General features: G+C 43.5%; 4 protein-coding genes across 4 annotated transcripts; 1 reads left to right on the top strand and 3 right to left on the bottom strand.

Annotated features, from left to right (window-relative positions):
• Positions 1 to 14,970: 14,970 nt before the first annotated feature.
• LOC146176120 (1,5-anhydro-D-fructose reductase-like) lies at positions 14,971 to 37,926 on the bottom strand. Its single transcript, XM_084581259.1, has 9 exons — positions 37,699 to 37,926; positions 34,662 to 34,829; positions 33,416 to 33,706; positions 31,714 to 31,830; positions 27,019 to 27,185; positions 26,212 to 26,299; positions 18,288 to 18,371; positions 16,178 to 16,266; positions 14,971 to 15,004 (listed from the first exon to the last, which is right to left on the bottom strand). Exons 1-9 carry the CDS (start codon positions 37,924 to 37,926, stop codon positions 14,971 to 14,973), a joined length of 1,266 nt encoding a protein of 421 aa, XP_084437385.1.
• Positions 37,927 to 40,141: 2,215 nt separating this feature from the next.
• LOC146176119 (uncharacterized) lies at positions 40,142 to 46,375 on the top strand. Its single transcript, XM_084582455.1, has 2 exons — positions 40,142 to 41,813; positions 45,097 to 46,375. The coding sequence occupies exons 1-2, from the start codon at positions 40,573 to 40,575 to the stop codon at positions 46,073 to 46,075; spliced, it is 2,220 nt and encodes a 739-aa protein (XP_084438581.1). The 5' UTR covers positions 40,142 to 40,572; the 3' UTR covers positions 46,076 to 46,375.
• A 2,689-nt stretch (positions 46,376 to 49,064) lies between these two features.
• Positions 49,065 to 69,429, bottom strand: LOC146176118 (calcium-independent protein kinase C-like). Its single transcript, XM_084582453.1, has 9 exons — positions 68,543 to 69,429; positions 65,095 to 65,146; positions 61,839 to 62,007; positions 60,041 to 60,072; positions 58,318 to 58,400; positions 55,757 to 55,889; positions 54,725 to 54,858; positions 53,829 to 53,875; positions 49,065 to 51,203 (listed from the first exon to the last, which is right to left on the bottom strand). Exons 1-8 carry the CDS (start codon positions 68,903 to 68,905, stop codon positions 53,834 to 53,836), a joined length of 1,008 nt encoding a protein of 335 aa, XP_084438579.1. The 5' UTR covers positions 68,906 to 69,429; the 3' UTR covers positions 49,065 to 51,203; positions 53,829 to 53,833.
• Positions 69,430 to 81,353: 11,924 nt separating this feature from the next.
• On the bottom strand, positions 81,354 to 99,644 carry LOC146176117 (calcium-independent protein kinase C-like). Its single transcript, XM_084582452.1, has 9 exons — positions 98,651 to 99,644; positions 96,381 to 96,432; positions 93,654 to 93,819; positions 92,706 to 92,737; positions 91,761 to 91,843; positions 89,371 to 89,503; positions 88,115 to 88,251; positions 87,228 to 87,270; positions 81,354 to 83,746 (listed from the first exon to the last, which is right to left on the bottom strand). The coding sequence occupies exons 1-8, from the start codon at positions 99,125 to 99,127 to the stop codon at positions 87,232 to 87,234; spliced, it is 1,119 nt and encodes a 372-aa protein (XP_084438578.1). The 5' UTR covers positions 99,128 to 99,644; the 3' UTR covers positions 81,354 to 83,746; positions 87,228 to 87,231.
• Between the last annotated feature and the right edge of the window lie 3,225 nt (positions 99,645 to 102,869).

The following is a 102,869-nucleotide window of genomic DNA, read 5'->3' as shown; positions in this document are numbered from 1 at the left end:
TGCTCTCGACGGTGGCGATGAGCCTCCGCTTCGGCGGTGCGAACGGCAGGGTCTTCTCGACGGCGGCGATGAGCTTCTGCTTCAGCCTTGCTTACTGCTCTGGATTCTGGTGGCGACGGCGTTGGGCCTCTGCTCTGGCAGCTCGTTTAGCAACAGCAGCAGCAGACGGAGGACTTCCACCGGTCGTCTCGCTCATGGCTCAGAAAGAACTGGCAGATAATTTCGCAGTGGCGAACGGCAGCGGCAATTTCGGCTCGGGCGGTGCACATATACAGATCCGCCGCCACCGATCTGGCTCTCTGATTGCCACCGCACAGGGGTTGCATTGGAGGAGGAGCGAAGAAAGGAATTAAGTTCGAGCCGGCGCTTTGACAACCGGAGACTCGCAGGAAGAGGGGGGAGGGGGGCGGCGTGTACACCCAGCGGCAAACGATGGGGGCAGAAGCGCGCGCAGCAAGCGGACAACGCGGTAAAGGGAGTAGGGAAGAGATAGCAGCGACTGACTGATGCTGCTGACGCCGATAGTGAGTCAACCCCAGCTGCGGAGTTGGTTTCAGGGGCAACGCCGCCGATGCCGACGCAAACAATATGATACCCTCGCTTCCGCAGCGCCAAGAACCAGGTCTAGCCGTGGGAAGGTGGTCACGTATTCGTCGACGTGCCGGGGCCTACGTGAAATAACCGGCGCGTCGGCAACTGAAGAGCACCCTATCCGCCACACAGGAACAGGGGGGGGGGGGGGGGGGGACCCTCCCCTCCTCTTTCTGCATGGCGGCGACGGTGTTCTATGCTGTCACGTTATCTTAACTCTCTAGCGGCGTCAGCGGCATCCAGCGGTATCAGTCGGTCGCTGCTAGCGCTGGGGGGATGAAAGGGGGGCGGAGCTGGTTACGAGGCCGACGCCGACGCCGACGCGAAACCCAGGAACGGACGCCAAAGAGCTGCGCTCTAAAAAGCAATGAACAAACCAACGCGCGCTCTCTTAGTTCAGTGACGGTAGGCAGCGGAAATGGCGCCCCTTCAAGCTGTACTCGTCGTGACAGTGACAAAAACGCGTATCTTCATTTTAATATCTTCATTGCATTCTCTTTTCTATTTTCAAACCTTAAGCCGTAGCTGCATCTTCACTAATATAAACAGCACGTTGAATCCTTCATTCAGCATACATCTGACAACCAATTACGTGTATTTTTATAGTGTGTGTGTGTGCGTGTGCGTGTGCGTGTGTGTGCGTGCGCGTGTGCGTGTGCGTGTGTGTGTGTGTGTGTGTGTGTGTGTGTGTGTGTGTGTGTGTGTGTGTGTGTGTGTGTGTGTGTGTGTGTGTGTGTGTGTGTGTGTGTGTGTGTGTGTGTGTGTGTGTGTGTGTGTGTGTGTGTGTGTGTGTGTGTGTGTGTGTGTGTGTGTGTGTGTGTGTGTGTGTGTGTGTGTGTGTGTGTGTGTGTGTGTGTGTGTGTGTGTGTGTGTGTGTGTGTGTGTGTGTGTGTGTGTGTGTGTGTGTGTTTAGGATTCGTATTTAGGATTCAGTATTTAGGATTCGCAATGGCTTGTGTATGACAGGATCAGATCAGTAATGCGGCACAGCTTATTCATAGTCACCCTTTTTCTCCTCGAATTTCTAAACATTCGGTTCAACAAAAGTTTATACTGCAGCTACATAAGCATATTCATTCTATTATTCAAAATCACAAAGGATATCAACTCATGGTAAATTTCTACTCATAGTTGCACGGTGAATGCATGCTTTATGTTGGTTGCAGGTGCAGACGCGGAAGACTGAGCACTAAGAACGCACTCGCAATATTTAAGGAGTGTTTACGCGATTTTTTTGCATTTTTTATGCAGAACTACGCTTCTGAAAAGTTTATATTCATTCATGTCATACATTTGCGTTACCGAACTAAATAAAAAGCATCTTTTTCTGTTTGCCGAGACTTTATCATGAAAGGAATGACACAGTAACAAAAAACGTGAGAGAACTTGCACTGTTAACTATTGCTGACTAACGCACTGTTAACTAGCGCACGCCTTTGTGCAAAAACAGAGTAGTGAGAAGAGCTGTAAGACAAAGTTAAGCCGGTGATAACTCGAAGGCCTCGCCGTAAATCATGCCTTCTTGCAAAAAAGGAACTTTGCCCGGAGTTGTTAACTGAATATGCATGAGCACATTTCGTTTGTGTCGATGGTGCGGGGATTTCAAACTTGAGATTAAAGTTTGTCCTGGTATTGTTCTTCGGAAAGTTTTACTGGCGACGCGCTCTCTAATGTGCATGCCTGTGGCACTCGCTTGCGTAACTGCGGCGTAGTGCCGTTGGAAGACTCTTTCCAGTCTCGGCCAAAATGCAAAGTATTGGGGTTTGCTAACAACCTCGGAGTCAGGGGCTTGAACTTCAAGCAGTCCTGCCTCCGAATCCTGTTGCGAAAACGAAATGGTGAAACGGCACATGAGCGTCAAAGGCCTGTCTGTTGTGTGCTAATTAATCCAAAGCCCTGCACAACGTCATCCGTCGTAACCCAATATGTCCATTTGAAACGTTCAACACCATGGTTCCTAAATCATTTTCACAAAGTTATCCAGGTTCAGTATCATTATTTGACATTTTAACGACAGCTTATACTTGCCTTTTTAATTTTTGTCACAGCTCTGTATCTCTAACCTAAAGGACGCAAAAAGAAATAAGAATTCCTGCTGTATAGCACGCTTCAGTGTAATACAGGGTCGTGGACCTGGTGCTTGAATTAGGACCAAAGTTCGCCGTTCCGCCCAAGAAAACAGCCCCAGAACTGGTCGCAATGATTCACCATGCCTCCCATTTTGCTGCCGACCCGGAAAAAGACAGATGCATTTCTGAAGGTATGGACGCTGTGAGGAGGTACGAGCAGTCCAGATGCAATATTCCAATTAGCCGTACGATATCATATTTAAGAGAGAACTCGCTTTGGTTGTTATTGTCAGACAAAGAGGGAGGGTTTGCCGTCCTACCAAAAGCCACGTTTGACTCCAAAGCCTCCTCGGCCATAAATTCTGTCTTTGATAGAAAAAATGTCTCTATAGCGTCTGTGAAAAAAACAGCGATGCAGTTATGCTCCAAGTTGAACCTAAGTGGTCTTCAAAAGAGTATAGAAAAAAGTGAAAACGATACACTGAATATGTTCTTCGCCGCTAAAACCCATAAGGTTGAATGCCCTCTTCGAGTAATTGTATCTGAAAAGGGGTCATGACAAAAATCGATATCGAACTTTCTCAAGACCCAATTGATGATGCTTAAAATTGAAGACCCGTATCAGACAAAAAGTTCCTTAGATGTAGTTAATTTTCTTAAAACTCGAAGTGGTGGGTTAAGTGCCTTTTCTATTGACGTCAAAGACTTGTATTATTCTATACCCCAAGACAAGCTACTTTCATGCGTTGAAGAGTGCATTGACCATCATGGCGCCACAGCTTTCCAAAACGCCTCAGGGGTGTCGGTGCAAGGGTTCCTAGAACTGTTAACGATGTACAGGGTCGTCCACTTTAAGTGCGAACACGGCTCCGCGTGGCCGCGCTCCGCGAAGCGCCAGCGGATCCGGCGCGTTCGCGCATCGAAGCAAAGCCGCGCAGGCGCACAGGGGCCCGGAGGAGGAGCTTCGTGTCGTCTGCTACAGCGCTGGCGCGCACCTCGCTTGCATTGCTGGAAAGCAGACGACACGAAGCTCCTCCCCCGGGCCCCTGTGCGCCTGCGCGGCTTTGCTTCGATGCGCGAACGCGCCGGATCCGCTGGCGCTCCGCGGAGTGCGGCCACGCGGAGCCGTGTTCGCACTTAGAGTGGACGACCCTGTACCTTTCCTCAACGTTTTGTTCCTGGAATAGTACCGTTTATCTTCAAAAAACGGGAGTTCCTATAGGCTCTTGCATCGCACCAATTTTAAGCGATATCTTTCTGGCATCAGTGGACAGACAGTTAGATCAGATTCTGGATGGTTTTCCTGTCATAAAAATTTTTCGTTACGTAGACGACTATTTGGTTTTGACGAGTGTAGGCAGACCGGACGGTCACGCCACCGCACAACAAATCTTAAAATGCTTTAACATCGCCTTATCTCCCTTAACCATTACTCATGAGATGCCTGATGATCCTTCTATTCAATTTCTGGACATAAAACTGCACCTACAAGCACGTCACACCTGCTGGTCCTATGAACCACGAAGCAAAAAAACCGGTCCTTCCGTTCCATTCTGCTCATTCAAAAACGGTGAAACGTGCCATTGCTAATCTATGCCTCTCCAACGCGCTCAAAAAGACTTGTACACACCATACTGAGTTTAGTTTTCTTAAACAGTGCAATAGGCTAAAAGAAGCAGGTTACCCGCGCTATCTTCTGGTATCCGTCGCTCAGAAATTGCTGAAGCATACACTATCTCATTTGGGAAAGGCTGATCCTAATAAACTTATTCCACAGAATGAAAAGAAAAACCAACAGAAAGTCACAGTTATCCCATATTGCCACACCCTTTCCCACAATCTAAAGAGGACAATGAGCCGAGCCAAAGTGCGGGTGGTGTTCTCCGCTCCTGACAAATTATCAAACCTATGTAACCGCGTGAACCCTCGTGCTAATAAAGCCAAAAAATGTGGAAAGAATCATAAGAACCAATATGTCTCCTGTAAAAATAATGTAATTTATTCTATACCACTGAAATGCGGCCGGAAATATATAGGGCAGACCGGCAGATGCCTTAATGACAGGTTATGCGAACATAACAATGATGTCAGGAATGGTGTCAAAGGGCATCTTGCTTGCCACATTAATGAAAAAGAAATAGATGGAAAAACCAAGAAATGTCCCAGTTGTTATCCCGATTTTAAAAGGTCGGACGTCATTGATTGCCACAAAGATCAGCTTACAAGGGAAATCATAGAGGCGTTCAATATTTCATTGCAAAAAGATATGTGCATCAATGCTGCCTCAGTGTTTTTATCTGACAAAGAAATGCAATACCTGTCTGCTAATCTGTGAACGTGTTTGACGATAACGCTGTTTGATTGCTTCCTATATTTTAACGCTTTTATGTCTCCCCCTCTTCTTTGTCAAGAAAGTGCTTATATTGCCTGGTCTTGCAATAAAAATTCAGTTGTAAGTTAGCGCCCGTCCTGTGTGTCTCGCTGTGTCCTTGTCTTTTTAGCGCTATGCACCAATCGTGGACCTAGTCAAGCCCATTCACAGGCTTTTTTTTTCCACGGTACTCCGCACCACTGATGTTGGAATAAAGATTTGATTTGATCTAATTCAATTCGCTCGAACTTTGTGAAGCAGTTTGTATAAGCATTACTTGCCTGTGCAATATCATCAGCCCATGTGGGCTCCTTTTTTCTACACAAATAGTTCACCAGCGTCCTGCCTAACTACTCTGCCCTCAATGTCACCGCACACTCTGTAGTGATATTTTTGATATTAACATTTACGGCCTCTACGCTCTTCCTTGGCTTAAGCTAAATACTTATCCTGCTGCGTGATCCTGAATTCTACTTTCCCTCTTATCATAAATTTGTTGATGGGCTTCTTGCTTACTAGTTTATTTCGTCCCTTTATAAATCTAGACTAATTCGAAATATTACCTCCCTGTAGTCACTGCACCGTACCTTTCCGATGACCTCCATATCCTGTGCAACGCCTGGGAAGAGCACACTAAGAAATGTTTTTCGTTTTTAGTCTCCCCATTTGGGCTTTTTAATGTCCACTTTCGGTTCTTTCGTCTGTTGAAAAAGTATTCATGGTTCGTGTACCATTGCGGTCTGCTAATTCTATCAATAACTCTTCTCTACTATTTTTAGAACTTATGCCATTGTCCCCTACTACTTGGTCTCCAATCTGCTTCTTACCTAACTTAGCATTGAACTCGCCCATCAGTACAGCATACTGCATTTTTAAGACGAATGCCTTTCATGGCTCATACTGTCGTGCACAAAGTGTGTCCCGCTTTAGCGGCGGCTGTCGCTTGGCGTTCCTTGGCGCGCGTTAAGTGTGGGATTGCAGATGGCAGGAACGCTAGACAAGAAGACTTCTCAGGCTTTCGCCTTTCACTACCTTAGTCGCTGAAGTACCTCGTAATTTTTTACTTTTCCCATGGCTTATTATTCTAAGTCCTCGCAAAAGCTCTCGGCTGTGTGGTCTTTTATGACTAGATGTATTTGCGTAGGCCTGCACAATCTTCAATTTATATCGCTTGTTAAGCTTCATTACGATACCTGCACCATCTCCGTAATGCTAAAGAATTGCTTTATGTCGCCAGCTATATGCTTATTGACCAGGAATTATATACATAAATCTGTCCGCTAACCCCCAATCGCATATGAGCGCGACCTTTAATACAGAATATGTCTCATCTGCCCTTTTAACTTCACTAAGCCCTATGACATCCCCCGTTAACGTCCGCCAGTTCCTCGAACAGCACTTCTAGGCCACCCTCACTTGATAAGGCTGTAGCATAAAGCTTTGTGAGGTTAACCTTCTAGTGGCAGCCTGTCCGGAACAAGAGCATCTTAACATGTACAAATGTTGATTTGGTGTAATTGATTTTTATGTTCTAACTTTTATGCCAAAGATGTAAGCGATTAAAGACCCGATTCATTCTCACCTTCTTGTCAGCTGCTGTCTAGCATAAATTAAACTGTCGTTCGGTTTCAATTTGACAGGTAACCGTACGACCTTGGTAATATCATTATTATAGACGGACAACACCAGAGCCAAAACATACCCTAGTGGAACTTTTGAAATACATTTCATTGCTTTAGCTGGTTTCCTTGCAGGCCATGCACTTCACTATGGCGTCGCCGTAAAGAAACGGCATTACTGAAGTGAACAGGAAACGTGCGACGGAACCCGGTACACAATTTATGCTTCGTTTTTTTTTTTTTTCATTCTTTTACTTTTTTCGGAAAACCCGAATGTCATTGCTCAGCTTTGGCCGATGTAGACTCTGAACTCAACGAAGCCCTAATCTAGTCCTTACATTGCTAAAAGCACTCTCGAGGAGGGGTGACGACCGTTTGCGATTTCGCTCACACATGGGGCATTGGCATAAACAAGCCAACGATCATAAATTTGACATCGGTTCTCTGACTTCCATCGATTAAAGGAAAACTTTCAACTAGGCGTTCATAATTAAAAAAAAAAAAACGTGCAATCCGTCATCCGATCACGGAAGCTTGTTATTGCGCCCAGGATAGTAACAGATGGCGTGTCTTCTATGGTCGTCATCTTCTATCGACTGCGATGCCCCCTATAGCCCCTGAACATTGTCCATACCTAGCAATGTAACACACTTCCTAGCATTGAACTTTCTTGTAAAATTTTAAACGTGCATAATGTGTTCAAATGATTCCGATGACTCAACTAGATTAAGAATCATGGTTTAGCACCGTAGCGCTGTCACGTCAGCTTGCTACCAGAACTGAATATGAAATAATGCACCACTCAATTGCCAAAATGACATGCAGGCGTGTGGGCATTATCGAACGCGTGATCATGTGCTCAGCAGTGGGGTTCTTTCAATCACTCAGCCACCGCTGAAAGTATGAAGCGCTGGCTATAGCTTCCAGCAAGATTTTCTTTGCCGCCGTAAATAGTTTTTCCTCGTTATAGCTTATGAGCCCTGTTTGGTTTAGGTTTAGGTTTGGGTTTGTGGGGCTTTAACGTCCCAGAAGGACTCAGGCTATGGGAGACGCCGTAGTGGAGGTCTCCGGACATTTCGATCACCTGGGATTCTTTACGTGCACTGGCACCACACAGCAGACGGACGCCTTACTTTTCGTCGCCACCAAAAAGCGGCCGCAGAGGCCAGGATTCGATCCCGCATCCTTGGGTGTAGTAGTCTAGCGCCGTAACCAATGCGCCACCCGGCGGGTTCCTGGCTGATTACATCGTATGACTTCCTCGCATCTTTCTGTACTTGCTTTTAAAGTTTTATACAAAATTTATTATAAACATACAGCCCATTTACGTATCCATTCATAGATAGCAGATGTGTTGCCGTCCTAATTACAGGTTACAAGTTACGACAAGCCACTTTACAAAAACGTTTCCTTATTTTGTACATAGCCTTTGCATGCTTCGTAAAATCCTGTAAATTGTTTATTGAGGTTAATTTTCAGAAGTGAGCAAATATTCAGTGTAATCTAATTGGAAATAACTAAGCTCTAAAATGCCAATGTCCAGCAATTGTTTTATATGTCACGAAAATAAGCTTCACATAGAAGCACGTTCGGCAGCGCCTGCTTGCATCTGTAAGGATGTGCTCTAATTTCACTGCATCTTCGAATAGGACGAACTAGAAGAACGTAAAAGGACTGTATTAAAAATAGAGAAGCCGTTTACAAGAAAATTCAGATGTTGTTTTAAGTCAGACTATGTTCATGTATTCGGTACTAGTGAGCAATGCGAAATTACAAAAGGCTGGCATTTCATCAAGGCCAATGAGGAATAGATTAGGTCAAATCATTGACCCTGCTTTACCACCAGCAAGAACGGCTGTAGGAAGGCCAGAAGAGGTTGCGAATGCAGGGTAGTATTGATTGCTCTCCAGCCACAGCCTTAAATACTTGCAAATGAGTGTGCCCGGGTCAAGTCGACGTTTTTTTTTTTTCTTCAAGTGTACTGTATACGCTTATGGTTCAGGCTTGCTTCATTCCGTGCCTTTGAAACCCGCATTTATAAGCCCATCTCTTGAGTCTGCGTAAAGTATCAAAAACAACATCAACGTCGAAAGACGTGAGCGTTGGGGGCTAAGAATACGTTATCGACAGATGGAGTACTGAATCGAAAGCAATCATTTGCGCTGCGAACGGCTGCGCAAATTGGCCGGTAGTTCGCACAGTTATAACTATACCAGTCGCTCGGTTGTCGTTTCGGATACAAAAGCAATCACTTCGCTATCAATTAATCTAGCAAACTTATCCACGTGCCTGCCATATGAACGTTTCTTGGATTGTTGACGCAAACATCCAAAACTTTCGCGTCGTTTCAAGCTGTACAAAGAATACTTGCATGTTTGTTATTTTTGAAAATAAGAGATCATTCACTTAAAAGGATTGAAGAATGAGCAGTGAAAGAGGATGAGCAGAGGAAAGAGGAGAGAGAGAGAAAGCAGGAGGAGGCTATTACAAGTGGAAAAAGTTCGCGACTATTTCACTCTGTTTATTCATTCCCCCGCTGCTCACTTCGGGTGTTGAGCGTGAGGCATGTAGCATGTCTTTTATGTGCTCACAGGCTTCCACCCTCACTCCTACAAAGCTTTAAGAGCAACGATCCACTCCACACTGCCTCCTTGAGTTTTCTTTCGCCGTGTATACTTCAGGTAGATGAGCTCGTAGAAAGCAAGGTGGGTGGAGGCTCGTAACTGTGTGGTGCATTTTAGAGCACCGACAGACTCCATCTGTTTCACCTCCGGCTCAAACTCAACGGCAAATCTTCGAGTCAATGCATAACAACACAAGTGTTATGTCATTCATAATAGCATCAAAAGCGTCATATCATTACATGGCTTATGTCGCTTACTGGAACTTACTAGGTGCAAACACAGAAGAAACACTGAAAGAAAATTTTGCTATCTATTGGAAGATTGAACCATTCCCGTCAATATGTTCCCAAAGGTATCTTAATATATTCGGTAGTTGCCTCGAAATTATTCAGAAAAAAACACCACAGTAGTTTTTATGACAAACTTAATTGCTCGGCATGAGCCGAGGACAAACTTTAAGTGTAATATTTTCTACTCATCTGCAGGTTAGACAATTTCCATCGATACGTTCATAATAGTACATTACTGTATTGACATCGCTTCCTCGTGATTACAAGGGGTGTTCTGGGAAGCTTTACTTGTTACGCAGTGTTTTTTTGTGTGTGTTTTTGCGACAGAGGAAAGACTGTGATAGTTGTAGAACCCCTTCTGCCCCCGCTAAACGAGCCCACACACAGGCACGCCGGAATAACACATTTATTTCTCTGCACGTGTTCGCGATTTTCAATGGACTCAAAATTTCTTGTGTTCTATCTTTCACTGAAAAAAATGGCGGGCTCTCATCGCGTAGACTCATGGTCGAGTTGGTACGACATTCTAGGAAAAAAGCAGTGCACCAGCACAAACACAAGGTGTTTGTCCCCTTCCTCCCTCGTGTTTGTGCTGGATCGTTAATTTTTTTCTAGTAAAACTCTTCGAAATCAGTCAATTTGATTTGCTGGTCAGCAAGAACTAACATTTAATGTGGGCGATATCAGATGCACCGTGTAGAGATGTATAATTAAAGGCTACCGTTAACTCTAACTCCGCATAATTCGAACATCTTTTGTGTCCCTTTCTAGTACAGTTTATTGAGAATGAGCTCATTGAGAATGAGCTCACTGTCTTGACGACACTGTGGTCAATATCATTCGCCCTGTAAAAAGGTTCACAGTGCTTAAAGTCAGCGGGCTCTTGGGGCGTCTCAAACATCCCACCAATAGTGACAAGAGACCTAAACACCTTGCGCTAAAATCGAAGGATAACTGTATGTATCCAAAGCAGGCAAGACTGTTTTTATGGTTCACAGTGTTGGTCGCGACATATTTTCTGTGTCGCTTTGAAATCTTCACAGTGCTTTTTAGATAGAATCATTTAACACATTTTTTTTAAATATGAAACGGAGGAAGTAAAATATGGCGGCAGTACAAAAAGGCTAGAATGCAAAAACTTAGAGAAACAATCTCCGCTTTGGGGGTATGACGCGATAGCGGCTTGTGGCCCCCTGAGGTGCTTCCGCATTGAAACATCGACGCAGATGCATCGTTTGCACTAGCGCGAGAAACCGCCATCTGCCTTGGCAACGACGCGTCAGGTTACTAAGTTCATGTGCCTGCCGTATGCCAGCGTTGCATGTTGTTGCCGGCACTTTTTGGTTCATCGTTAAAAGCTCCCTGTCGAACTTACGTACGGCGTCAGTGACAAATCAAATTTTCAGCTCAATGAGCCCAGCATGTTCTCGCGCAGAACGAAAACCCACGCCCTCGCACCCCAGGTCAGTTCAGAGCTGGTCATCCAGCTCTAAGTCTACGCATCCAGCCCACCAAGACCGTTGAAGTGCAGATACAGTCGAGCACGACGTCAGACCTCTAAAAATGATTTCTGCTTTTTGCATAAAACGGTGTGCATAGCAAGCCACCCAGCTGCCCTCGCTCTCTCTATCTTTATTTCCCTCTTCAGCAGTGCTGTGATTACTAGAGGTTTCTTCCAATAAAACAGCACATTAAACATTATGAAATGGACATTTTTAAAGAAACACCGCTCTCCTAAATCTAAATAAAAAGTTAGGAAACTCGCCTCTCTCATGACAAAAACCAAGTAATAAATAAGTTGTAACTCGTTCTATGAAGTGTTTATCGAATGCCTACTCGTTTAGACTTTCGAGCTCTTTGTACGCGGTGTTTTAGTAAGAGAGTGGCTGGCGCTGAAAAAAAGGCAGATATGGGCGGCATTTTTTGAGTGCTCTTAAAGTTCTTCTTGGTAGGTGACTTTTATGCTCCCTTGTAATTTCTTTTTTTACTTACTTGAGCTATAAAAGCTTTACCTTACGTATCCAGTTCCTTTTAGAGGTGCAGTTAGTTGTGTACAGGGGAACATTTGCGGAAGAATGTTCACAGCAACCTAATTTTCCTTTCTTTTTATAAGAGTACCCCCAGGATGCGCATCCCTTCTTCAAGAACAATGACCTGTCTCAGTAACTTTCCTCACTTTCTGGGCTAAACACACCTCAAAGCATATGCACAGAAACGTGCTCAGAGGACCGCAATCAACAAAAAGAGGAGACAATAGAATATGCATTACAATGCAATACAGCTATACTGTGCATCAACTACCCCATATATTTCCGCAACTCCTGAATGCACAATCTGTTCCAGTTACCTCCATAAAGAGAGGGCGAAGTGAGGCAGCGTTTGTATCATTTTAACACCAGTCTCGACCTTCGTTTTACAGGAAGTAGCCTCTGTGTTAGCAGCTGTGTTCTGTGAGGCAACTTGTTCAACTCTGTGGTAAAAAGATCAAGCGAAGCGTACGTTTGACTCGTCTGTAAAAGTTTTTTTCCTCTTCATTATGTCTTTTCCTCATAGCGCATTAGGACAAAACAGTAGTTTTAGAAATACACGCTGTTGACATTTCAGCATGACCAACTCAAGAGGTAGCACAGTGATTAAAGTGATAATACAACCGTCGAAACCCTGAAACAGACAATACTGTGACAGAACGGTCCTTGTCATATAGAGCGCTATATATTTGTTGTGACAAAACGTCTGAATACGTCTTGTATGTTAAATACTGTAATTAAGCTTACTGCAATCACAGCTTTAATGACCGCTTTTGAAAGTGACACTCTCCCATCACGTCTTTCGGGGACATTTATTTGCCTTTTAAGCATGTCTTGCCTACTCAAAGCCCGATGTTTACTTTATTCTCGCCTTTTGGTAACTAATGTCTGTAGCGTCTACTATACATGTGTGCGTTTTCTTTGCTGCGTTAGTTTCTTAGCTTTCTTTTTGCTTACTTTATCAAGCGTACTCCCGTATTGTATATCCACTACCACGTTATCTTTCTTTTTAATAAAAGAGTAATTTTTTCATCCTTTCTTCAGAGCTAATATACAAAAACAAAAAGACACAAGGTGCCTTGGTACACAGGAAACAGCCATATAAAGCAAAAAAATTCACCTTGGGCTTAAGCAAATTAACTTTCATTTGTAAATTATTCGGTAATTCAGTTAAAATAAACTGCCACCCTTTGTGCAGCTTCAACGCGAAGATAGCAAACCAGTGTAAAGAAAACTTCCCCAGCATTCCTCCCCTCTGCCGGGAATGGAGTTGCTTCATTGCTGCTCATTACGACCACCCCTCTCGTCACGCCGACGTCACGACGGAGCCCCCTTCTATCAGGCCGCGTTGGCGAGTAGCGCACATGCACAAACACCGCTATGCACAAAAACATCCAGACCAGAAACGGTGCGCTCTTGTATGTGTTCGCCCGTTGCCTGAGCAGTCGCAGGCCTGCGTCCTTGAACAGGGAAAGCAATTTATTGGGTGTTCCAATATCTTTTTTTCTTTTTGCAGCCATCGTCCCTCACCCCTTTACTCACTGTAGATGTATGTCTTCTGAAGCTGTGTCTCCATGCCATGCTGTGGTGGTTGCGATGCAATTATTAGACGGTTCGTGTTTCCGACCTGTTCGCTTGACCAAGCTCAAGACGGGCAAAGGGGAAAACGAACGAAGGTAATGTCTCGGAAGCCCGATCAGGAAACAAGGGAAAGTAACATAGAATGAATACTTGGTGAGGCCGTTGGCACGCTGGTCGAGAACACAGCTTGACTTGGCTGTCCCCTACCATGCTCGCTGAAAGGACCACCTTCTCGTTCCTTCCAACCCTTCTCCCAACCCTCGATATCCTGTTCACTGCTCGGGTGACTGCCGCGGTCTTTGCGCCCGCTTCATCGCGTTTGATGGACGACGCTTGTCCTTATTGGAGCTCAGACGTCTTCGTTTCGTAACGTTGGCTGTCGCTCTCGAAAGAAGGGAGCTGAATTCCGCCTGCCGCGGCTTTTCTTCGAAGATTCCATTGTCGTTTGCTTAGTCCTGCTTGGAGGTTTTGCTCCGCTTTGTCCGGGCTTCTGATAATCTGGCCAGTACTTATTTTGTTTGTTTGTTTGTTTTCTTGATTGTTTGTTTGTTCGTTTGTTTGTCTGTCTGTATATCTGTCTGTTTGCTTGTTTGTTTGTCTGCCCGTCGATCTGTTTGGTGTTTGTTTGTTCGTTTGTCTGCCTGTCTATCTGTCTGTCTGTCTGTTTGCTTGTTTGTTTGTTTGTTTGTTTGTTTGTTTGTTTGTTTGTTTGTTTGTTTGTTTGTTTGTTTGTTTGTTTGTTTGTTTGTTTGTTTGTTTGTTTGTTTGTTTGTTTGTTTGTTTGTTTCTCACTGAGCAGTCCTAGCTACAGTATAAGAGTCTGCATCTTTTCAATATCCACGAATTTTTTATTTGAGGCCATGGCGTTATTTCAACGAGACGTTGATTTTTCGCCCAATTCGACCGTTGTGAAAATTGCTTTATAAATTTAAGCTGAGCAATCTTTCTTGCAATCTTTTTTTTCTTGTAGCAAGAAGCGTGATCCTACCAAGAGAGTTATCCTCTGCTCTAAATTTACAGTATCAGTAATCATTGATTTTTATATCTTTCGTTCACAGACAACACTTCAATGTGTGTAAAAATTGTCTGTGCAATGTACGAGCACTTCGTTTTCCCCTAGTAGCTGCTGTATAACCCCTCCAGGCCATCTCACTGTTGCCCTCGGCAAATTTCACACAAACACAATTTTAAAAGCTGCTGGTTTATTCCAGCGCATTATTGTGCTTTCAGAGGCCTGTATACACTGAAAAATTAGGTATACATAATAAAAAAAAAAGGCAGGGAAAGGCAGGGCATGAATGAACAGACTTTATTATCTGAAAGTCATGAGTGGCTAAACTATAGATAAGCAATAATGAAGGCATCTAGGTCATGCAGAAAGGTGTTGCGTATATGTGTTTGCAATTTTACGCCAAAGTTATGTCTTCTACCTCGGAATTCCGCAGCGAATACCGCAATGTTACTTTTTTGTTAGACAAGCAAGCAAAGGGTGAAGCCGAAAGTGTAGTTCTCTGCAATTCATTTTTTGAATGAGACACAAACCAGAAGGTTACATTTCTGCTGGACACCAGTGCAAGAGGCGAAGCCGAACGCAAACCTCACAAGCAAAAGCTTTGTCAGATATTTTTGTCCTGTTTCTTTTCTGACTTAAGACGGTGACAATGCCAAACGCAATTTTTACGAAATATTTTTATTTCACATCACACCTTCTCTCCCGAAAGCAAAAATAGTCAATAAATCGGCACTTCACTGTGCTGAGGAGGTATAAACATGATGATTCCTCGTGGCGTCTTGTACCTCATTTGAAAGGGTACTCTGCCCTGTTGGGCAACCTGCGCAGAGGTTATGTCTGCGTTAAAACAACATTACAGTGTACACGGGTTATTTATGTAAAGAATTATTTCTCGACGACTTCGGCGATAGAATACTAAATTTCTAAGGATCTCCCAAATAATGGAAGCTATTAGAACCATAGAGTTTCTTACACTAACTAGAGGGAAAGCTGAGGGCACTGCACTTCAGCCACCATGGGCACGCTAAGAATCATGGGCCGGTGTGTTACTTGTTGCGGGACAGTCGGTTTTTCTCAGATGTATGGAGTGGCGTTACTATGATGTTTTTTCATCATCATCATCATCTCGATGTGCGTACATAGACCGCGAAAGCCATAGTAGCGAAGGCGCAAAAGCAGACGTCGCCAATAAAAGGTTTCTGTTTCTCGAAATGCCATTAAAAACTTTCTTAAGTGATTGCACAACCACAAATATTTTCAAAACGTTTTTTTTTTTTTTTCAAAGTGTGCCAATTACGTGCAAAATGTTGGTATTTGTTCTTCTCAAAACCAAGCCAATCGGAGAAAGAGCCATCGCTTATATTGGATAAATCTCACACTGACATGCTGTTTCTCTCTTTCTTTTTGCAATTTGTAGTCACAATATTGAATGTTAGGACGTTATGTACGGTAGACCAACGTTTATCTTTGCATTAGTTTTGTCCAAAAGTTGTAGTTCTGCACTCGGTAGCTCTCCGGTCCATGATGCTTTGAGCGCCCATGGTGGCTGAACTGGTCGTCTGGAAACTCCATGTAAACTCCCATAGATGGCAGCAGAGCTTTCCCTCTAGGTGAGAGTAAGAAACTCTATAATTAGAATAAAACAAGCAAAATAAAATATTACTATATTGTGCTACTAACTCAATAACAATGAATACTCTTAACGACTTTTATAATGTGAGCAACTTCCATACGCCCATAGAACTCAAATCTTTGTCAAAATCAAGATACCCGAACGGCAATCAAGTACGTTCTTGACGATGTGGTAAACAGACAGGCAAGCGACAAGTGGGTGGCTGTCTACACTTATTTATGATAAACCTTGAGTTATGCAGCTTAAGCAGCATTCTAAACTATTGCACGCTACTGTAACCAATCAAATTTCACACTGTCTCTTCAAGACCGTCGATTCGCGAAGTCTCACTGCACTTGTCCGCGACGCCATTGTACGCACCCATGAACGTTGTACGTGAACAGGCGCATGTTCCTGTCGAGTCCAGACAAGGTTTTCACATCCTGATCCGACAAGTGGAAGTCGAACACCTGCGAACAATTGCAGTTACCGAATGTGCCACATTTAGTAGTAATCCCTTGCAAGCGTTGGGGATTGAATGGAAGCTCATTAAAAAAAAAAAAAGCAGGAGCTCGACCAGAGCCTCGTATATAATTTCAGAGCACATACGTAACATACACTTATAGCTAATCCTACTACTTGCGCGTGCAGTAAGTGGAAGTAAGCATGAAAGAAAGGAACAAGAAAATTTGAACAGCATGCGTTGCAGCCTTTGACTCTAGGTCAGCTCCTCCAGTTAGCTCTTCACCGGCAGTGCTCGCTTAAAGCAGTTGACGATAATATAATAATAATAATTGGTTCACAGGAAGGGAAAGGCACAGTATCTGTCACACTTGTGTCCGTGACACCCTGAGAGAGAGAGAGAGAGAGAGAAACATTTATAGCTCTAAAAATTTCTGGTTTTAGCGGCGGGCCGATGTCTTCATATCTTCGGCCTCTTCACAAGGTCGGCGCCCGAACCGCGCCGTAAGGGAAGGGAGGAAGGTGGGAGTGAAAGTGGAAAGAGAGAAAGAGGAGCCGTAGTGGAGGGCTTCGGAGTAATTTCGACCACCTGGGGATCTTTAACGTGCGCTGACATCTCACAGCACACGGACGCCTCTTCGTTTTACGAACTTGGAGTCGCAAGCAGAGTCAGGAGAAGAGAAGAAAGAAGAGGAGAAGGTAGCGTACGCACTCCGTCAAACTCCATCTTGGGGCGCCTGTGTTGCTGTCCGCTGGCCATGTGTACCTGGTCTGTCCTGCCAGAACATATTCATTCGCCACTTTACGGGCGTGAAAGTACCTGCCATTTCTTAAGATGTCCTCATCGTCTCATAAGCGAATACATGCATTTCTTATTTACAGTGGAGTCAGTCAGAAATCGTGCTAAATTCTCGACAATGTACAAACTAATAATGAAGGCGTTTCTTTCTTATTTACTTCACTTCTGTCGTAAAAAACGTGTGCCTGTCCAAAAACACTCGCTTTAGATGTCATTGCACTTTCTATCATAAATGAAAAGCCTTCCATGGTCTTCATTCAGACTTTGCAGCATTATTCTCCAGTCCCCGCTGCAGGGTTTCCAGCTCAGCATAAAAAGCCCCTCAATGCCTTAAAGTTTATCAGTACACTGCGAATGTTTCCAAGTGTTTCTTACAACTAAAATTATGTTTATGTAAGAGGGCAGGTCATTCATGCCATGCAGGCCTGTTAGGAAAACGCAGTAGGAGAAGATAATCCTATAAAATCTTTGGGCAGCTTCCGAGTCAACAAATGGTACGAGAGCATTTCTGTAGCCGCAGCATCCAGAGTTTCACGCGCCTGTCAACAGTTTTTGCTCTTCGTACACACATTGAAATGTTTAATATTTTCTTCATTGCTCACGTACGGAAACAGGCCAGTACTGAGGGCATATGAATGCCTGATGGAGATACCGGTTCCCTCATTCAATAAATAGGAAAGGCAAAACTAAACATTTGACACATACGTTCAATGAAAAGCAGCCCCTAATACAAAAAGTAGTTTATTGGGATAACAACCTACAGAATAAGAAAACACCGGTACGCGCACAAAGCACAAATCATATGCGCCATTAATAGATTGTGTTAATCGTAGGTCTTTTTTTTTTTTTGCAGTTCTTTAAATGAAATTCAACCATCAGCAGCAATGTGTTTCTATAACATTTTACGTCGTTTACATTCATCTTAAAATCACTGAGCTCTGTAGTGCATCTAGGCCTGAAAACCTAAATTTTTTAAAACGAAAGTATTCAACATATGCAAAACAATTACCATACGTATCATCATTTTTATACGTCTAGCTCATCTCAGGTTTGATTGGTTCCTAGCGATGTCCAAAACCTAATTAGCCGAGGTGAAAACTAGTTGCTAGAAAAACAAGCTATTTTGAAGGCCGCGGTTTTATTATTGCCGGACGTACACTGCTGTTCATTGCTGTATAAGTGGGGAAAGGGACGAAACAAGACTTTAAATGTTGACCTAGCCCCACATACCTCAATGTTCTCTCGAATGTGGTCCGGACACGTGGCCCGAGGCACAGCCACGATTCCGCGCTGCAGCAGCCATCGGATTAGGATCTGCGAGGATGGAAACGAAGGCAGGAAAGAGATAAAAGAGGATTAACCGCCAAGCGCCCTTCCTTAAGCGAAAGGTCGGCAGGTCGACCTTGGGACGCAGAGGAGGTATAAACGTATTTTCGTTCCCGGCATAACAACCTCTGCCGTTTCAACCCGACATCGAAGCGTGGCGCTACAAGCAAGCTCTGGTCAGTCTACTTTATTAAGACAAACGACCCGTTTGAATGCCCTTTCGAGCGTGCTTGGCTTCTAGGCGCCGTTAGGTCGTGGTCAAGGGCCCAAGTGATGCAAAGCGGGACAACATTGGACCAATGCGGCGCACGGTGACACGGGTGCCATCTTTACCAAAAGCAACGAGGCAACGAATTTTTGTTTTTTGTGTGTATCGACACCCTCGAAGCTCCAAGTCTATGTAAGATAAAAAGACCGTATGTCTGTATTTCAAGAGCTCGTGGTCCCTACGGGTGCTACAAAATTGAAATAACAGGAAAACTGTTTTCAGATAACGTTTAGCAAAGATGGTACATTCCTGTATTTAAAGATGGACTGAAACCAAGCCTGTTTAACGTCACTAGTTAGCGAGAAATGTCCTTTGTTGTCATGACCACTTCCTTATGCTTTTAGGCAGAAATAATAGTCGGCGGCGGCGCATTTCCTGCACTGACTCCCACCAAACATGTAATAAGGAGACCATAGCAGCGACTAGGGGTCCGAACCTCAGCCTGTACGCTAGGTATGTGGGGTTCAACACCCAACAGGTTTTTCTCCATGAGCGCAAGCTTTGACCTGGTTTTAGGTTCGTCTTCTCGCCGAGGAAACGAATACTCAATTGGTAAGAATGGTTATACGGCCACATCTCGTGCAGATCAAACAGGTTTCAGGCTATTCAACAAAAACGCCTTATGCCAAATAAAATTATAATCAACAACACCATCATCTCATACAGCGACGAAGTGGGCAGCCAATGTTTTTTATTCGACTTTTCGAAGCTATAGGAACAAGCCTCCACTACGACGTATCTAGAATATGATGTCGCTTTTGGACGTTATGTCCCAAAATCCAACAAACCAAGCTCTTCTGCGATGAACTTGAGTAGACTGCAGTTATGTTTAAAAGTGAATATGCGCTACCAAACAGGCACAATTCATGAGCTCATTTTTCTTAAGCATTTCCAAAATATATACTCCCGTCGTTTCCAACTTGATAGGACTGTTCGTTTAAAAAAAAATGGCGATAAATATGAATAAATTCTAAATAAAAATCCTACGAAGCTCGCGAGTCGTGGTGAATATAAAAATTTATGAAGCCTCACCTCTTGGTAACGAATGACCCGCCGACACCCAGCTTCCATATTTGACATTTGATCCATAACTCATGCGCCCTCAATTCATGCATTAACGAATGAGGCAAGAATAAACTCTTAAAACGAATTTTGCTGGACGAAAGTTTAAGCACCCTTGACTTTGAAAATCATGACGTTGAACCGTCCATCCCCCTTTCGCTTCTTAATGTCGCTTTCGCCTGTAAGCCTTGTTCTACGCTTTGACAGAATATAGATCAGCCTCGAACATGGGACGCGATAAAACATGGCTGCCACCTTTTACTTCCATATCGCAGCAATAATTTGGACACAGCACAGCACATCGCACCGTTAGCTCAGCATTTTCTTTTCATATTATTGTTAACATTTCACTGAGCTTTATCTAATGTGGCAGCATAAGAATTTGAATGTTTATAGCGTAGTTTGATAAAACTTTCAACCTGCTAGGCTACTTCTGGCTCATATTACTTCAAAAATGAAGAATAAGCCACTTGTCTGATGCAATGCCAATGTAAAAAAAAAAGGGGCAGGGTGTGTTATCTTCTTTTGTGCTATAATTTAGAACGCAGAATTTATTGCCGCTTGTATGATGCAATGCCAATGTGAAAAGGGGGGCAGAACCTCTGTCAAGCTTCCGAGCTTTTAGTCCTGTCTCTTTCTGTAATACAAAGAAAATAAAAAACAGATTGATTGATTGATTGATTGATTGATTGATTGATTGATTGATTGATTGATTGATTGATTGATTGATTGATTGATTGATTGATTGATTGATTGATTGATTGATTGATTGATTGATTGATTGATTGATTGATTGATTGATTGATTGATTGATTGATTGATTGATAATAGGTCGAGTGACGCTGGTATTCCGTCTTGGTTTTTTTTTTTGCGAACTTGCATCTGACAGTCAGAAGAATTCCTGTCACCGAAAGTCATCTTCTATTAGCTAATTCGTAGGTGTAAATAATGGAACAGCGAAAAGGAAACATAAAAAAGGTTTTTTTTTAGTTTAGCCGCAAGATATTAGGTCACAGTGATAATTAGCAATAAAACAGCACTGCACGAGAGGTGGGAAAATACTTTTTCGAGACCTGATCTAAAAAATGGAGCCCGTCCCAAAGAAGCGGGCGTCCCGTAATATAGACTGCTCAAGTGAACACTGATATAACAAGTGAATGTGAAAGAACGCGTGCAAGGGAATCCGTATTCAGATAGCGGGTCTGATTACAGTGGCCGAGATAATGAGCCTGGCAGTACACTATTTTCTTTCTATATTTTACACAGCCTCCCTTCCTTGAAATAAATCCAGAAGTATAGAAAACAATGTAAAGAATGAGACGAATAGCTGGAGCAACGTATACCTCCTTTCTCTCTTTACATTTCTTTTTCTTTTCTTGACCGCGCTTTTTTTTTTTTTTTTTTGACGTCAGCGCTAGTCACCTCAACCCCCGGATACTACTTCATGAAAAGTTTAGTAATTGATTTAAAATGGTATCACCATCAACTGTAACAGCGAAATAACCTCTTTGTTGAGTATACATCACGGTTGTAAGCAGAATATTAGACATAAAGGCTAAAACATCAAATAAATAGCGCAACTTGAGCACTAAGGCTGATATTTATCTCGATAATGAAATACACGATCAGTCTGCGTGAATTGTAATGAATTGTTCTCTTAAATTACTGGCAATATAGAGACACATTATTATTCTTTTCAAACATCAGGCATTTACATGTAAAATTTTAGAGTTGCAGTTTAACTCTCATACAGTAGGAGCGCCATCGAACTGTGCCTATCATCCTGCAAACCAATAGAAGAGAAAACGCAGCTTCGGAGCGGTACAAGCAACCAGGAGATCAAATGACGCGTGTGCCTTTATAGAGCGAGAGGAAGAAGATGGCTACATGGTATGAAATAGACAGAACAAAAATAGAAGAGGGGGGAGGGCGGAGGGGAAGCCACAGTTCGCAGGTCGAGCCAACATTTCGACAAGTCCACTTGTCGAAACGTGGGCTCGACCTGCGAACTGAGCCGCTCACCTTTTACGCATGCCTTTAGAATGACACGGACAACACAATGCACAACCAAGTGAAAGCAATCCAAGCTGAAGGTTGCGGAAAATTAGGGAAGAGGGGATAGAAGTTTGCAGGCAAAGTGTGGTCGCGGCGGGTACTTGATAGCGCTAGTTAGAGATCAATAGGAAGAAGCCTTTTTTTCTCCTCTGGACGTAATACGCTTGCTGCTAGTAATGATGATGATAATAAACCTAACTGAAGTTATACCATTATGGCATATGGTGGTACTAGAGTCGCCGTCTGTCGCGACTTCATATTCTCCCTGCTCAGAACTTTCCTACTTGATTTATTCTCAGGTCTATATAGTGTGTAGAGAAAAAGAAAACCAACATGATGTCCAAAAGTATCCAACTACAACGTTGAGCATCAGCACGAAACTTTATTGTAGCGTTCAGTTATTATATGCTTTTGACATTTCAAATGTGGTTAATGAAAGGGAGAAATGAAATTTTGGCGTCTCAACTCCTTTTGACAGGAACCCGCAGCCTTCCAACCAGAAGGAACCGGTGGCCAGCTTCTGTTATGTTCACTGTAACTCGCGGCACATGAACTACATGGACCGAACTTCTGGACGTTGTTTCCTTTGCATCCAATAAAAAACGGTGCCCAAGATCCCACCTGTCAGACTGTCAGACAAGGGCAAAGTTATTCAGCGACTGCTCCATTTGCTTTGCGCTATCAGGTACCTGGACCTTTTCTGTGCACTTGCTTGTGACTTGCGCACAAAATACGCGAGAGGGGAAAATAAGGGTGAAAAACGCAGACCCGGGAGGCTGAAAGGCCCATGAAACGATTCGAGAAGCCCGGCTCGAAAGGCGTCCTCCAACACGCCACCCTGATATGGTCAAACAGTAGCAGGGAGTATTACGCTATCGGATCGACATCAAAAAGTACAAAAAAAAAAAAAAAAAACTTTTACACGCCACTTGACTACTCTCCGCTAGGCAGGGGATGTGACTGTCGAACAGGCGCTAGGGAAAAAAAAAAAAAAAACAGGATTTATGCTGTGAGTGACCTATAGACTTCTTTTTTTTTTTACTTAAATGCAACTCTGTGCAGTCGCGAAGCCAAAGCTCACTAGTCCTTCGAGAGGACAGACGTAAATAAATGAAATGTAGAGGGGTGCACTTTCAACTAGGAGCCTTACTAACGTATGGCAAGCAAGTTACCATGTTACCAAGTTACCAAGAGCTTAAGTGTTCTACTTTTCTAAAAAGCAAATATTAACGAATGTGAATATATCTCCATCTTGTGGCAGCCACATACATCCATTATATACCTCATATTTATGTTATCGCTACTTCTGTTAGCTACCAGTAAAAAAAAAAAACTCAGAATTGATTGCTCTCTCCCCTCTCCTTTCTTTTATTTGAAAAAACAAACCCAAACACATGACTGGACCTGTAGCGTGTCTGGCTATTAATGGGTTCAAATACAAAATTACCACATAAGAAATGGCAACTATTTCAACACTAAATACCAAATCACAAAACAATTCTCGTCTTGACAACTCATATCTGCTGGCAACTATTGACAATTCATGACAATTCATATCTGACAATTCTGACAATTATGACTGTCTGACAATTTGCAATCATATCTGCAAAATGGGTGAAAAAAAATTATAATTGCAAGGAAAGACAAGACCAAACCAGAAGTTACAAATGCCCAAATACAGACGCGAAACATATTTACTCCCACGTTTCAGAACAACCAAGAAAAATATGTTTAAAGAAATCCAAAAAGTTGTGCTTCAATTTTATTTCATCCACTGACTCATTCCATATCAGCTGGGCACCATAGAAGTATTTGACCATAAGTGTTGTAACATGGTGGCAGAATAAATCTGTTATCAGTTGTGGCACTTGTCTATCTCAGTTGTGATCCTAAAAGCGACATGGACAAGATATTATTGTTTCTCATACGTAACAGATACGGGCAATATTTTGAGCTGCAAATTAATAACTGCTTCCAATTATGTTTTACAGGTACTGCACCAAGTATCTAATCAATAGAACAAGTGAATATGCACACGTGCACTAGATATTTTTGCAGTAACAGCGGAATTTTGTGCAGTTACAGCAAAAAACTTCAACACAACTACTAAATAACTATAAAAGTGCCACACAGCGGTAAAAACGTCTGTTGTTACGACAACGATATATATATACTGTGGCGTATTTTTATCACGTTTGTCTCTTTATTTTTCATTTTTTTGTATAGTTGTCGGCATGCAGCGCCAAGCTTGAAGCAGTGCGGCCGTCCTTCTACGATCATGAACAAGGTAGAACAGACCACATCACAGTGTAAGATACATAATCGCGGACACACGATTCCCGAACCACTGACAGATAACGCTCCCTAGTTCATCTAGACACCAAGAGACGACTAAAACTGATTAGCGACACCGCGATAGCTTTTAGTTTGTACTGAGACATGGTAGCTCATTCGTGATTTATTTTTTTTTTTTCGAGGGGGGGGGGGGGGGCGGCAAATTTTTATCGCTCAGCCGACAGAAGACACTGAGACCACACTCCCGGATTGGAAGTGTGCATGTGATACCTTATCTGACCGCTCGCATGCAGTGCGCATTTGTTTGGTATCCCTACCCATGAAAGTTACGTCCGGAACCATATCAAGAAACGGCAAGGCGCCCGTGTGCTGTGTGTCAGTGCACGCTAAAGAACCCCAGGTGGTCGAAATTTCCGGAGTCCTCCACTACGGCGTCTCTCATAGCCTGAGTCGCTTTGGATGTCAAACTCCTTAACCCAAACCAAACCATATCAGGAAACCCAAAGTTTCCACCTATTATCCTTTCTCGTCCTCCCCACCAGTGTTCCCTTCTGTAAACGACGTCGCCATAAAAGGTTAGAGAATGCGACCAACAAACATGTTGTTGTTGGTGTTGTTTTCTGCGTAATCTTTTGTGTCAGTACAGAACGGAAGAGTCAGAATTTCTGGTCTGTCTTTTTTATTCAAGAAAGAAAAAGTAAAAGCGAAGCGAAAAGGGGGCAAAAGAAAATCCTGAAGCGCGCGCCACAAAACCATTTACAACGTGCCGCCTTCTCTGCGCTCTGCAGCAGGCATGGTTGATAGCCACTGAAGAATGACCGTGAGCTGCAGGGCCCTGTCGAAACCAGCCGCCGATCAAACTGGCCTGATGCCGCTTTCATCGAGCGGTGGTCGCAAATCTCTCTTTCCTTCCCTCTGCTTCCTCCACCTCTAGCCATCTCCGTCGCAGAGATATCGACCGCGCGGATGCAACACGGGATCAATAATATCTTGCCTACACTGGCGCCGCCCTAACGCCATCCTGAGGCAAAAATTGTAACTACTGCAGGAGCGCAGAGACGAAGAGGAGTCTTTTGGTGAAAAAATGAAAAGTCATCTTTGTGGCTTTTGCACGGCGAAGAACGAGAGAAAAGCGATATAATTCTTTATTCGCGGTTTAAGCACCATCTCGCAATTAAAGTTAGCTTTCCTTTTTTTTTATCTCAACGAAAATTACCTCCGAGTTCGAGTAATGTCATTCCGCGAGCAAAAGAAAATAAAATATTTGTCTGAAAAAAAAAAAAAAAAAAAAACGAACGTAAAATTTTGTCGTCACTCTACTCAAACTCGTGACTTCCGCTTTTAGAAACAGTTACTGCCGCCATTTTGTACAGAGGGACGTAATAGCGTAGCCTCCGAGATATATAGGGTGCAATTCTATGTCGACTCACACCGTTTGCTTGTGAAACTGGCCAGTGATGGCGATAACTGTATTCCGTTTCCTGGTATTTCTAGGCTACAAAGGCTGTGTTTCCGGTGGATGTCATCTCTCTGATTTCGAATACCGTCACTTGCCGATTTCGGCCGAATTTTATCGGCTCTGAGTGCACTTAAAATAGTCAAATAAGATAAAAATGAGCTCCTGTGGGCAAAGTGGTGTTTCAGACTACACGCAAGGTGCTTCGCTGGCAGTGGCGTCCGCATTGGCGACTAGAATGCTCCTCGCAAAGATCAAATTTCAAATTTTCTGTCTCATGTCTTTCGAGTGAATAGCTTAGTTAAAAAGGTAAAGCAGGCAAAAATAACTGAAGAGTTTTAAATTCGTAAAATCCTGCACTAAGACCGAGCCATAGTGTGCACTCTGCTCAATTTCTGAACTCCTGTCATCACTGCTTTATTGCAAAACAAGTTCAACTTTTTCTTCAGCTTCGTGCGTTTGCTCTCCTCGCTCACCTCCCCCCTACCCTTCATTTGATGTTAACAAGGATTATCTTTTTATTCGCGAGGGGCGATGTAGCTCCAGCATTATTCCTGCATTTCAACGGTCGCGTCGTTAATCCGTGAAGATAAAGTTGTGAAGATAAAGTTGAAGATAACGATGGCCTTCAACGCCATTAGCAACCCTATGACGACAGCGCCATGGTTAGGGGGCGGAGCGTGGCAATTCACCTGCGCAGGCGTCTTCCTGTAGATGTCCGCCATTTTCCGGAGCACTTCGTGGTGAAGGAGGTCTGAGTGGTGCGATCCCTCTCTAGCCCTGCAAGAAAATACGGCCGGTAGTGGAAGCCTCCTTCACTCAGTAGTTACGGCATTGAGCTTCTAAACACCGGAGAGCAGTAGTTGATCGCTGTCACAGCAGCAGAATTTAAACCGAGGCAAAGCACAAAATCCAGCCCTGTATGCGCAATGTCGATGCATAATAAATATTTACCAGAAGGCTGAAAAAATCCTGAACCCTCAACTATAACTCTTGTCTATTCATCCTTCCCCTCACAACACGGTGCATGCGTCCACCGATATGTGAGAGTAGTAGTGCGCCCTTTGCTTTGCTCAAGGCAAGTCCTCAAAGTTGCCTATGTAACGCGGAGAGTGAGCAAGAGCACAGGCTTCATTTGCAGCTTTTTCTTTTTTTTTAACCACTTAGTTTGCAGCAGGCTTGCAGCGCGAAAGCAACTAGTCTTGCAGGTGGTCCGAGACAAACCAATTTACTCCATAAACTTAAGCGGGGATTGGGAGTAGTGAGCAAATGTATGTTTGATGGACATTCAATCATTCAAACAAATAATATTCTGAATGTTATTCAGCACAAGAAGTGACGCGAAAGTTTCCAGTAAGGAAGTGTGATTACATTGATGTCATTCACTACTTCACATCCACACCATCGTAAACCGAGAGTGGAGCCCGAACCGCATTTCTCTGAGGAAAGCGCAAATGGACCTGCGATTGGTCGCGCATCAAAGTGACTTTCAGACTCACCGTTCGTCCTTGAATGCCGTTGCTGCCGCTGTTGTTGACGCCGTTGCGTTGTGATGATATCTGCTACTGGCTGGGCTCCCCAGAGGGGCGTACGCCGTGAGACAGATGCTGTGCTCTTTGCAGAACTCCAGCAGGTCGCTCTGATTCAGGTAAGCGTGGCACTCCACCTGCGCGCGAGCGGAATAAGTGACATCATATCATACCTGCAGTGCATAAGCAACTGTGACTTACATGTACATGTGTGCACATGTGACTGCCTGTGGTCTCATTAGAGGCCACAGTTGAATATAAGCTATGACCAGCAAGGCCTGCCACATAAAACAATTGACTTGCTTTGGTTTGGATTGGATTGTAGGTTTTCAAGACTCAAAGCGATTTAGGTTTTAAAGGGTACGTAGTGGAGGACTCCGGATCATTTTGATCACTTGGAGTTACTTAAGGTACAGACATCGCACAGCACATGGACGCCTTTTCCATATCGCCACCATGGAATGAGGGCTGTCGCAGCCAGTAACCTAATCGCGTCCTCCGGCCCACTAAGCGAATAACCTAAACCGCTGAACCACCGCGGTAGTGGGGCAGTTGGGGTACGTGGGTACGTATATATATCTTACAAATAAAGCCACGCATTGCTAACGAGTTGCCGATACGAGAGCTAGGATGAGGCATTGGGGAAGCTGCGGCAGCTATGTAGTTCTCAGTTCACCGTGTTTGGAATAGACCTAGCCCTGAGAATGGGGAAAGCGGCTGCATTGTACTTTTTATCCACCTGTTCCTTAGGCTGTTAATGTCTTAGTCTTGTTCCGACGTGCTCGGCCGCACAGATAGTTTTGCGCCTTCTCCATCTTCTTCTTCTTTTTCTTTCCTTCTTCTTCTTCTTCTTCTTCTTCTTCTTCTTGACATTGCCTTGCTAAGCAACTCGGGGGATGAACTGCAAATAATGATTGATGACCTAGACAGGAAAAGTAGAAAGGTAGGCTTGAAAATCAATATGTAGAAGACTAAGATAATGTTCAACACTCTTCTTCTTCTTCTTCTTCTTCTTCTTCTTCTTCTTCTTCTTCTTCTTCTTCTTCTTCTTCTTCTTTTTCTTCTTCTTTTTCTTTTCCTTTTTCTTTTTCTTTTTCTTTTCCTTCTTCTTTTCCTTCTTCTTTTCCTTCTTCTTTTTCTTCTTCTTTTCCTTCTTCTTTTTCTTCTTCTTCTTTTTCTTCTTCTTTTTCTTCTTCTTTTTCTTCTTCTTTTTCTTCTTCTTCTTTTTCTTCTTCTTCTTTTTCTTCTTCTTCTTCTTCTTCTTCTTTTTCTTCTTCTTTTTCTTCTTCTTTTTCTTCTTCTTCTTCTTTTCCTTCTTCTTTTTCTTCTTCTTTTCCTTCTTCTTTTTCTTCTTCTTTTTCTGCTTCTTCTTCTTTTTCTTCTTCTTTTTCTTCTTCTTCTTCTTCTTCTTCTGCTTCTTCTTCTTCTTCTTCTTCTTCTTCTTCTTCTTCTTCTTCTTCTTCTTCTTCTTCTTCTTCTTTTCTTCTTTTTTTTCTTTTTCTTCTTTTTCTTCTTTTTCTTTTTCTTTTTCTTTTCCTTCTTCTTCTTTTTCTTCTTCTTCTTTTTCTTCTTCTTCTTTTTCTTCTTCTTCTTCTTCTTTTTCTTTCTCTTTTTCTTTTCCTTTTTCTTTTTCTTTTTCTTCTTCTTTCTCTTCTTCTTCTTCTTCTTCTTTTTCTTCTTCTTTCTCTTCTTCTTCTTCTTCTTCTTCTTCTTCTTCTTCTTCTTCTTCTTCTTCTTCTTCTTCTTCTTCTTCTTCTTCTTCTTCTTCTTCAGAAAACAAATGCAATACTGTATAGTCTCGGAACGGTACAGCAGTCCACGATAGCTAGAGAACGTTTGGAGATGGTAAAGAAATACATATCCTTAAAGCATGTAGTGACCGCAGATCTAGACCACGAGAGTTAAATTGTTAGGAGATCAAGAGATCGGTGGAGTTCTTTTAGAAAATACTCTCGAATTATCAATAGCAATTTGTCGGCATCTCACAGGACGAAAATATGTAATATTTGCATTTTAACGATACTAATCTACGTGGCATAAACGTAGAAACCAGAAAAGGGGTTTTACTCAAAAAATGGAGATAAAGCTATATGCGAGCTGTGGAAATCGAAAGGATAAGTGAAACAATAAGAGATAGGAAAAGAGCTGGGAGAGTCAGCGAATAAACTCAAATTGTTGACACCTGTAGTCAAATTGAAGATGGGCAGTGCATGTAAAGCGAAGAAAAGACTCTCGATGATTCCGTAAGGTAGCGATGTGGGCTTCAAAAGCAGTAGTTCAATTGCTAGAGCACCAAACGCGAAATTTAAAGGTCGTGATTTTGGATCCTAACGGCGGCCATGTGGTTATTCTTCCCTTCACTTGTCTAATCGTACATTTCTATGTCTTCCTAACTATTTCGCATTGATTAACACAAGAAAAAAAGATTCTCTATGCTTTCCTTGGTGTGAGTGGTTGCTGGCCTTCTTTGTATGAAGTCTGGCCACAAGTGATACAGGAGGCGATTCATTGGAGATTTGTGAGAGATACCTTTGTACCGTTAGCCTGGTTATGATGATGATGATGATGATGATGATGATGATGATGATGATGATGATGACTACCGAGAATTCCGCGCATGTAAGAAAATGCGATTTTTTTCTAATTTAGAGTTACTTTATAGCCCACCTTTATGACATGCCTCTCGGCTCACGCTTTCTCTACAGACCGTATATTCTTCAGTCAGTGGGTCAATCAATGGATTCGTCTACCAATCGATAGGTTTTGCACTGAAAGAGCACTCATTCAAAATTATACAAATCAGGGGCTATAAACATGCGTCAATGCAGCTTCGTAGACACACAGAAGCGGACAATATCTCTTTTTTTTTCTCTGTCCATCTCTTTCTGAGTAGCATTGCCAAATTGCTAATTCCACTGTTAAATCTGCAAAGGCGCCTTTTGGTACGCACACGTGCGGCAAACACTTCTAAAGGCGGCGGTGGACATGTCGGTGACTTCATCATTTGCACGTTTGTCTCCTCCCGTAAATGAGAATACACCTCATTAGCTGCAGCGGTGGCTTCGTCCTGAACTTAGCCTAACCAACGAAGGTGCGCTCCGAGCACTGGCTGGAGATTCGATCGTGGCAACACGAAAACTGCATTCCTGTGTCGCAGTCCTAGAGAATGGAATCGACTGCCTGCAGCTAGACGTCGATACAGCTGGCGAAGTTGCCCTCTACTTACAGAAGATTATCTACAAAACCGGACAGGTATCTACTTCGGTGGACATTGCGCCAACATGTCTTTCTGCAACCCCTCTTTAATGTTTTCTTCGAGCTCGAATAGCGCTTTATCTTCCGCGTTGGTTTTTTTCGCCACCAGGGTTTAAAGCCTCTACTTATCTACCGTACTTTCTCCAGCATGTGAATTAGGACATAGTTTATTATTAATTCATAGATCGTTAGTTATGTTTTTCCTTGACTGATCATGCAGCAATTTAAAATTTCTTTTAATTCCAAACTATAGCAATAATCACTAGCGCATACTCCCGTCAGTATATTACCCTTCTGACGAAGTCAAGAAATGCTATTTAGAATAAGGCAAAAGATGTGGGGCAAAGAATCGACCTGTTGCGGATACCACCTTCGCCGCTGGTGGTAGTATTGAAGTCGGGCGCTGTAAGCCTTAGGGCGCTGTTCCGACTACGCTTCGCAAGTCCGACTACCTTTCATTCCGGAAGAAAACTGCGCTGATCGTCACATCGTCAGCGAGTCGGGATTTGGGACAAAAATAACACCTATTCGCGTTGAAGCGGACGTGCTTTCTCGCCAACGCCGTGTCTGCGCCGGCGTGTGTGGCGAAGGTACGTAATGAGGTGCACTTTGTTAACAGAAAGCAGCCAGGACATTCGGCAATTAGTGCCGAAAGTAATTAGGCGCCACGAGAGAGAGAAAAGCACGTCGTAAATGATCGCACTGTTACGCAGGATTTCGTCCACAGCGAGCCCCGAGTTTTCAGCGGCAGAGTTATTGAACAGAGAAAATGTTTGCAAAAGCGTAACTAGGCATAAGCTAGAACTAGAACTCATGCAGTTTTTTTTCGCAGCCACTGCACTCTTAATATTGTTCCACATAAATGTTAAAAAGTTCTTATAAGTAAAACTTCCACTTATATAAGTGGAAGTTCCACTCATAACTAGAACCTTTTTTGACACGTGGAACCAGGTTAAGAGTGTGATTGTGCGTTTGCGCAGAGGTAGCTTCCTTAGAAAGGGAGCCATCTGTTTCTTGTTGAAAGAGACGATAATTTCTGAAGCAAAAGTAACCTGCGGTGCATGTTGACCTATCGCAAGAAATTGTCAATGTCATTTCTGCAATAACGGCGGTTTCGCCTATCGTGGACGACGGTGGCAGAGCCCAGTTGAATAACGAGCACAGTAAACTTAGTAAGGCAATACCACGGCTGGTTTAACGACCACTACAAGCTGTTCTTTTCTGCAGCAGACAATATTTTCTATAATCATAGCGTTGATAACGAAACATATCAGTGTGTACAAAAGCGTATCTACACGCGATATATTAATAAAGCAGGCGACCCGTAGGGCAAGATAGCAGCCATTAAGGTCAGACAAGGAAGAGGAGGGTAGATTACTTTGCTCTTTTTTGCAAATAATCCGTAGCTACCTGCAGGGCTGCTGGCTTGATGGTCGCCACACCGAGAATCCTCTTCACCTGTTCCTTGTTGAAATTGCAAAGTCCTATCGAGCGCGTCATACCCATGTTGGCTGCGTCCTCCATTCCCTGCAAACGGAAACCCACAACGAGAACGATGGAGACCCCAAGTCATAAAAAATTAACGGAACGACGACAGGCTCGTTAGGAGCATAAGTCGAAGCGAACTGGCTAGCCTACAACTGCTTACCAAGGAGAAAGTGAGACCAGTACAAGAGCATAACTTTTTATTATTTTTATTTTGCGGCTGACGCTGCAATGTGAAGGTTCCCGAGCTTAGTGTGTCTGAAGCCACCGCCAATATTCGTCCTTGCCTCCAATCGTGATCGGAAAGAAAGTACCTAAGCGGCCAGGCGAGTGCTGCACGGGCTCCTCACATGGTATGCCACCCAAAGGAGCGCGATCATGTAACCCTCCCGAAACACAAAGAAATGTTTAACAAGAAAGCCCTGTGTGCTTTCGTTGTCTTTTTATGTGTAGTCATTATCGACATGGACCCATGCCAGCTATATCGCGCTGATGTCGTGCGTTAGCAGTTGTGTATTCAGCACTGAGTTTATTTTTTGTTCTTGTTTGCCGTATCGTATTTTAGCATCAAAGTGTCACAGGTCGGCCATTTGAACCAACAGGTGCAGCTTAACGCTGCGAAGGATACGCTCAACAATAATTTGCACGTGTAGGGATAGCATCTCTATTGCGCACTCTATATGTTGTCCTTTGTTCTCCTCATTTTGTTAACCTTAAATTATTAAGTTGTATTTTTGCTTTCTGTATTGTTTTGTTTCTTTGCACAAAATTTTCATCTTCCCTTGACCACCATTCTTGAATTTTTTAGCCTTCATGAAATAAATAAACTTCTTTTTTATGTGGAAAACGTTACATAAAAGAGAGAATATCACATGTCTTATTTCAATTTTATGTGAAAGAAAACGAGGACATAACGGGCATTCACGAGCGGAGGAGACCTTCTACAATACCTCAGCGACAGACGCTGGGCAGCTAGGCGAAAGGTTGCTTGGTCGAATCCCGGAAGTGGCGACCGCATTTTGAGAAAGCCGGTGCGTAAAACACGCCCGTTTGCTTCGCAATATCAGCGAACGTAACAGAACATCAGACGGCCGAAGCCTACGCAGCCCTTCACTGAATCACCTCTTTCTCTCCTCCTCCTTTCACTCCCTCATGTGCCACTTTCCACGAAGTTGACATGTCTCCGCATCCTCTCTTTGTTAAAAAAATTGCAATAAATTTTGAATTAAATACTATAATTTACGTTCTTCACGACTGCCAAATAAAAGATGAAAGGACTAAGCCATTAAAACCTGCGCGAAAAAGGCGGAAACAAATAAGCAAAACAACCCTTAGCCTATTTCACGACCTTGTCTCGCTATCGCCTTATTTGCTTTATTTGTTTTATGAGATCTAACACCCAGAATTGCCTCAAATTATTAGGAACGCCATAGTACAGGGCTTTCTTGTTTATTTTTATTTTATTTTCATAAACCAGCAAGCCCTAGAGCATGCGTTACTGACGATATTCCGTAGTGACGATGATGTACACTCATGTATGTATGCAAAATTTGCTTTCCACAGTAATAAAAGGCCCTTACGAGATACATTCTAATTAAAAATCAACCCTCCTCGACAGGGTCCTCACCCTCCACGTTTCCAGGATATCGGTCAAGTCCACCGTCCCAACGCTGTGTACTGCAGACTCCTCCTCTGAAACGGGGCTTTCCGGAGATTCCTTGCCTCCCGAGATGCCGGGGCGATATGTTGCCGGCATGGCAGAGCCGCCACCATGCTCACCATGGCGGTTCCTCTTGAAGGCGCGCTCGTACACCGGAAAGTGTACCAGGTAGAGGTCGACGAAAGGCACCTGCAGCTTCCTGATCGACGAGCGCAGATACTTTCGGACCTTCTGGCGTTGGTTCCCCTCACACGGTAGCTGGACCGCAGCGAAGACAACGACGACTCAATTAAATTATACACAATTTAGTTTACTGCCAACCAACGCATCTTTGAAATAGATGCTAGCAAGGTAAACATGTTTCGACCAATTAAGCCCTCTCCTACTAGTCTGCCTTCCGTTCTTCCTTTTGATAGGCTCCGCGCCTGTGTCGCGCATACATAGAAAACGTGAAGGCATCCCACGACTATATCGACGTACTATGGGAAGCGGGCGAAAAAATTTCTTCCCTTTGTTTTCGTGAGGAAGTGCTTCACAGGGGAACTTGTACTGCAGTCGTTCCACTAGCTTGCTGTATGGCGTAAGCGACTGATCCACATAAGTAACGCCATCTCGCGATTAATGAACGAACCAAGCAGTGCGAACCGGTCCTAATGGGGAGGGAATGATGATACGGCTGGCGCATAAATGAAGAGGTTTGCGGAAACCGAAACATGTTATGTCTTCCTTGACTAAGCTAAATGGTTGGTTTGCGCTGCTTTCTGATAGCTTGAATGTTTACACTAGGTGCCGATAGAAACAGGCGGGTACATTGCTGACCACGGAGCCTCACAAATATGTCAAGTTCTGTTTTTAAAGGCTTCCCCGACAAAGCTTCAGTCCTAAAAAAAAAAAACAATACTCGCAAAAATGTCATCTAAATAGGTTGTGGATATTAGAAAACATTACATTCCTTCTGCGATGATCTTGCATAATACTTCTTTTTTTTTTTTTTTTTGCTGTAAAGCACTCTGGTTCCTTTAAATAATTCAAAGCGCATAATATTTGTGGACAACATATGTAAGCGCTCTTCAATATAGTTTCAAGCTGTCATGACAATGCCGAAAGCAGCTGACGAACAACAAAGCTATGGTCGCTAGAGCATAGGTGTTTTTAAATGTGCCTCACGGTAAGAACTTTCTGTACCGCTCAGTCACTTAAATGCGAAACGCACCTTAGTGACGATGAACAGCTCCTCGCGTTTGACCTTTCCAGCGGCGATAACCCGACGTAACGCGTTACCGATGGCCATCTCGTTGCGGGCCGCGTGCGAGGTGTCAATGTACCTGTAGCCCGCGGTCACCGCAGCCTCCACCACACTTTCCACGACGGCAGCGTCACCCTGCGACGCAACTCTGACCGTGAACGGTGCATGCGTGCGCGTGTTGCTTGAATGTACTTAAGGCACTACTTACAGCCCTGAGTTCACAGCTCAATTCACAGTGGCCTGCGGCAACCTTGTCCTCCACTACATTCTTTGCCACAGCTGGCGCTGCCTTGCACAGAGCACATCAGTCGCACTTCTCCGGGTGACCACTGCTCGATGCATCTGTTCACAGCTATCCCAAACGTGTTAGACGTACAGCTGGAGATTGCACTATTCCTTTCATGCTTTTTTTGCGTCATATACTCTTAGCGTCGTTGCTATTGCCTCCCGTTACAAGCCCTGCGAGGCCGAATTACAACCGGTATGACGCCTCCAGAGTGCGCCCTACTTTTATCTCTTTTTTATGCAATAGCGTAAGAACCTCGTTCTGCTAAAAATCCGGTGTCGTCGCTACCGCCATGCGGCGATCGGGAAAAATCCTGATTGGCCGACAGGGCCATGACGTCACAACCACATGACCTCGCGCGGGAATTTCATACTCCCCACAACGTTCACGTTAATATAAAGTTACGAGTGGTATGCTAATGAATATGTGAGTAATAGGAGAGGACCACGTGCCACTATCCTGAAGGCGGATCACAAATGTCTCCGTAATTTTATGTTTTTACCGCAGGTTCTGGCCTCGTTTATCTCCATGAGTATACGCGTGTAATTCGGCCCTCTTGTGTCCCAATCCGCTATCACGGAGAAGTGCGCACTCTCTTCCAAGGTTAAATGCCTTGGCTGGGCTTCACAGCCGGTCGGCGTGCATGATACATTAGTCGTACTGCTTCGCTCCTCAACCTTACATGCTGCTGCTGCCACCTTCCAGGAACTCCAGTGCTTTAGGAGAGCGTGTAGGTGGAATGACAGCCCGCTTCCAGTGTGCTTTTTGTTAAGTTCCGGTTTTGCCCATGCGCATGCGTGGACTTTCGGTTTATCTTGGTCCACACGCTATTTGGATGTGTTCTTGTTTGCGTGCATCGAACAGAGAACTCGGAGTGGCATAAGTCTTCCCAACTCGAGTCTGACCCCGGCCATGGTCCAGTCTGTTTTACTCTCCACTCGCTGCAAGAGTTCTGTTGCGGACCTGTGACCTCGGCAACATTGTTCTGTCATGCGTAGGGAAGCGCGAACTATGGCCAATATAAGCTTCTCTACTTTTGCTCATCTTTAGTCTAAACTTCGCGGGTAAACTTTTGCCGATGAATGCATGCAGTCCTACACTTGGGCGTTGACTCGCTTTGTTGTTTATGAAACTAACGCGCCTGCAATTCAAAGTAGTTATCGGAGCAACGAAGGTAGCTTTGTTCTTTCACATCTTGATAGCGATGCAATAATTGAGCATATACAAAATATCAAGTGGCTCTTGACGTGATATACCAAACGCGAGGTACCTTCAGATTTATACCATACTGCGTCACCTGTTAGGAGTGTCACAAGGCGATCACTTTAATGCTGCGACAGGAGCTTAGTCAAACTGCGTCCTGTCCAATGTCTTTGTTCTTCTCAGTTTCGTGTCAGTCTTGTCCTTCCAAGCATTTCGCCTCTTAGCAGCAAGAGAACGCTTGTAGAGCAGTTGCAGGGTTGCGCTGAAAACGGATGTTCATGAGATATAAGCTCTAATCGCACTTATGCCCATATCCAGTGATCGCTGTTATACACAAAATATAATGAAATGGAAATAACAAGAAGAATAAGATTGGGATGGAGCGCATTTGGCAAGCACTCCCAGATTATGACTAGCAGCTTACCGGTATCGCTCAAGAGGAAAGTAAACAACAGTTGCATCTTACCTGTACTCACCTATGGGGCTGAAACGTGGAGGCTAACCAAGTGGGTTCTACTTAAATTGAGGACAACCCAGGGGGCCATGGAACGAAAAATGGTAGGGGTAACATTGAGAGATAGGAAGCGTGCAAAGTGGGTCAGAGAAATAACTCAAGTTACCGACATTCTAGTGGAAATCAAGAAGAAGAAATGGGCATGGGCAGGACATGTAGTGCGAAGAGAGGATAACCGATGGTCGCTTAGGGTAACAAACTGAATTCCAAGGAAAGGAAAGCGTAGCAGGGGGCGGCAGAAAGTTAGGTGGGCGGATGAGATTAAGAAGTTCGCAGGGGTCAAGTGGATGCAGCTAGCACAGAACCGGGTTAATTGGAGAAATATGGGAGAGGCGTTCGCTCTGCATTGGGTATAGTCAGGCTGATGATGATGATTGGAAGGAATATTTCTGCCAGATTTGGGCTCTCTTCCACACTCTTATGTCTAGAAGGCGTCAAAGCTTTCGTCAGCCGTGATTGCTAGCGCAGCGACAAATATCGTCGCTTCTGCTCCGTCCTTTCGAGCAAAGCTTCTTTCTGCTGCGCATTGTTGGTGATATTAACCTGAAATGAGAAAGCTTAAAATGGCTTTCCGTTAGCTGCGGCAGATTCAAAAGAAACTCACCACTGGTGGGAGAGCTGGCAGCAACGGAAAGCACGCAGCGCATTTCAACTTGGTTGTTAAAAACGCTCCCTGGGTATAACCGCAAGTGGAGGTTAAGAAGGTTAGAGTCTATCTGCCAGAAGCTCTCCAGTCCGCCCTATAACAGCTTGCGTGTGTCAAGAAAAAAGAAAAGCGGTAAGCGACCAGTTAGTTGCTTTGGGCATCGAACTCCGCACCACCAACATACGAGACGGGTGCCCAGGTAACAGGGTCGGCGGTATTTGAATTTACGTTCACGTTTGCGACTACCACTGCCCTGAAATGTTAACACGGGATTTTGGGCCATAATTCTCTCTCGCGAGCATGTTTTTTGGCGAATGCAAAGCACATGCAAATAAAGGCTGCACGTTTATCTTACCTTGCAAATGCCCAGACCGATCATAGGCATCCAGACGCCGTTGTTTAAGAGGACACAATGGCGTCGAAAAGTAGTCACCGGGTCCGTGTGGAACAGGCTGCGCGGAGTCATTGTACCGGAACTGGCGAGACGCTGCGGAGTCTGCTGAACCCTGGGCTCCGGCTGTCTGACGCCATCCTCCTGGTTCGTCCCGGTCTTCTCGTGACGAGTGTCGACGCTGCTACTCATGTTCTATTCACAGTATCACACACAGACGCATGAGTAGTTGACCACACAGTACCATATACACAGCGCCACTCCGATCGTTGCAGTCATTCAAGACGCCAGCGCAGTATGGTGACGCCATCCGAATGATGTGGATTCGGTAATGTGGATAGTTGATTCGAAAGCGAACAGAAACAATGAGTGGAGGAGCAAGCATTATTTAGCTCAATAATCAGAACAGAAGCTTATATCGAGCTGGTTAGTTTCAGTTTCTGGAAGACAGCGCAAAAAAAGGACAAGAACGACAGATATGTAGGCAGTACAGACCAGGCGTTCCAGCTATGTCTTCTAAAAACCCAGGAAGAAGATGAAGAAGACCATTGCGCGGGTTCTTAAACGCAGTGGAGCCCCGTTTTTTAATCTTTTTCTCTGCGCCTCAATTCAAGAAAGCAGCATTTTGACACAAAGCCAAGAAAAACCATCTCAGAGCAGGCAGTTGCATAGTTCTAGTTCTCACAATCGCAAGATTATTTGTTCTGTAGTGGAAATGCAGCTATATTGTTCCAACTCCAAAAGGTGTCATTTGCTTCTTTATTTTCTGATAATATTCAAATATGATATTTTTTCTACGAACATGACTTACAGCCAATAATCCTTCTAATTTACAAAATTACCGGTCATTTTGACTATATCGTCTGTCAAGAGGAGCAAGCTTGCTTACATTTCGTGTCTTTCAAATTTTGTTAAAAAACTAACGTTGCTTTTCTTTTTTTTTTTTTAGCTAAAGGCTTCAGACTGTCAGATACTTGCATAAACCTAATTTAAGCTCAGGTGGTTTCCTTTTTCTTCGGTGAATGTTCACTTCCATGCTGGTGTTCACAGTACTAAGAGTCTGGATTTTCTTATCGCTCGTTGCCGGAAGCCAGTGCCTGTAGCTGGTGATAATTATTCTTATCGTGTGCCTTGCAGCTAGTCGCGATTTTCCCGACAAAAATTTGACGCCGCTAGCGGTCCAATATGGCGGCGTTACTAAGAACTGCTTCCGCTGTCACCCTATTTAGAATCCCGCTCGTTTCAAAACTTCACGATGCACTCTTGCTTGTTCGTCAGTAGTGACAATTCTGTGCGAGCCAAGCAGTCTTGTTTTTCTTCGGTACGTAAAAGAAATAAACGAAATGCAAATAAAAATTGCTCTCTGGCGTTTGTAAACGACCGGGGCGAAAGCAGATCGGTTGTTCGTCGATTCTCGATTGAGAGAACAGTCAGAATTCAAGACTTCGGCGCCGCAATCTTGGGCACAACAGATGAGCCCCCCCTCCCCGGAAAAAGAAATAATAAAGCCATTCTGTATTTACAAAGCATGCAAGAAACGTTTCTCAGTCATTGGTATGAAAGCCAGGACAAAATTCAGATTTTCTTTACAGCATTCCTCTAGAGCAAGATATATCCTTGTTTATTATCTATATGATGTTTGAAACTAACGTCTGGTAACAGCATATAATATTTGTGAAATTGGTCGCAACTCACCTATGACTGAAGCTCAGTAGTTGTAGGAGTTAGAAGATATGAAAAAAATATAGTTAGGCTGGAAGCAGCGACAGCGTTGTCAGCACTGTAGCCGCTGCGTCCCGCATTTATAAGCTTTCCTGCGGCATATACTATAGCTCGGTCACATTTAAAATGAATGTCCGTATCATTAACGACAACTCTTAAACTGTGATGGGTTTATTGGCACACACGCAACAAAGGCTATCACGCGCTATCAACTCGAGCTAGGCAAAATTGTTGTTTATTATAACAACCCGCTCGCAATCGCCACTTGAAAGCTGATCAGCTGCTTTTAAATTTCATACCTCGGTTCTTTACTATCCGCTCGAAAAAAATGCGAGCAGAGACGTTTAAGCGAAAACAAGCAACTGGAACGATTATATAGTTCAGGATTATATGCTTGCGTGGCCACGCCTATGATTTCTACAGTGTGACGGTCGCCACTCGAATATATCAGCCTCGCTCTTCAATTGTTTCCTCATTTCTTTCGAGTAATCGTTTCTCAATTTGTTCGCTGGTAATCAACACCAGTTAGTACGACGCTACTGAGATAGCTACGTCACTACAAGCTACGCCTAGACGAGGCGGTGAAGGCTGCATCGATTCTCGCATATCATATTAACGCGACATCTGTGGGCATCGCCTCGGCGGACGAATACACCGCTGATTAATGCTGTTCTAACATGTTTATCGTCTTCCGAGTTATCATGACGAACTGCTCCTATCGTGATAGCCTTTCAACACCCCCATAAATGTAGCTGCTACTTTGGAATCATTCCCCGAAAGAGCAAAATGTTGAGCCGTTTGGAATGAAAACCCTAAATAAGTGAGCATCAAGATATGATCGCTTCGGCATTTGGTTGAAAGGTGCACTTAATAACAGCCGCGATAGAAAGTGCATGATAAAGCATTTTAGAGGCTCTTGTAGTGCTCTGCGTGCGGTGTTTGCGCATGCGCTTACTCAGAATACTTTAGAACTGCACATTGCTAGTCTCCCCAGTTGGCATTTGCCTTTTTTAACTCGGGACAACCACTTATTGACTATTACCAGCTACTGACAAAAGTATTCAACGTCCTGCATTAGACGCTGCCCCCGCATCTTCTCTTTCAATTTTAACACTAATGGACAGATCGCATTACTATGCGCAGTTCTTTATATTTCTTCAAAGACATCCCCTGCAGAGCTGGACGACAGGAGAAGGCTGGCAGCCACCAGACGTGGACCTCAACCGGCAATGCACTTCTGGAGGAACCGGCGGCCGCGAGTGCTGGCTGTGCTTTGACCTGCCTCCATGGAACTACGTACTGAACTCTTTGGGTCTGAACCTTTCCGAAGCGGAACCAGGTCGCCTCGAGCTGGCCACCTTCAAGCCGGTAGAGGTATCGCGAGTCGTCAGCCCGTACAATCGGCAAGCCTGGTGTTCCGTCTTCTTCCTCGCATGGCTGCCCAGGAAACATCGCTGCGTCCAATTCCTCATGGTCAACAGAGACTTGCCATGTGTACCGTACTCGGTGTGGCAACTGGGCTCGGAGGCGTGCAAGTTCGGCGCCAGCACACAATGCAACCTGCAACGTGTGGTATGGAGGACGCGATCCGAAAACTGGGTCGTGCTAGAATATTTCCGAGAGGGCACTGTCACGCTGGAAACGTTGGAGGTGTCCTTCGAGCAACAAACAGTGGCGGTCATTCCCGCAGAACTGCGCCAACTGGTGCGTCGCTCAGCTGACGGGCTGCAGATATTCAGCATTTCCATGTCGTCGCAGTGGGACGTCCGCGAGCGTTTGGGAGATCTTGCCGTGTGCCGTTCATTGGTGGAGCTGGACATTACTCTACCGGATGCAACGTCTTCTCCGGAGGCTATCGCCCGCATACTGTCTTCCGAGGCTTGCAGTGCGCTACGGAAACTGAGCTTCATCTATCCGTCATTCTCTATCGGCGACTGCGCCTTTGCCGAAGCTCTGAGGGAAAACCGGTCTCTTCTTGAAGTGCACATCGGCAGTCGCTCCGCCGAAGCATTCCGTGTTGTCTGCGACGCTCTGACGAAGAACACGACAGTGCGGAAGCTATTCCTGACCTGTATACCTCCAGGAGGCAAGATAATGACGCCGGATGATAAAATTGCGTCACTGTTGCACGGTAACACTGTGTTAGAGTCGTTAACCCTGACAGGCTTCTCGTTCTTTGTCGCGTGTTCAGAAAGCATTGCTTATGCACTGGTCCACAATGATGTGCTGAAGTTCTTGACGTGTGGTTCAGGCGCCATGCTCGCCCTCGTAGCTTCACAGGTGGTTCTCGCTCTAGCAAAGAACAAGACCTTACAGCGCATTCAGCTGGACGCAATCGTGGGATGCACGCAGCACAAGTAAGCGTTTAATCATTGGTCCGTGTTCTTGTCTACTTCGCTTCAGCAAGCGTGTGCGCGTTGCCTGTTTACGAAGAAGCAATGCTACACTGTGGCCACAACGCAAATACCACCGCTGCATTACGCAACTTTTTTCATCGACGTTTGAAATGCTTCTACTATCGAGACCGAAGTATACGTACTACATTTACTACCGTATCGTGGCACCAGGTTGGTAAGCGAACTCTCGATGAAGGATGGTTTAGGGCACCACGCGTATACCTTTTGCTGTGCTCTGGTGGATGAAAATGTTTGTTTTATAATGGCAACCTCTATAATGTCGGGGATAAATAGCTGCAGGAATGTTATCTCGAAATACCTTTTTTCTGGAAACGCGCACTAGTGACGTAGCCGATTAAGGGCTGATTCTTTCAAGCAACTCAGTTTCCAAATCACCAAACCGTTCCCTCTCTTTGACGAATTACTTCGACACGCATCTCGCAGCTTCGAAGGCATCATCATTACAATTCAGCACGTGGATTGCTGACATCACAAGTTCGCAGCTTTTTTTCTTCTTTGGGTTAGTATCTCCGTAGATAGTATGCCCAAAAGAGCAGGTGAACTCGACACATTACGCAGTGAAGTTCGTATATTTGGCAGTGAGAATCATGACCGTCATGTGAGCGAGAAGTTACCGTAAGCACAATTACTCATGTAAGACATTCGTTTTTATAAGCAGCAAGACTACAAGACGGAATGATCCGTTCGTCGATAGTCTCAAATATTTCCGATAAGCACTAAATGTCAGAAAATGCAGCGAGGCAGACTACTAACAGCATAATTTACTTTTCCTTCGCTCTATGGTAATAATTCCATTGTTGCATAAGGACATTTTTTTTTTTATATTTGGTGTGAAAAGCTACTTTCCAAGTTACAGTCGTGGCGCACTAAGATTCTTGTTGGATGGGCGGAATACTGCACTCAATCTTTGAGCTTAGACCCACTTATGTGGCTGATTAGAGGTAGAATGTAAAATTGTGTTCCTGCGCTGTGATCTCCGTCACGTATGCGTGTGTTGACGTCAAATTTTTTATCTGCGTTATTTATTTCCTACTTCTGTTCACTTAAATCTTGCTCTCTTCCGATAAGTTCTGTTTAAATATTTTTATTGTATTGATGCTTATTACCACAGACGCACACCTGTTGTATTTTTTGGGATCATCCTGCTTTCTCATATTACTCGCGTCCTTTGCATCTTGCCTTCTAGCTTATTTTTCTATTCTCTTCTTGTTCTTCTTTTACTTTTTCCAGTTCCAACTGCTACCTTCTTTCTCCTCCATGCCTTGGGTGGAGTTCTTCTTTTGTTACTACGTGGAGCATCTTCTCGACGTCCATTTAGTAATTGTTTCTTGGTTTGTTTGTTCTCACCATGCTTTTTCTATCCCGGTTTCTTCTTCAAACGGATTTCTATTTCTTCTTTTTTTTTAATTTTTGTTCCCGTCCGTTTATCGCGCATTTAGTTTTAATCCCGGCAGAGCACTGCTGGTCCGGGCTCCTGACCTTTCAGTTTTTGTTTCTTTTTTTGACTGATAGAACGAATAAAATGATAACGTAGTTACGCAGTGGGTACCACATGATCTACTTCTCCGGTGTTCACTTTTTGTTTACTTTGCTTGCTCTGATACTGAGCACGCAGTGCTATCTCTCGATATCGTAATAAAAATCCACTAATATACCGGTTCAATTAGTTTGCAAGGAAGAAATGTGGTCTAAACCTGTGTCTTTATACATTAAAGGGCTCCGGGTGGTCGATATTAATCCGGAATTTATACGCTACGGCGTCGCCGCAGACCGTAGTGCACAGTGGTACGTACAAAGATGTCGGCACCTCTCTGGAGTCCCACGGGAGTACGAAAATGATAAGCATACTTGAATAAATATTGCACGTCGAACTGCACCATTTAATCCCCCTTGCATTAGAGAGATTTAGCTTACCGTGATCCACCATCCGCCACCATGACCCTCTACCGTGCGTGGGCGGGGCGCAAAGCTGATTGGTCGCGACGCAGCAGGTCTATGTGCCGATGGATGGATCGAATATAGGAACGTCCCCTTTGAAACGGGGTGGTAGCAGTTACTATCATGCTCATTTTCCCTCCTATATCTTAATTATTGTTTTGGATTGGTTAACTATACCATCATTCTATTTATTGAATTTTTGTTTTATACATTACTAACATTATGTCACTTTTCTGCTTTTAAGCCACCAATCTTCCAATCGTTTTTTTGCTAGCTTCCACCGCAGGTTCATTCGCCCGGCCACTGGTATCTCTAAACCCCAGAGCTTCAGGAAGAGTGACTGCACTTGCATCGACTTCCGGATGGATACCATTACATTCGAGTATAATATGGTCAATTGTTTCAGTGGAGTTACCACATACTGCACATGCGTCATCTTCATTGTTAAATTTCTTTTTGTAGCTGCGTGTTCTAAGGCACCCTGATCTAGCTTCAAAAAGTAGCGCACTGCCTCTTGAGTTATCAGAGAAAGTTTCCTTCTTGATCTGCCTTTTGCACTTTCGGTATAGTTCCACTCTGTTTCTTTCCATCGAATTTATCCAATTTTTCTGCGTTTTTCCACCTGTTGCTTAACGCCCTTTACCTCTTCGTCCTTGTGACCAGCATACTTACTGGTTAGTTTCATAGTTATTTTCCTCCATTGTGAGTCAACGCTTTTTAGGTATAGGTATTTAAATACTTTAGCTACCCATCTGTTACTGTCCAATTTCCTCAGGCATTCCTCATATAATATTTTACTCTGAGCTTCCCGTACTTCGAAGGATGCTCAGCTCATATCTCCCTGTACCGCCTCATTTGTAGTTTTGCCGTGGGCACCCAGTGCTAATCGTCTGACGGCTCTCTGATTTATTTCTAGTGTCGACTGTACCTCTGATTTTAGGCACAAAACCGCATTTCCGAAAGTAAGCCCGGGCATCATAATTCCTTTCCATATACCCCTCAAAAACTCATACCTGTTGTATCCCCACAATGCCATATGCTTCATTATCCCAGCATTTCTTCGACCTGGAGACCTACTGTCAACGTCTGGCGGAGGTCTCCAGTGCTATGTGGTCCGACAACCAGTATGTGGCGCCATCTATCGGCGTCAGGGGGGTTTGGGCATGCGCAGTGGAACGCGCGGTGGCAGATAACGGTAGCGTATCGCGGATCACGGTAAACTAAAACTCTCTATTATTGTATGGCGCTGTGCTCTAACGCACCGTTTTTCCTCTTTCCAACCAAGGCGGGCTTTTGCTGCTCTGGTGGCGCATCTGGAATGCAGCCGCCGTCTGGAAGTGCAGCGGTGGGACAACGACATCTTGACCTTGTTGCCCTTGCTGGCTGCGCCGTTGGGGGAACCCAGGAATGTCTGGCTCCCCGTCGACGACATCCGTCCGAGCCAGGCATCAACACTCCGCTCTGTTCTCGCGGAACCAGGCGGTGTACCTGTGAGGAAACTGTGCCTGAATACCCTGCGACGTTGGCCGCGCTGCGTGAAGAACGCTATCAAGGACATTCTCATGTCCAACAGTTTCCTGGAGTCACTCGAGATTGCCGAGGATGTCCGGTACTTCGACCTGGGGGCCTACTGTCAAGATCTGGCGGAGGTCTCAACTGCTGTGTGGCGAAGCTCTAACCTGTCGCACCTGACCATACTTAGCACCGCCCATCTGAACCGGGCAGAGTACGCGAAATGGCTCGTGGCTGTGCTCAGGAACAGTAAGAGCATCGTCAGCCTCACAATCTGTCAGCAGCTGCCCCACTACAGCGCCGAGAGAGCTTTCGGTGTGATGGCCATGGGTCTGCTGCTGAACCCGTTCGTAGTGGAGATCAACGTCGACGGCCCTGTCCAGGACTCTCGTGACTACATCTTCTCCAGGACGGTGACGAGGAACCGGACGCGAGTGAACGACGCGGTGCGCTTCGTCACCGGTGCGGACACATCGCCCAGGTGTGCGCGAGCATTCGAGCTGCTGCAGACAAAGCAGTCGTTGCTCCATTTGATCACAAGGGTGACACGTGGGACTGAGAACGACGCCCGTGCGGTGATACGAGCTGCTCACGACAACATGCGCGAGAATTTTCTTCGCTCTGCGGGTGTCGTCAAGAGTGCCGTCACGTGCTGGCCCGCGGACGTCACACAAATAGATGCCCTGAATGCGGATTGCTGGCACGCCATCAGTCGTTACCTGAAGCTTCACGACGTACTTGTCTATCAGTGATGACGAAGGAATGTGCAGTCAAAGAAGGACACCCAACAGCTGAACGCAGGAAGATCCCAGCACGTCCAGCTGGTGTGACGTGACGGTTGTTTTAATCAGTAACAACGGTAGAAGGGAGTTTGGGCACGTGTGTCACCTACCGCAGAGGTTTCAGGCGACCGCACAGATAGAGCTGCTTTGTTGAAGGAGGTGAAGTGGAGGCAGAGAGTTAACGAAGTCACTCTGACTACTGCTTTTATTGTCGTTGACTAGTGCACAAAATAAAAATTTTAAATCGCAGGCACTTTTTATCTGTCCGTGAATTCCCGCAGGTGCATCATTCGTCAGCTGAGGAATTCACACTCCAACATCCTTAAGTCATTACTGCCGTTATTTCGCACGTTATCAGTCTCCCGTTGACGCTATCCGAGACTTCATGATAACAGAATTGCACGTACAGTTTCGGCATTGCCGCGAGTATTTCATGTTGGTATATACCAGTGGGTCTCAATAAGAGCTTCAATGAGTTGTACAACATGCCCCGGACGTGTTAACTGAGCGAAACCCAAGAACGTTAAGCCGCCGCGTCCCATTTCCCATCGCTTTGCGTGTTTCGGTTACGACAGTGGAGGCACGAGTTGCATCGTTTAGTTTTCGTATTTTAGTTTTTTTTCGCCCGCAGCAAACTCCGTATCATTCGTCCTACGTGCGTAGCTGGCTGACTGGCTTTCTTTCTAAAACAAGGAGTCGATGCGAATTAAGAACTCTTATTATATTAAACAGCTACAGTACGATGTGTTCGTGACTACTTGATGCCGGCTGATAGTTTCGATCTGAATTCCGTTATTTCTGGTTTTCTGGGTGATTGAGGGCAGTGTCGTTGAGGCCATGGAAAGCATGAATACGCCCGCTCGGAACGCAGTTATGTTTTTCTCCTTAGTGCTCCTGAATGCGATTTTTAATCGACTATCCAAATCGTCTACTCTACAATGGTACGTGGAATGGTGGCGTCATAATGATGCAGCTTCAAGGTTACAAGTCGGAGCACCAGATGGGCATTTCAGGCCAGACAAAACGCGCGACCTTCCGCGTTTCTTCACCAATGTATGGCGGCTATTGTAGCTTGAGTGAAAGTGATATTCCTTGCGGTAGCTTTCTTATAGCTTCGCGCTGATTGCTGGAAGCTATGAGCACAGAGCGTCAGCTTTCATAAGTGTGCTGTGCTCCTGTGAGATGATTTTGAGTGAACCGCTCGTGGTTAATAGTAGTGTATCTACTCATACCTCCATTTGACCCTCAACGATCTACTTTTATCCGGCCTCGAAAGTGCGAAATCTACGCTCCAGCAACCCATTTTAAGCTGAAAAAAAAAATTTAACCACATCTACGTTGGACAGCTATACTCGGAAAGCAACTCGCTCTCAATCTCTTTTTATGCTAATTTTGTCGGCAGTTGCACCCGTGATCATTGCAGAACACATATCATACTCACCAGCACCGAGTGACTCACTCCTATGGGATAAGAGCGATTGTAAGTTATGGTTTTACATTTCTGCGTTGGCGTGGTTTAGCATTTTATGCATACAAGCACCAAGAGCCAGTTCGTTAGAGAACTACTTCCTCCCGGAAGCAGGCTTGGCCAACCTCGCCTATGTTTAAAAGGCCCGAACATTCCCGCCTATCCACTTGATAGACGTACGCCAGTAATGTTGCTCACGCGCACACAACCAGAAAGAGATTGTGCAGAAGAAATTGATACAAGATCATACAATGTTACTGCGTATGAGTGCGTCAACGGTGTAATATTATGTCAGCCTCTCACGTATACCTTATCACAAAAACATTTGTGAACGCAGCAGCAGAAACAGTGTCTTCAAAAATGTTACGTTAAGTTTGGAAGCCAGAGATAAATAGCTATGTTCGGTTAGCTTCCAAAGTGGCTAGCTGGGTAAGAAGGCGGTTCAAGCATTGTGAAGGCTTAATTCATGATGTCATGCGTAATTCTCGCTTCACTAAGGCGAAGCCGATGCCCCCTTTTACAGGCTTAGTGTGCGGACTGAAACTGCAAACGGAAATTTTTGAACAGGGGTGTGCCTACACCGCAGATGCAGTGGTTCGAAAATTCAAGCTAGATAAAAGATCCTCAGTTGCTTACTTACTTGGATTTTTCGGGTTAGCAACAAGCGAGAGGGGGTTGTTTCAAAAACATTTCGAATATGGTGAACTCGATCAGTTATACGCTCACCAACATGACACTCAAAAAGGAGGTCGCTTAGTAGGGACGTTATGCAAAATTCGATCCCCCTTTTTGCTGTGCATATTTCGTATCTTCTTACTCGCTGTTTTCGTCCTATTACTCATGAAGCAGCTAGCCCTATAGCCAATCTGCAAGTTGTTCATTGCGAAGTGTTTGGCACTACTTTTCTCCATGCATTTAAAAATCCATAAATACAGAGTTGAAACTAATCCTAGTGCTAATAATCACAGCTTGCAAGTTCGACGTCACTGGAGCAAGTGACGTAATAAAGGGCACACAGCAATGAGAGATAGTGTAATCAGATCGCTCAAAATAATTTCATTATTCCTTGCTAGAAACACAACCGCGTCGATACACTCATTTCAGTAAGCAATGCTATTTACTGCAGGTTCTGAGGCGCTGTGCAGAAGACTATTTCCCGGCAGAATTAAAGAAAAAAAAACAATAACTGTTTCTAGAGTCGCTGCTCTTTTGGACACTTAGCATACCGTGATCCGCGATCCGCCACCGTGACTCTCTACCACTCGTGGGCGCACAAGCTGATTGGTACCGATGCGGCAGGTCTATGTGCCGACATCCAGTATGTGGCGCCATCTATTGACGTCAAAGTGATCTGGGCATGCGTAGTGGAACGCGCGGTGGTGGATCACGGTAGCGGATAGCGGATCACAGTGTGCTAAATATCTCTATTATCACTAGGTGGGGACCCTACCGTAAGCGATAAACGAAGAGACAAGCGTTGCACTAGAAGAAACTCTTTATTGGGCTAACTTGCGCACGCAAAAGAATTGAGCAACAAGTTGGCGTCCACAGCAGAAATCGTGATCGTCGGCCGTCGAACATTGGAAAATGCTGAAGTTAAAATCGGCCCCCAAACATCTAAATAGGCCAGCCAAGAGATATTGGAAATGTCCGGAATAATGTGGAAAATGTTGTGTTTGCTTGCAATTATTCCAGGCTTAATCTCGGCGCATCTGCACGCTACAAAGAATGTGATAAAGGCGCGTTTCGCAATACGGAGCATGAGCAAAAAGCACAAGATCGGTCCGTTCGCTAGTGTCACATGATAAGGCCGCATGCTGGCGTCTGCTAAAGAGTAACAAATAAGATTTCAAAGGTTCGCGGCACTATAGTTCAGGGGTCTCGAACACGCAGCCAGCCGGCTCCAAATATTTCAGTCTTTGTTCCGTGATCCCGTGCCGGCTTCGCAATTTGGGTTCAACATCAGTCTTTTGCCAGTTAAAATGACCCGTCTCCAAATGGTACACTTTTTTTGTGAAAAGTGAAAAGAATTATCCCTTTATTTCGCGTGAACATCGGACAGGCCTCAAATGCCTCCAAGAGCAAGGCGCCAGACAACTCGCCCTCTGTTTATCTCCAAGTATATATATTTATTAATGCGAAAGCATTACTTCGCTGTGTTCAGATTTCTGTCCGCAGACCGCGTCAGCAAAATCGTGTCCACAGCAGTTGTGAGTAATCGAGAAGTGGTAGAGGTTAATGAGTGGTGTCAATCGATAGAGGGTGACGTAATGTTGTCCGAAAAAAATATTAGGCCAGTAACTTAATTAGGTAAATGATTAGAGGCAGAACGCGCAAAATTGTGTCCGCAGCAGTTGTGAGTAATTGAGAAGTGGTAGAGGTTAATGAGTGGTGTCAACCGATAGAGGGTGACGTAATGTTGTGTCCGAGAAAATAATTAGGCCAATCAGTTAGATAGTTAATTAGAGGCAAAAATGGAAATGCAAAGGCGAAAATGGTCTCATTAGCCAATGGCTTGGCGCCACATTTGAATGTATCAAATACTAATATAGTAATTTAAATCAGTCAATTAAAATTGCGTCAAGAGTGTGACGTCACGCAACCTGAAGTCGGGCCAAAAAAAGGCATCGGAAGGGATTGGTGCGTATTTTGAAAGTACCAAAAACTAAAATTGGCAAACAAGAATTGAATTAAGCAACTAGAAGCAACCAGAAGCAACCAGAAGCAACCAACAGCAGCATCCGTGCTTTCGCATTACTCCAATGCGGATTCTGCAGTGCTCTTTAATTTTTTTATTTAAGCATACATTACTAGGGCAGTTATTAACCTCTGAATTTCTTTAAAAGCTCTCTCCAAGTCATCGTGAAGTGGCCCCCGTTCGATTTTTGTACCGCTTTTTTTTTTCGTGAAAAATGGGAGGAGGAGGAGGACAAAACATTTATTGACGCAGGGGTATTCGGGGCCCCCTAGCACCCTGTGTCCCCGCAAGGCCCCATCGCACTCAAATGTTCATGTTCAATCTGTCCATGACGTCGGCAGCCCGGCGAACTGCGATATTTTTCTTCGCCTAAGAACAAGGCATAGCGGTTTATTTTTATGTATTGTATTGTTCTTTTTTAATTTGCCTAATGTTTAATTATTTGCTTTTATTATTATGTTTTGTTCTTTTTGGCTTTTGGCCCTCGAGAGATGATATTTGCTCAATAAGGCCCTCATAGCATCACGAGTTTAAGACCCCTGCTACAGTGGGGTGTAAGTCATGAACGAGGTGTTACCTGCACTCCCTGACAATGATCCTGATATTCCACTCATGATCTCCGAGTTTTCCTGAGACAGTAAATATAATTTGAAGGCTACACATCCAATTAAGTAACAGAGATTAAAATGATTATGACAGTGAGCAAAACAAATTAGCCGGATTCATCCAGTGCACAAACCAATCTGCAGGGCACTAATGTGCCATTAGGAAAAACATCCTGCCTCATCCGCAAGATATAAAAATAAACTGCACAACAAAAATGAATCTCTGCTGGGCCATCAGTACAAGGACGGCACTGGCTTTCTTCGGAAACGTGCGACGACAGCTCCTTGCTGCATTTTTTCCAAAGACCGTTTGGCAATGTAGCGTACCTGCAGCGAGTTAAGAGAACGTTACCAGAACAATTTGCATGCAACATCCACCAAGAAAGACATTGCTGCTTACAAGATGAACTGACATGTCCTGTTGATTTTTTTTTTTTCATAATGTTCATAAGAAAAACGCCTTTTGAACAATAATCTAGCATATAGCAGCCCAGAAATAGAGAAACCTAATTTTGAATTTCTTTGCTGTGTACAACAATATTTCGGCAGTCTGTTCTTGAGTGGTTATGGAAGGCTAATAAGAATAAGAGGCCCCAAAACGCTGGTTCAGTAGTTATGGCGTTCAACTACTGTTCCCAAGTATGAGGGATCGATTCCCGACCGCGGCAGCAGCTTTTCGATGGAGGCGAAAAACTAGGCCCCTGTGTGATTTGAGATAGCGCACGTTAAAGAACGCCAGGTGGTCCCAATTTCAGGAGCCCTTCACTACGGCACCCATAGCCTCAGCCGCTTTGAGACATTAAACCCCATAAACCAAACCAACAAGTATAAGGGCTTCTTAGTGCCTAATATAAAAGAAACCTTTTCAACTTCTTGCAGTATGTTACTTATTTCCAAAGTAAACAGAAAACGTTTACAACTCCTGCTTTAACATCACTTCCCTAAAGAAATGAAAAGCAAATAAATATCTTGTTCCTTTTTGCACTCAGTTGTTAGGTTTAGTTTTCGCTCAGATAGGCAGACAGCGATGCTGCTGCGACTTCGTTGTTGAAACATTTTGACAATTATTGACTGCCTGGGGTCACTTGTCTCGAATATGTCGCCAAATTTATGAACTGTGCACAAGACTATGGCTGCTAGCAGTATCCGGTTTATTGCATCATGTAAAAGCTATCTTAGGTCTATTCAGTCTTTTTTGTTTTATTGTTACGTTACTGTAAAGCGAGAAAGGGCTGGCAGATGAAAACCGCTAACAAGTAAATCATGAACAAAGCTTTCCGGGAGCCGTTACGGTATACAAAGAAGAGTAGAAATGTAGTAATGCGAAAAGATAATTTGGGTAGACTAGAAATGGTTGACCAGGCTTGTTCACTAACAGTGGTGATGAGATTAGATGAAATGAAATTATACACACTACCTACCCTTCGAATCATTACTACATGTATTTAACTGACCTGAATAGTCATGTGCATTTCAGCCATGCCAGTAACACCTTGTTAAATGTAGTAATGCGAAAAGATAATTTGGGTAGACTAGAAATGGTTGAACAGGCTTGTTCACTAACAGTGGTGATGAGATTAGATGAAATGAAATTATACACGCTACCTACCCTTCGAATCATTACTACATGTATTCAACTGACCTGAATAGTCATGTGCATTTCAGCCATGCCGGTAACACCTTGTTGAAATTTGATGTCTAATATAGATGCAAGTCATGAATGTTAATGACTTATGCAGCCTTGATGAACTTAACAAATGTAGCCCCGAGTGCTTTTCTAGATCTTTAAAATGCTTATTGGTACACAGTTCCTGAGCGACACTGAATTAGTAATGCATGTCTCTTGGCATAATAGACCGCATAAGCCAAAACAGGCCATTTTTTTAAGCTTATTCAGTGAATTTTATTTTTCATAACAGATTGGTTTAAATCACTCTTGTGCACAATGAAACAAATTTGGCGGCGAAAAAAAAAATGGTAAGGTAGCAGCATTCTGTGCCTTTCGGGGGTCATAGATTCAATAGATCTGAAGCGCTACTCTCTATTCGCGTGCTTAAAAACTGCAGCCGCTCTTAACACAGCTGTACCTAAAGTCTAAAACGGGGGAGCAAGCAAAGCGGAATAGCCAATGTGCTGTCATATAATCTTATCTGGATACTAGCAACACCCCTTGCTGCTAAACCAAGCATTAGGACGTGTTGTCTGGAACATACCTTCAGTATTCAGCTCAATTCTTGGCTCTTTATAAAGTAAGCATATATGAACAAGATAAATTGTCACGTTACCGATGCAGTGAAGCAATGTCTTGTGAAGACTTACAAGACTTACAGTAAAGGTACACGCAACTAGGAACACAGATGTACAGATTACAGTGTGGTGTAATCTCTGCCTTTTCATAAATTATACCTTCCGATATTTCGTAATAAATGTATCTCACCGGCAGCGCATCTAACGCCTAAACTGGATTATACTCATACGGTTAGTATCCGATTATGAAAAACAGAGCTTTCTTTTAAATATTCATACTGCGCGCTTCCATTAATTGCAACCACCTTTCTCTCTCAACGGCCATCGTCCCATATTATCAATTATCCAAGACCGCCACAGTTAAGACTATAACTGGGAGCCTTATTCAAACTGTTCAACCTTTCTTTATGTATATCATAGCTGACATTGTATATTTAAGTGTCATTTTTACACATTGTTTTCTGCCTCCTTAACTCCAGTTTGCGTATTTATTCTTTTGTAGGATTCAATTGCTTGTAGCTACTATTCCTCCTCTATGTGCCCAAACAGCCTTGAGGGTCTATTGATCAAAACAAAACATATAAGTGCTCGCATTGTGCAAAATGTCAAAGTACATGTGGTCTGAAACCTTAAGGAATTATGCGTACATAATGGCACGCAGAGGGATATCAAAAATGATCGAGATTAGAAGATAAAAATTCTTACCTCCATTAATATATTTCCCTTGCATATGGGATACTTCCGGGTGGAAACTAGACAGTGCAAGATTAATTAGCATGAAACATAAATAAGCAAATTACAAATGAGCAGCCAAGCAAAAAAATAAGGATGTAAAGCCAGCCAAATATTTAACTGGCGCGCGCGATTGCCGCCTTTCTGTACTTTTTGTGCTTGAGGGCGAATAAAGCTTGCCGGAAGGGAAAGATTAACCAAGGACTTGGTTAATCTTTCTTATACTTGCTTATACTTGGACTTTTCACAGGTTAGCGCCTCTTTAACGCTCAGAATCACAAAAAATATGACCGTCAAGCGTACCACTTAAAGATTTGGGCGGCTGTACTTCTGCATAAGCGAAAAATGAAAAAGCATAGCAGATTTTCTGGTTCCTTCCGATTTTCCAAAGGACGTAGCAATTTCATTAAAATATGACAAAAGAAATTAAAATATGACAGAACAATTTGCATAGCGCAAATTGGTCAACATGGAGGACAGAAAAAGGGTTGTTGTATACGAAATCTATGCCATATGCATAACTGATCATAAAGTGCTCATAAAGTGATCATAAAGGGGTCATAAGTGATCATAAAGTGATCATAAGGCGCCCGTGTGCTGTGCGATGTCAGTGCACGTTAAAGAACCCCAGGTGGTCGAAATTTCCGGAGTCCTCCACTACGGCGTCTCTCATAGCCTGAGTCGCTTTGGGACGTTAAACCCCACAAACCAACCAACCAACCATAAAGTGCTTAGGATCTACTTAACGCCCATTTTACATCCGCAGTCAAGAAACGGCAGCTTAGAATATTTTCTCGCGTGTTCTATGAAAAATACTAGGCTGCTGTCTTGTCTGAACAGGAACGAGAAGAAGGCACCAATTTTCTCACCACTTTCTTCCGGTCACCCGGCGTCTCACCACAAATGCCCATGGCACTGAGGGCCTCTGCCATTTGCACAGCATTGACGCCACAGCTGTTGGCAATGTTTTTCTGGCAATGCTTGTGAGCATTAATCTTGCAAGCTGTGTCGAAAGAAAGAACAAGATGGTGTTGAGTAAACACACTCAACAATAGATCAACCCTATCCTTTGGCAGGACTGACACACTGCACATCCTGGAGTTACCTTCACAAGAATTCCCAGGCATGTCATCAGTATGCTAAATACGTTCTTGATAGGATATCTTTAATATCGAGCTGCTGTATGCACTGAGACCTTCCATCATACATCTTGTTTAAAAGCATGCAGAGCAGTTCTATTCTTTTTTGCCATAACAACCGCACGTTTATTTAAGGCAACGTGCATACAAAGGTGGTAACAAAATAAAACAAGAAATAGGCTACATGGAACACGAACCCACACGAAAAGTGCAAGGATAGACGGCCGCGGCCTTAGGTCAGTTGGTACAGCAATATACCTAAAAAGCCGAGGTCGCGTGTTTGCATCCTACTGTCGAATATGGTTGTCTTCTCATTTTCTTCATTTATTTATCGTTCGTGTAATGATAATTAGGCAGCCATTTCCAGTTTGCAGAAGCGATCATAATGATATACATTCCCCTGATTTTCTAAGCTTCAATGACTATTGGCTTCTCTGAAAGGTATATCATCACATATATATCATGCGATATATGAATAAAAAAAATTGTTGCAAACTTTCAGTAAACGTTGTTTATAAACAGTGCAAAATAAAGTCCTTTTTTTTATTTAACGTGGCTGCTTTACGACCTCGATACTACTGCAGAGTCCTCCTGGGAGACTTCAAGGTATTCTGGTACATCCTGAAGCCGAACAAATGGACTGCCCTAGGACATCTATGGGATAGACCTTGATACAAACTTCGTGCTCCGGAAAAGTGTGTAGACAATGCTAAAGTCACGCCACCACCACTGAACAATTGAAGCGTGCAGCAACGTGCATACCTTTGCAGCGGAGACCCTGTTGTAAAAGGCCGTGAATCAAGGAGCCACAGTGATCACAAAAGACTGGCCGCGCGAAAGTATGGGCTGTGAACCGGTGTGGCACATTCATGCTGATCCGGCTGCCTGCTGAACCCTGCCGCGTCGAAGAAATAAACATTACAATGCATGTAACTGCAGATATTCCGCAGGAACAACTGTCTCGTTTTTAACATCTCTAAGAACGCCAGCCTTCTGGACTTTATTTCTGCACATTGATTTCTTCCCATTACTCAAAAATTCAGTACTGCTGATAGATACCGTTAATATTAAAGCAAATAAAAAAACATTAATTAAAATTCATGACTAATTAACACTCAGGCTATCTAAAGCGGTACGTTACACAGCCAGGTTAGCAGCAGCTGCTTTAACAGGACACTTACTAAGGTAGTAATCACACAGTGTTTGTAGGATAACGATTTCAGGCCTAATTTTCGCATCACAGTACACTGTGTGAATACAGACTGCAGCGAATTTGCTTTATATGGTCAGGGAGACAGTGCATTGCATAACCTGGTTTCACTTGATCTCTACAACCAGAACAATTCTGCTTAAAGCATTCCTTAAAATTTTCATTAAGACTTCAAATAACTGTGGCATCACAGTGCACCAACATGATCACCTCAATTAACCTGATTTATTTATTTATTTATTTATTTATTTATTTATTTATTTATTTATTTATTTATTTATTTATTTATTTATTTATTTATTTATTTATTTATTTATTTATTTATTTATTTATTTATTTATTTATTTATTTATTTATCGATATTGCCAATCTCGCAGGAGGTTACAGCAGGAAGGACATACCAGTAATACATACAAACTGGAACAAAAAGCTTAAAAAAAAATAAAATACCTGATTAGAATTTGAGAAGAAAACAGAACTTGATCATTACGCTTAAACTAAATATGCACAAAGGCGAACGCTAGGTAGCAGGTACAACTATACATGCAGATAGCAGCATGCTGTTTATAAAGCAGATGTTAAAATAAAAAAGAGCATTTAGGGCGTCTTTTTTAAAAAAATGTCTGCATGTTAACATTCAGCACATGGACGCAATACTAGCAGCTTCAAGGCCTCTGTCGTCCACCACACTTAAACGACAGCACACTGAATTATATTTATTGTCATACACAACCACCTGCACGAAGATAACACCAGTTTGTGACCGGTTTCACAAACTATGCGGACAATACAAGCTCAGTCATGTCACTTATACAGTAATAGCTCATTAATTCAAAGTTTAGTGTACAAAAAAAGTGTCTTAATTGTCTAATCACAGCAAAAATCTTTCAAGAACTAGTAAGGTGCAGTGAAATTAATTTATAAAAGGTGGCAACGGTTGCTTTCTGGTGAGATGAGAACAACAAGGTAATAATGACTGTTCCTTACGGCTCCGTCAATATTTTATTGCGCCCCGCCGCGGTGCCGCTGTGGTTAGGGCGCTCGAGTGCCGAACCCAATAATCTGGGACCGAATCCTGGCCGTGGCGCTCGCTTTTTGACGGAGACGAAAAGCAAGGCGCCCGTGAGCTGTGCGATGTCAGTGCACGTTAAAGAACCCTGGGCGGTCGAAATTACTCTGCAGCCCTCCACTACAATGTCCCTCATAGCCCTGAGCCCTATAAACTGAAAACCAATGTATTATCGCGTGAATAAAGACTGGGACGCAAAAGCAGAAAGGTGCCAAAATACTAAGCCTGAGCGGCGCTCCACCGCTTCACACACGCCCGCGAGCAGCACAGTCATAAGCAAGAACACTGGACTCCCCGATCGGTGAACGGCACACATGACGAGCTTGACTGCACTTGAAGAACGAAATCATGCAGATGGGAGTGAAAGAAACACTCAGCGGCATAGAGGTGTCATTAAACAAAGGGGGGAAAGAAACGCCAGATATGGTCCAATTAGCGTGCGAACTCTGAAAAGGCGAGCAGTTAGACTTAACTAACCGGCGGATGCTGGACGGTTGATCAGTTTCCGCTGCGGACTGGCGCGAACCTCAGAAAAGCTAAGCAGGTTGCGTGCAGGTTGTCCATGCACAGCAAGAATTGTCGAAATAGCTCTAATAACGCGAAATCTATGTCACATGTTATCTGACGCGCCTCTTACGTGAACCCTGCAGTAGCTGCAGCAGACGCACAACAGATAGCTTCTTATTACATGTGACATAGATTTCGCGTTCTTATTAGGGCTATTCGACAGTTCTTGCTGTGCTGGACAACCTTCACGCAGCCTGCTTAGAATTAAGCAGTGCAATATCTGTAGCACCTCTTTAGAGAGCGTGCGATACGAGAGACTTACATGGGCACTTGCAATGGCCAAGTTGTAAGTTTGCATTATCCTGATTTCCGATGTACGGTGGTCGAATTAATTATCTTTAAATGCAACTAACAAATATGACATGCCTTTAAAGACCTGCTCCAAATGATTCATAAGTAAAATTTAGCACGTCTGCACTGGAAGCAGAAATTTCAAGGTATCGGAAGTTATACAAAAAATTTCACATGTGCACTAACCTCGTCACAACAGTTTTCATTCATCTTGGAGCACCTGGCGACGACATGCTGATGACATCGCTTGTGGACCACACATGTGCACACTATAATGTGAAAGTGAAAAAAAAAAACGTCAGGGTAGCACCTAGCTGATTGCGACAAATCAGTGGAAAAATTAAACCAGAGCTTCATGACAATTTTTACGAAAAAACATTAAACACACTTAAGCTCCACTGTAAGGGTAACGAACGCCCTCACTAACGCGCATGTACTTTGCTACTTTGTTATTCTCTCTATTATCTATTATCCTTTATTATCTCATAAATACTGCAGTTGTACACTACGCATTATTCAAGAAGACCGAACATCCTTGCGCGACCTAGAGTTATTTTTTTTATCTGTATTGCCTTCATTGTGAGATAATACAATATAACAACTACACTACAATACAAAATAACTCTATTCAACACAAAACAATTCAGTTCAATTCAATACAATGCGCTCTAGTACGAGGTAATAAATCTGACTCGGGATCTAACATACCTGCGTTCGATTCCCACCAGCCAACTATGTAGCATTTTGGCTTCGCATACCCGCTGATCAATCAATACATGGTCACGCGACATGCTAGCAACCACCTTCCACGGGTGCGCTCGTGATTTTTCGATCACAACGTCGACGCCCGGTTTTCCGCTGCATTTCAATGAGGCAGCCTTGATGCTGCCTCATTAAAATGCACAAAAACTTCAAATTAAATGCTCGAGCTCTTTGTGGTTTTTATCAGGAAAACAAACTTTCTCCTGTCAGAACTTACATCTTTAATCTAGCATTCAGTAGTTCCTACGGTAATTGAAAAAGCTCTCCTTCAAAAGAACAGCTCAAGAAAATTGTACAAGGTGTGTTAACATTAGCGTCTTAAATTAATATGCAGCAGCTTTTTCAAAGAGCCATCTCTGTTCTGAACTATACTACAGAGCACGCAAATCTTGATTCAATTTAAAAAGGAGGAAAACACAATAGTATTTCATGTACCAATGTCTGCAGGATATGTGAGCCGCAACCGAAGCCGACAGCTCCGTTATGAGCAGGTCTCTCGTCACTGATCTTGTAGATGCAAATGTCAGACTAACCTGCGGCAATGTTCGGGATTGAAATACATGGCAGAGAAATATGTGCCATATTTCTCTGCCATGCTATCGTTGCTAGCGACCTAATTGTCCATGCTATGGTTGTTTTCAGCGTGAATCTTAAATTAATATGCATCAGCTTTTTCAAAGAGCCATCTCTGTTCTGAACTATACTACAGAGCACGCAAATCTTGATTCAATTTAAAAAGGAGGAAAACACAATAGTATTTCATGTACCAATGTCTGCAGGATATGTGAGCCGCAACCGAAGCCGACAGCTCCGTTATGAGCAGGTCTCTCGTCACTGATCTTGTAGATGCAAATGTCAGACTAACCTGCGGCAATGTTCGGGATTGAAATACATGGCAGAGAAATATGTGCCATATTTCTCTGCCATGCTATCGTTGCTAGCGACCTAATTGTCCATGCTATGGTTGTTTTCAGCGTGAAAGCTGCAAGAACAATAATCGCCCGACAGCTAAACAAGCAGCGGTCACGATGTAACAGTACCAGTTTCTTCCCTTCAGGCTTCTCTAATTGTCCTTTAGATACAGGTTTTTAAAGAATGAAACCGTCGTAAAATAATAAGGTGGTTTTTCAAAGACACGGGAACTTACCCTGACACTGGTAGCCTTGCTTACCGATGCCCCTAGAAATAGAGACAGAAAATGTTAATTTGAAAAAAAAGCCTTCAACAATGATTTAAAGCCATGAACCTAAATACTGAAGCGTTAAACGTCTGATGACACGCTGGTATCAGCTGCTTGGCAAGGTAACCAACTGGTCAGACGTAACTCTCCCACCGCACATCATACACAAGTATTAAATAACAATTTCAGTGGCTCATTTGGCAGTTTGAGCTCGGGATCACACGAACTTCTCGAAGCCTTTAAAGGGTACACTAGGTCTAACAAATAGCAAGATCCAAGCTTTTTAACACAACAATTCATCAAACAGAGATACTGAATATGAAAATAATGAGTTCGCTTAACATTTGGAGCAGACAACCATATATTGCACTCTTTTTCACCTTTTAGAGAGTGTCGTAGACACAATGAAAAAGTTTAAAAGAATGCTTGTGAATGCATTCAACGGGCAAAAAATAGCCATTGCGTAAAAGCACTGCTTTTAATGAATGGTTGACAATAGGTTCGAAGGTTTTGTTTAACAACTACAGAACCGATATACCAGCCTATAATTATTTATATTATTCTCAACACATTGCTGCCTGTAAAAGTACATAAACCAACGGGGTTCATAGAACTGGAAACCTTTGTGATATGCACTAAGATAAAACCTGTCTCTAAATATTGTACAAATGGTTACAGCGCAAAGGGGAACTTTAAGAAAACGTTTCGTTAGAAATCGGAGCGGACTAGCTGAAGCTCCGCCTAAAAGGGTACGAAGCGAAGACGTCAAAGAATCCCGCCTGAGGCTTCTTTTATGAATTCTCATTCACTTACGTGCAGTTACCTATAGGTCACAAATCCTCAAATATGAGCTTCTGCTATCTAGCGCGCTTATCAGAATACAGTCGTAAGTTGTCAAAATATGAGAAGGACCTCGCGAGATAGAAATGAAGCCGTGCTTTAACCAAGCTGTAGTAGAAGCGAGCCTGCGTGGTCAAGCAGTAGGGTGTCCGACTCAAAAATTGCAGGACTGCGCTTAAAAGCTTGCTTAAGAGCGGACATGGCGAAAGCCACTTTACAGAACTGTGTTCACTAACTGCATCCTCATCGTCGCTCGTACTATCATCATCATCACCATCATCATCACTTTTATCGCTGCTGTCATCATTACCGTCGTCACTATCAGCATTATCACTAAGTGCATCATTATTGTCGCTACTATCATCCTCACGCTAGACAAGAAGAATTACAATCCGTTTCTCATGCGCTGGGCGTGGCGTAGGGGTACGCGCTCTCGGCTGGGGATCAGCGCAACCTGCCAGTGCCATGTCGTGATTTTTGCTCACTACGTAGGAGCTGACCCCCCAAATATTCTGGAGAAAGAGACCACTAACGCTACGGTGTTATAAGGAATGCATCTCAGGAAGCCTCTACAGTTTGCCCTCGAATACAGGGCTTATTCCGAAATCTATAGGTCTAGACGTAAAATAAAAACACCTAAGAAAGAAGAACTAGAAGCTCAGCTTTTCCAACTCCGTCTGTAATAAATTACTGCTAACAATTATTTATGGCTTATGGCAAGCGCAGCTCGTCATGATTTGTGGCACTGTTTTGTCCGCTTTAGACTCACTATACACGCTACATATGGCTCGTCCAGCACAAATGACTGCTTCATCGATATATGGTGGTGCGGGTAAGGAAAAAGTATTTCCATGCATTTTGCGTCAATAAAAATTTCCGAATCAAGCAGTAGGTGCCAGCGATTCCACAAGACACTAAGCCGTACCAGATGAATCTGTGGCAATGGGAGCAAAAGGTTGGCTGCCTCAGCACGGTAGCTACGAACTTGTGCCCATTCACCACGTGGACCTTAGGTCGACGCACGGCCCCACTGGGTTCAATTAGGCTTTGCCATTCTCCGCATTCATGGTGATCCTCTTCTGCGACATTCTCTTCTGTGGAACATAAAAATATCAGACGAACAGTGGTTATAAAGCGGAGAAAGGGTTTGCAGCGAGGAAATGAATCCGAGAGTAAAAAAGTGATTGAGTCGGGGAAAGACGATTGATTGAGGGCGTGATTGAGCACGTTTTTTCAAATGTGTGCATGAAATATAGTTATTTTGTGTAAGACACAAGCCTTATCATGTGACTAAACTAATCATAATACCTATCACCAATAATGGTTGCATGCATAGTACAAGGGAAAAGGTGCAGAGAATATTAGTACTCTGGAACTTTATAAGCGAACATTCAAGTGGCCGCAAAACAAACAACTTAGAAGAGTGTAGATATATAAAGTAATTGTAGCCAAAAAGCATATGTCTGCACACACCGAAAAAGTGGCCTGGTAATTATTGCCACACACAAGCAGAGATACATGCAAAATAAATAGCTAGAGAGCGCTTCTGCTAGACCCATCGTACTGCAAACGTGGGTAGCAAATTGCATATGCGCAATAATAAATGATATAAATTACTTCCTGTGACATAACACTTCCTGTGACATGTGAACACTTATATACCAGTACTGTCGCGTAAATAGCAATTAAAGAGCAAAGTCACAAGTGAGTTGGTTTTGACTAAAACTATGTGCAATGCTGAGAAAAATATATTCACTGATGAGAAAACATTTAAAAAAACGCAAGAAAGTTTTTATTGCCTAACAGATATGCTAGTTCTGTAACTAAAGTGTAAAACCCCAAACTCTAGACTTCTGCTGCTCTAAGCGATCAACAGTGCCAAACCAGGAAGCTGGTTTCTATAGGTACGAAAAAAAATCGCTTAAAAATAACCGCAACATCGAATGACATCAAATTTCGAAGAATTATAGTTCGATTTCAAGAGGTGAATTAGCCGAGGTCGTTTGCAAATCTCCCCTCGAAATTTACACAGCAAAGCAAGAGGAATTATATTAGATGTCATGATTTTTTTTTAAGAAATAATTCAGAAAGCCACTTAATTCAAGTTTTATATCCCTGTTCATTTCGCATTGCATGTTTTACGCCAGTGTCACCATGTGCTAATTTAAGTTTTTAATTGTTGAGCCGGAGGAGAAGCGGACAAGAACCTGGTAGTCGTTAACGTAACGCCGCCGTCACGTTCACTGTAACATTCCTATATCTAGAGTTGACGCAGCTTGTCGACTTCGTTCCTTAGCGGCGGAGCTAACGCTTTCAGCCTGGAACAAAGGAGAATTTTCCAATCGACGCCTCAGGGAACTAGACCCTGGGCTGCGCCTTCGTGTTCCCCCTAACAAAGGGCGGCGCGAAACAACACTGATGTGCCGTATGTGGCTCGGTGTTGCATTCACCAAAAAATACGCTTATGTGATGAGAATGGCGGATAGCCCTAACTGTGAAAGATGCGGCTGCGAAGAGACCACACAGCATCTCCTTTGCGAGTGCCCTGCTTTTTCAAGCGAAAGATATGCGCTGCGTTCGGCTCTGGACCATCTTGACAGCCGTCCTTTCACAGAGGAGAAAATCCTCGGCCCATGGCCACAGAAGGCGTCTAACGGCAAAGCCTTCAAAGCACTTACGTGCTTTATGAGAGACACAAACTTTATTGAGAAACTGTGACTGTGCTCCTCGCCGCCTTACCTTTCCTATCATTCTCTTCTATCTTTCTCCTTTAAACTACTCATTCCCCTTCCCCAGTGCATGGTAGCAAACCGGAAGCTTTCCTGATTAACCTCTCTGCCTTCTCTCTCTTTCTCTTTCTCGCCGTCACGTTCTCTGCGGCGTACATAGGCGAAAGCAAACAAGCGATGTACCACTTTTCACGTGCGGCAGCATTTGTACATTGAAATTAAATCATTGCCCTAATATACGAATAATATCGCTCTAAATACAGGCTTTAAAATTACAGCAATAGCACAGCGATATCCTTGACAACCACAAGAGGGATGACAGAAACAAGCCCAATTCGCCGAAAATTCCTAAGCCCGCGTGCTGCGCTGATGTATATGAGGAAAAAAAAACGTCAATTAGCTTAATTCCGATAAAGAAAAAACTTCGAGTGACCATCGTCCTCTGCTGACATGAAAGTACTTAACCATGCGCAAAAAACGCACAGTATACAACACAGGGTCGGCACACCCATGTCACCAGAGCTCTTTAATACTACCATATGCAAAATTTCCCACAAGGTCCACGTGTTAAAATGGCGGTCGAGCGTCTGCATTCGTTCAAAAAAAACTGCGCCTAAATTGCAAACCTAAATAAGTGCACAACCACTTGTCACTTATAAAATTATTTATTTATTATTTATTTAATTAATATTTATTACATATTTATTTATTTATTTATTTATTTATTTATTTATTTATTTATTTATTTATTTATTTATTTATTTATTTATTTATTTATTTATTTATTTATTTATAATTCAGTGTCTAGAGAGTTCTAGTACTGGTTGCACGCCAAAGCTCAACAGGACCTCCTTGCACAATAATGTCTGGCCAGAGTCCAGACTTAAGTGGAGTCTTTAAAAAGACCTGACTTGTTTAACACTGAAATTGTTCAAAGTTTTACTTGCTGGAACGCGCACCTATTCCGACCGAAGCTCACGAGAAAATTTCCGAGCTACACGCTGAAATCCGCGGCGGAGAATAGAAGGAGAGGGAATAGAAGGAAACCTCTTGGGTTGTATAATTTTGGAGAAGACTGTACATAAATGCTACTTGACTTACTCACCTCAAGGTAACAATGCATTAGGACGCAATCCTCGAAGCAACCGTAAAAGGAAGGAATTACAATTTTAGTTACATATTTTACACATTACCTTAAGTTGAAGATATGTTTTTTTTTTTTTCTATAGAAACCAATAGAAACTCATGACAAGCACCGACAAAGGGTATTTGTCTGGACTCCCAGGTTAGAGTGTAAATGAACTGATGTGACCGTAGCTCGAAATCGACAACTTTGATGGCTCGATACAATTACTCTAAGTGAAAAACTAAGTCCCAATAGCTGGAAACTTCAAGTAAATGAAAGCAATGTGGAAAATAGTTTGTGTCAATGTCTTGACAAAAAAGGCTTACCGGGTAGCAGTTTGACCGTCACATGAAGTTTTCCTGCCGGTTCAAGACCAATCTGTAAATCATGATCTAAGTTCAATCACTATAATTCAGCAGGCCAGGCTATCTGACTGATGCAGTGCGATGACAGTACTACTGCACAGATGGACAAGACTAAATCATCAACCCATCATCAGTGATTCGGTCCACAATATGGCATGTACGAAAAGGACAAAAGTTTGGAGTCTCTGTACCGAAATGATGCATTGTTTTGCTATCCCATTATTTATGCTCTAACTTAACTTGACATTACAAACCTGGCAACAATTTGCAAATGATGTCTCAATTGATGGCATCAGTGTTCATAGCAAATCATTATAGCCATTTTATGAGAACTTATTTTAAGTTGCCGCTGAATATTGATAGAAAGATAGTCGAAAGATGAGTTTATTGCATGGAAAGACAGAGAGGTGAGCCGGAAAGTTGAATATCTGACCGACTAGACTGCAATGGGGAAGAGGAAGAGGAGGACATAGAGGGCTGTGATGGGTGACGCAGTGGTTAGAAGAGGTATGCAAAAATATATGCAGGCACGGGAACGTGGATCACTATCGTGTATCGAGTCCTGTGTCACTCAAGAAGCGGCAAAAAGCCTGCACTGTCTGCACAGTGTTCCATTTCACCGGTAAAGCAGCCAGTAGTGAGTCCTGAGGGGGAGGCCGTTCTCTGAACGCTTTAAGAAAGTCGCTAGAGTTATCCTTTCTGACTCATATGAAACATTCTCATACTTGTGGTACACAAGGGGCGCTTATTGGAGAGTCCACCTTTCAGATCAAATATAAGTAGTTGCGCGCGAAATCTACGTGTAAGCGCAGTCTATTGAGCAAGCATGCATGATGGCGCGGAATTCCACACGGAACAGAAATTTACATCTTTCGAGATGGATGTTTTGGGCGTCTGGCCGGGCTCAGTAAGCCACCACTTTCTATACAGTTAGTAAGAAGGCAAGTGGCATCGGATTTTGAAAATGGGACAGCTGGTCGGAAGCCACTGCTGAGAGCACTCTTTCCTTCAGCATCGGCCTTCTCATATCCATTGAGCCCGCAGTGTGCAGGGATCCATTGAAATACTACCTCGTGTCCTTCAGCACGAGCAGGTGTGAGGAGGTCATTGGTGTTTAATGCCAGAGACCGGTAGGCTGGTGCGGCTTAGTAGACTCCCCAAGATTTGTAAAGCAAGTTTAGAATTTGTTTGTAGGGTTTAACGTCCCAAAGCGACTCGGGCTATGAAGGACACTGTAGTGGAGGACTCCGGAAATGCGACTACCTGGGATTCTTTAACGTCCACTAACATCGCACAGCGCAAGGAAGCCACTTCGTTTCGCCTCCATCGAAACGCAGCCGCCGGCGGTCGGTGTCAAACTCTAGTATGTACTCCGGCACAGTAGCCGCACACCTTAACCACTGGACCCCTGCGGTGGGGCCTAAAGCATGTTTTGAATCTGTGGATATGCATCATTTTAGAGTTTGTTCCTCACAAGCGTGGCAAATCGCTCATTGCAAGGCCACAATTTTTTTTTTTTTATGTAGAATTATGCCCTAAAACAAACTGGAGCATTGTCTTCTCAGCGGGCATCCTGATGGCTGCAGTTGACGCTTGGTGTGACAGATCCGTCCCTGTATACGTGAACATATTTTTGGTATTCTGACAAAATATATTTCAGAGTAAGTTACTCAAGCTCACTAATTTGCACCAAGGATTATTTTTTTTTATTATTACTATCCCGGGAATATGCCGCCGCACCGAAGGTTGAGTTCCTGCTGAAAGTAGTCACTGTGGATGAGTATGCTTTCCCCCGAAATGCACACTGCAATTTTCAAAGAAGAAATTTTCAATCCTGCCTAGTGTTCCTCAGCGTGCAGCGCATCTATATTTTGTTCAGCTCCTTCTCACTTGAAAGAATCTCCTTCCACGCTGGGCGATACCCAGCATATAATTTTTGGGTGCAAACCAACAAATTTAATGAGTCCTTGCTGGTGTATTAAGTTTGTTGTTTAAATATGAACTACGACCTTCATGACTTTCGGCGTCTCTCATAGCCAGAGTCGCTTTGGGACGTTAAACCCCACAAAACCATGACTTTCGAAAAACTATTGCTTATAGTCACCAAAGTCGCCGTACCTAACGGTCACGCAGTTTATAACTTATGCATGCTCACACTTTCTTTATCCAATGTCAGTGCAGAGTCAAGCTTTGCGAGTAATAAACCAAGGTGCAAGTTCAACTGTTTGCCTGATAATAGTGAATTTGCGGACTTACTAAAGGTCCTAATTCTAAACAACAACGAATTCCCTCTTTACCGGCAATAACAACTGCAAAGTGACGCCCTATTTCAGAACATTTTTCTTCTCACTCTACCTGTGAACCACTATGTTTAAACATAAAGCAACCAGAATTCTTATGAGTAGACGTTTTAAGAAAATGCTCTTAGAGACTTGTTCAGAATTTTGTGGCATAAAATAAGCGTAAAGGCGCCTGCCAAATTAGGCCAAGGACACGTGTGGTGTAATCAAATGCGCTGGTACACTAGTTTTATTAGTTTCCTGAAAGCACAGCCAGTGGAGTGAATCTAAGTTTATAGGCTAAAGAACTGTGCTTCTCCAAACCTAAACTATGCCAATTCTGTCTTTCGTGACCCTGTCCCACAATACTGACGACGCTTAATGTGTCGTCGAAATAAATACACGCATTGCGTATACTACATTTAACTAATCTGAGAAACACGCGCCATACAGGATATGCCCGAACAAACGCAAAGCTGCACGTGAGTGTCCAACCATGCACGCATATTTATAAAACCGGTTTCCCTCAGCCATAGCTATTTACACACACGAAAGCCAAGGCGGAAATTAAACCACGTCACGTACACTACTGCCGAACATAAAACCGACCAATTCATTAATATTAATCAGGAGCGCCTCTGAGTCCGGAACGTATTCCAACGCATCTTCTGAGAGACAGTCGCGAACAGGATGTAGAACAAGCAAAATGCCTATAAACGATGAAGATTTAGGTGCAGCGTTTGATTACGTTTGAGATGTGTTTTGGTTGGGTGCAGCGACTACAGTGTAGCTGTGTAGCACTGAGAAAAATTTTAATAAATATCAAATTTGTAATCTCATCTATACTACAACCATAATGACACAGCATAAATATTTATAGACATTTAATTTTCTGAAAAAAAAAACTGTTCAATTAACTAATCCTGTGAAACATTTGCGCTAAGAAAATGTGACTGTAATAGCTTCCTTTATGCGAGATTCCTCAGAACAGTCAAGGTAAAATTTCGTGATGACAAAAAAATGCTAACGAGCTTTTTCCGCTAGAATGAAATGGCGCACGCATAACTATGCTAAACTGCAGAGCATTAACAACTAATGCCGGAAATTATGCAGTTGAAGAGCGCACTCACCCAGGCGTCGGTCTCGCCGCTGCCTTGCTCCTTGGCCAAATTAAGCAGCTCGTCAAAAGAGATGCTACCGTTAGCAATAGTGTCAGCAGAACTCAACGCGGAGTGGAACACTGTGAACCCCAAGCTTCGAACACCATGCACTTCGGCCTCAAAGCACTCGTTCCAGACTGGCTTCAGAGTATGCTCTTTGGTGCTGGAGCGAGTCACAAACATGTCATCGACGCTGACTGTCACGTACGGGTCTATCAGCCCCTGATCGGCGCTCGAGCAAGGCTCATTAGCGTAGCTGGTGATCAAGTCCGTCAGCTGAAGATCCACCGCCTCGCATAGCTTCAGCTTGACGGTGCCCGTGAATCTTGGCATCTCCGAAGCTTACTTCGGACACCCGTCGCTGTCGAAACAGGATGTCCTCGTGAGGCGCTGTCACCACACACCGTGTCTATCGGACTCGATCGGCGCTGCTCAGCTGATGCGGCGTTGGGCCACGAACGTAGTAAAACGATAGGCGCTGCACCTCTACACTACGCGCTCTCTTCGCCCGACGTACACGTAGTGCAGCAACAAGTATGGAAAGACTAAATGTGAGAGTGCACAGTCGGTCTCCGGCCCTCACGAAGAGAGCCGTAGCAGAGCGGAGGAAAGCGCTTCAACGTTGGTTTCGCAAGGGCAGGAAAGGGTACCAACGTCAGGACCTAATGGCCTCGACCGAGCACGTGGATGCAATGATGCAACTATTTTCCTCCAACGGACGCAGCTATAGAGACGCACCGAGGAAGATATTGAAGCAACTATACCGAGGCAACAAAAGCCGGCGCATTGATGTCTGCAACGCAATGAAACTCGCTTCAGGAAGCATGGCCTCCGAGCCTTGCTAGGCAGCATAGTTGGGAAAGCGCGTAAGGCGACGAACGGACGAAGAAATGCAACGACAAGGGCTCACTTGCGCTCATTTTTCCAACTTTCTTATTTCCTTAGTATGACCATTATAGAACCGGGTCCATTTTTTTATTTTAATGTGTACTTACACGTATTCCTGTCTCCATTAAAGTTTCAATCGCGAGTCACTGCGTGTCCTTGTATTTCCCCATCATTTCGTCTTCTTGCGCGTTTTTTCAACCTTGCATTAAAAAAAAAAAAAAAAAAAAAAAAACATGCCCAACTTTCTGTTCTCCTTGCCGTGCACTTCCAGCACAAAGCTGAGTTAATGTGAGTGACTTGTTAACGCGCAAAATAATTAAATTGACTGTGAAAGATCTTTAGGCTTTCGTGCCGTAAAGCCGTAAAACGAAGTTTTCTGCTCTGCGGCGCATCTCATTGTGCGCAAACAAATATCACAACTCCTGTCCTGCGGCAAAGCATTTTACATCATTTAGAACTTTATCTCGGCGTCTTCTTCTCCAACCTGTTTTTCCCTCGCTTCGTTGCCACTGCATCGGTGGGGGAATCCCGGATATCGAGTGGCCTTTGTCGCAGCGAAGAACGAACCAGTAAGATTGCGAGCTCGCTTCTGTCCTCTGACGTAACTCTACGTCACGGCTTGCGCAGCTGCAAGCAGCGTGACATACGTGTGTTTGTTGTTGCAGGAAGAAGGCGGCTCTGCGATACGCCGGCACATACAAGCATGGAGGATGGGAAAAATTAGAGAAGGGGCTCTTGCGTCACATTTTGCGAAGCCAGAATGAGCTCGACGCCGTCTGGACCGAGCGGGCTCTCATCCTTTTACACGCCCTTTCTTGTTTACTTTCCTGCGCAGCTCTGGTGATGCTCTCGGCCTGCGCAATGGCGCACGTTTCGAATACAACGAAGAAGGGAGCGCGAAGAGGCGCCAAGACGTCAGAGCAAGTTGCACTTGTTTTGTACCCGGTATTCATGCATGGAAAGGCAAACAAAAAAAAATCAGGCACTTCTGCTCGTTTGAGCATCGAATCCCGATTCCCACGTCCCGCGCTTCCTCCTGCGGTGCGCGCCACCAGGCGCTCGGAAGATCCATGCCCTCTGTTATTTTTCTGCTCTACATCTCTCCACTCCTTCGCCTCCACCTCTGACTGCGGCCACTCCAATCCTCCTTGTCTTTGAAACGCCCGCTGCGCTAGGTCACGTGGTGTAGTGAGGTGATAGGGTTCGAAGTACATATGCCAGTTCTAATCGATATCGCTAACTAGACTTGCGGATTCGCGTCACTAAGGCAGCGAAGTAGTATGACAGCATCCCGAAAGATGCACGAGACCGGTTGCGTCACAATTTTGATACGAAAGAGATTTAATATGGGCGCCATATAGAGGTTCAGTAGTGGTGCCGTTAGTGGGGTTATAAAAATTAGCTGTGGTTTAGCTTGTGGTTAAAACTGTAGTTACGCGAGAGCTACCTGCATGGCTTCGCTTAGGTTCGGCTTGAGAGTAAAGCCGTGGCTTTCGCACATAGTAGTTTACTGTTTGGTTCCAGCTTCATTTAATGCCATAGGGGGCACTTTTGACCACTAAAGTGCGATGAGGCAAAAGCGTCTGTTGCACGATGGTCCGAAGCCCTCCACTACGGCACCTCTTTCTGTTTTCACTCCCACCGTCGGGATGACGCGATAGCGTTAGCTACCAGCCAACATATAAAGCCACGCTTTAACCGAGTCGTATGAACGTGCCTTCTCGGCTCGTCTTAATTAGCACAAACACTCTCCTGTGATCAGTGAAGTAGTTAAGCATGGAATTTATTCGGTCCACGAAAATACAGCCCCCCTTCTAACGAAGTCAGAGAAAACCAAGTCCAACGCAGTTCGATTCGTTAACATTCCAAGAATCAGACGTAGCTTTCACGCATGAATGGAAAGCTGCTTCGGGGCCACAGCGTAAGACTTCGATGGTTTGGGATCATTCGTGTCCTTCTTCAAACATACTCTGGTAGTGAGCATATCGGCGAAACAAGCGCATCTGAGAGGAGCTCCCGAGGGAGACGGCTCTTTACATACGCCTGCGCGCGCGCACGCCGCCTAGCGGAGAGATTGACGCATCGCACCATCGATCGGAGAAATTACGATCACTCGAGTAGTTTATTCTACGCGTCTTTTCCGATAGGTCTCGTCAAGAAAAATTGTTTGGTACCGGTCCTATGCCTGTACGTCTGCCCGTTGTCGAGTTGCACCCCCCTCAAGATATGTCCCAAATTGGAATTTGCTTCGTTAAGGGGGTAAAGGTGAGCCTACAATTCGGCTTCCAGTGCGATATGTTTGTTAGTAATTCCATGTATACAATGTTTACTTACTATTAAATCGTTATTTGATCTATATATCACCAGTCATAACATTATATTTGTCCCCCTTGCTGTCGGAATATGTATTGCCGCGTGCCTCTCTGCGACCGAGAAAAAGGAGGACGAAGCTGACTGTAGTGTGTGGAACTGACCCATTCAGTGTGTGCTGCCTTGTACTCGTTATAGTATAGCGGAACAAATGTACCGGTGAGGACAAAAGTAAATGAAGCACCTTATTTTTGTATCGTGAAGGAGACAGTACGCAGCAATCGACTCCTCTACAGTGTATTATTTTTCTTCGCTCGCTCTGCGTGGCGCGTGCAATAAGAAACACTTCATCGTTATCACATTTTCCCTCGCACTTAAAAAGATTGCTGGGGAATGTTTAAAGGTCTTCTAATTCATCACATAGTCTTCGAGTCTTGCCGGAAGTCTCTTTTTCACGTGTGTTTCTGCGGGGCGCAGGAAGAGGAGTAGACGTTGTTACTGCTGCGGCACACGTGGGTTGAGGAGGGTCCTCCGTTGGTTCTATATTGGGGGAAGAGCACGAGGGAGAGGAGGTGTCCGGGCTAACATCAGCAGTATGGGTCTTATGCGAGGTTGGACTGTATGGTGTTGTATAGGTTGAACTTTGGTCCACTGGTCGGGAACTGGACGGCCCTCGTGTGCAATCTGTTGGCGGCAAAATGTCGGCGAAGAGAGCCGCTGGAGCAGAGGATGGAGTTCGGCGCTGCACAACTGCTTGACTAACAGGCGAAAATTTGGATGAGTGCCACACACGTCCATCATCCAGCAGGCATGAGGCGGGACCACGTCGCTCTACAACTATTCGAGGCTCCGAAAATCGAGCAGCAAGCTTGCGTCGTGCAGTCGGATTGCGAACTCTCACATAGTCTCCAATCTGAAAGTCCTGGTGCCTGGCTCCACTCCGCTAATCTGCATAACACTTGTATTTAGCTTGCTTCTCCTCGAGCCACCGGCGTAAGAGTTTAAGCGCTCTTGTAGGATCTGTTGAGAAACACTGATCCGGCAGGCCCACGACGTTTAATCTTATGCGATGCATCCGGCCATGAAGCAGGATGGCTTGGGCGATTCCTGTTGTGGCATGTGGCGTACAGAGGTAGACGCCGAAGTAGTCGATGATAGCAGTACCTAAGTCACGTCTCTCGCACAGAGCCAGCTAACATATGCTTTGAAAACTCTATTAAATCGTTCTACAAGTCCAGTGGCTTGAGGGTGGTAAACCAAGGAGTAGCAGTGGCGTATTCCCCGCTCGTGAAGGAAAGTTTGTAGATCCAAGGATTAAAACTGCGGTCCATGATGCGACACTATCTCTTGAGGGTAACTTTCGCATGTGAAGATACCAAGCAGAAACTGTCGCCGTTGTGATGGTACTTGTAAAATAAACTTCCGGCCACTTGCTGTAATAGTCAATAAGTGTTATCGCAAAGCGACAACCACTAGGAGCTTGGACGAAAGGTCGCACGATGACAATGGCAAGTTTATCTCAGGGCTTATCTGGCAAGGCAGCAGGCGGCAAAGGAGCTGCAACCGGATGAGCCGACTTGTCACATGACTGACAAACGGCGCATGTTCGTACCAACTGCTCAACGTGCTCGTCCATTTGCAGCCACCAGTAAAGCTCTCGCAATTGGCTTTTAGTGCGACAGATTCCGGGATGTGACTCATGTGCGATGTCCATGTGGCGTCGTCGCAAAATTTCAGGCACGACGACTCTGTCACCTCAGTACAGAACATCCTGCAGGATGGACAACTCAGCGCGTAGAAGATAGTATGGCTTGAAATGTTTCGGCAGGGATCTGTTGTCAGGTCATGTCGAAGAAGTATATTGCATGGCTTGCGCAACAATGGAGCCATTGATGGTTGCCTCTTGTGGTTCTTGTACAGTGACGGCTGGGGATAGCAGGCAGACGAAATTGTCGTCAGCAGTGCCGAGCTCGGCCTGACTCACAGAGCGTCCACAATGGCATTTGCATTGCCTTTACGATATTCAACAGTGTAGTTATAACACAACAAGCGAGCCAACCAACGTGAAATTCGCAACGGCCGATATCCCGTTTCTTTCGTCGACAGCAAAGTGACAAGAGCACATAGATCTGTTCGCAGAACAAAAGGACGGCACCACATATACATGTACCAGCGTTCACATGCCCAAACGCAAGCTAGGACCTCACGTTCACCAACAGAGTACTTCCGTTCTCATGGGGTTAAAGCAGTTAAAGTACGTACGGGAGGCAAACGCAACAGTTTGCAGGATGGCCGTTGTCTTGTAGCACCACCCCTAAGCCATATCCGGAAGTGTTAGTAATGGCGACAACAGTAAGAGCAGGATCAAAGAAATGCAACATGTAGCACGACGTCAACATGCCTTTCAGTTGCTTGAAGCTTGAATCTACAGCAGCTGTTCAAGTGAAGGCTGAATCGTTTCCACGAAGCAGGGCGCGCATAGGCTCAACGACAGCGGTGTAATGCGGAATAAACTTGGAGTAAAAATCCACGAGTCCAAGGAGGGAGTGAAGCTCACCGATGTTAGACGGAGTCGGAGCTAGCCTCGATGGCAGAAGAAAGAGGAAGGAGTCCTTCCCCACTGACAATGTGTCCCAAGAAAGTAAGCTGTGGAACGTCAAAGACACATTTGTGATCAAGCTTGAGTCCGGCTTAAGACAGACGCTCGAGAACGGCACTGAGGCTAATCAGGTACTCTTCTCTTGTGGTGCCATGAACAATAATGTCATCAATGTAGAAGAGGACCTCCTTGCATCCCTTCAGTATCAAGTGCATCACCTTCTGAAAAGCCGAAGGCGCCGAAACAATGCCGAAACTGATGCGCTTGAAGCGGAAGAGTCTATCATGAGTAATAAATGTTGTTAGTTCTCGAATCTCAGGGTGGAGTGGTACTTGACGATAGGCCGAAGCGAGGTCCAACTTCGAAAACCGCTGCGACCCGACCAAGCTATATGCAGAATTTTCTGTTTGCGGCAAGGAGAAACTATCAACCACAACAGCCTTGTTAGGCTCACGTAAATCCATGCACATGCGGATAGAACCGTCCTTCTTCCGGATAACGAGGATAGGAGAGATCCACTGGAAGCATATCGACTCGTTCAATAATATCCTGACCTTCGAGCTTCTGGATTTCCGTGGAAACTTGCTCGCGTATAGCAAACGGCAACCGTCGGAGCTTGCATGTGACAGGAGGAACGGATTCCTGCACTCGGACTTTGTGCACGCAGCTGCGGGCAAGTCCGAGTTCCTTGGTGAACAGATGCTCGAAGGTGGGACGTAGCTCAGATGGTAACAGAGGCGTATCAAGGGTCATAGAAAGGCATTCCAGGGATGCATCCTTTATCTTCATTTGTAGAGGCGCGATGGCATCCAGACCCAGCAATGTTGTCCCTCCTGAGACGACATACCGCAGGATACAGGCAGAATGGTCATTGAATTTTGCTCACGCAACAAAACAGCCTTGTATGGCAATCCGAGACTTAGAGTAGTCCAGAAGTTGAAACATGGTTGATTTTAACGGGGAGGTATCGGCGAAGTATAGGCGGTAAATATCTTCTGCAAGAATGGAGACTGAAGAGCCGGTACCAATCAGGAAGCGGATTGGCTTGCTTTCAACGAGGACAAAGACAAAGATTCCGGTTTTCCGATCATTAAGCTATAGAATAGCCGCACTGTAATTCGGCATAGATGATGTGTGCGCAATATCTTCGTCTTCGACTTGCTGCACTTGACCGGAGCGATCTGACGACTTGCAAACAGAATCAAATAGCCCACATTGCCGCACCGACGACACTTCCGTTTGCGGACTCAGCAAGCAGGGTTATTCACCAGGTGAGTAGTAGAGCCGCAGCAAGAGCGCTCCGGAAGTGCATAGGACGATTTCTGTACGTGGCAATTGCATTTGTTGCAAGGAGTCTGAGGTGCCCGATCTGATGCCCGTTCGCATCCTACGCGCTGTACTGGAGCTAACTATTCTGAAATATATTTTGCCTCAAGGGAAGCTTGCTCGCACTGTCGAGCAAGGGCCACGGCTTGCGATAGAGCCAGGGAAGAGCCTTCCATGAGAAGGCGTTCAAGCAAATGGTGATTAGTAGTCTTCTCCGCCAGTTGATATGTCGTCCGCGAGGCTTTCGAACCCGCAGTCGCCAACAAGGCTACGAAGGACAGCGACGTACTCATCGACTGTCTTTCGGCGGCGAAAACGGTGGCATGCGGCGATCACATTTACAGAGGACTGGTAGTGCGTCGCTGGTATGAAAACCGCCTCGTAGAATTCGTCACGGCGAAGTGCCACGTCACCGGAGTGTGAGACAGCAGCGGTAGACGCTGAAGGGGACGACGATAATGTATAGAAAATGCGCTGACCTTCAAGTCCCAAGCAGTCCAGCAAGATGGCTTTTTGCCGGCCCGCACTAAGTGTAAAGGCACCAGATACCAGCATGTAATTGTAAAACGCCCGTTCTCATTGCTCCCACGAAAAGGCAGGACGACTGGGAGTCGGCAGGAAGGGGGCGGCGGCTGGAGGCCCGAGAAGCTCATAATGGTGATCAGCAGTTCACGTCGAAGTCCTGACTTAAGTTGAAATCCTCGTCGCCAAAATATGTTGTATCGTGAAGGAGACAGTACGTGCGCAGCAATCGACTTCTTCTTCTTCTTCTGCTTTGATATATATGGCACATACCCACGAATGGGGATTGGCCAGGGTTCAGTGTAGACTGCCAAATGTCCTACACAAACTGAATTCTACAGCCGTTCTGTATTCTTTTTCTTCTTCGCTCGCTCTGCGTACGCGCGTGCAATAACAAACACTTCTACGTTATCACACTTATTCAAAAAATTTTTGCGCGTTCTGTAATTGAACTGTCAGTCGCGGTGTGTGCAAATCGGTAGTAGACACCAGTGCGCTTTCACTTGGAGAAATGATGTTTGATCTTTAATACAGAAGGCGCGATTTTGATTTGAACGAAAATCCGTGCTCCGTTTACTTATGTCCGCACCTGTAAATGTGTAGAGTGCGTTTACTGTCCCATTATAGGATCTATGTTGGAGGTGTACGGGCGCTACTAATTTTAGTGGCCGCCATCTTGGCTACGACGTCACACCGGCAGCCGCCATCTCGAATTTGGGGAACCAAAACTATGGCGCCATTTCGCCCACTGGCATCATAATCACGAGGTTCCACTTCAATCCGCCATATTAGACCACCCCAATACTTGCTGGCACCCAATTTGGCCGCCATATTTGATGTGAGATTCCGAATTGTGCTGTCATTTTTTATTGTCATAATAACGTGGTTTCGCTTCTATCCGCTATATTGGATTATGACGTTACGGGTACATCATAACCACGTGGATTATGACGTCATGACCACGTCATAGCCACGTGGCTGCCTAAGTCGGCCGCCATCTTGGACCAATTAACGTCATCAATTAATTACATCACTGACCGACATCTTGCATTTACAATTAGTGACGACACCAATCAATCACTAATTGGATATATCAGTGATATCACCAATTACCAAATGAATTGCTATTGATTTGCTATAGAGGCCGCCATCTTGAATTTAGAGTGACGTCACCAAACGTGTTGCTATATCGATTTACTACCGGGGTCGCCATCTTGAATTCCTCAGACTTAAATTTTCACGCCGAAGGGAGGTGGTAGCAGACCCCAAGAAATCGAGAAACGGGATGAGTAAGAGCAAACGCTCTTAACGAAACATTGGAGCCGAGCGGATTCCTTGTGGGAAGCGAGAATGGAAACCTGCAGCTATCGCTGAAGCTGATCACCCCGTGTGTTTAGCTGCCTCTCTCGCGCGCCTGCACTGCATGTCATTGTATTCACCAACTTCCATCTGCCGCAATACATCTATACCACATCTAAAAGTACCGCTATCGCGTTGCATACAATAAAAGTGAGAGACGGTTTGTGTAATGGGCTAGTCCCACATAAAAAATTTAGCTGCACAGCCCATAAATGACTTTGTGGATATCGAAAAGTATGTTGACCTACATTCAAAGCTGATGAGGCCTACCTCCGGAATTTGCTGGATAACCACCGAAATTGAGTCGCAAAGCCATTAATTGTGAATGTGCATTAAATATTTGGGCTCTCGCTACGTTGGCGGTTTGAAACACTTGTGCGTTGTCCGTTCCTTGGATCGTCGAAATATGGAAGGCTGAGAAGAGAATCTAGCCTTCTATAACCCTTCGACCCCGATTCAGACACGCTGCTTCTCGGCCGCCCAGTTCGTACGGCATGGTTGTAGTCAGGATTTATATGGTTTTGGTTTAGTTTATGGTGTTTAATGTCCCAAAGCGACTCAGGCTGAAATTCCATAATGGAGGGCTCCGGGAATTTCTGCCCTCAGGCGCCTTGCTTTTTGCCTCCATCGGAAAGCAGTCGCCGCCACCGGGATTCGATTCTGTGTCTTTGGGCACAGTAGTCAAACACCACCATTCCGCCACCACGGCAGCTTGGGTGAAATGCATCATGTTCCTCCCCACGAGCTCACTTCTGGCAGGTGGTGCAGAGAAGACAGTGAGAGTAGCACAGCTCTAGCATCTGTCAAGATATACATAAAACTAGTGTATTCGCACATTATGCTACGTTTAGCCATGAAGCTGTTTTTTTTTTTTCGCACCCGCAAGAAAGCTTCCCCTCAAGAAATTGCGCTTCAGCAAGAAAACATTTGTGCAGTTTTTCTAGTAGTGTGCTAAAGTCGTCTTAGAGGGCTTGCTTTCTTGTCCAGAATCATGTTACATCTTTCTTGCCCCTTCAGAAAAATGACAAGCAGTGCTTTTTGAATGCATACAGTTTACAACAGTTTAAGTTCAGCCTGGTTAAAGGAATTTTCAAACTTAACTGTGCCCCATCACTGCTATTCCAGTGTCACCGTGGCATGCAGTTGCTACGAAAGGTAAAATGAAGCGAAGTATACGAGAAGCAGTTTATCAAAATGCTTTTTTGTACACTAAGACCTAAGGAAAACTGTCAAATGGTATAATATTATTCATCTTATTTGAGAATTCCTCTAGCCAGGCTGAACTTTACTGTCAACTGCGTATACATTCAAAAAACACTGCTTGTCATTTTAAAGAACATCTCGGGCATGAGTTCCCATCAGATCAGTAAGAAGTTTGGGGTCAATACCATAGTTTGCTCAATTGTCAGAACTGCATTATCACACAGCAATAATTAAATGAAAAAGCATAGAAATACTTTAATGCAATTATACAATGAAATAAAACATATTTGATTGCATCAGCAATTGATGACTGGCGGAAATGATTGATGATTGAAAGGTTGCACTTCTTACGCAGAGCGCAAGGATTAGACTCACAGAAAAGCTGCAAGCCAAGACCTTCAAGCCAGGCTCACAGGAGAAGAGCAGCAAAGCAAGATCCTTGAAGCAAGTTTCATCCATATCGACTTATCCAACTGCACATGTTTATCAATAAACATTTTTGCAGATTGTGTCAAATACCGCAAAATTAAGTAGCTCTGACGCAAGTCTTCTGTTCGATATCGTTTTTGACTGGGTTAACACATGGAACACTAAATTAAACAGTAATAACTGCAAATACATGCGTGTTTCTCGCGGCAATACCACATTATCTTCATATCGCCTTAACGCTAGTAGCCTCGAATCTGTGCTGTGTTACAAATATCTCAGCATATTTATTTCTTCAGATCTTTCCTGGAAGATGCACATAGACCACATAACCAACAATGCTAATTGCATGCTAGGCTACATATGCTGCAACATCTTTCTTCTAGTCCTGTAAAATTACTCCTTTACAAATCTTTAGTTCTTACTAAATTGGAATATGTTGCATCTGGAACCTTAGTCAAGAGACGCTCATCAATCAACTTGAATCTGTGTAGAACTGGACTGCTCTTCATTTTTTCAAATTATTATCGCAACTCCAGCGTCACAGCTATGGAAGAAAGCCTATCATTACCAATGCTTTCCCAGGGCTGTTTCACAAGATATATAATAACAACCCCATCCTTCGCAATAAATTGATAACATCTTGTTACATTTCAGCTCACATCGACAATCGTCATAAGGCTGGTGTTCCTTCATGGCACACCAATCAATTTTACAATTCATTCATCTTCAGCATGTTGGAATCTCTTTTCCCGATCTCTTGGCAAAATATCTGATAATTTGGAGTTCAAAGCTGTTGTAACTAACCTACTATTGTCATAAAAAGAGGAAATTGTAACATTGCCATTTTTTTTAGATTTTTTAGCCTATTTTTCAGGTCACAACAATCTTTCAAAATGGCATTGCCATATTACCGGGTCATTTTTTTGTTGTCTTGTTTCTTTGTTTGCAAAACTTACACTTATGCTTTGTATCCTTATCCGTTTCTTTTGCCCTTTCCTTGTAATCTATGTCATTACATTGTTAACTGCTTTATTCAATTGATGTAACCTCTATTTTTTCCTCATGAACAGCACATTTTAATTATACATTTATTTTACAGCAGTTTTGTTTTTGACTTCCTTGCATGACAGAGGCAGGCATCATGCACCTCCAGAGAAGATCAGGGGACATCTGCTATACATTTATTTTACAGCAGTTTTATTTTCGACTTCCTTGCATGACAGAGGCAGGCATCATGCACCTCCAGAGAAGAGCAGGGGACATCTGCATTGAAGCTTTTTGGTGATCTCTAAATTGTCCTATCAATTAAACATGACTTGATGCCTTCCTCCCCCCCCCCCCCCATTTTCTACCAAAGCTACCGGCTTTGTAGCGCTCTGAAGCTCACCGAATAGCTTTTAAATTATCACTTGTGACAGCTGTTGCTGCTAATGTTTTATTCGATGTGAGCTTTTCTTGTTCCAGCTGTCGTGTGTTGGTGCGGTACATTAGCACCTTCCCAAAGGGCCCAAGCTTGGCATGAAGTCGGCCCTGCGTAGGCAAACCAATCAAAAATGCTCGGGCTGGCCTTGCTGAATGTCCTCGGGCAGAGGTTGGTTTTTGATACTGGCCAACCATCATTTGGCGATGCTGGCCGAATGCGCCTGGCCGACTTAGTGGAGGAAAATAACTGCACGAAATATTCTGTACGATGTTTGTTTCACTGGTTTGGCTTGTGGGGTTTAATATCCCAAAGAAAGTGACACCAGATTGGAAGGCTCTGAAAATTTCAAACACCTGAGGTTCCTCATGTGCACCACAAAAGCATGGTACAGGGCGCCTTGCTTTTCTCCTCCACAGAAAAGCGGCCACTGCGACAAGGATGAGTCCCGCATCCCTGGGTTCAGCAGTCAAGTGCCCTAACCCCTGAGCCACTGCAGCAGAATTTTTGCAGGAAAAGTGCGTGCCTACAAATATGCTATGCCAAGTTCGGAAATAAGATGGAAATAACATTTCTAAGCTTCAGTAGAGGTCAGCTAGAGTGAAGAAGGAGGCTAGAAAAAATGTAAACATGTAAAGGCTGGTTGCATGATGTCATGCCCACACTCACATTCATTTCTTTTGGCGTGCTGTTGGCCACAAAACCAATTAGTCACACTCAAGACGATGATGACAACAATGTTTATTGAAAGCAAAAGTACAAGTTTACTACACTATGCAAGCATAAGAACTTGTATAAGATGCAAAATCCAAAGCATTGAACAAGAAACTTGTGACCACAATGCAAATAAAGATATAGTACTACGTGGAGATGGGGATCAAATTGGGAACCAGAAATAACCAGATGGATAACATGCAGGAACTGAGAACAAACTAATGCCAGTTACATGCAATAAACTGACTTTTTTCCTCATGCAGATAAAGGAAATGTCTGTTTTATATAACAACAGCTCACAGGTACAACTTTTTCCACAATATGCAAGTGCAGAAGCAAAGAATGCATTACAGTTCCCCATACAGAACAAATACCTAACCTTAAATATAATACAACTACTACTAAAGAAGCAACACTAAAAAAAGAAAAACTGCTGGTTCTAAACCTACTACATTTCTAAGCGAGATGCACCCTATGCATGCCCGAAAGAGATGAACCTCACTTGATATACCAGCCACTTCAGTGCTGCATGGCTTATACCTTCATAGCAGTAGCACTGTTACTTTGTTCTGTTCCAGTCGTAGCTAAAAGAGAAGCTTGCAGAGAAAGCATGATGACACATTAAAGGGCCACTGTCCAGGGAAGGCCCTTTTAAGAAAAGGAGCCCAGTGTTTCGATCAGGTACCGGAGATAGTCTGTGCAAAATTCTACAGCGACACGCGCGCCGCTAAGCATTGAAAATACAATTCAAAGCTGTCTCATGCTCTCCTTTGAGAAGCCAGCTTCACCACTCCCTGCGCTGGCCCGATAATGACGTACGTATCGGGAACGACGTCCATTGGTCCGTCTAGCTGACTGACGGGAGAAGGATGGGTGTCTACCGCTCGCAGCGCGCTTTTCCCTCGCCACGGCCAGACTGAATCCAGCGGCGCGCGCTCCCTCGACCGTTTTTTTTTTTTCGCGCTTGCGGAGAGCCACGCCCCACCTCCCGCCAAACGCGGAGGAAGAAGGGGAATTTGTATTGCGGAGGCTAGACGACATCGGGCAGGAGAGTGAAAAACCTTTGCGAGGGAACGGAAGGAGAGAGGCAGGATAGAATCGGGTGATTGCGGTGGCTGTAACTGCGTTATTAGTTACTCTTTTCAAAAACATTTTGCGGCCTTGCGTTCCAGGGGCGAAGTCTCACAGTCACCGGGGAAGAAAATATTTTCGACCGGAGGGTGGACAGTGGGCCTTTAAGCAAGAGCCCTGAGGCAACTCAAGGAATGGTTCATATGCAAAATGCTTGCCACTTCCTTTCTTCATGCATTTAAAGATCCATAAATGCGAAGTGAAAAGCGAAGCAAGTGATTTACGTGGCTCACATGTTCGATATCACTGTGACAAGTGATCCATCAATGAACACACTACAATGATAGATGCTGTCACCAGACTGTGCATTATTTGTCCATTGCTTAAAACACAAGCAGGCCCCTAGGCCATATTCATTAAGCAACACTATAACTCCAGATTCTAAGACTGTCCATAAGATGCTTTCCTGTGGGATTTTATTTTTAGCACGGAACACCTGTGCAATTAATTATGCAATTTTCGGAAGCTGTTACGATCCATGCTTGCTCAGCACTCCCTTAATACCGGTCCTCCTACCTCATCTCATGGTGGCTGTATTTTTTTCAGCCCTTCCATGGTCAGCCTAGGCCCTTTGTCACAATGGCTCACATGTCTTTAGTGCAAAATGGCTGCCTCAAGGAACTTGCGACCTTTTTCTTCATGATCAACATACCTTGCCAATCAATTCTGCTCCAACAAAAAGCAGCATCTCTGACGCCACCTGCCGCTTCAGAAAATATGTTGTTGCCACAAGAAAGAGCATGCTGTAAAACCATTTTGTTCTACCTTTACTTTGTCTCTGCCAAGTTATGGGTTCAAATCACTCTCCCTTGTTTGCCTGCGAAAACTTCACATGTAATGTTTGCTAACACTGCCACCTGCCACAAAAACATTTACGACAGGTGTATTGTGGGCCCGCCACAAACGTAACAGGAACATTACTAGTTTCACCGGTTACAGACACAACTGGCTACATTCTTAGTTCTTGGAGTCGCACATCCCTGCAACTGAATTACTGGGCTATCTCCCTCAGTAACAACCTGATTACAATGATCGTAACTATGCGCTGTACAGACTGGCTATATCCACCCAGTGCACAAACAAATCTAACCCGCAGGGTACTAATAATGTGCTGGCCTTAAAAACATCCTGTTCCAGCAGGATATAACAATAAAGCACACAAGAATACACCAATGCAGGGTTATTGTCACAAGTAGGCTTGCTTGCTTCACAAATGTGCAGCGACTTCTCACTGCGGCATCTTGCACAATGGCTACTCCTCAATGTGGTGTACCTGCAGTCCGTTGAGGAAGCTTTACTAAAGCCCCTTACTTGCATGCATCTCCACCAATTAGGACATTACCGTTTACAAGGCACACAATAAATGACCAGAATAAAATTTAAAAAAAATAATAATCAAGCCACAAGAAGCTGTAACTATGTAACTATGTGTTCAGAAAAACAAGAACTTCACAAAGCCTTTACATGACTGCCTGATTTTGAAGATGCATGCTTTTCAAAAGCCCACCCCAGTGCTATCAAAAATTTCATTCGAAATTCGAAAAATTTCAGTATTTGCACACCTCTACAGACTAGAGAATAAACAAGTCCCAATGTAAATGTACGCATCCAAGGATCCACAAGGAAAGCCGGAAAACGGGAGCCATTAACGGCGTCACATCCCACTCCTTAAAAGTGGAGCTCAGGTGTCTGTCAAATTTTTATTTACAGTGCATTATGCTGTTTTTATCAGCAGCAATGAATAAGTAGTGCAAGTCTGTAGACTAACAGACAGCTCAAGCTGCAGATGCACCGGTCATTTCTTTTAAGTTGATTTAGTGAACTTTATTTTACACGGCAGACTCCTTCATAAAAGCCACCTGCACAACAAACAAGCTTGGCCACAAAAAAACAATGCTCTTCTGAGATACATACATTTTTTATGTATTTTTTATGTACTATGTATTTTTATTGATAGATGACACATTCAATAGCATTGTAGCATTATTCTGAGGGAACTTCTTTTTTTAAATGCTAGCTCTAAACAAAGCTGTAGCTGAAGTTGAAAACATGTGAACAAGAAAACTAGATTCTCTCCTTTGCTGCCATATGGATACTAGCACTAAAGGTTGCTGTTTCACCCAAGCAATGCGAAGCATTAGCTGAAACACTGCTTCAGTGGGAAATACACTTGAACCCTATTATGAGAGACATGCAATGGAAAGCAGTTTTTGTGTCTTATAAGAGAGGTCCCTTATAAGCAGGGTACCACATTTACATTTTCTAGCCATACCTTATTTTGGCGTAGGCATCCTACTGTTAAAATATGCAAAAAAAGAAGGGTACACCATGTCGCAAAAGCGTTATTACGGGTTTCATTTACATATTGCATTTCCTTGGTGGACCACCACACTGACTACACCCTGTAACTTTCTTATATTTATTTACTATTTACTGCTGAAATAGTTTTAAATCTTGGTATGCTTCATGGCTGCACTGAGGCTGTTCAAAACAGCCTCTTCCAGCTTGAAAATCAGGCCAACAGCCTCAAGGCCAATGTGACAAAGCTGTACATGTTGGCAAACTAAGTTTGCAGCGATCACAAAGTGCAATCGTGACGTGACGTAGCACCACAACTAGCGATTGGCAACTAAGTTATGTGTCTGGTAACACTACAAGAATTCAAGTCAAAAAAGTGCCATGAAATCTTAAAAGTAACCAGCTTACCACCGAGCTGCTAGAAGCGGCCAGAACTATTAAACACCACTAGCAAAAATATCCTTCAGAAATTTTTGCTTGTTTTGGTAACAGCAGCTTTGAGTAGCAAGTCTGTGAGCGTCATTAATCAGACGAAAAATAAATGAAAAGCAAATGAGGCATTTCTGAGTGGAGTTGAAACTGATTGAATAGCAAACAGAGCAGTTTATTTGTCCTTGCCAGAGCAGAACCACTTTTGTTTTTGTTTTGGTCTTGGCTTGGCTATGTCTCACTTTCTAGGCACACTTGTTTATGTCAGCGGCACCAGCCGAGCACTTTCTTTGGATTTACCAGATAGATTTGTCGCTCATACTGCAATGTAACATAATAGACAATTTTCGCTATATTCTTCAGACTAGTGGACACAACACCTACGGTAATTTGTGATAGGAAACTCCACTAATTGGATAACCCAACGCACACTCTCAATATGCTTGCTCAGATACTTGCATATGCAGTCGCACTTGTGCTCTTCGTGGCAAGTCTGAAGAGCTTCTCTACATTGCATTCCCACTGCACGGACTTCTTTAAGTAATTTTATAGCTGACTGACCTGCTCTTTGTTAGCTGAAGTTATAATTAATAATGATGGCACAGGTGTGTCTCTCTTCTTTTGTTTTCACTGTAGCTGCTACTGAAGCAGGCGGTGGATGGTGCCGCATCTAATGTTAAAATGTCTGTTACAAGTAAGACTGAGTACCCAAATTCAAGGCTAATTTGTCCTTTATAGCCAATTGTTTTTGTTACAAGTAAGACTGAGTACCCAACTTCATGGCTAATTTGTCCTTTATAGCCAATTGTTTTCTACATCCAATGTCTGTTAAAAGAAAGGCCCAATTAATGAAAGTCATAGGGTGGCCAACCATTTGGCTGAATGGTGTCTCTTGTACCCGATTGTCTGTTACATCAGTGTCTCTTAGAACGGGGTTAAACTGCATTTAAATTTTTAGGCTCTATACCAGACGTTCCAGCTAAATTATGATTGAAGCCCTTGCCCCACGAAACTGACTTAGAGCACTTGAGAGTTACCTACCCTTGCGACCTCGTATACAGGATATGTTTTTCGTCCATCAAAGATAATTAACCCTTTTTGCCACATATTTCAGGAACACCCACTCACTGTGTGACAGATTCTCAAAAACTGTTTGCCGCAAGCTACAGCAGCAAACAGCACAGTGGCAGCTGCCCTACATCTAGGAAAATAAGCACACATTTACGTTCTACAGGAATGTGCACATTGGAATTTTCGAAAATGAATCAAATAGGAATGTAGGATAAACACGCCTTCAAATATTGAATCGAATATCAAACATTTAAAAAGCGAAAAAAGAAAAGGGATAGCAACCATTGTTCCCCTTGTTTATTTCAGAATGCACATGCCAATAAAATTAAACTAAAATATTCACACACCCCTAGTGTTAACATATGCCCAACAGATAACAAGGCCAATCAAAAAAATATATATATATATATTTTTTTTTTTAACTTTAGTGAAGAAATGCCCAAAGTGAGCATAAGGTGCAACAGGAGTATACTCGGGAATGGCAAGCAGTGTGTACAGGGGCTTGCTCAAGTACACTCGGGTTTGATGTTCAATGGCTATATTAAGCGAAAAGTAATTAGCATATTTTCCATTACTGGCTTTCAGAATCTAGTCACATGTTCTTGGGGACCAGTAAATAAAGCTATGTAAATCGTGCCTTGAGGCAAACATCACAGCTAGCCATTTCTCAAAACGACCTACTTCTTTTGCACTGACTTATTTTTCTTAAGGCCAGTAATTGAAAAGTTATGAAGTTAGCTAATTAGTTTTTACTAATTAATTTTTCGAAAATTAAAAACATCAAAAACTAGGACAGGCAGCTATCAATTGCTCTCAATTGGCACTACAGGCTTAGAGTGTCCAGTGTTCTTTAAACGCTTGGTCACATCTAGCTGAGACAACACAAATATTGTAAGCGCATCACTAAAGAAATTCTGTACATGTAATGGAAGGAGGAGGTAGAAGTGAATACGCACAGTATTATATCTCTCTCGCATACGGGATGCTCCTGGTTGGGAACTAAGCGTTGCAGGGTTGAGGCAACATGAAAAATAGAGAAAGTCAATAAACAAGAATCCAAGCACAAAACAAAGAAGGATTTGTACTTCTGCGCGTTCGAAACGCACATATGCACCAGGAATCCAAAGAATGACACGAGTGAGGGACACCAATTAAAAACCTTACAAGGAATTTTTTCGCTCATTGCTTTCCAAGCTCTATATCACCTTACTCTGAACATAGCCCAGCTAAATAACCCTTAACCATTCAGAGCTCCCAAACTATCCACAATGCCACCATCATCCATCCACAACAGCATACTCAGGTAGTGATGTTAACTACCCTTTTATCACTGTTATGAGAGTATACTCAGTCACCATACCCTGAACCAATGCCAGAAAGCCTCATAGAGTCAAACCTCGGCATAATGAACATGGATGGTATAAATTACTGACTACATAAAACTGTTTCTAAACATTTTTGATGAACACGTGTATCAAATGTACTTCACAATTCCCATCAGCATCACCATCGAAATGGAGCTATAACTGCGAAAAAAATATCTCCATTTCTTTAGTGCCATCCCTATAATGACTAACATGTATTGCTCATGTGCATATTGGTGAAATTTTATGTTAAGAATCTTGCATGTACAAGCCCCTGATGACTCTTAAAGCATTCCCTAGAATTTTTACTATACATTATGCAATCCCTTCCAGTTCAAGGCTGGGCACAAACGTTCACAAGACTTAACTCTGTGAACAGCAGAGTGGAGATGGATGCCATTCTGAATATGCATTCTATAACAACAACAGCGCCCATGCTTTTGTGGCAAGCCCTACCAAAAAAGAATTAGTTTTCTCACCTTTTTCTTCTTTCGTTCGGCCAGTGTGTCACCGGAAATGCCCATGGCACTGAGCACCTCAGCCATTTGCACCGCATTGACACCGCAGTTGTTGGCAACGTTTTTCTGGCAGCGCTTGTGCGCATTAATGTTGCAGGCTGTGTCACAAGAAAAAAAACAATAGGGAACAGTTAAAACAGAATAATGAGACAGTTTTACCCTGCAATGACACAAAAACAGCATCAGACATCTTCAGGACATCTTCACATCTCAGCATACTGTTCACATTCTAAATGTCTCAAGTATGTCATTAGAGCACTAAATACACTCTTTATAGCACATCCTCCACAGTGGCCTTTCATCAGACATCCCATAAACATCCAGCTGCAGATATTATTGCTAACTTAAACTTGTATAAGCGAATTTCCTAACCTCATCTGCCCACATAACCTCATCTGCCTTCCCTGCCACAAATCCCTTCTCATGGAATCCAGTCAACTACCCTTAATGGCCACTGGTCATCTTGCCTGTGCACTACATGACCTGCTTATGACCATTTCTTCTCAGCGATTTTGACAAGACAGTCAACTCAGGTTTGTTCCCTGACCTACTTTGCACGCTTCGTCTCTTTTAACTTTGCACCAATAATTTAGGCTGAACCATTTTTGTTAGAGTTAATACACACATGGAGTAGTTTAATATAACAGAGCATAATGACAGGCCGCACAGATCACAAACACATTCAAAAGTAGGAGGTGAGGCAGTCATTGCTGCAGCTCAATTGGCAGAGCAATACATTTTCAGACTCTGCTGATGAAAAGTGGTTGCCTTTTCTTCTGCTTTGTTAAGCTAACTTTCATCTAAAAAAATTATCATGCAATGATGTCCAATTTTTGCTAATGCCATCAAAAAAAAAAAAGCCATTTTTCTATCTCTCCTTGAATGCAGTAATTGTTGCCTTCTTTCAAACACATATCAAAATGCAGTATAACAACAAAAAAATGTCCGCACCATTTCAATTAATGTTGTCCATAAACAGTGCACTATAAACAGGTTCTTAAATTTAAACTGGTTGCTCTAATATCTGGTCACTGTACTACAAGGACATTGTTCAGAATGTTGACTTATTTTGGAGCCAAACACGTTGGCTGCTTTAGATCATCCAAGGGATGACAGAGTAATAATAAATCTGTGTTTTGACAGAACATATGCCATCTGCACGCAAAGCTCAAGCGAAAGCACGGCTGTACAACTGAATCCTGCAACAATTTGCGTACCTTTGCAGTGCAGGCCTTGTCGGAAAAGGCCGTAAAGCAATGAACCACAATGGTCACAGAAGGTGGGTCGCGTGAAGGTCTGCGCGATGAACCGATGTGGCACATTGATGTTGAACCGACTCCCTAGAGCATCCTGTAATGCGGGAGAAACAAGCAAGGCAATGTAGACATGGGACTCTTGTGCAACAAATGATATTCTGCAAAAATAACTGGTTTGTTGTAAAATGTTCTGTGCAGGCCAACTTTCAATATTTTGTTTCAACACATTATTTTTCATTCAGTGCTGCTGAGAGGCTAGCCACATTAGCTTGCAGCATCTCCAATCGCATGCAAATAAAATCATAACTTCAATTAAAAAGCAGTCAACCTAAGGCAGTGTTTTACACAGCCAAGACAGCTGGAGCTGCCCTCACAACCCCGTTGCTGGCAAGTAAAGGTCAAAGTAAAGATCACAGCAGGCAAAAGTGAAAGATTTCACACCTCTTTCATGCAGCTGAGGTGCAAAATGATGTCACAGACTAATGAAGTCATCCACCATAGTCAATGCATTGTGTACTTCGGTTTCAACCAATCCCAACACTCCCGAATGAATTGCTTGACAATTGGGTTAAATCCAGCTTCTACCTGCTAATCGACCTTCAAGAGATTGGGACATTACAATGCACAGTGTAATACACCACACAGACACCAGCAAATGCCTCATGCCTAATCTATGCTTTAGTAGCATGATTCACTCGAAAAGTGTCTCTGAAGCAAGAGGCCAGAACGCCGACAACGTTCGGGCATCTCACTAGCAGCATTGTGCGAGTACCCTGCAATAATGGCCACATATGCCCACCAGCAGTGGTATGAGAAATCACACACACACACACACACACACACACACACACACACACACACACACACACACACACACACACACACACACACACACACACACACACACACACACACACACACACACACACACACACACACACACACACACACACACACACACACACACACACACACACACACACACAAAAAAAAAAAAAAAAGACGTACATAAGCGTGCAATGTTTTTTTGCCTCAAAGTTATCATAGAAGTATTGTAGCACATTTTCTATATTTTGTAATTTTTTTAGTGCTGTTTACTTTCATATGCAAAAATTTCCAACTTTTGTTTTCTTAAAGAAAAAATTTGTATTTGAGATTTTTTTATACGATATATACTGTTTATCCATTTCAATTTTTCTAAAATAAAAGTCCAATCTGTAGCTTAAGTTTGATGTATGCTTCAACAGGATAGTGCAAAAATTTCTTTGAGAAAATATATTTTCAAACATGTATCATAACTGCCTTCCTTTGGGCCGGTCCCGAAAGAGTTAACACAAGCCACCTTTGCAGGCTGATTTGCTCGAAACTGGGTTTGCCCCCAGAAGGTCACATCAGGGTTTGAAAAGCCTTTTCCAAGCACACAAAAACCTAAAAAAAGCAAGACACCGGGTAGGGGGACACTTTGTACCCATCATTGTCTGGTGGTGGGTTTCCAACCAAGCACCTCCCGCAGCCAAGCAAGGCAAATACCCCAGACACGAACCCACCCATCACCTAACCCTCCTCCTCTTTCATCTTCCATCTTCCCCTCTCTTCCAAATGTAGAGAAGGGAACTAGTCTTTCTTCTCCACTGTACCACCTACCAACCAAGGCAATGCACCACGGACGTCGACAATGGCGTGAAACTTAAGATCGAGCCAATAAGTGGCGATGCTCTCAATATTCAAAGAAGGGCCCCACATACAAGGCACGACTACGCAAGCAGAGTGTACTCTGGCATTACGCTGCATCACAGACCTGTTTGAATGAATCACACTTACTCTTTAGGAAGACCTCTGCGTGCTATCACTTCACTGCACACTGGCACACTGGCAAGACTTCAGCAGGTTGATAACCTCAGTTATGAAATTAGATTAAAAATTTGAAAAGGGCACGATGAATTCTGTTAAATCACAAGTACAGCCTTCTCAAGAAACAGAGATGCCAACTAGCAAAATGAAATAGATTGTGATCAAGGCCCCCATTCAAAATCAAATTTCATTTTACTGGTCAGTGTCTCTGTTTCTTTAAATGTATCCCCCCCCGGCCAGAGTGGATTCCATTATACTCTCGACATCATGAGCACAGCTCCGTGCATAAAGAATATGCCAGTCTGTGGTCGAGTTCGTAAAACTAAATGGCCAAGGTAGACTCTCTCTTGTCACTTATAGCTGACAAATGATACTGTAAGGCTATAAATAAGCGGTTTACTTTCGACAAGAGATCTGCCAGAGTTAATAATTAAGCACCTGCAATAGAGGTAGAATTTAAGTTTTTAGGAAATACAGAACAACTTTCATGTGCCACTGACCCCGTCATCACTGCATTCTTTCATGTTTGGGCATTTGGTAATGACATCCTGGTGACATCGCTTGTGGACCACACATGTGCACACTGTAATGGAAAACAAAACAGGATAAGTCCGAGAGTAGAACCCATCTGATCTACAGGCCAGGGCAAAGTGAGGTAATTAGCTGCATGATTTTGTACACCAGCAAGAAGGGAGAAAATAAATGCATTGAAACAAGAGATTACAAGCTTTCACTCTGTTTATTTTTTTCTGTTTTTTTTTACCAGCACAGAAAAGTTTCCTGTGAGACAGCTGTACACAAGCATTCATAGCTCTCTCATTATCTTTGATAACAAAGTACTTCTCCAAAATAACATATCAAGAAGGATGCATGAGGTGTGTCAGCCTTACTGTTCTAAATTGAAATCACTCTTTAACAAAAAAAAAAAAATAATAAATAAATAAATAAAAAATAAAGTCATCTCTATTCTGAACTGTACTAAAGATCACTTCGATCTTGATCCGAGAAGAGAAAATGGTATGCCTTGCATATAGCTGTTAGAGACAAAAGTTGCTGGGACAAGCGAGCCAAAATTAAAGCTGACTGCTCCGCTATGAGCAGGTCGCTTGAGACCAAGCCTGTAGTGGCAAAAGTCACATTAACCTACGGTAACGTATGGTAGTGAAATGAGGTTACTGATGACAAACATGACACCTATGCACGAAGGTCGCTTTCTGCATGTCCTGGAGACGTTTGTCCTCAGCAGCACATGAAATCACTTGTTTCAATAAAAACATATGGACAAGAACAATCTTTGCTTGGTCATTCACATTTCAACATGGAGCCACCATGAATGCACCAGCCTCAGAACCCCCCGTGCATATCTGTCTAGATTATTTCTGTACTTCCGATTCTTAAAGAGTGCAGTTGTTAAAACAAAAAATACAACTGCCTTGCATGCTTACCCTGACACTGGTAGCCTTGCTTGCCTATGCCCCTGGAGGAAAAGAGAGAAAAAGTAGTTCACTTGAGGATGCTAGAGCCACGAGCCTAAGTACTGAAACATGGAACACCTGAAGACAGCCTGGCATCAGATACTTTGCAATGCAAACGACTCGGGTAGGTATATACACAACTCTCCTATACATTTCATACAGAGGTGTTTGTTAATATAGGTACTTTAAGGGTTAATTTAACATTTTCAGCTGATAACCAGACTGTACTTCTCAGATCTTTTAGGAAATGTGTTATCTTTAGCAAATAGAGCAAAACTCTTATGCACAAAATGGAACTAATTCCCAAACGCACACAATAGCATCTTTTGCGAGTTGCCTTATACGACTGAAAACTAAGTTCAATGTTAACTTAAACGAGTACAACACAGACATTACCAGCCTGGTTATATATTATTATTGTTACATACACACTGCTGCCTGTAGAAGCAAGTCGAATTGAGTTCACGAAATGGGCAACATTATATGTGATACTACGTGCAAAGGCGAGACACTGAGCGGATGTAAAATATGACATTAATGACCCCAGTGGAAAGTTAAGGAAAGGTCTCATTATTGTACGCACCTCAAGAAATTTCCAGAGTTTGCCCTCAACGATGAAAGTTGTTAGTTATGAAAGCATGCGTGAAAACTTGGAGAGAACTGAAACTTCAGCTTTCCCAAATTGCCACCGCTGACACTAATCCCTGAACAAACAATAATTTTCAGGCCGGCAGTAATTAGCAAGTTATAATGAGCTCTTTGTAGCATTCAGAGTAAAGTTTACACTAAGCAGGGCTCGTCCAACTTCTTCCTCAGCTGAGGGATCGGGCACGGGCAACGAAAGGCCATCCTGGTACATATTTCGTCCCAAAGATGTCCATTATGGGGATTAAGACACAGGCACAATTGCCTACATACCAGATGAATCCATGGCAATGGGAGCAGAAGCTGGGCTGCCTCAGCAAGGTGGCCATGAACTTGTGGCCGTTCACCTGGTGGACCTTAGGCCGCATGGCTTCACTGGGTTGAATGAGGCTCTGCTGTTCTCTGCACTCGTTCTGCTCTTCTTCAGCCCCGTTCTCCTCTGCACAACATCAAGGTGTGAGTCAAGCAATGCTGATGAAACCATAAACAGCCTTTGCTGCAAAGGCAGTCTACCTGCATGAAAGCAATGTGAGCGATTGATTGATTGATTGATTGATTGATTGATTGATTAATTGATTGATTGATTGATTGATTGATTGATTGATTGATTGATTGATTTACTGACTGAATGATTGGTCAGGTAAGTAAGTGAGTGAATGACACACAGCTTTCTTCATAAATGATAAGGCCCAAGTTCCACCAGGCTACCTGACGGCAGGTGGTATCCAACATATGTGATTGTGGCATGCACAGCATAGGGGAAAAGGAACACAAAGTTCTAGCACTGTGGAATAATATTGGTGAGTATACAAGTGACAATCAAAGCAAATAGTTTTAACCACTACTGGAAATTCCAGTGGCTGTACATAAAAAAGTAAATCAGTGCTTATAGTGAAAAAGAACCATAAACTATTAGTATTAAAGGCAAGCAGAGCCACAAACATAAAATAAAAGTAAAAGGGAGGCTTTCTCCCAAACATGGGTAGCAGATATTCAATACAGTGCAGTTATCAACAGTATGAGTTGCTGAGGGGAATATGGTAAAAAAGTAAGTAAAAAGCATGATGGATCATTTACATAGAATACACTCAAAAGCACCCGTACCAAGGGATGACACTGGTTGTATCAATCCAGAAATTTATCAATGAGACTTCGGTACCTGTATTGCTACATGAAATAATAATAAAAAAGCAATGAAACAAGTTAAAAAAAAGGTATCGAGCTACTACAAACATATGTTGGTGAGAAAAGTCACAGAGATATTAAACGAAAATGCCAAGAAACACTTAGTTGGCTAACAGCAATGGAATCTCTGCCACTGAAGCTTAAAACCCCACGCCTGTCACATGACTCCTACTGCCTTATTGCGGTACCTATACCAAATCAAACGCTGACACAAATAAGCTCACTGAGCATTCTCGGCCTTGCTAAAATGTTTTTCTTATCCACCTGCAAAGTTTTAAATTTAATGTCACTAACACAGATATCTAAATCCACCTGTGATAGAGACCTAACATAGATCTATATCACCACACAAACTTATCAATTATTACTGATGCCACAACTGCTTCATCAAACAGAGCACCTTTCAGTTTCCCAACTGTAGCTGTCCAAATATCGCCATTCTGGAAACACACACCGCAGCAAAAAATTGCACACAATTCTCGGCATAACTCATTTATCACTCTGTTCCATAGTCTTCCACTGTGCTCTGTTAACATGGTGACAATGATCGAAGCCTAGGCTATTTATAAACTGTGACCATATGCCTCACTGCCATGTGTCCGTTTGCTATAGCCGCTCTGTTTCTGCAAAGCATTCGCACTACCGCTGTTCCATGCATCCTTCAATTGTCTCAAGCATTGTACTATTAGAGTCATACCCCACTCTGTCACAGTCTCAGCGCCATAGCATTTTTGTGTTTACAGCAAAGGTGAAAGGGGCGGGGGGCTGCGCAGGGTCAGTAAAAGATTCATTTAGAAGCTAGAAAACAGGATTTAAAAATCCTCCCACCGGTGCCGACTCAAGCTCATGACGTCCTAGCCAAAAAGTATAAGCTACCATTGTTTTGGAGAGTGTGGCTACGGCGTAACCTCTAGGATCCACACCCAAAAACCGGTGTTGACACAAGCGTTACAGCTTCAAAAGCAGCCAGTCAAGGCAACACCTGTATCTTCTCTTTTCTAGCTTATGAAAGTTTATGAAAGGCATAGTGATTTATTACCAAATAACTGTACCCTCTCCTACTTGGACCAACTCAGCCTGTAGTAATGTGTAACTAAATAGTCTTTGTGAGAGCGGTCTCTCTGCAACTAGAGCATGGTTCCCTATTGGTACTACAAACTACCGTTCGACCTCAGTGAGCCATTAACGTTTCACTTGCAGCTTCTCTATCAATTACCCATTACTGTACCAATGTAAACTTTATTTGATCACACTCCTCGTTCCTTTCACAAGCAGAAACTCACAAGAACTCAGCGACAAAGTGCATCTGCCTGGACTCGCTGACCAGAAGTGAAGAACTCTGTGACCATAACTTTAAGACTACAAACTGGATGCCATGATGAAATTTCTCGAACTAGAAAGCAAAGTCTCATTAACCGAACACTACAAGTAACTCAATAAAATGACAGCAGCAACTGCCAATTGAGACCATGACAGAGATCCCATGCACCCATATCCCTTCCTCTCCCAAACTGTAAATTACACAATCTCACCACCACCACCACTAGGCATAGTGAGGAAAACGGAAAGTGCCAATTTCTTGATGGGACGGATTTAGCCACCCCACTTCCATCTCTCAGTGGTTAGAGCAACCGACAGCTGTATCCAAGGGTGTAGGTTCAATCCCAGATGTGGTAGCTACTTTTCAATACAGGCAAAAAGCCAAGCACCCGTGTGTGTGATGTCGGGGCATGCTAAAGAACCCCAGGAGGTTGAAATTTCCAGAGCCCTCCACTACGACATCTCCCATAAACCAAACCAAATCAACTGTCTTACCAGGTAAAAGTTCGACAACCACATGAAGCTTTCCCGCTGGCTCCAGGTCAATCTGTAAATAATGAAACAATTCCAATTACTAACCCAGCAGATCAGGCTACCTGGCTGATGCAGTACAACAAGAAAACAGGAAAGGAAAAGCAAGAACAACTCAATACACATCCCTCAGCGATTCGGTTCACAATGGCAGGCAATAAACAGGGCAGGAGCTTATGATCCTTGGCCTGTATTGATACACTATTTTCTATGCCATAATTCATGCTGTACTAGCACTGTAAAAAAAAGAAAAGAAAAAAAAAGCAATTTCTTTCACCTCGTGTAATGAACACCACTGGATTTTGGTAAGCAACCTGGTAATAACAATAGTGAATGCTAGCAGACACTGTTTTTATATTCTGAAGCAACTATGTAATATAGAGCCCCGTCTGTCGAATGTAAGGACATCTATACCACATCTAAATGACAAACTACTAATAAAAATGTTCACTGAGAAATCAGAGGACCACGCCTGAACCACAATGAATTTTTCTCTTTAGACTGTCATATTAGGGTCTATAGCAACTTGTTGTGGTTAGGCTTCGTGCTTAATGTAACGAGTCATGCTAGAATGAATTCTACTTATGCTCTCCTTGGACAAAATTATGGGTCACTGGGTGAGATACATGCAAGGTTAAGCTAAAGTTCACTGACTACACTCAAGAATACATTTCACTGTATTTAGAAGTTACAGAAGTTAAGTCACACCGGATGAAGTATTTATTCTACCAGCCTTCTTTTTGTCCCATTTTTTCCGTTTCAAAATTTTTCTCAAGATTTTTTGCCCCATGCAATGAAAACACACCTAAAAATTTTCAGCAAGGTAGCTCACTTAAAAAAGAAACATATATTGAAAATCATCACTGCACAAGTTTGTCCTTTCTTTAGTCACCACTACTATGTGAAAAAAGAAATTTTCGAGGCTGGCTGCAACTCTCTAATACAATCTATTATTCTTCAAACATTCACAACAGACACCACTACATGAGGGATGTGATGACAAAATGGCATTTCAGATATAGACGATCTTCAATGACAGACTTGAAGTGAACAAGATTTATCGTAGTCACCAATTTAGACTTACTTCCTGTTCTTTCTGTTACGCACTCTGCACTTGCTTACAATAAAGTGCCCGTTTCCATAATGCGTGACAACCAGGATATATATTATTCGGTATAAATCAAAAGTACTTATATGACTGTTTGCTAATGTTTAGCCCACTATTTTGACATAAACCTCGACCTTCCTGATTTCTGAAAAACGTATTTGCCGCTCTAACGATGCTGATTCATGTAACATCGGTCAAGGCAAATTAAACTTTTTCCACAACTTCAATACGAATTAAATTGCTTTCTATTAGAGCTTGTCACAATAAAAGAAGAGGCTGCTCTTGTAACACTAACCAGCGTGTTCCAACCTTTCCCAAGAATCACAACTACTGCTAGTCTTTGCACAAGTTCAGCATAATTTTCTTTCCTCACAGCCTATAAGCCATTGCACGAAACAAGGAAATAAAATGACAAGGCTACCAAAAGGACATACAACATGCTGATAAAGAAGTAATGACAGCCTTTGTGGCATAAAATAAGTGCTAATAAATGTCTGCAGTACTCAAATGCACTTGGACACTGCTTTAAATGATAGACAGAATGCATAATGAGTGAAGGGTAGTCCTTGCATATCTTCTGACAGAGACAAATAAGCTCTGTTTAATTTCGCTTGTTTTCTTTTTATGTGCAACAGCTTCAGAAACGAGTTTCACACAGGATACACCTAAAGAAACAAACAAAAACAGCATGTGTAATGCAAGCACAGTAATTAAACCTGAAATTGGTCACGAACACACTAGCCGATACTGGAAACAAAACCAACCAGCTCATTGATATGCATTAAAAGCCTCTGATTCTGATTCCAGTATGAACTAGACTGCCTGAATGATCGCAGCTTTGCTTTCACATTGATAGAGGCACCCTAGAACCAGTTTGAACGAACAAATTAAAGTCTCCCCCTAGAATGAACATATCAACAAGCTATGAGCAGCATGTGTATCAGCAGTGATGAGTAGAGTTTTTGTTTCGTGACTGCATATGTGAATGATATTTTCCGCACTGGCGAAATGGATACTACACGACACTTCCATGGTAGAAAGAGTTGCATTGACCTTGACACTTCTCCGGGGAGTTGAAACAAATCACAAATTAACGAAGAATGAAATCGTGCAACAGCGCGCTCACCCAAACGTCGGTCTCGCCGCTGCCTTGCTCCTGGGCCAAATTAAGCAGCTCGTCGAAAGCGATGCTGCAGTTAGCAACAAAGTCGTAAGAACTCAGCGCGGAATGGAATACGGTGAATCCCAGGTTTCGAACGCCGTGCACTTCGGCCGCAAAGCACTCGTTCCAGACGGGCTTCAGAGTGCGCTGCTTGGTGCTGGAGCGACTCATGAACATGTCATCAACGCTGGCTGTCACGTACGGGTCGATCAGCACCTGCTCGACGCTCGAGCAGAGCACATTAGCGTAACGGGTGATCAAGTCCGTCGGCTGAAGATCCACTGCCTCGCATATCTTCAGCTTGACGGTGCCCGTAAATCTCGGCATCTTTGAAGCCTGCTCTGGAGACTCGCTGCTGTGCGAACCGGATGTCCTCTCAACAGCCTCCACTGCGCATATCGGCTCGTCCGGCGCTGCGCAACTCGAGCTACGTTGGGCCATGATAGCAGTAAACCTACACGCGCTGCACTACTACACTACGCGCGGTCGTGACCTGACGCCGACGTAATGCTGCTGCGCGTATCTACACAAGCCGCACCTGGAGACCGCAGAAAATAACTACAGCCGTCGATTCCCGGCCCTCAGCAGCCGATCAACGTCCGCAAAGCGTTGCTGAGCCGTTGTCAGTTGCGCAAGGACTCCTACGTTCATCCGACGCCAGGTCGACGCCTCAATCTCTTTATGCCTCAATGACCTCGACTCGCCTGCTCAACACGTGGACGACATGGACGTAACAAACATGCAACAAACCATACAACAAACTAAAGCCGTCGCCATGGAGACAGCGGTTCTAGCATAGCTGATATGAATCGATTGCTTACAAAAATCAGTTATGCCACTTCACCTTCACAAAGCTATAACAGAGCTTTCCTACACATGGTCGTACAGCTGGGGCCGTGACTTTTCGCGTTGTATTTTAATTCAATGCTCACCATCGACTATCAAAACTCTCTCTCTCTCTCTCAACGCAAAGAAACATGGTTACGTCACGTCACGTGGTCTTTTTTTCTTTCATCGAACATTTCATTTTGACGTCGTGACCAAACCTTAGAGCACAGACTGGAAATCAAAGTAACGTTGCTTGAAATGGCAAAATATTGAGAACGTTCAGCTCAAATTTTTTTGCCAGCCAACGGGCTGCCCGAGATTTTGTCTTCGAAGCACACAGAGCTAATACAAAGCATCACCATCACCCTCTGCTGCTGGCGCCGACCGACGACGTTCGGAAGAAACGAGCGCGAAAGCGCGCCCAGTGCAAAAGGCGTCGAATCGTCTGCTACTGCGCTCGCGCGTGTCGTCTGCATCACTTGCAGGGCCGTAATTGTCGAAATATTAACTTTTTATACAAAGCTGTCGCCAGGTAATATTCTGCTTGGGCTACCGTTCGTGACAATCTCTCTTGGATCTCGCCTCGGTGTCAGCTGCCCTCCGATGTATTCGATGTATTCAGGCATGGAATATGAAGCAAAGCGTCATGAAATATATCGTAAAAATGGAGCAGAAACAATGATAAAATGAAAATTTTATTCCGTCCATCATCGGTTACCCACTGTCTCTACAACTGTGATCATAATTGGCAACAACTTCCAGCAGATGTTTGACACATGCCCTGAAAACAGCTTTACAAACACAAGGTCAAAACATTTGTATCTAAGCTGTCAAGCGTATTCACTCGCAAGTAGAAGGGAAAAAATTATACAACTGTTAGTAGCCAGCTTAGCCCATTAAATAATGAGGGCTTATTGGCATAGCAATTGTAATCACCATATAGATCCTGAAATACAAATTTTCCACATAGGAATCTAAGTATAGGATAACTATAGTGTGGGCTATTGTACATCATCATTTTCTGCTGGAATTCGAATGTGCTGGCTTGATTGCATAAATACAAAAGGCTCCCCAAACCAAAAAGAAACTTGGCAGCAGCATTGATGGAAGGCTTGAAAGCTTCAAAAGTTTCGTTGATTACGCAAAAATGAGTATACAAAAGTAAAACTTCAGGGACCCAACATAAATTTGTTTAAGGGTCCCGACAAACTAATAATTTCTTCTTTCGACAGCATAACATAACTATTGAACAAATTACATGAGACCAGTTACAATTAATGACAATGGTGACATCAAATGAACACAACTGTTCAAACACTGCAGATAACTGTATGCCAATGGCATACAGTAGACCTGTTGGTGCGTGGTGAGTGACGAAGAGATACAGTTGTTAAATTTAAGGTAGCAATGTTGTATGTAACCAGGTTGTGTATATTTAGGCTACCGAATAGAGCAAATAATTCATTCGGATGCTCATACTGAATATTTTGTGCAACTATAGAAGACCTTTTTTCTGGAAAGCTTAATTATGATGGGACCAAACGTGTTGAATATGTACACCCCCAAACAGATAAATAGTAGTTAATATGTGAATGAACAAATGCATAATAAAGATAATGAAGAACACCTAGCAAGAAGAAATTTTTACACTTAGAAAGTGCATGAAGGCTGTATGACAATTTTTAATGACTGAGCGGGCACACAAATGAAACCTTAGTCTATTCCTCAACCAAGAATTCCGTGCTAGCCACATGTTGAATAGTTCTGTTATTGTAAATTATACCTAAATACTGAGAAATATTTCTATTTTCGGAGTGGAAGAGCATAAAGTCAGTTTTGTTGGGATTGAGGTTAATCGCATTCACCATGGAGGATTGATGCATATTCTGCAATTCTATGTTTGCTTTGTTAACTTAGGCGCTGTTTCATCACAGTCTGCTAATACTAGGGTTGTGTCATCGGAATGCAGTACTGTTTTGGCGTATGTAAATACAGAAGGCAAATTATTTATGTAAAGCAAGAAAAACAAAGGTCCCAAGATGGAGCTTTGCGGAACCCCAATATTAACTATTTTAGCAGTGGACTGTAAATTTCCAAAAGTCATGACTTGACGACAGTCTTTTAAGTAACTTTCTATGGGTGCTAGGGGTGCGCCATTTACGCCATGTTCAATTAACTTTCCTTTAAGAATATTATGGTTTAACGAGTCGAAAGCTTTAGTAAAGTCGATAAATATGGCCGCTGCAAGATAATCAGAATCCAAATATTTTCTAACCAAGTCTGTGAAGGTACAAACTGCCAAGAATGTTGAATATCTTTTCCTGAAACTGAACTGACAAGGAAGCAGAATACTATGCTTTTAAGATACTTGTTAAGTCTTGCTGCAAACAATTTTTCGGCGATCTTGCTAAAAAAACGGCAATACTGACATAGGTCTGTAATGCTGAAGGTTTTCTTCGTCTTTTGACTTGAAAAGCAACAGAACTTTTACAACTTTCCTTTTTTTCAGTGAAAATGCCAGTAGGAAAAATTAATTTGAGTGTGAGTTAAAACTGGAGATATTATTTCTGTGACGAGTTTAATGCTTTGAACTGAGATGTTATCAATGCCACATGAGCTAGCGTGCATATTAGATATTGCTGACTTCACTTCATCGCAGTCTCTAAAAAAAATAAGACGATGACATAGGGCAAAACAGGCATACACTGCGGAGCTCAGTCAGGTTAACACTTTCTATTGGCGAAAAGTAATTGCTAAAGGCATTGCAGATGTCATCTGGTGATGTAGGAGTTGTGATTACATTTTATTTTATCCAGCAAATATTACTTTCTCTATCTACCAAAGTATTTATTCACAAGGTTCCAGTTTTTCCTTGTGTTCTTTTCGTTCGTGCAGGACTGGTCACTAAAATAGGTTTTTTTCTCAGCAAAAATCCAGTTGTTTAGAATTTTTGAGTACACAGAATAACGATGTTTCAATGATGCATTAAAAGGTTGCTTCTTAAGTTTTCTATACATGTTGTATTTCTTTTTGATTGAGCTTAAGAGAGAATTCAATACCCAAGGGTTTCGGGGAATCTTGTGCTTGGGGGTTCCCAAGTATGGGGTGGCTGCGGATATCATTGCTGCTCTGTACAGTTCGATAAAAGTGTTGTAGCTCTCATTAGCAAAGCTAAAAGAATATGCGGATGACCAGTCAATAGAACATACACAAGATTTGCAAATCTAAAGTGATTAAAAAAATTGCCATTGCATTGCTTTGTAGCTACTTTCAGGAAGCTTGCCATAGTAAATAGCACAGGATATTGATATGCAATATCTGCTTCAATAACAAAGGAACTACAGAAAGGGGCATT

The sequence above is a fragment of the Amblyomma maculatum genome, chromosome 10 (assembly GCF_055883805.1).
Source record: "Amblyomma maculatum isolate TAMU_Amacu chromosome 10, ASM5588380v1, whole genome shotgun sequence".
Lineage (NCBI taxonomy): Eukaryota > Metazoa > Arthropoda > Arachnida > Ixodida > Ixodidae > Amblyomma > Amblyomma maculatum.
This window is presented reverse-complemented; position numbering and strand designations above follow the sequence as displayed.

Bases quoted from the DNA above. Each gene is read 5' to 3' on its own strand.
- LOC146176119 (XM_084582455.1), top strand. From the start codon at position 40,573: ATGGACAGATCGCATTACTATGCGCAGTTCTTTATATTTCTTCAAAGA. The intron at 41,814-45,096 runs GTAAGCGTTTAA...TTTCCAACCAAG, and splicing joins GTGGGATGCACGCAGCACAA to GCGGGCTTTTGCTGCTCTGG.
- LOC146176120 (XM_084581259.1), bottom strand. From the start codon at position 37,926: ATGAGTAGCAGCGTCGACACTCGTCACGAGAAGACCGGGACGAACCAG. The intron at 31,831-33,415 runs GTGAGGACCCTG...TTCCGTTTGCAG, and splicing joins ATATCCTGGAAACGTGGAGG to GGAATGGAGGACGCAGCCAA. The intron at 27,186-31,713 runs GTAGCTACGGAT...GCTCGCGCGCAG, and splicing joins TCAAGCCAGCAGCCCTGCAG to GTGGAGTGCCACGCTTACCT.
- LOC146176118 (XM_084582453.1), bottom strand. From the start codon at position 68,905: ATGCCAAGATTCACGGGCACCGTCAAGCTGAAGCTATGCGAGGCGGTG. The intron at 65,147-68,542 runs GTGAGTGCGCTC...CATGATTTACAG, and splicing joins GCGGCGAGACCGACGCCTGG to ATTGGTCTTGAACCGGCAGG. The intron at 53,876-54,724 runs GTGAGAAAATTG...TGCACTGTCTAG, and splicing joins CGGGTGACCGGAAGAAAGTG to TTTCCACCCGGAAGTATCCC.
- LOC146176117 (XM_084582452.1), bottom strand. From the start codon at position 99,127: ATGGCCCAACGTAGCTCGAGTTGCGCAGCGCCGGACGAGCCGATATGC. The intron at 89,504-91,760 runs GTCAGTGGCACA...CCCGCATTACAG, and splicing joins AAGAATGCAGTGATGACGGG to GATGCTCTAGGGAGTCGGTT. The intron at 88,252-89,370 runs GTACGCAAATTG...CTTGTGACACAG, and splicing joins ACAAGGCCTGCACTGCAAAG to CCTGCAACATTAATGCGCAC.